At 35.6% G+C, this 144,179-nt stretch overlaps 1 non-coding gene across 1 annotated transcript; it reads left to right on the forward strand.

Annotated features, from left to right (window-relative positions):
* Positions 1-99,734: 99,734 nt before the first annotated feature.
* Positions 99,735-99,796, forward strand: LOC119621000 (U7 small nuclear RNA). The gene has a single exon (XR_005237539.1). It is a non-coding gene; the product is annotated as a U7 small nuclear RNA (small nuclear RNA).
* Positions 99,797-144,179: the final 44,383 nt, after the last annotated feature.

Consider the following 144,179-nt stretch of genomic DNA (forward strand, 5'->3'; position numbering starts at 1 on the left):
GATTTTCTTTACTAAGAAACTTCATTACAGCTTCAATCTCATTACTTGTTATTGGTCTGTTCAGGGTTTGGATTTCTTTGTGGTTCAATTTTGGTAGGTTGCATTTATCTAAAAATTTGTCTACTTCTCCTACATTTTCCAATTTACTGGCATATAGGTGCCCATAGTAACCACTAATGATCCTTCGAATTTCTGCAGTATCAATTGTCATGCCTCTTTTTTCATTTCTGATTTTATTTATTTGAATCCTTTCTCCTTTTTCCTTAGTCTGGTCAGAAGTTTGTCAGTTTTGTTTAACTTTTAAAAACAATATTTTGTTTTATTAATTTTTTATTTCAATTTCTTTGATTTCTGCTCTGATCTTTAGTATTTCTTTTCTTCTAGTTTTGGGTTTGGTTTGCTCTTGCTTTTCTGATTCTTTAAGGTGCACTGTTAGATTGTATTTGAATCTTTTTCTTTCCTGATGTAGGCACTTACAGCTATAAACATCTCTCTTAGTACTGGTTTTGATATATAGGTTTTGGCATGTTTTGTTTCCATTATCATTGTTTCAAAAAATTTTCCTTCTTAATTTTTTCATTGACCCACTGGTCATTCAGGAACATATTGCTTAATTTCTATGTATTTGTATAGTTTCCAAATTTTTTCTTGTTATTAATTACTAGTTTTATTTCATTGTGGTAAAAGAAGATGTTTGATGCTATTTTAATTTTTGGAATGTTTTAAGAGTTATTTTATTACCTAAAATATGGTCTATCCTTGAGAATGATCCTTGTGCTGAGGAAAAGTCTGTATTTGGCAGCTCTTGGATGAAATGTCTCTAAATATCGATTAGATCCATTGGTCTATAGTGCAGATTAAGGCTGATGTTTCTTTGTCAATTTTACGTCTGAAAGAGCTGTTTAATACTAAAAGTGGCATGTTGAAGTCTCTTGCTATTATTGTATTGGGGCCCATCTCTCCCTTGAGCCTTAAGCTTTATATATCTGGGTTCTCCAATGTTGGGTGCATATATATTTACAATAATTATATCTTCTTGTTAAACTGACCCCTTTATCATTATATACTGACTTCGTCTCAGATTTTTGTATCAAAATCTATTTTGTCTGATATAAGTATAGCAACTCCTGCTTTTTTTCTGTTTCCATTGACACGAAATACCATTTTTCATCCCTTTATTTCCATGTATATGTGTCTATAGGTGAACTGTGTTTCTTGCAGGCAGTGGATCAATGAGTCTTTCTTTTTCATTCGTTCAGCCAGTCTGTCTTTTGGTTTAGTCCATTTACATTCAATGTTGTTATTAATAAGTAAGGACTTACTCCTTCCATGTGTCATTTTTTTCTGTGGTCTTCTCCATTTTTTTCTTTCTTTCCTTTATTTTCGGTAGTGAAGGTAATTTTCCCTGGTGATATGATTTAGTTTCTTGCTTTTTATTTTTTGTGTATCCATTGTATGTTTTTTGGTTTGAGGTTACCATGAGGCTTGCAAATACTATCCCATTATTTTAAACTGGTAACAACTTAACACTTTGCATAAACAAACATGCAAAAAGAAAACTAAAAAACAAACAAACAAACAAAAACCTCTATGCCTTAACTTTGTACCCCCACTTTTTAGCTTTTTGTTATTCCTATTTATATCTTTTTGTATTGACTATGTCTGGAAAAGTTGCAGTTATTATTTTTTATTGGTTCACTGTTTCATCTTTCTGCTAGGATAAGAGTAGTTTGCACATCACAATTACAGTGTTATAATATTCTGTATTTTTCTGTGTACTTACTATTACCAGTAAGTTTCATATCTTCTGGTGATTATGCTCATTATTGTTCTTTTCTTTCTGATTGAAGTATTTCTTTTAGCATTTCTTGTAGGACAGGTCTGGTATTGACAAAATCTCTTAACTTTTGTTTGTCTGGGGAGGTCTTTATTTCTTCTTCATGATGGAAGGATATTTTCACCAGATATGCTATTGTAGGGTCAACTTTTTATTTTTTCCTTCAGCACTTTAAATATGTCATGCCACTTCTGGCTTGTAAGATTTCTACTGGAAAGTCTGTTACCAGATGTATTGGAGCTTCACTGTATTTTATTTATTTCTTTTTCTCTTGCTGCTTTTAGTATCTTTTCTTTATTTTTGACCATAGGGAGTTTGATTATTAGATGTCTCGAGGTAATCTTCTTTGGATTTATTCTTCTTGGTGTTCTATAAACTTCTTGTACTTAGATATGGATATCTTTCTCTAGGTTTGATAAATTCTCTGTTATTATCCCTTTGAATAAACTTTCTAACCATATCTCTTTCTCTACCTCCTCTTTAAGGCCAATAACTCTTAGATTTGCCCTTTTGAGTTTATTTTCTAGATGCTGTCGGTGTGGTTTATTGTTTTATTTATTTTTTCTTTTGTGTCCTCTGTGTATTTTCAATTAGCCTGGCTATCATCCCACTAATTTCTGTTTCTGCTTGATCCATTCTGTTATTAAAGGACCCTGATGCATTTTTCAGTATGCCAATTGCATGCTTAAGCTCTAGAATTTCTCCTTCTTTTTAATTATTTCAATCTCTTTGTTAAATTTATCTGATAGAATTCTGAATTCCTCCTCTGTGTTATCTTGAATTTTCTCTGAATTTCCTTCGCATAGCTATTGTGAATTCTCTGTCTGAAAGCTCACATATCTCTTTTTCTCCCGGATTGGTCCCTGGTGCTTTATTTAGGTCGTTTGGTGATATTGTGCTTTCCTGAATGGTGTTGATGCTAATAAATGTTCTTTGGGGTCTGGGCATTTAAGGGCAAAGAATTATAGTGTTCACTGACTGGGCTTATTTGTAGCTGTCCTTCTTGAGATGTCTTCTTAGATATTTGAAAGGACTTGGGTATTGTGATCTAAGCTTTATCTGCTTTAGGGGTCATCCCAAGTTCAGTAATGCTGTGGTTCTTGCAGACTTGTAGAATTCCACCTTTATGGTATTGGACAGATGCAGAGGAATTGTCTAGATGATTAAGCAGAAATTCTTTCTCTTTTCTCTTATTTTCTTTTAAATACACAGACTCTCTCTGTTATAAGCAACCTAAAACTGGGGGTGGAGTGACACTAGCACACCTGTGGCTAATCTGGCCTGGGCTGCTTTAAGTGCTCCCTCTGTGGGCAGGCATCAGCTGTTCGGTCTGGTTTTCCATTCTGCTCTAATGTGACAGCACCGAGTTCACTGTCTTCACGATTGCTTTGTTCTGTCTTCCCCAGTGCCCAGAGATGTTCTTGGCACCCTGCTGCTGCTGCTGGGGTTGAAGAAAGGTTTATGTCAACAATTCTGGACTGTTATTATGTTTTTCTATCTTCAGTTCTTCTTTTAGCAATATAAATTTAGAACCAGGTACTACGAATGTTCACCTGATTTTTGGTTCTTTTGAAGGTGTTTGTTCTTTTAGATGGTTGTTAACTTGGTGTTCTTGTGTGGGGGAAAATGCTGGAGACTTCTATTTCACAACCTTGCATCTATGATTTCTTTCAGCAATGTTTTGTAGTTCTACTTGCACAGATCTTTCACCTTCTTCATTAAGTATATTCCTATGTATTGTATATCTTTGCAATATTTTAAAAGGAATTTCATTCTGGATATGATTTTCAGCGTCTTTGTTGTTAATATACAGCACTGTTACTGATTTCTGTACACCGACTTTGTAAACTGACACTTTGTGGAACTTATCAAATCTGGTAGTCTTTTGGATGAGTCTTTGGGGTTTTTAATGTATACAATCATTGGCAAACAGTGATAGTTTGAGTTTCTCTTTTCCAGTTTGGATGACCTTTATTTCTTTTTCTTGACTGTTTTTTCTGGCTACAACTTCCAGTACTATACCGAACAGAAGTGGTGAAAGTGGGCATCCTTGACTTATTCCAATTCTCAGGAGGAGTGCTTTCAACGTTTCCCCCACTCAGTCTGATGATGGCTATGGGTTTGTCACATATGTCTTTCATAAGTTTTGAGGTGTCATTTTGAGGTATATCCCTTCTATGCCTAGTTTATTAATGGCTTTCATAAAGGGAAGCTGGATTTTATCAAATAATTTTTTTGCATCTATTGAGATGATCATATAGTTTAAAATTCTGTTTATGTGATGTAGTACATTTATTGACTTGTGTATGTGTTGGGGTCCGCGTGTTTCCTAAACAAAGGAATGAACACACAAGACAACACAAGACAAGACAAACATGGCGGCTGCCTCGAATGGCGCGCTCTGCTTTATTTTATATAGTCGTTTGTGGAATGTTGCCAAGTTACAAGACACATTGTTGTTTTTCTGACCTTTCCCTGACTTTCTGGATTTTCAAGATGTTTACTCATAAACAAGCCCCCAGGGTCTGCTGTTAGCAGCTGGCTCCTTTGTCCTCCCTGTAAACAGGGAAGGAACGCCCTGCTTCGTTTGCAAGAGCAGGACTTATGGGGAACACCCTGCTTCATTTGTGAGAGCAGGACTTATCGGGAACACCCTGTTTGTGAGCACGTAGTCCTCTACATGTATGTTAAAACATCCCTACATCCCTGGATAGACATTTATTTGACAACGGTGAATTACCTTTTTGATGTGCTGTTTGATTCTATTTGCTTTTATTTTGTAGAGGATTTTTGCATCTATGTTGATCAAGGAGGTTACTGTTCTGTACTATTTTTATTGTTGTTATGCCCTTTCCTGCTTTGGGTATGGAGGTGATACTGGCTACATAGAATGAGTTGGGGGATAGTCCCTCTTTCTCAATCTTTTGGAATAATTTCAGTAGGGTTTGTACCAACGATTCTTTGAATGTCTGGTGGAATTCCCTGGTGAATCCATCTGGCTCTCAGCTCTTTTGTTGACAACATTTTTTATTACTAATTCAATCCCACTGCTTGTTAGTGATCTGTTCAGGGTTTCTATTTCTTCTTGATTTAATCTAGGAGGGTTGTATGTTTCCAGGAATTTATCCATTTCTGCTAGATTTTCTAGTTCGTGTGCATAGAGGGGTTCATAGTTGTCTCCAATGACCTTTTGTATTTTTGTGGTGTTGGCTACAATGTATTTGAATCCTCTGTCTTTCTTGGTTAATCTAGGTAATGGTCTATCCATTTGTTTATCTTTCCAAAGAATCAACTTTTTGTTTTATTGATCTTTTGTACTGTTTTTCATTTCAAATTCATTTAGGTCTGCTCTGATATTTTCAATTTCTTTTCTTCTGCTAGCTTTGGGATTGTTTTTATTTCTCTAGTTCCTTGAGATATGATGTTAGGTTGTCAATTTGTAATTTTTCAAGTTTTTTAATGTAGGAATTTAGTACTATAAACTTTCCTATTAGCACTGCTTTTGCCGTATCCCAGAGGTTTTGATAACTTTTGTCACTATTAGCACTCACTTCAAATATTTTTTAACTTTCCATCTTGATTTCAGTATTAAACCAAAGACCATTCAGAACTACATTGGTCAATATGCATGTATTTATATCATTTTGAGGTGCCCTTTGGGATTTGATTTCTAGTTTTAGTGTATTGTGGTCTTAGAATATACTTGGTATGATTTAAATTTTTAAAAATGTATTGAGTCTTGTTTTGTGGCCTATCATATGGTCTATCTTGAAGAATGTTTCATGTGCTAATGAGAAGAATGTATATTCTGTAGTTCTTGGGTTGAATATTCTGTTAACATATGTTAGGTCCATTTGTTCTAGAGTGAAGTTTTAGTCCATTTTTGTATACTTTCTATATCAATGATCTGTCTACTGCTGTTAGAGGAGTGTTGAATCCCCCAATATTATTGTGTTGCTGTCCCCCACTATTATTGTGTTGCTGTCTATCTCATTTCTTGGGTCTAGTAGTAATTCCTTTAGGAATCTGGGAGCTCCAGAGTTAGGTACATATATATTTAGGATTGTAATATCTCCCTGTTGGATTAACTTTTTATCACTATATAATGACCTTCTTTGTCTTTTTTTACTATTTTTGCTTTAAAGTATGTTTTATCTAATACAAGAATAGCTCCTCTTGCTTGCTTTTGGTTTCCATTTGCATGGGATATTATTTTATCCCCTTTTTCCTTGAGTTTCAACAAATCATTACATGTTAGGTGATTTTCTTGAAGACAGCAGGTATTTGGTTTGCAATTTTTAAAATTCATTCTATCAATCTGTATTTCTTATGTGGAGCATTTAGGCCATCTAATTTGGCTCTTGGTGCTTTCAGAGGTTCAGTGTTACTATTGAGGTGTGAGGTACAGTTCCAGTCATCATGTTGACTGTTACCTAGATATTTTTTTTTTATGTTCACTTATTGTTTTATAGGCCCTGTGAGTTTTATGCTTTCAGGAGGTTTTACTGTGGTGCATACTGACCTTTAGTTAAAGGTTTAGCACTCCTTTTAGCATTTCTTGTAGGACTGGTGTAGTAGAGACAAATTACCTCAGCATTTGTTTGTCTAAAAATGACTTTATTTCTCTTTAATTTAGGAAACTTAGTTTTGCTGGATACAAAATTCTTGACTGATAGTTATTCTGTTCAAGCAGGCTAAAGATAGGACCCCTATCCCTTTTGGCTTGTAAAGTTTGTACTTAGAAGTCTGCTGTTAGTCTGATAGGTTTTCCTTTATAGGTTATCTGATGCTTTTGTCTCTCTTAGAATTCTTTTCTTCATGTTACCTTTAGATAGGTTGGTGACTATATGTCTTGGTGATGTCATTATTGCAGTGAATCTCCCAGGAGTTCCTTGAGATTCTTTTATTTGGGTATCTAAATCTCTAGCAAGACAGTGATGCTTTCTTCAATTATTCCCTCACATATGTTTTCCAAAGATTTTCCTTTCTCTTCTCCTTCAGGTACACTTATGTGTCTTAGGTTTGGTCATTGTACATAATCCCATATTACTTGGATACTTTGTTCTTTCTTTTTTCCCCTTATTTTAGTCTGATTGGGTTAATTCTAATGTCTTGTCTTTGAGCTCTGAAATTATTTTTTCTGCTTGGTCTAGTCTATTGTTAAAATTTTCTACTGAATTTTGTAATTCTCTAAATGTGTCTTTCATTTTCAGAAGTTCTGATTGGTTTTTCATTAAAATATCTATTTCTGGAAATTTTTTCATTTATATCCTGAATTGTTTTTTCTTTTTGTTGATTTCCACATTTTTCTTGTACCTCTTTTAGTAGCTTAATAATCAATCTTTTTAATTCTTTATGTGGTATTTCAAGGATTTTATCTTGGTATGGATCCATTGATGGAGGTATCACAGAACTCTGTTTTGTCATATTGCCAGAATTACTTTTCTGATTCTTTCTCATTTGGGTAGACTACTTCTTCTAATTATTATTGAATTTATTTTTGATTTAACTGTTTTTTAAAAAATTCTCTTTTTCCCACTTAAGAATATGACTTTAATGTTTATAGTTTATTGTAATCTAATTCAGCTCTTGATGCTTTCAGAGGTAAAGAATCTGTATGAGTTCCTTGCTTATAGAGAATCTTTTTATTATGGCTTTATGAGATGCTGGTTGTAGTAGCAATGTGCTCACTGTGTGAGCAAGTTCACTGTCTCCTATGGTGTTTTAATAGGAAAGGTTATTTAATAGCAAAGGTTATTTAATAGGAAAGATTATTCAAGATAATCTTAAAGATTATCTTGTTCCCTCATGGTGTGCATTAATTAATTGATCAATTAATTTATTTATTTTCCCCGGTATTTTATTTACTGGGCTGAATAGTTTAAGCTTCAGTACAGTAGGTGAGGTGTCCCTAGGTAGAAATTGGCTGTGGCTAAAGCAGGTGTGTAAATGCAATACCCATTGGTGTGTAGAGGTCTCAGACTTGATAGAGGTAGCTGGGAGAGCTCTCAGTGAAATCACTGATGCATGATCAGAGTGAAGGATGGGAGCCACCTCAGCTCACCTGACAGGCCAGCAGGAAAGCAATCAACCTCCCAGTCACACTCCTGACCCAGTTTTCTGGCTATTCAGATCAGAGAGGCACTTCTCATCTGCAAGAATATTGATGTTCCAAGTAGAGAGGAATTGTGACTCTACTCTTCATGCAAGCCTGAACCTGAAGGGCACTATTTCTGTGGGGATGCACTCACCCTGAAGTGCTTCCAAAAGGCTGTCTGTTGGGGCACCGATGCTGACCTCCATGGGAGAAGCCCCCGCTGTGTCTGCAGTGGTGGATGAGGGAGAAAAAGACAACCCCTTCTACAAGATCCTTCATGAGCACCAGGGCTGCCTCTCTGTTATTGAGGAGCTGCAGATTGTTCCTGCTGAGCCCAGCAATACACCTGTGCCTCTGCTGAAAGAAATTTCCCACCAACAGTAAGTTCTGAGGCTTGGGAGAAGTAGGAAAATAATATAGGTTGCTGTGGGTTCATATTTGGTAAGGTGCTTTCACTATTATTCATCTTTTCTCAAAAGTATGTCATGTAAGTTTTAGGTGTGTTATTAAAAGCATAATGTTCTTAAGTGTAGTCTTAAAATATTAGTAGCTACTCTTTGTTGAATACCTGCTTTGTATTAGACTGCATCCTATGTGCTTTACCTAAATAATCTCTCTTATTTATAAGCGCTCTGCAGATTCTTTGTATTTATTGTCTTTTTACATGAAGAGAAACAGGCTCACAAAGATGGCATTTTGGCTAAGCTTCCCCAACACAACTTCTCCCCCAGTGAGTAGTGGCTGGCATCCAAACCCAAGGTTCTCTATGTCCTAAATTGACACTGTTTCCTTTTCCCCTATATAATATTATCTTTCCCCTGTTAGTTTTCTAGGAACCAATAGTTCTTCAAAATAAAATACAGTTAATTGAAATAAAAAAAAAGTTCTGAGACTCAGGCCTGTTGTCCAGATTCTTTTGTCCCAGCGGGTGTTCCCTTGATGTCCTACATTGCCCCTTCCCTGAGAAGTCAGAATCTCTGAAAGTAACACTACTGTGAATGCTGCTGCTCCTCTGGGTCTAGTCACCTGGTGGGGCTGCCACACTCCAGGCTGGTACTGAGGAATGTCTACAAGGAACCCAGAGATGTGACCTTTCCTCAAGTCTCCCAGTAGCAGGTACCAGCACCAGCTCTGATGGGAGTGACAGGAGAATTACATGGACTCTGTGAGATTTCTTGGTTATAAATAGCCTTACTATGTTGCCTTTCTCAAATGCCAGTTGTAATAGTAATGGACTGGTCACGTGGACAGACTCAAGACCTCTTATTAGCCTAGGTGCTGCAGGCAATGGTGATAGCTGAGATCATGGACAAATGTTCTCCTTCCTGGGTTTTGTGTTATTCTACCTGGAGATACTGTAACAGACATTATCGGTAGGCTTACAGCCAGGAGGTGGCACTTGAAAAACAGCACCAGCTACAGTGGTAGCAGCAGTGGGATTTGTGCTTGCCTTATATTACTCAGGGGAGTTACTCTGATTCTCAGGCAATGGGTGTGGCCATAGGGATCCCAAAAGTTTCTGTCTTTTGTGTTTAGTTACCAGGAATGGTAGATGGGAAAAGCCATTTGGGGGCTGGGTCAGGCAGGTCCACACTCTGGATTTCCATATGCAGGGCAAGCAGAGGCCTCAGTGGGGTTTCGGGGGGTGGGGTAGGGTTAGTTCTCTGGCTGTTGGAGTAATGATCCAGGAAGGAGCACAGCTGCCTCTGTTGCACAGAAGAGTTCACACAGAAAGTGGGGAGTAGCAGGCATCTGTAAATCCTGCCCAGCTTCCATGCACTTGGCAAGGAATATCACACACCTGCAGTGTTCCACTAGCAACAGCTCACTAAGTTCCAGGCAGTCTGAACTCAGAATTCAAAACTGTCCCAGGACATAAACCTTCTCTACAGAGACAGCAACCACAGCCTTTAAACCATGCCCCTCCCAGTCAGTCTGCAAAGCCAGGGACACCAGGTTCTGCACTTATGGCTACAGCATACTTCTCATTCTCCCCACAGTCCTGGCAAGGGGAGTTCATCCCCACTTAAGATTATATCGTGAATTTCACTTGGGATCTTCTCTCAACATGCGACCACAGTCTGAGTTTGCTGGCAGACTTCTGTGAAGTCCTCTGTGAGGTAGGATCAGGAATGATTTCCCTCTGTCAATGCTGGAGACTGAAAATGCATGGAAAGCTTTTCCCACTGCTGCTCCTACTTCTGTATTCCCCAATGCTCCCCAAATCAGTTGCAGTGCTGGGAAGGGTTAAGGCCTTCCCCCATGGCCTGGATGGCCAGGTTCCCCAGTAAAAATGTATATTTTGGAGGCAGATTATCCCCCTCTCACACTCTGGGGTCTCACAGTATTCCCACTGGGCTCATGGTATGGACTGCAGCCTGCCACTTCTTTCAAAGGGTCTGTGGTTTCTTTCAGTTATCCTGTCAGGTCCCTTAATTGCGTTTTAGACAAAAGTCCACGGTGTGAATCTCTACACACAATTTTGTCTTTCCAAGTGGGAGAGGAATGCTAACAATGCCTCCAATCTGCCATCTTGGGGAAAAAAAGTGTTTAGCTAAACTTTTAGTAACTAAAATATTAAAGTGAGCTTGCAGGAAGCCACCTGGTCCGATTAGCTTTCAATCTCTTAACAAAATCATAAATGGCCTTGTGAGGTTCATCAGAATGTCAAAATTCCTGGGTCTCTAGAGCATCAATCAACCAAAAGGGGCTTTATTTCTCCAAAATCAGTAGATAATCAGGGTTTTGTTTTTTTTTTTTTTTTTCACCTCAGCAAAAGTAGAACTGATCTTGTAGGACATTTCTTGATTAAATTATCCTCATCCCAAGATCAAATATGTCCCAAACCTACCACACATTATCGTCAACAGATGTCAGCTGATCTAGAATCTATGAAGCAAACAGAGATACCTAATCAGAAGTCATGTACTTGAACAAAGTCCTCTCAAGAATAAAACTTGTTAGAGGCATTCTATCACCAAAACTGAAACTTTTCCCCATTCCACTAAGATCAGAAACCAAGCCATTGCTGACTGGTGTATGCTAATTATGATTATCTATCTATGCAAGAAGATGTGTTCATGTGTGAATAATAATAAATTCTTACTTGATACTTTTTAGAAAAATTATAATTCATGTTTATTTATACTTTGTCCTTAAACTTTCTTCACTGAGTTCCTACCTTCATGAAAATAATATTCCATTTTGTCTCAATAAATTTATAAATTAATTGACTGCTGTGCACCCCATAAGGATTCAGTGGATATTGTCAGTGGATAGTACAAAGTCTGGAACACAGTAGGTTTCAATAAATTTCATTAATTAATGATGCTGGTCATGATACTGTTGGCTAATGAAAGACTAGAAAAATGGAAAGGAGAGATGGCCTACATGACCTCCAAAATTAGACAAGAAAAATTATCTTTGTACTTCATTTTATAATTATAATTAAATTAAGTTAAATCAAATTAAAGTTACATAGCATTTTCTAGTTTACAAAATAACTTACTATATATTTCATTTCATCTTAATATTACTAAAATTATTTAAAAGAATTTTTATCATCCCCATTTTACAGATAAGAGAGGTTCAGAAAGAGTCATTCTCTATGACCACATAGTAATGAATTCATGGTAATACACTCCACACTGATGTCTAGGTTCACTAAATCCTTACCAAAATCCCAAATTGCATTTTTGCAAAAATTGGCAAGCTGATCTCAAAATTCATATGGAATTGCAAGGGACCCAGAATAACATAAATAATCTTGAAAAAGAAGAACAAAATTAAGAACTCAAACTTCTGATTTCAAATTTCACTACAGAGCTATAGTAATCAAAACATTGTGGAACTAGCATATATAGATATATAGAAATGCACAACAATAAAATAAAAATTGAGAGTTTAGGAATTAAACTTTAGATTTAGAATCAATTGATTTTTGATAAGTTTGCCAAGAAAATTCAATGAGAAAACTAGTTTTTTTAAAAAAAATAAAACAAATTGTGTTAGGACAACTAGATAGCCACATATAAAAGAATGAAGTTGTTAAACAAAGAAAAAAAGAGAGAGAGGAGCCAAATAAACAAAATTAGAAATAAAAAAGGAGACATTATAGCTAATATCACAGAAATACAAAGGATTATCACAGACTATTATGAAAAACTACATACTAACAAACTGGAATTCCTGAAAACATACAACCTAGCAAGATTGAATTAGGAAGAAATAGAAAACCTCAACAGACTCATAACAAATAATGAGACCGAATTAATAACAAAAAGTCTCCCAACAAAGAGAAGCCCAGGACTGGGTGGCTTTTCTGCTGAATTCTAACATATTGATAAAGAAGAACTAACACCAGTTCTCAAACTATTCCAAAAAATCAAGAAAGAAGAGATTCTTGCTAACTCATTCTATTCTATGAGTCCAGATAAAACTTTAAATTAGGTTAAGCTGCTGAAATTTTAGGGCTGTTTTTTAGAGAAGCTCAGCCTTAACATCCCTAAAAAATATAATGGGAACCTTTGACTGTCTGGTTAGCAGGATTTGAGAATTTTTACGCACCATTGACTATTGCATGTCTCCCATTTTCCCCTTTTGTAATAAGAAAGTTTACTGAAATTATTACATCCCTGCTCTGCCACTGGATACAGAGTGTGGAGGGGTAAGCAAGTAACCTGTATTTCAGTTCAGGGACAAGCACTAGCGAATACTGCTTATCATTCAGAGATCTTGGTCTTTGAATTTGATACACTATTGATTTGAGTTGCAACTATGGGTTGTTCCCCTTGCTGAGAGATGAGTGTATTCTAGGTTTGGGAAGAAACATGAAATTGATATTTGGTGACCAGAAAAGCAGACTGTGGAAAAGACTAACACAGGCATTCGCCAATTTCATTTTATCTTCCTGGAAACAGAGCCTCCTGTATCTTGGTGGGGCCACATGACTATTCCTGACCAATGTAATGTGGACTGAATTAATATATATAATTCCAAGGCTGATTCCAAAAATCTCTGGCATCCTCAGGTCACTCTCTCCAATATCCATGTGAATACGGATGAAAAACATTTGAGATGACAGAGCTCCACAATACAATAAGCTCAGGTCCTTGTGTCACTAACTGGAAAAGAGTTATACATAAATGTGATGTTAGAAAAAATATGTATTTTATTAATCCACTAAGATTGAGTAATTTACCTGCTCCGTCCTCTAGCATGAGTAATCATGAGTATGCAAGGACAAATAATATTATTAAGATGGCTCAGAAACCGTTGGCCTCAAAACATCACTGAGAGAGCATATAAGAGGATTGAGATTAACTTTGACCTCCAGATACCACTGAATTCCCTTGCTAAAAGAACCAACTCTTACTCTAATCAACTTACCTGAAGACCAAGTAACGAATTCTGAGGCAGTTACATAGAAAGTGACATGAGAAATACGTGACAAATGCACAAGCTTCAGTAACCGACTCAATCAACTGGAAGAAAGAGTATCAGCGATTGAGGATCAAATGAATGAAATTAAGCGAGAAGAAAGTCTAAAGAAAAAAGAGGAAAAAGAAATGAACAAAGCCTTCAAGAAGCATGGGATTATGTGAAAAGACCAAATCTACCTCTGATTGGGGTGCCTGAAAGTGAGGAGGAAAATGGAAACAAGATGGAAAACACTCTTCAGGATGTCATCCAGGAGAACTTCCCCAACCTAATAAGGCAGGCCAACATTCAAATTCAGGAAATACAGAGAACGCCACAAAGATACTCCTCGAGAAGAGCAACTCCAAGACACGTAATTGTCAGATTCACCAAAGTTGAAATGAAGGAAAAACTGTTAAGGGCAGCCAGAGAGAAAGGTCGGGTTACCCACAAAGGGAAGCCCATCAGACTAACAGCAGATCTCTCGGCAGAAACTCTACAAGCCAGAAGAGAGTGGGGGCCAATATTCAACATTCTTATAGAAAAGAGTTTTCAACCAAGAATTTCATATCCAGCCAAACTAAGTTTCATAAGTGAAGGAGAAATAAAATCCTTACAGACAAGCAAATGCTGAGAGATTTTGTCAGCACCAGGCCTGCCCTACAACAGACCCTGAAGGAAGCGCTAAACACGGAAAGGAACAACCGGTACCAGCCATTGCAAAAACATGCCAAAAAGTAAAGACCATCGATGCTAGGAAGAAACTACATCAACTAACGAGCAAAATAACCAGTTAATATCATAATGACAAGACCAAGTTCACACATAACAATATTAACCTTAAATGTAAATGGACTAAATGGTACAATTTAAAGACACAGACTGGCAAATTGGATAAAGAGTCAAGAACCATCAGTTTGCTGTATTCAGGAGACCCATCTCAGTTGCAGAGACACACATAGGTTCAAAATAAAGGGATGGAGAAAGATCTACCAAGCAAATGGAGAACAAAAAAAAGCAGGGGTGGCAACACTAGTTTCTGATAAAACAGACTTTAAACCATCAAAGATCAAAAGAGACAAAGAAGTCCATTACATAATGGTAAAGGGATCAATTCAACAGGAAGAGCTAATTATCCTAAATATATATGCACCCAATACAGAGCACCCAGATTCATAAAGCAAGTCCTTAGAGACTTACAAAGAGACTTAGACTCCCATACAATAGTAATGGGAGATTTCAACACCCCACTGTCAACATTAGACAGATCAATGAAACAGAAAGTAACAAGGATATCCAGGAATTGAACTCAACTCTGCACCAAGCGGACCTAATAGACATCTACAGAACTCTCCACCCCAAATCAACAGAATATACATTCTTCTCAGCACCACATCGCACTTATTGCAAAATTGGCCACATAATTGGAAGTAAAGCACTCCTCAGCAAATGTACAAGAACAGAAATTATAACAAACTGTCTCTCAGACCACAGTGCAATCAAACTAGAACTCAGAACTAAGAAACTCAGTCAAAACCACTCAACTACATGGAAACTGAACAACCTGCTCCTGAATGACTACTGGGCACATAATGAAATGAAGGCAGAAATAAAGATGTTCTTTGAAACCAATGAGAACAAAGATACAACATACCAGAATCTCTGAGACACATTTAAAGTAGTGTGTAGAGGGAAATTTATAGCACTAAATGCCCACAAGAGAAAGCTGGAAAGATCTAAAATTGACACTCTAACATCACAATTAAAAGACCTAGAGAAGCAAGAGCAAACACAGTCAAAAGCTAGCAGAAGGCAAGAAATAACTGAGATCAGAGCAGAACTGAAGGAGATACAGACACAAAAAACCCTCCAAAAAATCAACGAATCCAGGAGCTGGTTTTTTGAAAAGATCAAAATTGATATTTTCAAATTTTCTAACAAAATTGATAGACTGCTAGCAAGACTAATAAAGAAGAAAAGAAAGAAGAATCAAATAGAGGCAATAAAAAATGATAAAGGGGATATCACCACCGACCCCACAGAAATACAAACTACCATCAGAGAATACTATAAACACCTCTACGCAAATTAACTAGAAAACCTAGAAGAAATGGATAATTTCCTGGACACTTACACTCTCTCAAGACTAAACCAGGAAGAAGTTGAATCCCTGAATAGACCAATAGCAGGCTCTGAAATTGAGGCAATAATTAATAGCCTACCAACCAAAAAAAGTCCAGGACCAGATGGATTCACAGCTGAATTCTACCAGAGGTACAAGGAGGAGCTGGTACCATTCCTTCTGAAACTATTCCAATCAATAGAAAAAGAGGGAATCCTCCCTAACTCATTTTATGAGGCCAACATCATCCTGATACCAAAGCCTGGCAGAGACACAACAACAACAAAAAAAAGAGAGAATTTTAGACCAATATCCCTGATGAACATCGATGCAAAAATCCTCAATAAAATACTGGCAAAACGAATCCAGCGGCCCATCAAAAAGCTTATCCACCATGATCAAGTGGGCTTCATCCCTGGGATGCAAGGCTGGTTCAACATATGCAAATCAATAAACATAATCCAGCATATAAACAGAACCAAGGACAAAAACCACATGATTATCTCAATAGATGCAGAAAAGGCTTTTGAAAAAATTCAACAGCCCTTCATGCTAAAAACTCTCAATAAACTAGGTATTGATGGAACGTACCTCAAAATAATAAGAGCTATTTATGAAAAACCCACAGCCAATATCATACTGAATGGGCAAAACCTGGAAGCATTCCCTTTGAAAACTGGTACAAGACAGGGATGCCCTCTCTCACCACTCCTATTCAACATAGTGTTGGAAGTTCTGGCTAGGGCAATCAGGCCAGAGAAAGAAATAAAGGGTATTGAGCTCAGAAAAGAGGAAGTCAAATTGTCTCTGTTTGCAGATGACATGACTGTATATTTAGAAAACTCCATCATCTTAGTCCAAAATCTCCTTAAACTGATAAATAACTTCGGCAAAGTCTCAGGATACAAAATCAATGTGCAAAAATCACAAGCATTCTTATACACCAGTAACAGACAAACAGAGAGCCAAATCAGGAATGAACTTCCATTCACAATTGCTTCAAAGAGAATAAAATACCTAGGAATCCAACTTACAAGGGATGTAAAGGACCTCTTCAAGGAGAACTACAAACCACTGCTCAGAGAAATCAAAGAGGACACAAACAAATGGAAGAACATACCATGCTCACGGATAGGAAGAATCAATATTGTGAAAATGGACATACTGCCCAAGGTAATTTATAGATTCAATGCCATCCCCATCAAGCTACTAATGAGTTTCTTCACAGAATTGGAAAAAACTGCTTTAAAGTTCATAGGGAACCAAAAAAGAGCCCGCATTGCCAAGACAATCCTAAGTCAAAAGAACAAAGCTGGAGGCATCACGTTACCTGACTTCAAACTATACTACAAGGCTACAGTATCCAAAACAGCATGGTACTGGTACCAAAACAGAGATATAGACCAATGGAACAGAACAGAGTCCTCAGAAATAATACCACACATCTACAGCCATCTGATCTTTGACAAACCTGAGAGAAACAAGAAATGGGGAAAGGATTCCCTATTTAATAAATGGTGCTGGGAAAATTGGCTAGCCATAAGTAGAAAGCTGAAACTGGATCCTTTGCTTACTCCTTATACGAAAATTAATTCAAGATGGATTAGAGACTTAAATGTTAGACCTAATACCATAAAAACCCTAGAGGAAAACCTAGGTAATATCATTCAGGACATAGGCATGGGCAAGGACTTCATGTCTAAAACACCAAAAGCAATGGTAACAAAAGTCAAAATTGACAAATGGGATCTAATTAAAGTAAAGAGCTTCTACACAGCAGAAGAAAGTACCATCAGAGTGAACAGGCAACCTACAGAATGGGAGAAAATTTTTGCAATCTACTCATCTGACAAAGGGCTAATATCCAGAACCTACAAAGAACTCAAACAAATTTACAAGAAAAAAACAAACAACCCCATCAAAAAGTGGGCAAAGGATATGAACAGACATTTCTCAAAAGAAGACATGCATACAGCCAACAGACACATGAAAAAATGCTCGTCATCACTGGCCATCAGAGAAATGCAAATCAAAACCACAATGAGATACCATCTCACACCAGTTAGAATGGCAATCATTAAAAAGTCAGGAAACAACAGGTGCTGGAGAGCTTGTGGAGAAATAGGAACACTTTTACACTGTTGGTGGGATTGTAAACTAGTTCAACCATTATGGAAAACAGTATGGCGATTCCTCAAGGATCTAGAACTAGAAGTACCACATGACCCAGCCATCCCATTACTGGGTATATACCCAAAGGATTATAAATCATGCTGCTATAAAGACACATGCACACGTATGTTTATTGCAGCACTATTCACAATAGCAAAGACTTGGAATCCACCCAAATGTCCATCAGTGAGAGACTGGATTAAGAAAATGTGGCACATATACACCATGGAATATTATGCAGCCATAAAAAAGGATGAGTTTGTGACCTTTGTAGGGACATGGATGCCGCTGGAAACCATCATTCTCAGCAAACTATCGCAAGAACAGAAAACCAAACACCGCATGTTCTCACTCATAGGTGGGAACTGAACAATGAGATCACTTGGATTCAGGAAGGGAAACATGACACACCGGGTCCTATTGTGGGGGGGGGAGGGGGAAGGGATTGCATTGGGAGTGATACCTGATGTAAATGATGAGTTGATGGGTGCTGACGAGCTGATGGGTGCAGCACACCAACATGGCACAGGTATACATATGTAACAAACCTGCACATTGTGCACATGTACCCTAGAAATTAAAGTATAATAATAATAAAAAGAAATTTTTTTAATAGAAAAAAAAGAAGAAAGTGAATGTCGGTTCTTCTTATTTCCTTCCTGTTAAGAGCCCTTAAGGCCACTGAGACCTGTAAGCGGAGTTAGATGGCAGAAAGTTCAAAGGGACAAACTTCAAGGTTACACCTTGAATTGAAAATATTACATATCAAAATAATTTCAAGACTCTTGGTTATTGCAACAAATTTCTGGTGAATAGGTATGAAAATATATTCTGAGGATGAGAGATCAGAAAGAGAACAAAATTTTAAACAAGGTAAATTTATATTATAGATATGAATGCACTTAACAGAGATTCTGGGTGGCAAGTGCTAATTTAAAGAGCCATATTTCTTTTTGCTTGGTTGGTTGACTAAACTCAATATAGGCCTACTCTAAATGAAGTTAAGATGTGAGAAATTCCTATCTATAATTTGGAAAAAACTGCAAATTTTCAGAGAAGTAGGAGCATTAGAATAGAATTATCATGTGAGACATACTAACCTACCTTTTAACTACCCTATGAGAGGATCCAAAAGACTCTTTCTTCCTCATGACATTGAGAAATCCACTGATGAAGGGTGCACCAGCATCTTTGTAAAGTGCTATGGTGGGTGTCCTCCTTCACCTGAAGATGAAGGGAGCAGATGCTGCAACTTAAAATGGCTCCTAATATCAACAAGGGTAATGCTATCTTAAGTGGCCGATGCCAAAAAGCAGTACCTGAAAACTAGAGGCAATGTATGCAAGGTTAATGAAATGAACAAGGTTAAATTTTTAATCATATTGATTTGACCCTTAATGGTCTTTGGTAGAGGAAAACAAATTATTCAGTACCTATGACAAACAGATGGGATGCCCACTAATGTCTTATTTCACTGGTAAAACTGAATACAATTCTAACTCTGGTTTAAGATTCTAACTTGAACCATCATAATTACAGGTCAAAGCCCCACATTCAGGTCTCATACCTAAAGCAAGTTAATAAAGTCATCATCTTTGAATGAAAGGGAGACAGGGAATCCTTGAGGAAATTCTTGTTATAAAATCACTAGGACTTGTGCCATTATCAGTGTTCCTGTGCCCCAAGGAGAGCAAATTCTCACACTTTTCAGGAATTGTGAAATAGTTAATATCTGAGAACTCAGAACACTACTGTAGTCCTCTTGTCAAAAAAGAAACTTACAGGCTCAGTTTATAGATAAGACTTTTATATTCCAGTGATTCTCCAAACCATCTTGTGGTTATCATTCCATTTACTGATATGTAGTTGGAATAGACATACTCCACAACAAGCGGAATCCTTATTTGGCTCCCTGACTCAAGGGGTGAGGGGTCCTTGGAAAGCCCCTGGGTTCCCTGTCCTGCTAAAATTTAAAAAACACTTAAGGAAATCAAAGCTGTTAATGGAACCATCAAATATTTAAAATATGTGCATCCTTTTCTATCTTCAAGTAAATCACCAGTTTGACCTATGTACAAGACAAAGCCATCTTGGAGCAAAACAATGAATTATTTTAAGCTTAATTAGGCGATGACTCCAACTGCAACCACAATTGTAGACTAGTCAGTTTTCTGGAGCAAATCAATATAATTTCCAACACCTGGTATAAAGCTATAGAACTGGTAAATACTTTTTCCCCTATCCCAATAACTGAAGAACAAAAAAAGTTAGCTTTCACTTGGTAGGCATAGCACTAAACATTTACCATCTTGTCACAGAAGTATATCAACTCTACAGATTTGTGCCATAATTTTGCCTACATGAACAGTGATCATTTTATCATCCCACAGAACAGTATACTGGTTGATACTAATAAAGCCAGCATAACAGGACCAAGTGAGTAGGAAGTAGTAGCAATTATCTTAGATGTCTTCATCAGACATGTGGTTATCAGAATGTGGAATAAATCTCATGAAAATTAGGGAGTCTAAAGCATAGGTAAAGTTACTGGTGATCCAGTGGCTTTGGTAATGTGATTTCACTGTAAATAATGTGATTTTCCTTCCAAAATGAAGAAGTCCCTGCACCTTACTCTCCTAAACTTTAAGAAAGGGGTATAGCGCTCAATGGGACTTTACACAAATTATGCCTGGGTATGCTGCTCCAATTCATATATCAAGTAGCCTACAAGGCCTCAGACAGAGATCAAAATAATACAAGCATCTCCAGATATTATAGGCTACAGTGCTTGCAAGCAAATTTGCCAACTGACCATTGTGATACAGCTCGTCCAATTCTTGAAGTGTATTAGATTGTATTAAATTTTGCACAACGTCCAATCCCTTATAAGAACATCACAGCAGAAGCTCCTAAAATTTTAAAGCACAACTATGACCTCTCTAGTATGTATCGATTCTCCTTCATGGAAACAGATTTTGGCTTACTGGTTGGCCCTGCTAGAGGCTCAAAACCTGACAATGAAAAAATCTTTTAAACTTTGTTTTCTTCACAAATTATATATGCCCAAAAAGTATTATATCATCAAGTAGAAGTGGTTTTGAGGGATTGCCTTAAAGGCACATGTAAATTGCTTGAGCAACAGCAGGTGGCTTACAATGCCAGTGTGCCTACCTTTATCACACTACCATCACTCCTTCTACCCAAACTGGTGGACAATTCCTTAAGAGAAAGAAAAATCGAGCCTCATTTTTAGGTAACTCTGCACAATATGCTGGAACCTTCTTGAAGTGTATTGCCTTAACATTTCAGTCCTACTCAATGGTGGCCATGAAGAACAGTGAAGAAAGAAACTTCTCCCCATGGACATAACTTTAGCAGCATTATTGTTATCCACTCTGCTTATAAGGAGAGATGATCCAAGAAATGGATTTATATTCATTCTTGAGCAGCAGATTACAGTTTGGTCATATTGTCTGGGACTTTGGCATATTATCTGAGATTGAAAGATTCATAGACAAAGAAGTCTGGTGAAGTATGTAAACTGGCATTTTATTATTGGCAAAGAATGTGAATATTTCTGTGTCCTTTACTAATAATCACCCAAATTCCCCTCTTTATGCAAAGAAATTTCTTAATAATCCAGTGGACAAGATGATAAGTTATAAAGATAACAAACAGCCTCTTTCACTGGACTCTCCAATGCCTTCTCAACGAGCTCAAGGATAAAGTGGTCATAGTAGCAGGGATGACGATTCTCTATAGTTTCCGTTTTTGAAATAAGAATGATTTTTGTTGTTCTTGTTTCATCCCTGTGTCCTTTTTGAATGTGAATAATTGTTTCAATTTTCTTTTTTATAGTTTCTGGCTTTGAAGTAAGACAAACGTTCTCCTCACCACAAAATTATTAAAATGGTCACCTAATTTTTCACCTGGTAGATTTCTGATGTTGCTTAGATGTAATTTATCTATTTTTTTTTCTGGTAATGAGTGAAGTAGAGATACACTTTATTTCTCTCACGATGGCTAACTAGTTGTTTCCAACACCATTTATTGTATACTTTTTGTACTTTCCTGACACTAACAGAAAAACCTCTAGAGCAGCATTTGCCAGCATGTTCTGAGAAACATGATAGGACTGGACACTAATGTCTTCCAAAAAGAGAGATTTTCATAGTTAAAAACATTTGGAAAACATAGAACAACTAAATTAACTATTTAAATTTTGGACTTCTCAGATGTTACATAACCCTATTCTCACTGAGCCTTTAAAAGGGCAAGTAATCTATAGCCAGTACTCTGAGGAACACTGCTTTAGAGATATACTTTGAAAAAATATATTTTTGTATTGTTGTTTTATATATAGCTATAATTTTACATAAAAATATTTTTAATTATATTTCCATGAACTTTTATATAAAAATGTTTTATTTTTAACATTCATTGAAATAATCATGATTTTCTTCTTTTAAACCTATTAATATTATGACATAGGCCATACATTTCCTAACATTGAAAAAGTAGTTGGTTTTCTAGAATGAATCCCACTGGATCATTGTGCATTACTTTTTCACACAGGTAACATCAATTGAGTGAAATTTAACTGTGTGTGTGTGTACGTGTGAAAGGGAGAGAAGAGGAGGAGGGCAAGGAGAGGTTCCTAGTTTTAGGAAGTTTTCCTTCTTTCTTTAGGCCTTAGGATTGTTTTTAAAAAATGTAGAAATTACCAATTTGTTGATATTCTGAAATACACATGCACACACACACCTACACACACACACACACACACACACACATGCGCGAATTGAATCTTGCACTTGTTTTTGTTATATTTTAATTGGAAATGAGAAAAAAAGATGACAAATAAGCTAGAGTTATTGATAAACCACTTTTCTGACATCTATGAAAAAGCAAAAGCCTCCTGCCACTCCAACCTTCTGCTATTCTATCCTACCCATCCCAAGGAGTAAACACTGCTAAAAGATAAGGTAAGTAATTCCAGATTTTCTCTGTATCTGTATGTGGTAGCTAGTTTTCAAAGATGCGCCCTATTAATAAACCATACCTCCCAGTACACACACTCTTTTGTAATCCTTATTCCTTGAACCTAGACTAGTCCTATAGCTTGATTTTGATCAATAGAGTATAAGAAAAATGATGCTGTATGATTTTGAGGCCAGATCAGAAGCCAGAAGCCTTACAGCTTCCACTTGGATATCTTAGGATGCTTGATTTTGTGCACTCCATCTCAGAACCCAGCCACCATTCTATGGAGAAGTCCAGGACAGTAAACACCAAGCGCCAGACATATAATTGAACTATTGGATTTCTAAGGCCAAGTCAAGACTTCAGATCATTCCAACTCCAGCCATCACTGACAACAAACATATGTGAAAAGTTCAAATAAATACTACCCTGATGATAGCAACTGACCCAGAGAAATGTGAAAATAATAGTTTTAAGCCATTAAATTTAGAAGTGGTTGGTTACTTGGTAACTGATAATCAAATTACTACATAAACTGTACGTGGAGGCAGATTTACATGTAGGTACACTTTTCATGCATGTGTAGAGGGTACACAACTGAGTTTTGTTCTATATCCAGCTCAGCAACTTGCTTTTTATATTAATATGTCATAGACATATTTCCAAGACTTCCTCACATGGCCTGTGCCTCCATCTCTATGTTCTTTTCAGTCCCTTATAAGGACACTGGTCACTTGACTTAGGGCCCATTCTCATCCAGAATAATCTCATCTGAAGATCCTTACTCATAATTACATTTGCAAAGACCCTTATTCCAAATAAGGTCACTATTTGAGGTTCTAGTGGACATGTTTTAAGGAGGACACTATTCCACCCACACAAATAGTGATTCTTTAAAATACATTTTTATGTTGTCAATCTTTTGAAATTTATAAAAAAGATATTTGTTTCATAGACTTTTTTTTTCATTTAGCTGTAATTGGGAAAATAAATCCAACATCACTAATACTTTCAAACTGAGTTCCTGCCTACTCTACTTTACAGAATCTGAAAAAGCATATGGCCCAGTCTAATCTCTCTGAAGTGCCAAATGTAACTGAATATTTAATGTATAAAAGACAATATACCTACCTTTATTAGCCCAAGATGCTTCCATCTATATGGCTCTTGTTAAGATGTCAAAGCAGCTATACCCTTGCATTCTTTTGGAAATACTAGAGGTAAATAATATCCACGTATCAGCACTGAGCTTTGATATTCTCTGAGTGCTTTCCTTTATGCCTACTGGTGGACAAGACGACTATAATTATGTTCACTATTTATCATAAATTCCTATTATCCTTTAGTTCTCTCTTGCCTAACCTCCTTGAAATCTGTGTCCCTAAAAGGGTACTCTAAAGCAGCGTTCCCCAATATTTTTGACATCAGAGATGGGATTCTTGAAAGACAATTTTTCTACAGATGGGGGAAGGAATGATTTCGGGATAAAACTGTTCCACCTCAATCATCATGCATTAGATTATCATAAGGAGTGCACAACCTAGATCCCTCACATGTGTAGTTCACAATAGGGTTCATTCTCCTATGAGAATCTCATGCTGCTGCTGATCTGACAGGAAGCAGAGCCCACGCAGTAATGCTCACCTGCTGCTCACCTCCTGCTCTGTGGCCTGGTTCCTAACAGGCCACAGACTGGTACCAGTCAGCAGCTCAGGGGCTGGGGACCCCTGGACTAGAGCACAGTTAAGTTCTCTGCTTTATACCGCCACATTGCATCTCACTGAGGCAAGTGGAATTTTTTCAAAAATATACAAAAAGAACAAAAATGAAAAATCAAAAACAGTCAATTTATCTCAACAGAGTTCTAGTTCTAACACCAACATTTTCTGAAAAGCCTAAGACATTTATAATTTTTTTATTTGCTTATAGCTACCATCCTCTGCCTTAATTACCAAATTTCAAAAACATTTCCATTGTAAATTATCTAAAACTTAATAGTTGCACAAATGATGAAGTCTGAAATCAAGAGTCATAGATGAGAAATTTTGATATAATTGAATGTGAAGCATTTCATCTGAGGAAAATAGCTTTAACACACACAAATTTAATAGCATGGGATATTTTGAATTGCAAAAAGCAATCATTACAAGTATATGCAAAATTAGTTACATTTTGTCAACATTCTTTAACTTCTTTTCATTCAAAAGAATTTTTTTCCGTTTATTTTTTGGTCTATGTAATATAATTTACATTCAGAAAGCTGATTCCAGTGCAATGTCAACAGCTTAATGGCCTTGGTTATGTTACAACCATCATCCAAACACAAGTGTAGTGTTCAGAAGAAAAATGGCAAACGAAAAGTTATAAGAGAAAAAGTAAACTAGATAAAATATAAAATTGGTTACATTTTGAAAAGGGAGCATCGGTAGCAACACACACACACATACACACACACACACACACACACACACACACACACACACGAAAATGAAATCAATAGATAACTAGTAGCAGGTTTCCTCTCTAAAGCAACCTGATTTAATGTCTGGGAATTCTGGCAATACCAACATGGTAGAGAGGTGAGTTTCCACACAGTTTGAGGCTTACTATCTTACACATTTTGGAATTGTCCATTGGATCCCCTGGTAAGTGTTTAATTTAATTCCAGGTAAGTATAACCATAGCAGGGCTTCTAGTCTACATAACTCTAGGCAGGTTAGAGTTCAGACTTTATAACCAAATGATAACGTTTTTTAAATAAATGTTTTTATACTTCTGCTATAATGTATTGATCACAAGTTATACAAAAGAATTTCAAATCCAAAGCCCAGAATATATCCATGACCTATATTCATGTTTCTTTCCTAGACCAATTCTAAAACAGAATTTTTATTTGAAAGACCAAGAATTATTCTCAAATTTAGCATTCTTAGGTGTTGGTAAAAGGAACAAGTTTTCTTAAATATGCCAAATTCTGTTAATGTAGGGTAAGGTAAATTTGGATTCTAAAACTGCATTAGTTCTAACTCTATTTAAAACGGAACTTATCAGGTGTTACACCTCAAATCACATAAGACAGATACCACTCTGGCATCTGATCATTTTTAAGCTATGGTAAGAACAATGTACCATGCTGATGACATAGAAAAAGTCATAGCACCTGGATTTTTTGCTTTTATTATTTAGTTCTGTTTGTGATATTCCCCGCCCTTCCCCCACAAAAAAGAATTTTTTAAAAAAGAGGGAAAGAAAAGAATTTAACTGCACACAAAGGAGGCAAGAATCCAGAAAGAGGCTATAGCAAAAATAAATAATTAGAAACCTTTTTTGTTCAAATATCTGTTAGTCATTTTGGCATAGTATCCAAAGAATATCACCTTACATGTATATAATTTTACAATTGTATTTACCTTCATTTTATAATGGAAGCTTCCAACAAATCTTAAGATAGCCAGGAGACACCAGAAAGACCTCAGTAAGTTCTTATAATCAGGGCTATATTCCATTGTTCTGACTACATTTCAGTCCATTTTGTCATGTTTACATGGGCTTAGTTATAGGTTTTTATTTATTTTTTATTTTTATATTTTCTAAACCAAGTAATTCTTTTTATTAATAGCTTTATGTAGATATAATTCACATAACATAAAAGTCCCTAATTTAAAAGTGTGTAATTGAGGGGATTTTAGTGTCTTCACAGAGTTGTGCATTCATAACCAGTATCTAATTTTAGAAAATTATCACCCCTAAAAGAAAACTCATTAGAAAACCAATTTTCATTCTACCCCTAGGCCCAACTGTAAGCAACAGATTTGCCTATTCTGGATATTCTGTGTAATTGAAATCACACAATATGTGGTCTACTGTGACTCACTTCTCTCATTTAGCAAAATGTTTTCTTTTAAAAAATTTTTAAAATAGATTTAGTGTTACAAATATAGTTGTGTCATGTGGATTTACTGTGTAGTGGTGAAGTCTGGGCTTTCAGTATACCCATCACCCAAAGGGTGTATGTACATCATACCCAAATCTTTCATCCCTCTCACACCCTCCCACCTTTTGGAGTCTTCAATGTCTATTATTCCACTTTGTATGTTTGTATGTTTCTGTGTACCCACTGTTTAGCTCCTACTTAAGTGTACCCATTGTTTAGCTCCTACTTAAGAGTTAGAACATGTTGTCCTTTACTTTTTTACTTTCTGATTCATTTCACTAATGATAATGGACTCCAGTTTCATCCATGTTGCTGCAAAAGACATGATTTCATTTTTTATGGCTGAATAGTATTCCATGATGTGTGTGTGTGTGTGTGTGTGTGTGTGTGTGTGTGTGTGTGTGTGAGAGAGAGAGAGAGAGAGAGAATATATGTATATATAATCCCATTTTCAATCCAATTAGCCCTTGATGGACACTTAGACTGATTTCATGACTTTGCTATTGTGAATAGTGCTGCGATAAACATACCAGTGCAAGTGTCTTCCTAATAAAATGATTTTTTTTCCTTTGGGTAGGTACCCAACAGTGGGATTATTGAAGGGTAGTTCTATTTTTAGTTATTTGAAAAATCTGCATACTGTTTGCCATAGAGGTTGTACTAATTTACATTCCCACCAACCATGTATAAACATTCCCTTTTCTCCACGACTTTGTCAACATCTGTTTGTTTGTTTTTTTCTCTTTACTTTTTAGTAATAGCTATTCTGACTGGTATAAGATGGTATCTCATTATGGCTTTACTTTGGACTTCTCTGATAATTAGCGATGTCGAGCAGTTTTTCATCTGTTTGTTGGCCACATGCATGTCTTCTTTTGAAAAATATTTGTTCATGTCTTTTGCTGATATTTTAATGGAGTTATTTGGCTTCTTCTTGTTGAGGTACTTGAATTCCTTGTAGATTCTCTATGTTAGACCTTTGTCAGATGCATTGTTTGCAAATATTTCCTCCTATTCCATAAATTGTCTGTTTACTCTGTTTATTATTTATTTTGCTCTGCAGAAACTCTTTAATTAAGTCCCATTTTTCTATTTTTGTGTATTTTATCTGATTCTACAATTTATTTGCGTTTTTCTACCTATGCAATTAAAATGGCAATAATGGAATTTAGTTATCTTCAAAAAATGGAGAGGTACATTAGAAAAAGAATATATTGATATAATAATAATTGTGCTGAGCATCCCGCTTAGCACCTTAGATACATGATGTCCATGCAGTCCTCAAAATGGCCATAGTAAAATATTATCCTCATTTTACAAGTGAAGAAAATAAAGCTCAGAGAATGTAAGTATCATGCCTAAGATCATACAGCTATTAAGTAAGTGATGTATCTAAAATTCTAACCCAGGTCAGTCTGCTTCTAAAACCTAAGCTAGAACTTACACTATAAACCTATAGCTTTTTAAAGTAATCAGTATTTCTGTTATGTAAACATAATACATATATTTTGTTTTAATGTTCCAGGGTATATGTGCAGGATGTGCAAGTTTGTTACAAAGGTAAATGTGTGCCATGGTGATTTGCTGCACATATCAATCCATCACCTAGGTATTAAGCCCAGCATACATTAGCTATTTTTTCCTGATTTTCTCCCTCCAAACTTACCAACAGGCCCTAGTGTGTGATGTTCCCCTCCCTGTGTTCATGTGTTCTCATTGTTCAGCTCCCACTTGTAAGTGAGAACATGCGGTGTTTGGTTTTCTGTTCCTGCGGTAGTTTGCTGAGGATTGTGGCTTCCAGCTTCATCCATGTCCCTACAAAGGACATGATCTCATTCTCTTTTATGGCTGCATAGTATTTCATTGTGTATATGTACCATATTTTCTTTACCCAGTCTATCATCGATGGGCATTTGGGTTGATTCCATGTCATTGCTATTGTGAATAGTGCTGCAATGAACATATGCACGCATGTATCTTTATAATATGATGATTTATATTCCTTCAGGTATATACTCAGGAATGGGATTGCTGGGACAAATGGTATTTCTGGTTCCACGTCTTTGAGGAATCACCACACTGTCTTCCACAATGGTTGAGCTAATTTACATTGCCACCAACAGTGTAAAAGTGTTGCTATTTCTCCACAGCCTCGCCAGCATCTGTTGTTTCTTGACTTAATAGCCATTATGACTGGCATGAGATGGTATCTCATTCTGGTTTTGATTTGCATTTTTCTAATAATCAGTGATGCTGAGCTTTTTTTCATGTCTGTTGGCCTCCTAAATGTCTTCTTTGAGAAGTGCCTGTTCATATACTTTGCCCACTTTTTAATGGGGTTGTCTTTTTCTTGTAAGTTTAAGTTCCTTGTAGACTCTGGATATTAAACATTTGTCAGATGGATTGATTGCAAAAATTTTCGCCCATTCTATAGGCTGTCTGTTTATGTTGTTGATAGTTTCTTTTGCTGTGGAGAAACTCTTTACTTGAATTAGGTCCCATTCATTAAATTTTGCTTTTGTTGCAATTGTTTTTGATATTTTTTGTCATGACATTTTTGCCCCCGTCTATGTCCTGAATGGTATTGACTAGATTTTATTTTAGGGTTTTTATAGTTTTGGGTCTTCATTTAAGTCTTTAATCCATCTTAATTTTTGTGCAAGGTGTAAGGAAGGGGCCCAGTTTCAATTTTCTGCATATGGCCAGCCAGATTTCCCAGCAACATTTATCAAATAGGGAATCCTTTCCCCATTGCTTGTTTTTGTCAGGTTTGTGGAAGATCAGATGGTTATAGATATGCAGTCTTATTTCTGAGTTCTCTATTCTGTTCCATTGGTCTATGTGTCTGTTCTTATACCAGTACCATGTTGTTTTGATTACTGTAGTCTTGTAGTATAGTTTGAAGTTGGGTAGCATGGTGCCTCCAGGTTTGATCTTTTTGCTTAGGATTGTCTTGACTTTTGGGGCTTTTTTTTGGTTCCATGTGAAATTTATAATAGTTTTTTTCTAATTCAGTGAAGAATATCAATGTGAGATTAATAGGAATAGCATTGAATCTATTAACTACTTTGGGCAGTATGGCCATTTTTACTATATTGATTCTTCCTGTCCATGAACATGGAATATTTTTCCATGTGTTTGTGTCCTCTTTGGTTTCCTTCAGCAGTGGTTTGTAGTTCTCCTTGAAGAGATCCTTCACTTCTCTTGTTAGCTGTATTCCTAGGTATTTTATTCTCTTTGTAGCAATTGTGAATGGGAGTTAATTCATGATTCAGCTCTCTGCTTGTCTGCTGGTGTACAGGAATCTTGTGATTTTTGCACATTGATTTTGTATCCTGAGACTTTGCTGAAGTTGCTTATCAGCCTAAGAAGCTTTTGGGCTGACACAACAGATCTTTTAAACAGCTTTGTTGAGATTTAATCTACATACACCATACAATTCATCCATTGTGTGTACCCAGTGGTTTTTAATATATTCACAGGATTGTTGCAACACAACCAATTTTAGAACACTTTTTTTCCCTCCAAAAGAAACCCTAATTCCATTAATGGTTCCAAGCAGCTTTTAATCCTGTTTTGTGGCATATCATTGGGCCATCATTATCTCTGAGAATGAATGACTTTGTCATGTTTTTAGTGAATGTTGGGAAGAATAATGTTGGCATAAATATTTTGTATACCATTACTCCTCTATTTCCACCTTCCCTGGGTACATATACATCATAAGTCTATTGTTACTCTCCTGAAGAACGAATAATGTTGAGATAGTAAATCCATATTCTAACACTTTCTTAAACAACTCCTAGTACAACACATGCTACTGGGCCAACAATGTCGATCTTAAAGGACTTGGGAGAAATCCCATTATCCCATCTTAAATCATGGCCCATGTTTGCCCAGTTCATAAGGACATAACAAATTCTCTTAGTTCTTTGAGACAATAGAATACTAGAAAAGAATGTTTTGATGATGAAAGTTTGGGTCAGAGAAAGTGCAGAGCATTGCATCAAAAAAGAAGACCTTTGGGCAATTGAGGAACAAGTCTTGGGTGCTGGGCAAATGAAAAGTGAAAAGAAGTGAAGGGGTAGTAAGAGAGCATTAAAGGAACACTGATGACTTAATTGTCCTTAGAGTTGGCACTGGACAGAACTATCAACTAGGAAAAGTAACTTACTTTCACTTTTTGAATGTAGGTGATCCACAAATCACATTTTCAGAAACACTGATCTAAAACATTTTCTTGGGAAAGTCATATACTTATTTTTTTTCTCTGCATCCACTCAATTAGGGAAAAAAGGATTGATACTGTGATGCAATTAAATAAGTACTACTTATTGTTTATCACATACCTGGAAACTGCAAAAGCACATAAATAGTAGAACAGAACCTACAAGGGAATTGCTTACTCATCAAATGGAGTCTGCTTTCTCAACAGTATTACCGGCAAATCTGCTTAGTTTATAAGCATAATCCTTGGGACAATGTTGATAAATTTGCTTCAATATTTTTGCTGTAACATAATGTGCTTCCTCAACCACTTAAAGTACTGGGAATCTTCATAAAGAAACATAGACCTACAGTCATAAAATTCTGGTAATAGCCCATTGAAAGAAAGGAGAGTAACAATTTTTTCATTAACAAAAATCAATAACATACACCACTGCAATTTGCCATTGATGCAAAAACATATTGCATTCTAATCATGGAAAGTATAAAAGGTTGTAAGTTCTATAAAGTCACAGAGGTAACCAAAATTAGAGCAGGAAACTAGTCAGTTGAATGAAATCAATAGAATCATCAAGCTCTGATCCTGTGGAGAGGCTTTATAGCAGAAGTATATGATATACAAGAGAATGAGTAACACCAATCAATAGTGACCACTCTTAGTCTGACAATAGAAGTTATGAAATGTATTCTTCTTGCTGTTTGATACCAAAGTTAATGAATAATGCTTATTTCAGAGAAAACTATTAAAAGTGTATGTGCTTTACCAACACAGAAGTCTCTCTATAATAGATTGTTGTGAAAGATAAAAGACAAATCTCTCCCTGGAACCTGCTTTTCTTTACCATTCCTTTCCTAAGGGCCTTCTACTTCTCCTTCTGAAAGGTATGTGTTGACAGTTATCTTGAAAAAAAAATCAGTTTGCATGGGGGCTTTTGAAAGTGATGTAAAAGTAAACTTGGATACATGTGAAAAAATACTACTGACCATCGTCTGCTGTCCTGCAGTGCATTCCTAAGGTAAAAACTCTAGTTTCAGGGATCTCATCCATTAGTGACATCCCCAATACCACATCTCACAAAACATTAGCATCATTTATTATGATAATTACAATATTTTGAGAAATTACCATTTTCAGACTCCACAATAGTTGCTTGACATTTGTTATCTCATTAATCTCCCAATACACCTATGGTATAGATGTTAGTCATTTTTCAGATGAAGAAACCAAGATTTACAGAAACTAAATAAATTCCCCAAGGTTACTGTATTATTATATTGTTTAATAAATAATACGTATTTATTTATTCATTTATTTTTTCAAACAAATGGCAGTCCCCAGCATTCAAACCTGGGTTCTAGAGTACAGAATGATATGAGTTTTATAGCAGGGGAATCCACTGATTCAAGGCAGATCCATTCATACAGCTGCATGTTTATTTCCATGTATAAAAAAGATAAACAATCAAAAGGAAATTAGGAATTCAAACCAAAGTACAATTATAATTTAGTTTTCTTTTGGTTTAAATAATATTTTCAAGCTCTGGTATTGTTCCATTCTAATCATTTTAGCAAACATGTGCATGGCTATAGGCAGAACTGGCCCAACTGGACTTTTTATAGTTTGTTTTGCTTTTTAAAATGTTTAAGTTTTTATAGAACATTAAATTATTACAGTATTTTTCAAAATATTTTGGTGTTCTATAAACAAATCAGATTCTTAGTTTGCTTTAAATCCAAATCTATATTATCAGTTCTATAGAGATGCAGCTATTGGACAGCACCAGGATTAGGATGAGGATAGTGAAGTACCTAAGAAATAAAATTTGGGAAGCACTCATTTAAGGAGCCACAGCTCTGAGAATGAGTGTTTTCTTATGATATGTACCCTATGCACCTAACTCACCTCAGTCTATTCCCTGCCCTGCAAATGGGTAATTACAGCTTGCTGTTCCTGGTGACTCTTGGTGACAAACAAAGGAATGTGACCCTAGCTGTTTACTGCTTATAGATAAGCATCACAGCTGTAGATGTTTTAATGATCAAAGATAAAAATGTGCTTTGAATATTAAATTAGCAAAGACGTGTTTTCAGGGAGACATTCATGTTCTATTTATTTAGTGCTCCTAAATCTAAAAGAACTTTGGTGCAGGAAGTCAAGTGTTCAGTTGTCCCTGCAACAGATTTTTTTTTTTTTCCTCACATGACAATCAATAAATGTTGGTTGAAGAAAACCTTCAACCTTAGCTTCAAGAACAATTAATACCATGTTCCCCCCAACTGAAATAAGTAACTAGTTCACACTACTCTCAGATCTGTCCCAGGAGATGAATAGTCCCCAATATAATGACACTGGCAAAATTTGAGAGTGTTTAGCAATTTCTGCTTATTAGAGCAGAATTAAATCACAAGGTAACTGAATTACAGAGCTCCTTACTCTATCAGAAAATGTTCCCACATGATCTTAGTGAAGGTCAGCAGTGGTTTCTTAAAGGTGCTTGCAGTTCATTAGATGGCAAATCTAGTTTCCAATTTAATTTTTTGCTTTCATTAGTACAGGTATCAAAAGTACTTACAGAAATCAATTTCAGAACAGGAAATTAGGAGAGACTATAAAGCATCCTTGACATTTCTGGGATGCCCATTTATGAACTTATCTTAAAAGGCTGAGTATAGGAAATGAAAGACTCCTTAAAATGTATATATCCAGCTCACAATCATGGTATTAGTAAACACAAACTGTGTATGTCATTAAGTTATCCCAAATAGGCATCTTGTTTTACTTGGACATGCCCTAGCACATGATCCAGAGGTTATGTACCTGAGATTTTCTAATGTGCTTTAATTTAAATTAGAACAAAAATGCTCAAACAAAATTCATGTCAAAAAGACCTCTTCAGGGGTCCTCGAAGCTATTCAAATGGTGGGATAAATTAAAAAAGAAATTGAAGTAACTTCAAGTTGCAGGAAAATAGTATTTTAAATATAAAGCCTATTTCTTTAATTTTAGATGCTAAAAACTTGCTTGATACGTTTTTCTGTCATATAGAGTCAAGGGAACATGATTAAATCTTCCTTTAAAGTTCAAAAATTGTCCTGAATTTCAAGATCACTTGAAAGCGATTTTTTTCCACATTACCCAGATTATAGGTGGGAATGGCAATAACATGATGTTTTGGAGTGAAAATAAAAATATATAAAATAAAAATACAATATATTAATTTTTTTATTTTCATAAAATTAAAACTCTCCTATGAGTTTTTCCATCATTTTATTTCTTCTGGAGCTAAAAATAATTTCTAAATAAAAGTTAATTCAGTATTAACTTTAGTTGGGTTTCCATTACAGTTTTTAAATAAACAATTTAGTTTGATGTATTCATGTTACCAGGAAATCTTGAGCAAATCACCTCAACCACAATTATGCAATTGTCTTTGTTCTGCTTTCTGTGTGTTTTCCTAGGAGTTCAGGAAGTTACTTTATTTTGAAGAAAATAAAGTATTGAGTTCTATGAATTTTAGAACTCAGGAATATATTAGGGTTAGAAGGACTCCTAAAAATTATCTAAAGCAATTGCCTCATTTTATAGCCGAATCTGGAGGCCAGGGAGGAAAAATGACAGAAATAGCTGGGATCAATATCAATGGAAGCCAAACTGACAATCTGCTCTGTTAACTGTCGCAATTATACATATCACATCCCATATTAAGAAAAAACAAACACATAGAATTCTAAATTAGACAAAAAAATAAGGCTACCTAGCTCCAATCTGCAAGATACATGAAACCTTGAGCATTTCCTTTAAGTTATTAATTCCATCACAAAACAATTTTTTGCCTCGCATTTCAATGCTTACATCTGAAGCTATATCATGATTTTGTGGTCATAATAGTCTCATGATAAAGTTGCATTTTCTCCATCATGTAGAGAAAAACTGTAAGCTCAGTAATCTTGATAATCTTGTTTTTTCTTTGAAATACCTGTTGAATTTTTTAAATGTATTTACTCCAGAATAAATATGCAGACAGTATAGTTGCCATATACCCTTGGCCACGATTTCCTTTGTTAATAACATCTTGCATAAGTGTGGCACACTTATGATAATTAATGAACTGATACTTTATTATACATTCTTATTAACTAAGCACATAATTTACTTTTACATGAGAGTTCCCTCTTTGTTTTGTACAGTTCTATGGGTTTTAACAAATGCACAAATCAAGCATGCATCATTAGCGTACCATACAGAATACTTTCACCTCCCTAAAAATTCTCCCGTATGCTTCACCTATTTAAATCTCCCGTATCCCCTTGATTCCCTGACAACAACTGATCTTTTTACTATTCCTATAGTATTGCCTTTACCATGTCATATTGTTGGAATCATACAGTACGTAGCCTTTTCAAAATTGCTTTATTCACTTAGCAAAATTCATTTAAGATCCATCAATCTATGTCTTTCTGTGGCTTAATAGATAATTTCTTTTTAGCACTGAATACTATTTCATAGTCTGAATGTGCTGCTGTTTATCTATTAATGCATTGAAGGACATAGGTTGCTTTTAATTTTTGCCAATTATGAATAAAGTTGCTATAAACATTCATGCACAGGTTTTTGTGGGGACATAAGTTTTCAATTGTATAGTGTAAATACCTAGGAGTGCAATTGCTAGATCATATGGTTAAGACTATTTTAGATGTATAGGAAACTGTTGAAATGTCTTTCAAGGTGACCCTATTATTTTGCATTCCCAACAGCAATGGAGGAGGGTTCCTATTGTTCTGGATCCTTGGCAGCATTTGGCATTGTATATATATTTTTGGATATTTGCCATTCTAATAGAGTAAATTCTCACTTAACAGCATTGACAGGCTCTTGGACACATCAATTTTAAGCAAAATAAAGTATACTGAAAACAATTTTACCACAGGTTAACTGATATAAACAATAATTAAGTCCTTATGGCATATTTCTGGTCACAAAAACATCACCAAACTTCTGACTAAAACCAAAAACACTTCTTATATTAAATATTAAAATAAACATGAGCTATACCTACACTTAAGATTAATAAAAACAAGTAAGATAATTATTTATCCAACCTTTGGTAAGTCAGTGAATGTTGGTGGTCATAGTGGTGTTGGGATAAATAAAGGAATAAATGTTTACAAAGCAAAAATTGTAAGCACCTCCTACCAACATGCAGGTGAAAAATAAACAATAACAATATAGCAGGTCTTATAGTTGCTCATAGAATAAGGTGAGATGCAAACAACATCATGCTGAGGTAGGCTGGAGGTGATTCCTTTGTCTGTCTCATTTTTGTGGGTGATTCCTTTGTCTGCCTCCTTTTTGAGGTGTCACTACCAGTCCACAGTAATCACACTCTCTTTCCATCTGAGTTCTGGCAATCTAAACCCTGATACCAAGTTCCCCTTTCCCAACCCATATAAATACCAAGACCTTTTTACTCCTTGCATGTGAGTTAGAGTGTTGGACAGAGACATATGTCTTCAGTGTTCAGTTCTTACCTAGTAGTCCTTATCCCAAATGTCATCCTATAGATCTGTCACTCTGGTCCTCAATCCTGCAGGGCCTTACCTCCCTCTCTTTTCACATAACTGCCTTTTCCTTTACTTCCTTTCCCATCATCAGAGAATTCACAGAGATACACACATACCTACTGTGAGGAGCGGCCTCTGTCACCTTGTTGATTTTATTTTAATCATTATCACCTGTGTTTCACGTTGGTATCATCTTTTGGAATGGTGTAGTTCCACAACATCCTTTGGGCCTGGGTCTAGCTGCATTTGTCTCAGGATCCTATTCTGTCTGTGGTAATTGTCAAAACGTATTGGCCCTTCTACCTCCATTCTGATTTTATGAAGTAGCTGCAGTTCTGTGAGCAACATACCTCATGTTATCTGAACTCCCATGAATTAGTCTTTTTACTCTCCTCTGTGTCTTCTATAACTGGAAGGGCAACAAGGTGATCTTGGAATGTCACTAAGCTGGGGGAAGAGAATAGAGGATAAATGGGAAGGGAGGCTTAATAAGAATGGGTGAGGCTATAAGGTTTGTGCCAGGCAAGGAAAGGAAGGATTCTGGGGTGAAGGAATCAATAAAGCAGAGACAAATCTTGGGTAGGATCATCTGATCTTTCCACCACTCCTGAACCTAAGTTTAAAGAAGGTCCTCGGCTGGGCACAGTGGCTCACGACTGTAATCCCAGCACTTTGGGAGGCCGAAGCGGACGGATCACGAGGTCAGGGGATCGAGACTATCCTGGCTAACACGGTGAAACCCCGTCTCTACTAAACATACAAAAAATTAGCTAGGCGAGGTGGCGGGCACCTATAGTCCCAGCTACTCGGGAGGCTGAGGCAGGAGAATGGCATGAATCTGGGAGGCGGAGCTTGCCGTGAGCCGAGATCGCGCCACTGCACTCCAGCCTGGGAGACAGAGTGAGACTCCGTCTCAAAAAAAAAAAAAAAAAAATTAAGGTCCTCATTGTATTCCTCCCTTTTGTACTTGTGGCTCATTGTCTCCTAAGTATACTGGACTCATAATTCTTGATCATCTCAGCTATGTTAAACCCTTCTGCACCAAGAATCCTGCCCTCCTTGTATATACCAATCCTCAGGACACTGAGAAGCCACACCCTTTCAGCTTTGGTTATCAAGGCACTCCCCCCACCACCACCCCACGCCAATGGTAGTTATGGAGTAATTTCACCTCACAAATTATCACTCCAACATGTCCCTGAAGGTTAGGGATGCTTGGGGCACGATATGCTTATAGTTGGAAAAAAGGGGCATTTCCTTAGTACTAAAAAGCTTTTCCAAACTGACCTTTCATTCATTTTCATCTTCCCATGTTCAATTCTGGTGGTACCATAGCAAGGAGAGGATGTTTCCTCCAAACCATTCCTCATGGCTTGCCCCAACCTGCTTAGTTCATTCTGTCTCCCATCCTTCACCATTTACTAGAGTTTTAGATGCCTTACCTATAATATCTTTAAAATAATGTGGTTGTATTTAAACATCAGTTGAGGTATTAATCATCTAAATTTTCTCCAACACATTTCTCTTACGTGCCTTGAAGACCATTCATTTCCTGGCTACTGCCAGGCAACTTTACTATGCTACTGTCTTGTCACAATGTTTACATAGATAATCTCAGTTTTTTTTTTAACCAACCTGAACTCACTGCCTCAGGTTATCAAGAATCCAGTAGGAAAACACTGTATTTTCTATCCTGGTCTCATTTCAAATCTGAGGGGTCATGTTCATCTTGGTATAGTACCCAGACATGGTTTTTACTAGTCTGGAGGTAAGAGCCAATATTTATTGGATAGAATTTGTGCTGGTATTTGTATGCCAGAGGCTACTGCCTAAGACTAATAAATTCTCCCAGTGAAGGAGCTGGCTTTACTAGAGTCATACCTCACATGAAGAGCTTTTGTCAATATATGTCAACACCCAACAGACACTTTCCTAATCTTATTTTACTGCTGGTGCCACTTGCATGCTACCTCCCTTCTCTCTCGAGGCCTTCTGGAGAAAGGAAGCTCATCTTATAATGAGAAACACTGGTAGAATTCATTTATATAAGCAGTAATAACAAGCTTCCAGCTTCTTACAGGAGATAAATCCTTCAACATCATGTTCTCTCCAATTAGCTCAATAGGTAGAGAGTCCCTTATTCAGGTTTTTGGCTACAGAGCAAAGAATAATGGAGTTAGCCATAGGTCTTATAATAATCGTAAATTGACTAGTAAGTTCATTTAACTTGTGGGCCTTACCCAGGCATACAACCTTTTGGCATAACAGATCATTCCTATAATTTCCCATGGAGCACTGACTTCCTGATAGCCACTGGTTTCTTAATTAGAATGCATACCATCTGTAAATAATTTTTCAGGGAGATTCTCATTTGTGGAGGTAGGTGTATTTTGTGGGTTATCTCATGTAGTGTACAGAATGGGCCCCAAGATGTTCACATACTAATCCCCAGTACCTGAGAAAATGTTAGGTTACATGACAATAGGAAATTAAGGATGCAAATGAAATTAAGGTTGCTAATCAGCATACTCTAAGATAGGGAGATTATCCTGAATTATCCTAATGGGTCCATAACAGTGGAAGAAGGAAGCAGGAGAAAGGAGTCAGAGGGAGATATGACAATGGAAGGGATGTAATGGGAGACTCAACTCACCTTGAATAGCTTTAAATATTGACGATGGGGGCTACAAAAAATAAATGTGTCCTCTAGAAGCTGGAAAGGTCAATGAAATGAATAAGTCCCTATAGCCTTCAGAAACAAATGCAGCACTACTGACACATTGCTTTTATTCCTGTGAGACCCATATCAGACTCCTATCCTAAATAACTGTAAGATATTAAATTTGTGTTTGTTAAGCTGCTAATTTTGTAGTAACTTATTCAAGTAACAATAGAAAACTAATACATCTAACAAGGTACATTGATTGATAAACAATTTATTAAGTACCCGCTTTATGTAAAGCACTGTGCTACTAGCCTAGGATGATGCACAGTTGAAGATATAGCCTCTGTCCCCAAAGAGGTTCTAAGTTCAATAGAAGAGAAAATTGTTGAAGGAATGCTCCTGCTACCTCAGGATCATAAACGAGTTTTTTGGGATCCTGTCCTACAGACCTCTATTCCTATGTTGTTTCTTGGGCTTTAGTTTCAGCCCCTCCTTTTTAACTCTTAGAATTTTCTCAGAGCACCCCCACCTCTAATGATGGCTACTTATCCGTCTGGCCAATTACTTCTGTTACTTCTCAAGCTCTCTTCCAAGTTGTCATAGACCTTCATTAAGACAAACCTCTAATAGCATTTTCTTGGCTTCCAAGACTTTCTCCAACAAGGGAGTAACCTATTTATTAATAAAATCTTGTCTTTTTCTCTTACGTATAACAGTGTAAATGACAGAATACCACACAGTGGAAATGCACAAGCTATCTTTATGTAATTAGCACATGCCACCAGTATCAATTGGAGTTAGAGACTCCTGGGCATAGGATAAGAAACTTAGGCCAAAGCCTAATAATGACATAAACACCCTGGAGTTTGGGGCTTACGGCAGTTCTTGAGAGAAATAGCATGGCAAGGCAGGCCTCACAGGTTATGTAGAAGGGCAGTGGTAGGAATGAGAGGAAAACATGTTTAGTGGGAATTGTGGATCACCAGTGAGTTATGTGGAGCTAGGTCACAGAGTAGCGACTCTGGAGTGTTCAAATTTATTAAACAACCACTCTAGTAGCTTCTCTGAAATCTGGTGACTCATATCCACTTCTTACCCTCAGTAAAGTTCAGAGGTTAAGACATATGTCCAAATAAGTATGACCAAAGATGTGGGTCATAGAAAGGGAATAAAATAGGAGCCTCTGGAGTGAAGAGCTGTGAGGGGCTTTCTGATGGTTAATACCACCTAGTGGTTAAACCTTCTGATGGTTAATACCACCTAGTGTCCAGAAGAACAGTTTTATAAAAATATAAATTTTATGAAAAGTAAATTTTAGAATGGGAGAGACTTTACTAGAAGAACTTGTAAAGGTTGTATATTCACTTCTGGGTATAAATCCCAGAAAAAATCTCATGTAGGCTTCAAGTGAAAATGTATAAGGCTGGTCTTCACATAAATTCTGTGGTCATGGATAGCTGGAGACTATGTGTTTATCTCCGGGGATACAGATTCATAAACAAGGTTGTTTACATACTCTAATTACTAGCCAGTAGTTGAAAGCAATGAATGGACTAGGTAACTGGACACATTCATAGCAGGACAGTTTATCACATTAATATGCACAATGAAAAATTTACAGTTTAAGTAGCATGGTTCCTGGATTTGCTTTACAAATACATCAGCAAAAATTTAAAAGTAAGTGGGGAGTTGGATAAAATATGAATGGTAGAATGTTAGCTGTTGAATCTGGGTGATGCATGTACACATTATGAGCATATATTATTTGAAGAAATATCTATTGAGGTCCTTTGCCTACTTTTTATTTTGCTAAAACACGTGTAGCAACAAATTCACCATTTAAACCATTTTTAAAGTTTACAATTCAATGGTATTAAGTATAATCACAGTGTTGTGCATTCATGATCACCACCTAACTCTAGAACATTTTAGTTACTCAAACAGGAAATCGATACCCATTAAGTAGCATGAACACAAGCCAGAAAACAACGGAGAAATATTTTCAAAATACTGAAAGTGGGTTCAGGAAGAAAGAGGGATGTCAACCAAGAATTCTATAGGCAGTGACAATATATTTCCAAAGAAAGTAAAAATAAAGACTTAAACTTGAAAAAGTAAAGTAATTCATCACCGGCAGACTTGATTACCAGACATATTAAAGAAAGACCTTCAGAGAGAAAAAAAAATAGATTCCCAAGGAAATAGGAATCTACACAATTGAATAGAGAATGCCAGAAAATTGTAAATATTTTGGTAAATATAAAATAATTTTTACCTTATTTTTAAAAATCTTTGAAAAATATGTTAAAACAAAAGTAATAACAATGTATTGTAGGACTTAAAACATATGTAGAAGTAACATAAATGAAAAAAATAGCAAAAATATCAGTAGTGGGTAGAACATAAATAGGTATATAATACTATAAAAATACTATAAATGAAGTGGCATGATATCACTTGAAGGTAGGCTGTGATAAGTTAAAGTTGTATACTATCAACCCTAAACAATCATTAAAATATTAAAATAAAAAGCTATACCTAACAGCGCCCAAAAATAGATAAAGGAGAATAATTACAAATATTTAATCCCAAGAGCTTTAAATAAACAGGAAAGGAAAACAATGAATAAATGGAACAAAGAGAAAAGAAATACCAAAATGTTAGGTTTGAAATTAATCTTAATAATGATTATAAATGGTCTATCCCCAATTAAAGGCAGATATTATAACACTGAATTAAAAACAAACAAAACTTAGCTATATGATGCCTGTTAAGAAATACACTTCAAATACAAAGACAAAGATAATGTAAAAGTAATAGGATGAAAAATGCTATGACAACATCCAAAGGAACTAGAAATGGGTCTAATAATATAGAGTAGATAATATTAATGTAATATAGATAATACAAAGTAGATTTTAATGCAAAAACTATTATCAGATATAAAGAATGCCATTTCATTGCATAAAGGGGTCAATTTGTCAAAAGGATATAAGAATCATAATAGCTAATAAAATTAATAAACAGAGCTTCAAAATGCATGAAAAAAATTGATAGTACTACAAGAGAAAATAGACAAATACATAATTATGACTGGAGATTTCAATACCATTATTTCAATAGCTGATTGAAGAAGTAGGAAACCAGTAAAGACATAAAATAATTGAAACATAGTATGAATCAAATTGACCTAATTGACATTTACAGAACACTTCACCCAGCAACAGCAGGATAATATTTGCTCCAGATAAACACAGAACATTTACCAAGATAGACTATATCCTGGAAAGAAATATCAATACATTTTAAAAGATTCAAATCATATAAAGTATCTTATATGTACACAACGGTATAAAGTTAAAAAAACAATGACAAAGATATGTTGCTTTATTATCATTTTTATTAAGTTCAGAGTACTAAACCTGCTCCTATTTGCAGATGATATGACTATGCAGAAAATCATGAAGAACCTAAAATGCTTCTAGGTGTTATAAGTGAGTTTAACAAGGTTACAGGGTACAAGGTCGATGCATAAAAAAATAATTTTTATTTCTGTATTCTAGAAATGAACAACTAGAAACCTCAAAATTTTATTTATCATTTACAATAGCCTCAAAAATGTGAAATATTAGGAATAAACCTAAGTAAAATCATTCAGAAATGGTATGCAGGAAACTTATGATATGGTGAGAAAAGAAATTAAGAAAAAGCAAATAAATAAATAGACATAATTTTCATATAACCTAAAGTCTAATACTCAACATACTTAATATGTAAATTCTCTCTAAATTGACATTTTAATGCAATCTCATCAGAGCTTATTTTTTATAGATGTAAACAATCTAGTTAAAAAACTTACATGAAATGGAAAACGAATTAGATTAATCCAAAAACTGTATTTAAAGTGTACAACTTGGTAAGTTTTAACATACACACCCATGAATCTACCACCAAAATCAGTAAAAAAGATTTTGTACTTAGCCCCCCAAATGTTTCTCTGTGCCCCTTGGTAATGTCTTGTTTCTATACTTCTGTGCACCTTCCCCTGGCTCCACTCACAGGCAACCACTGATCTACTTTCTGTCACTATAGATTACAGTTGACCATTAAACAATTTGGGGGTGAGGAGAACTGACCCTTGTGCAATTGAAAATCTGTATATAGCCTTTGACTCCCCAAAATCTTAAGTACTAATAGCTTACTTTTGACTGGAGGCCTTAACAATAATATAAACAATCAAGTAACACATTGATATGGTTTAGAGTTGTGTCCCTGCCCAAATCTAATGTTGAATTGTAATCTTCAATGTTGGAGGAGGGGCCTGATGGGAGGTGATTGGCTCATGGGGGTATATTTTCCCCTTGCTATTCTCATTATAGTGAGTTCTCATGAGACTTGTTTGTCTCAAAGTGTGTGGCACCTTCCCCTTTTTTTCATTTTCTCCTGCTCCAGCCATATAAGATGTGCCTCTTTCCTTTTTGCCTTCTGCCATGATTGTTAGCTGTATGGGTAACAATCCCCAGCCACATTGCCTGTATGGGCTGCAAAACTATGAGTCAATCAAACCTCTTTTTTGTTGTTGTTGTTTGTAAATTACTGAGTCTCAGGTAGTTCTTTATAACAATGCAAGAATGGATTAATACACACATTTTTATGTTATATGTAATATATATTGTATTTTTACAATAAAGTAAGCTAGAGAAATGAAAATGTTATTAAGAAAATCATAAGGAAGAAAATATATATTTACTATTCATTAAGTGAAAGTGGATCATCAAAGGAGGAAGAGGAGGGATTGTCCTTACTGTCTCAGGTGTGGCAGAGGTGGAGGAGGTAGAAGGGGAAACACCAGAGGTAAGAGCACTTAGTGTAACCTTTATTGAAAAAAATCAGCATATAAGTAGACTCGCGCAGTTTACACCTGTGTGCTTCAGAGGTCAACTATAGTTTGCATTTACTAGTGCTTTACAGAAATCAAATTATAAAACACAAACGTTTTTGTCTCGCTTCTTTCACTTAGCATAATTATTTTGACACTCATCCATATTACTGTATATACAGGTAAACCTCATCTTATTGAACTTTGCTTTATTGTGCTTCACAGGCATTGCATTTTTTAGAAATTGAAGATTTGCACTGAAAAAATCCATTGGCACCATTTTTTTAACACCATGTTTTCACTTTGTGTCTCTGTGTCAGCACCTATTATCAATAAAATATTATTTAATAAATGTATACACATTGTGTTTTTAGGCATAACACTACTGTGCATTTACTATACCAAAGTATTGTGTAAACATAACTTTTATATGCATTGGGAAACCAAAAAAACTGTATGACTCACATATTGTAATATGTGTCTTATTGCAATGGTGCAGAGCTGAAGTTACAATATTTCCAAGACATGACTGTATCAATAGTGCTTCCTTTTTTGTTGCTAAACAGTATTCCATTGTGCAAATATACCACATTTTACTTATCTATTCACTTGTTGATAGACATTGGGGTTGTTTCGAATATTTTTAAACATTTTTGGGGGTACATATGTGGTACATGAGATGTCTGGATTAAAGATAAAGTTACTATGAGCATTCATGTACAGGTCTCTGTTTAAAAATAAGCATTTTTTTTCTTTTCACTAAATATCTAGGAGTGGAATGGTGTGTGTTCATATGGGATGTGTGTTTTTATCATTTTAGGAAACTGCTGAACTGTTATCCACAACGGTTGCACCATTTCACATTCCCACCAGCAGTATATGAGTTCTGGTGCCCTAAATCCTTACTAACATGGTCAGCACTATCAGTTTTTATGATTTTGGTCATTTGCCTATTTATATAGAGATACCTATTGTAATTTTTTCATTTGTCTAACGATTAATGATATTGAGCATATTCTGTGTATTTATCTCTCATCTCTATATCTTCTATGGTGATGTGTCAGTTCAGATATCTTTCCCATTTTTTAATTGGGCTGCCTATCTTCTTATTCGTGATTTGTAAGTGTTCTTTATATATTCTAAACATAAACCCTTTATTAGATATATTTTACAAACATTTTCCTCCATTCTATGGCTTTCCATTTCATGTTCCTAAAGAGACTTCTAAGCAGCAAAACTCTCATTTTCAAGGGAAAGTTTATGTAACAATAACCAGTAGAAGAGCTACAATAAAATTTCAAAATTATTAAAATATCATTTCATTTGCAAGATACAAAAGTTCTAAATTTATATGCACCAAAATATTTTATATCCATTTTATCTATATCTAGATATGTTTGATGTATATAATATATATGACATGTATTAGAGAGAATATATACATAATACATAATATATAAATATATAAATGTATAATAAATATATAATGTATTTAATAAAATATATATATTTATATTTAATAAATTATATATTATAATTATTATATATAATGTGATTATTATATATTTAAATATATATTTACTTAAAATATATTATATATTTAAAGTAAATATATATTTAAATATATAATTATAATTATAAATACAATATTAATATTAATATATTTTTTAAAAAATATTTTTTATAAATATAAATATACAAATATTTTTAAATGTATATATTTATATTTATATTAATAATATAAACTTGGGAAGGGGACTTGGGAAGGGGACTTGGGAAGGGGAACATCACACACCAGGGCCTATCATGGGGAGCGGGGAGTGGGGAGGGATTGCATTGGGAGTTATACCTGATGTAAATGACGAGTTGATGGGTGCAGCACACCAACATGGCACAAGTATACATATGTAACAAACCTGCACGTTGTGCACATGTACCCTACAACTTAAAGTATAATAATAATAAATAAATTTTAAAAAATAAAAATAAAAAAATAAAAAAAAATAAAAGCCTTGCATGTAATAATGGTAAAATAATTACACCTCAAGACAAGTAACTGTGAAGCTGTTAATACTAACAACAGAGTTGTTCTCAGGATAGCTCAGTTCATCCCCATTTAAAACAAGTACATGAACGAGGCTCTTAAAAAAAAAAATAATAATAATAATAATAATAATGATATAAACATATTTTATAGTATATTTAATATATATTAAATTATAAAATTTAGTATATTTTATAATATATTTAATATTTATTCAATTATAAAATATAGTACATTTTGTATTTTAATATACATTAATATCTAAGTATATATTATATAAAATATATTTAAAATACATTATATATAATATATATTCAAAATATTATATTTAAAATATAAAATACATATAACACTATATGAAATATTATATATTTATATCATTTATAAATATACATATATATTTTTAAATATTTCTATTAGCAATAGAAATATACATATATTTAATAATATATTTCATATATATTAAATTATAAAATATATATTTTACAATATATTTATATCTATTTTAATTTAATACATAATAGTAACATAAATATATTAATATATACAAATATATATTTAATATAAATGTATTATATAATATAAATATATACCTATATATGTTCACAGAAAAAATGGAGAAAAATTTAAGAATACCAACATACTGATATAATTAAGACTATATCCTCTGACACCAATGGAATTAATCTTAAAATCAATTACAAATGTTAAATGGAAAATCTCTAATTGAGTATTAAATAACATACAGCTAAATAAGTTATGCGGTCAAAGAAGAAATCAAAATATAAGTCAAAACTATTTAAAGAATAATAAAAATATCACATATCAAATTGTATGATATTCAGCTTGAACTCTATAAAGATGGAAATATGTAACCTTATGACATAGCTTTGCTGTTTGTCCCCTCCAAATCTTACCCAGAAATATAATCCCTAATATTGAAAGTGAGGCCTAGTGAGAGGTATTTGGATCATCGGGGTGGATCCTTCATGAATGGCTTAGTGCCATCATCTTGGTGGTAAGTGAGTTCTTGCTGAGTTCCTGCAAAATTTGGTTATTTAAAAAGGAGCCTGGCACGTCCCCTTCTCTCTCTTGCTCCCTCTCTTGCCATGTGATGTGCTGGCTCCCCCTTTGCCTTCTGCCATGATTGTAATATTCCTGAGGCCCTCACCAGAATTAGATGTCAGCACCACACTTCCTGTACAGCTTGCAGAACTGGGAGCCAACTAAACCTCTTTTCTTTATAAATTACCCAGCCTCAAGTATTACTTTGTAGCAATGCAAAAACAGACTTTAATTGCATATTGTGTAAGAAAAATAAGGCTGAAAAACAATTATTTAAACTTCCACCTAAAAAGAATATAAAGCTAATTCTAATAAATATAGAGGAAAAGAAATAATAAAGAGTAGAGCATAAATCAGTAAAATATAAAAAAAAAAACTCCAGAAAAAAATAAAGAATGTAAAATTAGTTCACTAAAACAGATTAATAATATTGGTAAAATTCTGATAAGAATGATCAAAAAGTAAACAGAAATGGGACAAATTACCAATATTTGGGAATAAAAATGAGATAAAACTATAGATCCCAAGACATAAGAAAGTTAATGAGATATTGTGAAAACTTTATGTAAGTATATTTGAATACTTATATGAAATGAGAAAATTCTTTTAAAAACACAACTCACCAAAATAAATTGAATCATTCATTAGTAAAAACTATTTCTAAAAAAGAAATTATAAGTCCAAGATACTCTTCATGGTGAAGTTTTCCAAATATTTAGAAAACAAATACCATGAAGCTAACATAACAGAGGCTTAAAAGAAAAAAAAAAAACAACTATCCCCCAAAATCGTTTTATGAGGCCATAAAAACTCTGGCACCATAACCTGAAAAGGGAACTAAAACCAAATAAAATTACCAGTCGATGTCTCTTATGAACATAGAAAGAAAACATCTAAAGAATATATTATCAAACTAAACCCAGCTAATAAGAAGAGGATAATACTTCATGATCAACTTGGATTTACTTCAAGTATACCATGTTGGTTTAATATTCAAAAATCAACCAATATAATTCATCACATTCACAAATCATGAGGTGTATAAACCACATATAATAAAATTAATAATCCATTCATCATAATAGCTCTTAACAGACTAGGAAAAGAAGGGATCTTCGATCTTCCTTATACTAATATAAGACTATAAATAATCTATAGCAATTACTGGACTGAATGATGAAATGTTGTAAGCTATCTACATAAGACAAGTCAGCAAAAATGAATTTATTATCAACTCTTCTATTTAACAATCTACTTGTGGTCCTGTCCAGTGCAACGAGAAAATAAGGAGAAATAAAACACTTAACAACACAAAATAATGTTCTCATTATTTGTTACATAATTTTACACATAACATCATATACATAGAAAATCTAAAAGAATCTATAAATTATTATAATAGAATTATTAAGTGGATTTATTAAGTTCACTGCACTTAATGTATGCAATGTATAAAAACTGTATCAATGTATAAAAACTGTATTTTTTAGTTGTATTTCAACAACTAAAAAATAGTATTGTTTTAAACTTTTATGTTCTATTTATACAGTCAGAAGGCTGTTTTTTAAAAAACTCTAGTAAGAAAAGCTATGCATAAACTTTACCCAGAAAATTGCAAACTCTCACTGATTGTGACCATCTCAACCGATACAGAACAAGCATTTTACAAAATCCAAAACTCATTCTTGATAAATAACATAAAAAATAAAATATTTAAAATAAATTTAACAGGAATGCAAGACCTCTACCAAATTCATGGATTGAAAGACTTAGTATTGGGCAGTTTTCTGCAATTATATCTATATATTTAATACTACACTGATAAAGATTTGTTTACATATATTGAAAAGTCAATACTAAAATTTATATGAAATAAGTATCTAGAATAACCAAAACAATTTAAAAAGTTTGGGAAGTCAAAGCACTTGATTTCAAAGCTTTTCATAAAGCTACAGTAATTAAGAAAGCATAATACTGGCAGAAGGATAGACATATAAGCATATAGAATAGAGTCCAGAAACAGGACCTTATATAAATATGTAGTCAATTGATTTATGGCAAAGATGACAAAACAATTCAATGAGGAAAAGGTAGTTTTTTCAACAAATGGTGATACACCAATTTGATCCATAAGAAAAAAAGTAAAGAACTTCAGAACTTAAGAGCTTACCTCACACTATATACAAAATTAACTCAAAGTGTATTGAATTTATAGATGTAAGATCTGAAATGATCAAACTTCTTTAAAAAACATGAAATTCCTTATGACCTTAGGTAAAGCAAAGATGTAAAAATGATGCAAAAATGCATAGAAAAAAAACAGAAAATTTGATGAACTGAATTACACTTCATTGACATTGAAATCTTTTGCTCCTCAAAAGACATCAGTAATGAAATGAAAAAACAAGTTACAGAATGGGAGATAATATTTGCAAAACTTATCTAATAAAGTACTTGTGTCCAGATTACATACATACATTTTCCAATGTAAGAAAACAAACCAATAAAAAATAAGCAAAATAACTGAATAGCCACTTCACCATAGAAGATAATTAAATGAAATATACACACATGAAAAGTTTCTCATCATAATTAGCCATTTGGGAAATGAAAATTAAACACAGTGCAATTTTACACAACAACCACAACAAGTGTCAGTGAAGATTTAGAGAAACAGGGACCCTTATATGTGTCGGTGGAAATGTAAAATGGTACTGCCATATAGGAAACCATTTTATGGCTTCTTAAAATATTAAATATAAGCTTATTATATGACCCAGAAGTTCAACTTCTCAGTATCTATCGTAGATAAATGAAAATCTATGTCCACAAAAACACTTGTATATGAGCAAATATTATACCTGTGTAAGTCATAATTGCCCCAAATGGAAACAACCTAAGTTTCCATCACCAAATAAATGATTAAAAGGCACAAAATATCATTACATATAACAACATGGATTAATATAAAAGACACCATGCTAAGTGAAAAAAGCCAGAAACAAAAGACTTTTTACTGTGGACTCTATTATATTACATGTCTGAAAACAGTAAAACTTTATATACTGAAAGCATGTCAGGGATTGCCTGGACCTGGGAGTAGGAGTGGGGACTTATTGTAAAGAGGCATAAGGAAACTTTTCGAAGTGATAACAATGTTCATTATGATGGATTGACATAATTATTATTCATGGTATAAAGTAACCATCGAATTCTATAGTTAAAATGAGTGAACTTCATGGTATGTAAGTTATACCTCAGTTAAGCTGTTAAAAAAAACATTACTAAGAAATATCAAAGAGTACCTCATTTAATGGGGGCATATGTCATGTTCATGGATTGGAAGATTCAAAATTTAAAGATAATTATTAATGTACTCACAGGTAAAACACAAATGTGTTTTATTTTGGAGGAGAATTAACAAAGTGATTCTAAAATTTACATGGAAATGCAAGTTCAGGAAGATTGAAGATGATCTTGAAAAACAAAGAGTAATGACTTACACTATCAGAGATCAAAGCTAACCATAAATGCTGTAGTAATTACAATACTGTAGTATTGTTATTTTGGTAAAACATAGAAACATAGACTACTGAAACAGAATATCTAACACAGAAGCAGACTATACTGGTTTTCTATTGCTTTATAACAAATTATCACAAATGTAGCAGCATAAAGCAATACCCATTTCATATCTCACAGTTCTGCAGGTCAGAAGTTCAGGAGGGTTGACTGTGTTCTTTACTCAGAACCTTACAAGACTGAAATTAACATATAGCTTGGGCTGGGATCTTATCTGAAGGCTTGGGGGAAGAATCTGCTTTCAAGATAATTGGGTATTGGCACAATTCAATTCCTTAAGGAGTAGATCTGAAGACCCTATTTCTTTACCAACTCTCAGCTTGAGAGGCTGTTCCCTTCTTCTTGCAGCTGCCCAAGTATTATTTCACATAGCCCCCTTTACTGTTAAACCAGCAACAGTGTATTGAGTCATATTTACACTTCAAATCTCAGTGGTTTTTCCTTCTGTAACCAATAGGAGAAAGTGTTCTGTGTTTAAGGGCTCATATGATTAGATCAGGCCCACTCAGATACTATCTGTCCAGTATATGGCCCACAGTGCCATATATTATAATTATGGGAGGCTATATAATCATATTCACAGGTTTGAGTGATTAGTATGTAACACCTGAAGGGGCTATTTCAAAACTTTGCCTGCTACACATATTCATACATATATGGTGTCTCATGATTTTCCACAAAGCATAAGACCTATATATAATACATAGAGAAGTTATTTTCTTTTTAATCCAAGATGATTTGCCAGTTGGATTTCCATATGGAAAAAACCGTGAACATACAAAAATCAATTATAGTTGGATCATATACCTAAGTATGGAAATTAAAATAATAAAGCATATAGAAGACAACAAAGGTAAATGTCTTCATTTCTTTCAGATAAACAATGATTTGTTAAATAAGATATTAATGTACTAACTGTAAGATGAAAAGTTGAAAAGTTGCATTTTATCAAAATTTCAGAAGTTTTGCTTATCCAAAGATATCATTAAGATAGTGCAAAAGTAAGCAACAGTGTGAGAGGAGATATTGGCAATAAATATATCTGATAAAGGACTCCTATCTAGAACATAGGTTAAATATATATAATATATATATATATATGTTATATATCAGTTAAAAAAAGCAGATTACTCAAGTTTTAAAATAGGCAAAAGATGTAAGTAAAAACATTAGCTACTCCAATTATCTTTAATTTCTAGTTAATGTGTATGTGGCAAGCCCCTGAGACAATTCAGTCATACAGTTCCTCAGGGTCTTTTCTGGTAAGTAGGTATCACCACCGTTTTCAGTAAACAGTGACCACACTTGGTACACTTGGTAACTAACAGAAATGCCTTATTTCTTTAAATTCTTGTCTCTACTGGAATCTATGCAAGATAACTGGGAGGAAGTTACTACCTGTTTCTCAGTATTCCCCATACCAAACATACTAGACTATAATGGACTTACATCAAATTCTTTACTTAGTGGCCACATATATCTCAAAATAGTAGCACAGTGTGGGAGCAACAGAAATTGTAAGTTTATTAGAATTGACCATTCCATTGTTTTGCACAAGGAAGGCCATTCAAACTTGAAAGATGTCCCATGTGAACATTCTGTTTCTATCAACCTCCTTTTGTTATCTCTTCCGTCAGTAACCATTCATTTCTAAGGAGCCCTTTCTCTCAAGTTCCCAAGTGCAATCCCTTGCTGCTGCTCTTTGCTAGACAAACACCACTTTCAGGAGAAGACATAGTTCTCATGTTAATCACTCCCAGCCTTTTCAGCTAAATACTAACAGAGACTCTCATTGGCACAGACATCAGTGATTCTGGATGAGGCACATGCAGACCCTAATTCTCTCAGAGAGTGAAGGTGTATGTCCTCATTTCAGTTATCCCTCCAATCTAACAAGAACCACAACTGATTTTGTCACTAGCTTTCTGAATAGGCATATAAACCCTCTCATGTTGAGCATTATTTTTTCATGGAATTAATATAATAATCTACCCTGGATTGAGTAAATATTTTTCCTTCTAACTTGAATATTACGCTGTATTCCTTTTAGACAATAAGCAAAAATAAAATAAACCTATGTATTATTTTCTTAAGGCTTTCCTGAGGCTGCCTTAAGTTAGAAGAACCACAACACAAACCTCTTTCTTTAGATTCAAAATACTTGACACTAGCTCAGTTTTATATTCTTTTTCATTTCAATTTTTCTCCCTGATTGAGTTATGGGGGTATGAGGATAGAGGGATTGGTTTCCATAGGCCACAAATTGAGTAACAAATATTTAAGGTACAGGTGTGGGAGACAAATTATTCGGTCAATATTTCAACTTTATCATGTGTTTTAGCTGTATGACTTGAGAGAGTGACTAAGTTTCCTTACCTTGAAGATGGGGATCATAATAGCACCTACTATTCAGAATGTAAAGTTTGAAGGAGATAATGCATTTAAGATATTTAGAACAGTATCTGATAAAGAGTAAGTACACAATAAATGATATAAATATCTGAGGCAATTTGACTTTCATATAAAAATGTTAATTATAGAAATGATTGTAATAAAGTCTCAGATACTTTTGCCAAAAATTGAGTTATTCTGATCACTTAGAAGAAATTACTTGTTTCAGCTACACAAAAAAGAAATGTGATTTTTTGAAAAAAGTAATGCACCTGGAAAATGAAAAGCATGTGATTAAAAAAAAAAACTAGCAGTTAAAGGGGAAGGAATATCTATGACACTAGTTGAATACAAACATACATACATACAGCCTTTATATCTTATAATAATCTTGTAAGGCAAGTGTTACTATTTCTATTGAGGAAAACTGAGGTTCAAAGAACTTATGAAATTTGACCACTGTCACATGGTTAGTATACAACAAACCAGAATTTGAATATATTTGCAAAGGTTTGTTTCATTACCATCCTAGAAAAATTACCTCATTTTATGAAAGAAGTTTCAAGTATAAAATGAATTCTCTGTGCAGGAAACTCTAAAATCTGAAGAGATTCTCAACAATTCCTTCAGCTTCTAATGTCACACTAACCTTTTTGTGAACTATAATCCTGCCACACCTTAGAGCTTGCCTCTACTAAAGGCACACAAGATCAGGATTTCCATTCCGAATGCTGTAAGGGCACTTCATAACTCAGCCATAATGAATCCATGTTGAACTGAGGTTTGACAATAAAAATCATGACTCAAGAGCAACTTTAAAATAAAAACTTCTAGAAAATTAAGTAGGAGTAAGGCACATGAACAAAGGCTGATTTTGACCTGATTGTAATTCACAGCCAGTGGTCAGATGTATTTGCCTATGCTTTCCAGAAGATGGCTGCTGTGTATTTGTATCTGCAAAAAATAAGCAAACTACAGAAGAAAATAATTACAAATACACATAGCTAAGCCAATTTCCTTATCCAAAGAAGCTCTGAACATTAACTTCCATTTTCAAAACGTTTATCATAGTAAAACAAACATTGCAAATACCAATTGAAAAATGAAGATGAAATCATAGGTCCAAAGTAAGTGAAGCAAATATTTTGACATTGAAATTGAAAATAACAACTTGGTTGAGTCTTGAGGAATTTCATAACTCCAGAACTGCCTAAGTACAAATATAGTAAAAGTATGTTTTCTACATAAAGCACTGAAGAATGCCAAAAATTCAATGCAACATAGAGGAATTCCTGACAACACCTAACAAACCCAGTAGTATAGTTAAGTAGGTTAAAACAAGTCAACTATGAAAAGTGGTGTGCTTCTAAAACAGCTCTCCAAAAAGCAAATCCTTGATTTGTAGCACTTGCTATTTTTGTGGTGTAAACACTCTAATCTAGATTGATTTCAAGAAATAAATATGACATCACCAAATGCAGAGTTGCCAATAAATGTGTACAATTGACTCTATTAAACTGGTGTTAACCAGTTATGGCACACTGACGGCTACAAGGAAAAAATCTTCCTAGACCATGACTTCCATACTAACATGCTATGTTACCATGGCTGTTTCCCAACAAAAGCATGGCTGATGTTTAGGTCAATTAAACAATTAGTGACTGAAATTCAAACGGGTCTGAAAAATAAGATGCTCTAACTAATACCATTATATAAGTAAAGCTTTACCATGGCCTTTAATTCTTCAGAAGCAAATGAAAATCAGAAAATAGTTTTAATGATCAATTACAGACAATATAGGCTTTAGAAAAAATTACTAGAAGTAGTGAGGAATATTTTATAATGATAGGAGGGTCAATCAATAAAGAACACATAACAAATACAAGTATATATGCATCTAACAACAGAGCCCCAAAATACATGAAGCAATAACTGGTAGAATTGAAGAAGAAAAGAGACAATATACCAATAATAGTTGAAAACTTCAATAACCCAATTTCAATAATTAATAGATCAGTTGGGAAAAACATCAACAAAGAAACAGAAGAATTGGACAACACTATAAATTAACTAGACCTAACAGCTATCCATACAACACTGCATCCAATATCAGCATAATACACATTCCCAAGCACACAAGGAACATTCTCCAGTATAAACCATAGGCTAGACCATAAAATAATCATCAATAAATTTAAAAGGATTAAAATTACATGAAGCATATTGTTATAATGTACAGGAATTAAACAAGAATCAATAACTGAAGAAAATGTTATAAACAAATATGTAGACATTAAAACAACGCACTCCTAAATAACCAATATATTAAGGAATAAATCACAGAGGAAATTAGAAAGTACTTTGGGATAAAGGTATACTAAAATACACCATACCAAATCATATGACATGCATGTAAAACAGTGATTAATGGAAATTTTGCAGTTGTAAATGCATACATTAAAAAATATGAAGTCTGGCTGGGTGTAGTGTCTTATGCCTATAATCCTCGCACTTTGGAAGGCAGAGGTGAGCAGATCTCTTGAGCCCAGGATTTGCGATCAGCCTGGTCAACATGACAAAACCCCATCTCTACAAAAAGAAAAAAACAATTGGCAGGATGTCATGGCATATTCCTGTAATCCCAGCTACTTGGGAGACTAAGGTAAGAGGATCGCCTGAGCCTGGGGAGGTCGAGGCTGTAGGGAGCTGTGATTACCCTACTGCACTCCAGCCTGGACAGAGTAAGACTCTGTCTCAAAAAAAAAAAAAAAAAAAAAAAAAAAAATTAAGTCAATAACCTAGCCTTTTACTAGAAAAGTATAAAAATAAGAGCAATAAAACAAACAGAAGGAAAGAAATAATAAAGATTAAGTAAATGAAATATAAATAGCAAAAATCAATAAAAGTAAAAGTTGATCATTGAAAAGATCAAAACTGACAAACCTTGGGCTAGAATGACAATGAAAGAAGGGAGAAAATGGATGTTTATAAAAATAAAAAGGATTATAATGGAATACTATGAGCAACCAATTACCAAAAAGTTAGATAACCCTGAAAATGCACAATTTCCTAGAAAGACACAAAATACTTAGACTAACTTTAAAAATAAATGAAAAAATCTTTAAAAATCTACCAAAAGTAAAAAATATTGAGTCAGTAATCTAAAAGCTTCCTATAAATAAAAGTCAAGATCAAATTGGTCCTGCTCAGTTCTACAAAATGGATACGAAAGAATCAACATCAATACTTTACAAACTCTTCCAAAAAAAAAAAAAAAAAAAAGGCAAAGGAGAAGGACAGGGTGAAGAGAAAAAAAGAAGAAAGTGGAGGAGGTGGAGAAAGGAACACATCACAATTCATTCTGTGAAGCCAATATCATCCCTTATACCAAATTCCAGACAAAAATGTTACAAGGGGAGAAAAAAAAAAAAAACATAGAACAACCACCTTCATAAATATTGACACAAAAATTCTCAACATAATCATAATGAACCAAATCTAGCATCATATAAAAATAACTACACATTATAAGTAGGCGAAATTTATCCCAGGATTGAAAAGCTGGTTCAACATACAAACATACAACATACAAAACACAATCAATGTAATAAACTATGATATAAGAATAAAGCAATAATCTCAATAGATACAGAAATACCATTTGACAAAATCCAGCACCATTATATGATAACAGCAACAAAAATTAGGAACATAAGGGAAATTTCTCAAACTTATAAAGGGCATTTATGAAAAACTCAATCTAATATCATAATTCATGGTATAGGACTGAAACTTCTCACTACGTTCAGGAATGAGACAGTTACATCTGCTCTCATCACTTCTGTTCAATATTGTATTGGACACTCTTCCCAGAGCAACTGGACAAGAAGAAAACTTGGCATTTAGATTGGAAAGAAAGAAGTAAAGCTGTCTCTGTTTGCAAATGATATGATCTTATATAAAGGCAATGTTAAAAAAATTACTAAAATTCTATTAAAACTAAAAAATGAGTTTAGCAAAGCTGTAGGGTGCAAAGTCAATATACAAAACATCAAAACCTTGTTTTGGGTATGTATATAGACATACCACATGACATACATACCATACATATACATATCATACAACACCAAAAGTGCAAGATCTAGAAAACATCATTGACAAAAATTAAAGAAGGCCTAAACAAATGGAAAGACATTCATGATGATGAATTGAAAGGCTCAGTACTGTTACAATGGCAATACTTCTGAAACTTATAGATTAAATATAATCTTCATAAAAATACCATCTATGATTTTTGAAGAAATTGGCAAGCTAATCCAAATTTTTAAATCTAAATGCAAGAGACTCAGGATAGCCAAAACAATTTTGAAAAAGAATGAAGTTGCAACACATATTTTCTTATTTCAAAACATACCAAAAAGCTACAGTAGTCAAAAGAGTGTAGTACTGGCCTAAGGATAGACATATAGATCAATGGAATGGAACTGAGAGACCAGAAATAAACCCAAGTTTTTATTGTCTATTAATTTTTGACAAGGGTGCCCAGACAATCTAACAGGAGAGAATAGTCTTTCCAACAAGTGGTAATGGAAAAAATTAATATCCAATTATAAAAACAAGAAGTTGGACACATATATCACACTGTATACAAAAAGTACCTCAAAATGAACTGTTTACTGAAGTGTAAGAGATAAAATGTGATACATATACACCATGAAATATTATGCACCCATTAAACAAAATGAGATCATGTTATTTGCAGGGACATGGATGAAGCTGGAGGCTACTATCATTAGAAATTTAACACAGGAACAGAAAACCAAATACCACATGTTCTCACTTGTAAGTGTGACTTAAATGATGAGAACACATGGACACATACAGGGGAACAACACACACTGGGAACTAGCAGAGGGTGGAGGGTAGGATGAGGGAGAGTATCAGGAAAAATAACTAATGGGTACTAGGCCCAATAACTGGGTGATTAAATAATCTGTACAAAAACAAACAAACAAACAAAAAACCATGATACAAGTTGACCTATGTAACAAACCTGCATGTGTACCCCTGAACTTAATATAAAAGTGAAAAAAACACACACACAAAATAAAAGTGAAAACAAATAAAAAGAAATGCCTATGATAGTGGGTTGAGCAATGATTTCTTAGATAGGGCACCAAAAGCATAAGCAGAAATCTAAAAAAATAAATTAGACTGCATAAAATGGTAAAACGTTTGTGCTTCAATGAACTTAAATCTAAGACCTCAACCTATGAAACTACTACAAAGAAACTTTGGGGAAAATCTCCATGATATTAGTCTGTGCAAAAATTTCTTGAGTATTACCCTACAAGCACAGGCAACCAATATAAAAATGAACAAATGGTATCACAGAAAGTTAAAAAGCTTCTGCACTGCAAAAACAATCAACAAAGTGAAGAGACATCCCACAAAATTGGAGAAAATATTTGTAAACTACCCATCTAACTACCAGAATCTATAAGGAGTTCAAAAAACTCTATAAATATGTCTAATAATCTTATCAAAATATGGACAAAATATTTGAATAGACATGTCTCAAAAGAAGGCATACAAATGGCAAACAGGTATATGAAAAGGTGTTCAACATCACTGATCATCAGAGAAATGCAAATCAAAACTATAATGAGATACTATCTCACGCCAGTTTAAATGGCTTATATTCAAAGGCAGGCAGTAACAAATGTTGGTGAGGATGTGGAGAAAAGAGAATCCTCAAACACTGTTGGTGGGAATGTAAATTAGTACAACTGTGGAGAACAGTATGGAAGTTCCTCAAAACCTAGTAACAGAGCTACCATATGATCCAGCAATCTCAGTCCTGGGTATATACCCAAAATAAAAGAAATCCATTTATTGAAGAGATAGTTGCACTTTTGTGCTTGTTGCAGCACTGTTCACAATAGCCAAGATTTGGAAGCAACCTAAGTATCCATTGACAGATGAATGGATAAAGAAAATGTGATATATATCCACAATGGATTATGATTCAGCCATAAAAAATAAGATCTTGTCATTTGAAACAACATGAATGGAACTGGAGGTCACTATGTTAAGTGAAATAAGCCAGGCACAGAAAGATAAACATTGCATGTTCTCATTTGTTTGAGAGATACAAAAATCAAAACAACTGAACTCATAGAGACAGGGGGTAGAAGAATGGTTGCCCAAGGCAGGGAAAGGCAGGGAAAGGCAGGGAAAGGTAGCGGTGGGAGTGGGGGAAGAGGAGGTGGGAATGGTTAATGGGTACAAAACATAGGAAGAAGGAATAAGACCTACCTTTGATAGCACAACAGGGTGACTATAGTCAACAATAATGTAATTGTACATTTGAAAATAACTTTAAAGAGTTTAATTGGATTATTTATATCTCAAAGGATAAATGCTTGAGGTGATAGATATCTCATTCTCCATGATATTCTTACTTCACCCTGTGTGCCTGTATCAAACCATCTCATGTAACCCATAAATATATATACCTACTATGCTCCCATAAAAATTAAAAAGAATCTCTATTAAGGAAGTAAAATAACCCAGAAAATGAGGGAAATATTTGTTTCAAATCATATATCTGATAAGAGGCTTGTATCTAGAATACATAAATAATACTTCTCATTAAATTATAAAAAGACAACTCAATTTATAAGCAAGCAATAGATTTGTTTTGACTTTTCTGTAAATAAGATACACAAATGTCCACTATGCACACACACATGAAAAAATGCTCAATATCATTAGTCATTTGGAAAATGTAAATCAAAACCACAATGAGACACCACTTTACACTTAACAGGGTGGCTAACATTTAAAAAATTAACAGGTACAAGTGTTGGCAAAAGTGTGGGGCAACTGGGCCCTTACACATTGCTGGTGGAAATGTTAAATGTGCAGCCACTTTGGAAAATAGTAGAGTGTTTCCTCAAAATCTTAAACATTGAGTTACTATATGAATCAGCAACTTCATTCTTAGGTATATATCCAAGAGTAGTGAAGACATAGGTTCTCATAAAAACTTGTACACAAATGTTCATGGTGGCATTATTCATAATAGCCACAAAGTGGAAACAACTCAAATGTTCATAAAGTGATGAATGGATAATGTACAGTATATTGATATAATCAAATTCAATAATAAAAAGGAGTGAGGTTCTTACACATGCTACAGCATGAGTGAACCCTGAATATATTATTCTGTGTTGTATGAATTCATTTATACAAAATGTCAAAAATAGTCAAATCTAGAGAGTCGGAAAGGAGATTAGTGGTTTCCCAGGGCTGGGTTTGGGAAGAATGGAAAGTGACTGCCAATAACTACAGTTTTGGTTTTGTTTTTTTTCTGGGAGAAAAAAAATACAGTGAAATTAGGTGGTGGTGATGGTTATACAACCCTGTAAATTTATTTTTTTGAAATGCATATTTTAAATGGGTGAACTGTATGGCATGTGAATTAAAATATCTTAATAAGGTTTTAAAAGCAAAAGTAAAAGAAGCTAACATTTATTGAGTTCTTAATAGGTTCCCAGCACTCTGCTATTTACTTTCTATTTTTATTTCATCTAATTGTCATGACAGTTCTGGGAGTTAAGTATTATCATTAACCCTTTTTAATCAAAGGGTAAGCCAAAGATCAAAGAAGTTAAGTGTGCCTAGGTTCCAGGTCCCACAGTGGATACATAGAACTTTGAATCTGAAACCAGCTTTGTTTGATTTCAAGGGTCATTCTGACAATTTTAGTTACTAATCTTCCCTATTTGGTCATCAGGAAAAAGGTGATCATTGAAGAAGAAATGGATACAGTGAAAGTGTGTGGAAGAAGGAAATAAGGGTCTGAGTATGGAACCTTGGGACAACATAATTACAGGGCCAAACAGAAGAATATCAACTGAGAAAAAGATCATATAGACTAATAGAAACATGAAGGAAGAGCAGCTTTTTTGACAGATATTAAATACATATCAGGCACTTATCATGTATTATTAGCATGTTAGGTGCCGAGAATACAATAAACAAAACATAATTTTTGTCCTCAAATAATCATATGTTATAAAAAATATATAAGTAATTTTTAAGACTCATGGCCAAAATTGAGATTCACCTTAGCATTTCTAGGCTTCTATTCGATGCTTATTCAGGGCTAAATTCACATGGTGTTTAGGAAACACAGCCGGAGGCAAAGTTATAGTACAGATAGGTGTCTTAAGCATCCCTATAGTGATTGGTTCTTTTTGTACTATTCCCTCTCTCAAACCACATTCCCCAAGCCCCTATACCTTTATGATGCTCAGTGATTTGTTACTTCTAGTTCCCATGTTATCTAGAAAGAATAAGCTATTAATCATTTAAACCCCAGTGTGAATGAATTAGTATTATGTGAAACTTTGGTAGGAAATAACTGACATAAGTCATGAGACTTAGGAAGATTTTCAGAAATGTAGAGTGATCAGAATAATATATTATTTACTCTGTTCCACTTATTGTTTTATATATAATTTCATATTTTTTAAAGTATTCCATTAATACTTTGAGAGCAGGATCCATATTTGCTATACATCCTAGAGAGATACTGTTGTTGGATAACGATTCAAGAATAAATATATGTTTATTGCTTCACTGATTGATAATAATCATGTTAATTTTATTTTGATTATATTTCATATTTCCCAGGGAGTCAAAGTACATTTGACATATTTGTGCCCTTCATCAAAAATCAGAAAAAAAGAGATAATTCCCTTTCTATTTCAGTAATGACATCTAAATCCAAATGTTAACAATTATAATCTTTCCTTCTTTCCTTCTTTCCTTCTTTCCTTCTTACCTTCCTTCTTTCCTTCTTTCCTTCCTTCTTTCCTTCTTTCCTTCTTAAGACGGAGTTTTGCTCTTGTTGCCCAGGCTGGAGTGCAATGGCACGATCTCAGCTCACCGCAACCTGGGTTCGAGAGATTCTCCTGCCTCAGCCTCCCATGTAGCTGGGATTACAGGAGCCCACCACCACGCCTGGCTAATTTTGTATTTTTAGTAGAGATGGGGTTTCTCCACGTTAATCAGGCTGGTCTCAAACTCCCAATCTCAGGTTATCCGCCCGCCTCGGCCTCCCAAAGTGCTGGTATTACAGGCGTGAGCCACCACGCTGGGCCTAATTATAATCTTTTTTTAATTATATCAATGCTTTACCCCTGACAGGGAGATAGGGATGGTTAATATGTATGAAACAACAAACTTTCAAATGCATTGTGCCATTCCTTCTCTCAGAGAATGGTTTCTTATATTTTTGAAAGTCCAGGCTGTTGAACTAGGCCAAATGAGTGTTTCGTCCTTTATAGTATGCAGATCTCTGCTACCATGTTTATTTAAGACACCCACTGGGGTCAGGGAAAGGAAAATGATGCTCACTGTATCTTCAAAACCCTATTGAATAACTATCTATACACAGTAGGCCAAGTCCTGCAGTTCTTTTTTAGGCAAAGTTCCCTTTGTACTAATTAGGAGCTATCTCTACATGAGGATTTCTAACTCGGTAGAGTCTGATCTTAGAGTAAAATATCCTTCATCCCTGTAGATTTCCTCAGACTCAAGTATATTGGAAGACTAAGAACCAAGGAATTTCTGGTGAAAAATATCTCTGCTCTTGTTTGAAAGCTACTGAAAGTTATAGTGGAAATTAGCACCTTAAACTTCTACACAAAGAAAAGTCTTCAACTCAGAGCCTCCTGAGAATGACAAATGTCAGGGAACAAGCCTTATTTATTGGAAAGACAAAGCAGATGACCACTTACATTGCCTAATTTGAGGATCATGAGTTGGACCCCTTCCCCTTCTAACTATCTTCCTCCCTAGCCTCTCTAGACCTGAAATGTTTGAGGTACTGGGCTACTATGAAGAAGAAGAAATCTGTGGATAAAGGAATGTGATTAATGATAATGCCATATTTAGTATGTTCAAGGAAGTACATAAGTTTCTCAGTACTCATAAAAATCCAGTGAGATAAGAATTACTACCCCTATTTTAAAGCTGAGTCAGAAAGTCAAATACTGCATGTTCTCACTTATAAGTGGGAACTAAATAGTGTGTATACATTGCCAGAAAGTGTGAAATAATAGACATATGAGACTTGGAAGGGTGGTGGAGTGGGAGGTGGTGGGTGATGAGAAATTACTTAATAGTTACATTGTATATTATTTGGATGATTGATACACTAAAAGGTCAGACTTCACCACCACACAATATATCCATGTAATAAAATTGCACTTGTACCCCTGACATTTATACCTGCAAAATTAAAATGAGTAAGCTGAGGTACAAGCAAGTTCAACAAATAGTCCATGGCCACACAGTTAACAAGTGGCAGGGGAAGCATTCAAATCCAGGTGGCTTGTTCCAGATCCTATGCTTATAACATGAAGGCCCCCAAATACTTTCAGTCAATTGCTGAGGGTCAGCCTAAGTGGACAAACAGTAGGTTATTCCATAGGTTTGAAATTGCTTCTTTGGCCAGTGAGAGTAGAAAAATTAGATACCTATAACTTGTTTCTTAGAGAAATTTCCCTTTGAGGTGCTCTGAGCCTTAGAGTAGCCTGATCTGCAGAGGACTCTGTGGATTCCAGGAGTTCATGTAATACCACAAGAAGCTGTGCCATCTGCACATTTCATATCTCCTGTTGGTTTCTAAAGAAAGTATTTATCCCATTTCCAACCTCTAATCATTATTGCTATTTGAAGCTTCTGGAGTTTTTATTGAAAAATAACCCAGCACCTAATACTAATTTTTCCTTCAAGTTCTAGAAACTGATCGCCAAATGGATACTTTTTAAAAATGTGCCTGTTTGCACTTCAGTATGTCTACAGGGCAGATATTAACTCACTTCCCATAAAATATAATATCAATTCAAGGTAAACAAATCACATTTTCCATCCATCAGTTGAGTGCTTTCATTTTGCAGTTTTATCCAAAAACTACTTATTTACTGGACACTCTTATCTATTCTCTGCATGAACTCCCCTTGCAGTAAAGAAAGCTGAGAATTTTGACAGTATTGAAGATTTGGTTTTGATTTGAAACCAACTCAAGGTTTCACTTTGATTTCCTCCTCTTAGATACTAATATTTCATACAAAGCCATAATACCAAATATGTCCTGAGCTATGAGCACCTCTCTCTATTATGGAAGAAGTAGAAATATCTCCTGGGTAGCCCACCAACAACAAATTAATCTCTGAATTTGTCAAGGGATTTTCTCAGAGCAATAAATGATCTGATAACGATTGGAATTGCTGACACCTAGTCAAAGCAATATAAAAAGGGAATAGTCTATTGACTCTTCTGAGCATTTCACTTTAGAAATAATGCTCAATAGATGTTAAAGGGTAAAATGAAAGCATCATCTTTTACAATTGCCAAATGACGAAAATGCTCTACTTAGGAGGAATTTAAAGGCCCATATGCCCACAAATCTCTTCTCCACCAGCATGTCAGGTTTCCTGAATAACCTGCCATTAGCATCTCCTCTTGGAGACCTGCTGAAGGGAGACAGAGTCATTTTACTCGTTTAAGAGATTGTATTAACTGAGAAAGTTAGGTATCTCTTTACTGTGTTACTGTTATACACTGTATATCCTTCTCTCATGACATTCATCTTGCTGTCTTGTGATTGTTTATCTTTGGACTCTCACTTTACGTTCTTAGATCCCTGGGGAAAGGGAAAAATTAGACTAAATTTCCAGTGCTGAATGCAGTAACCAAAGTCAACTGTGTCGTATTTGTATACTAAATATTTCATAAATCATAACCAAATGGACAAATGAAAAATAAAGACATAAATTACAAATTATAATAACAGCAATTTACGTTATTAAGCCATTACCACCCAGAGCTGAAAGCCAGAACATAAGCCCCCTTATGTTGGCTTTTCAAGTTCCAAGAAGGCCATAGATGAGCTTTATATAACTCATACAGTATGATCCAGAACAGTGTTAAAACAACAACAACAACAACGCCACAACAACAATTAGTTGACAGTACTAATAAAACAAATAGTTTACTATTTAAAATGTCATTATGTTTGGCTTTTCATGGAAGATTGAACAATGTCACAATATAGGGTCAATATTCCCATGTAGCCATCATCTATTGTTCCCTTTGGATAGGCATGAGCTTTGCTTTTGTTTAAAGTTCCTACTTGACTTATTTCATTCCTTTATGTTAGTTGCCTGAAAAATAGAGGTATTTGAGATTATGTCCTAAGGGAAGATGACACAGTATATTATCTATGAAAGTTGTAATTGAGAGAAGGGAATAAGTCACTGAATTAGAAGGGCATGAATGAATGGGGATCAAAGTGAGAACTACCACCACTTCATGAGGGCACTGGGTATCTTGCAGAAAGGAGTAGCAGTACTAAAGAAAACCTCTGTCTTACTTCATAATTTTTTTTTAAGAGTCAACCCTGTAAAGAAGGATGCCCACAGGGTCAGGTGTTAAGACATTTTCTTCCCTTATAGATCAAGAAGTAATATATATAGTCCAACTTAGAACTTCATACTACAAACACTATTTTCACTGAAGCAAAGGTTTAAGTTAATGTGGAAGCTGAAAATAAGTGAATAAAGTGGCTCAGATGGTGTTTGCCCAATTAAAGAGCCAATCAGTAATTTCTTTTCATCAACCTTGGAATATAATTTTGCTTTCTTCAATTCATATGCAAATGCACTTTCTCAAATGCAAAAAAAAAAAAAAAAAAAAAAAAGATGCACAAAGAATTCAAACATTATTTATCCGAAGACTAGGGTTATAACATGCCAAGTAAAATTTTTATAAACCTTTTCCTTCAGTTTTTGTACAATAAAACTGCTGTTTCTATTCACCTAGGGCTTTTTTCTTTCTTATTTTTTTTGAGGGAACTGGTGACTGTGATTACAGCAGAATGTCTTCTTCAGTCATGTTCAAAATAGCAAAATTTTCTTTTAAAATATTATTGACAAATGTAAAGTGTTCCTATAACAGAATGTAATTTTATAAAACCAAGTATTTGTTAGAAACAACAGGCACTATGGGAACTATTTCGACTTATTGTTTTCATATCTTTTGGGCATAAAACCTCATCAAAAGATGGTGAGCTGAAAAACATTGGAAAGAAAGTAAAGAAATAAGGTTTGCACCAACCAGATTTTGAAATGCTTCCATATATCAGCAAATCCAGTAATATTTCTATTTAAGAATTAAACATACTTCTTCCTATGTGAAATGATTCAATTACTTTTACCATTACAGGTTGAGTAATCATTATCCACAACCCTTTGGACAAGAATTGTCTCAGATTTTGACTTTTTTTTTCAGATTTTGGAGTATTTGCATTACACTTACAGGTTGAGCCTCTCTAATCTGAAGATCTGAAATCACAAATGTTCCAATGAGTATTTCCTTTGAGTATCATGTGGGCACTCAAAAAGTTCAGAATTTGACTTTTTGGATTTTAGATGCTCAACCTGTACTACCAGTAGTTATAAAAAAACAAAACAAAAAAAAGAGGTGTGAGTGGATAAAAATGCTTGAGATGAGAAAATAGATATTCATGGGTAGATAAAATAAATTTAAACTATGAAAATATTAAAATGTGTCCTAAAACCCCCATTATATACTATTCTTCTAGAAAAAAATATTAAGACATTCCCTAAATCACTGTCTAGAAAGCTAGTTCCCAAAATTGTATGTTTAGAGTTTGAGTGAAGAAATACTCTCTTTGCAGTAAGATTGTGATTTTTGGTTTTAACCTATAAGGCCTTGGTGATTTCAGTAAAGCACATACTAATTGTCATGGTTGAAATAAGAAAGGCTCTTTCAAAATCCAAAATGTTTAATGATTATTTCCTATATTATAATAATTTGAGATATAATATTTATTGAGCATTTATTAGGTACCTTTCTAAACCTTTTACATAAATTAATTTGTGTTATCATTGTTCTTTATAAGTCTCTCTCTTTCTCTGTGTGTTTGTGTATATATTTGTGAGTTATATATTATGAGATAGATATGATAATTATCCTCATTTTACACATAAGAAAACTGAGGCTCAGAGAGGTAAAGCAGCTAGCCATAGATCACATCACTAATCAATGTTGAAAATAGCGTTTTAATCCACATCTTTCAAACTTCAAAGCTCATGCTCATTCCATTTGGACACACAAACTTACACTATGATAAGCAGCTCTCATCTTTTAAATATGAAGGTGTTATTTTCCAAGTATTGAGACTGAATTTCCAGAGTCACTCACTCTTCTATTTTCTTTGTGAATGAGAGACTACTAGAATCTATATAGAACAGAAATAAATATGGGTCAAGAGACACTACTGGATTAGTGAGGTGATCTAAGTGATAGCTATGGTCCATGTCTTGAAGTACAAGAAAAAAAGAAAAGGACTGAAACTTGGGTGTTTTCAGTAAGCAGAAACTTCTGATAACAGATACTTTCTACTGACAATTACCTGGCCAAGCCCTAAAACACAGAATACTGACATTGAGAAATGGTGTGACAAAGATGAATTATTATTTGTAAAGCCAACATACCACACTCTGCATAATCATACTGCAGTTTCCTTTTTCTGTGCTAGTAGACCTAATCTACTTTGTCTCATGGGAAGAAATAAACTGATGGTGACCCACAGGAATAAGGAATTAATTACCTGGGTTTGATGTACCCACAAAGAGAGCTTTGTAAATGTAATGATGAGTTATCTCAGTTCTTTGGGAGGCTGAGGCAGGATAATCACCTGAGTCCGGGAGTTTGATACCAGTCTGCGCAGCATAACAAGACCTTGTCTCTACAAAAAATTAAAAACTTAACGAGGCATGGTGGCATGCACCTGTAGTCCCAGTTACTTGAAAAGCTGAGTTCGAAAGATCTTTTGAGTTCAGTAGTTAGAAGTTGCAGTGAGCTATGTTAATGCCACTGCACTCCAGCCTGCGTGACAAAGTGAAAAAAAAGAAAGAAAGAAAAATAATAGTAAATGGCAGGGATTATCATTGTTTGGCCAATCTGGTATAAATTGGCTATTGAAAAACCATAAATTTTGGACCACTGTGAATTAGTTGGAAGCAAAAAACAAACGAAGCAAAAAAACCAAAAAAACAAAAAAACACCTCTTTGCCCTCTTGCTGCACAATAACAAGTTTGTTCTGGGAAATATCAACTTCAAATCTAATTTACACAAACCCCCAAATGGTAGTTTACTATTTAACAGAACTGTGTTATAAGTTTAGTATCAGCACCAAAAAAAACAAAAAAACTTGCCCTTAGTGTTGAAGAAAGTGCAGGCATAGTGCACAGTGGAAAGTGCATTGGATCAGTGTTAAGGGACCTAATTCTAGTCTGAATTCTCCTAACTATCTATTATGTTCTGAATATTTGTGTCCTCCCTAAATTTATATGTTGAATCTTAACTCCTATGGTGATGATATTAAGAGTTGGGGCCTTTAGGGGGTGATTAGGTTACGAGGGCTTTTCCCTGACAAATGGAATTAGTGTCTTTAAAAAAGAAGCTCTGGGGGAGGTTTTTAGACCCTCCTTTCACTCTCCTACCATGTGAGAAAACATAGAAGGCACTATTTATGAGGAATGGACACTCACTGGACACTGAATCTTCTGGTACCTTGATATCAGACTTCCCAGACTCTGAAACTGTGAGCAATAAATTTCTGTTGTTTACAACTTACCCAGTCTACTGTATGTTGTTATAGCAGCCTGAACATACTGAGACACTACCCAGTAGAAAATCCTTAAACTCCCAAGTTTACTATTTTTGTTGTAGCACAGGGGTCATCACACACTTTTTGTAAGGGTCTGTGGAGTAAATGTTTTATGTATTGTTGGCCATAAAATCTCTGTTGCAACTACTAAACTCAGCTCTTGTGGCACAGAAACAACCATAGACAATACATAAACAAATGGCCATGGCTGTGTTCCAATAAACTTTATTTACAGAAACAGGTGCTGGGCTGGATTTGGCCCACTGGTCATAATTTGCCAAACCTTGCCTAGGAAATAACAAGTTGAACCAGATTATTAAATTCAAACCTGTTAAGTATAAGGATAATTTTGAGGAGCATTTATAAAATACAGATTTTTGAGGCCCCCTTCCTTTACTGAATGAAAATCCCCAGGGGAAGGCCTATAAGACTCACGCTCCTAAAGTAATTTAATTGCACATCCGCAGACAATGTTTGACAATCACTGGAGCAGATGATTTCTAAGTCCTCTTCTAATCCCAATATTCTTTGATGAATAAGGGTTTTCAATCAAGGGATTTGATCAAAATTTGAAATACCTATTAATATAAAATATATTGAAGTAATTTGCTACTTTTAATGAGAGGAACTTTAAGAATAATTTAACTTTTAGAAGATATTGTCAGAAAAGTCTGTAAAAGACATGGATATATAATAAACATTAATACTCTAAAAAAAAAAAAACACTCAGAAGTCCTTGAGTTTCATTTTCTGAAGCACTTCTTTTACAGCAGTGGCTTTTAATCTTTTTGGTATATTTTGCACTTTGAATGTACTTTTTCATCCAAGCCTAATTTTGTAACATTCATGCATTATTCATTTAGAAAATATTGGTTGAGTTACGCAGATCTTCCAAATATTGACACCTTTCATTTCATAATATCAAAATATCACATTAATATCACCATCAATCTCCTGAGAAAAGTTTTTGTTTTTTTTTTAAATTATGAATCTGTCACCTCTCAGTGACGGTTACAAATTTTCCAAAATCTTAATTTTCACTAGAAAGCACAAATGTTAACATTGTCAACAAATACTCTCTTTTGCTTTCCTTGATGTGAAAAGCTCACTTTCATCTTTTAAAAATCTGCCAAATACCTAAGTGTAACTAAATATATTTTATCAGTCCTTTAAGGAAAAACGGTATTCCATAAAAACTTGGCCAGTTCAGCTAGCAATTCGAACAATCATACAAGTGCTTTTTTTGACATAATTAAAATACTATGATAGGCAGTAGTACTCTATACATAATTCCCATTTTTTTCACACAGAATATCTGCAAATGTGTGCTAAAAATTGATATTTTATGAAATTAAAAATTTTGACTACTTCATCAAGGATATTCCTAAGTAAAACTTGGGCTTTTCCTTGTTATAATCCTGGTTTCAAACTGCAAGTTTTAGGCAATGAAAAATGTAATCACTGAAATGTTCTGGTGATACTACCTCAATTTATGCTGAAGCTCTAGCAGTTTTACCCACCATTAATTTTGCACTATCTGCACAAATGTCAACACAATGAAAAAGGCAAAAAAGTCCTGATATTACTGCAAAATAATTTTGATATTACAGACCCCTTAAAGGGTCTCAGTGGCCCTCAGTGCTCAGTGGACTAGTCTCCCAGAAAAATGACTCTAGAGAAGCTTACTTTAAAATATATTCTGTAGAGTACTAGTTTTTTAGTTGCTCCACAACAAATCCCTTATTTTAAACATTCATAGAACATATTAGCATAGTATTGAAAGATCTAAAATTCTTATGGCAAGTAAAGTTCTATAATAAGAAATGTAGAATGATAAATTCTGAAATTTCCTATATAGAAACACAACTGATTTTTGGCATTTGCTTATATATTGCAACTTTACTGAATTTGTTTATTAGTTCTAACAGGTGTTTTGTAGAATCTTCAGGTTTTTATAAAAAATAACTATGTCATCTGCAAACACAGATAAGTTTACTTCCCCTTTTCACATTTGGGTGCCTTTTTAAATTTCTTTTTCTTGCCTAAGTGCTCTGATTAGGACTTCTACAACTATAGAAGTGATGAGACTGGACATCTTAGCCTTCTTCCTGATATTCCTAGTATCAGAGGAAAAATTTTGCATTTTTCCCCATTGAGTATGATGTTAGCTACAGGCTCTTCAAATATATTCTTTAATATATTGAGTTCATTGCCTTCAATTCCTAGTTTGATGAGTGTATTTTATCATGCAAGTGTGTTGAATTTTTTTTCACACTGTTTTTCCACATCAATTGAAAAGTATATGTACGTTTTGTCCTTTATTTTGTGGAAGTTTTGTATTACACTGATTGACTGTCATATGATGAACCATCCATGAATTCCAGGAATACATCCTATATAGTATTGATGTGTAATACTTTTAAGATTCTATTGAATTTAGCTTGCTAACATTTTCATTAATTTATAATTTATAATTTGTTGTTGGTACATAGGTATATACATATATATACACATATATATATGTATGACTTACATATGATATTTTGATACAAACATGGACTACATAATAATCACATCATGGAAAATGGGGCATTGAACCCCTCAAGCATTTGTCCTTTGTATTATAAAAAAAATCCAGTTATAGTCTTCTAGATATTTTAAAATGTAGAAACAAATTATTATTTACTATATTCATCCTGTTATGCTATCAAATACCAGGTCTTATTCATCTTTCTACCTATTTTATTTGTACCCAATAACCATCCCCACCTGTATCTCAACTCCTACTACACTTTCCAGTCTCTGGTGACTATCTTCTACTTTTCCTCTTCATGAGTTCAATTATTTTGACTTTTAGCTCCCACAAATAAGTGAGAACATGTGATGTTTGTCTTTCTGTGCCTGGTTTATTTCACTTAATATAGTGACCTCCAGTTCCATCCATGTTGTTGCAAATGACAGGATATCATTCTTTTTTATGGCTGAAGCATACTTCATTGTGTATAAGTACCACATTTTCTTTATCCATCTGTTGATGGATACTTAGGTTGCTTCCAAATCTTGCCTATTGTGAATAGTGCTGCAACAAACATGGGAGTGCAGATATCTCCCATGCAGATATCTTCAACATACTCATTTCCTTTTTTTAGGATATATACCTAATAGTAGGATTGCTGGATAATATAGCAGCTCTATTTTTACTTTTCTGAGGAATCTTCACATTGTTTTTCATAGTTGTACTAACTTACATTTCCACCAACAGTGTACAATGGTTCCCATTTATCTGCAACCTTGCCAGCATTTTTATTGCCTGTGTTTTGGATTCAAGCCATTTTAACTGAGGTGAGATGATACTGCATTGTAGTTTTGATTTGCATTTCTGTGATGATCAATGATACTGAGCATCTTTTCATATGCCTGTGTGCCATTTGTATGTCTTCTTTTGAGAAATATCTATTCAAATTTCTTGTCCATTTTTGATGGGATTATTAGATTTTTACATTTAGGGTTAAGTATCTCATATATTCTGGTTATCAATCCTTTGTCAGATGCATAACTTTCAAATTTTTCTCCCATTCTGTGGGTTGTCTTTTCACTGTGTTGTTTCCTTTGCTGTGCAGAAGGTTTTTAACTTGATGTGATCCCATTTGACCATTTTTGCTTTGGATGCCTATGGTTGTAGGTATTGCTTAAGAAATTTTCAGCCAGATCAATGACCTAGAGAGTTTCTCCAAAGTTTTCTTGTAGTAAGAATATAGCTTGGAGTCTTAGAGTTAAGAATTTAATTCATTTTTATTTTATTTTTGTATATGGCGAGAGATAGAAGTCTAGATTCATTATTACGAATATGGATTTCCAGTTTCCCCAGCACCATTCATTGAAGACACTGTCTGTTTTCCCCAGTGTAAGCTCTTGCACCTTTGTCAAAAATGAGTTCACTGTAGGTGTGCGGATTTGTTGCTGGGTTCTCTATTCTGTTCTGTTGTTTGTTTTAAAGCCAGTAACATGCTGTTTTGGCTACTATCCCTCCGTACTATAATTTGCTTTTTTGTTGTTATTGTTGTTGTCTTTTTTTCTTTTCTTTTTTTTTTTTTTTTTTTTTGAGATGGAGTCTCACTCTGTCACCCAGGCTGGAGTGCGGTAGCACAGTCTCTGCTCACTGCAACCTCTGCCTCTGAGTTCAAGCAATTCTCCTGCCTCAGCCTCCTGAGTAGCTGGGATTACAAGCACATGCCACCACCCCGGATAATTTTTGTATTTTTAGTAGATATGGAGTTTCACCAAGTTGGCCAGGCCAGTCTTGAACTTCTGACTTCATGTGATCCACTTGCCTCAGCCTCTCAAAGTGCTGAGATTACAGGTGTGAGCTACTGCACCCAGCCTCTGTAGTATAATATGAAGTCAGATAATGTAATTCCTCCAGTTTTGTTCTTTATTCTTAGAATAGCTTTGGCTATTCTGGTTTTTTTGTGATTCCATATAAATTTTAGGACTGTTCTTTTCTATTTCTATGAAGGATGTCATTGGTATTCTAATAGGAGCATATTGTTCAATTTCCATGTATTTGTACAGTTTTCAATTTTTTTTTATTGATTTCTAGTTTTATTCCATTGTGGCCAGAGAAGATGCTCAGATAACTTCCATTTTTTAATGCTTTCAGACTCATTTTGTTACGTAACATATGGTCTATCATTGGGGGAATGGTCTATGGGCTGAGTTAAAGAATGTGTTTTCTGAGCCTTTGAATGAAATGCTCTGTAAATATCTATCATGTCCATTTGGTCTACAGTGAAGAATAACTCCAATGTTCCTTTGTTGATTTTGTATCTAAAGATCTGTCCAATGCTGAATGTAGGGTGTTGAATTCTCCAACTGTTATTGGACTGGAATCCATCTCTCTGTTTTGGTCTCCTGATATTTGCTTTATATATCTGGGCACTCCAATGTTGGGTGCATATATATTTACAGTCATTATATCATCTTGTAGAATTAACCCCTTTTTCATTACATAATAACCTTCCATGTCTCTTCCTACATTTTTTGCCTTAAAATCTATTTTGTTTTCTATAAGTATAGCTACTCCTGCTCTGTTTTGGTTTCCATTGTCACTGAATATCTTTTTCCATCCCCGCATTTTCAGTGCATGTGTATCTTTATAGGCAAAGTGTGATTCTCATAAATAACAGATCATTGAATATTGTTTCCTTTATCCATTTAGCCACTCTATGTCTTTTTATTGAAGAGTTTGGTTCATTTACATTCAATTATATTATTGATGAGTAGATACTTACTCTTACCACTTGTTATTTGTTTTCTGAGTTTTTTTGTGAGACTCTTCTCCTTTCCTTCCTTTTAGCGAAGGTTATTTTCTCTGGTGGTATAATTTTTTTCTTTTCATTTTTTGTGCATCTCCTGTATATTTTTCAATATGAGGTTACCATGAGGCTTTCAAATACTATTGTTACAACCCATTATTTTTAAATGATGGCAACTTAACACTGATTGAACAAACAATAAACACACAAAAACGCTAATAAAACACTACTTCATCTCCCAGCTTTTTAACTTTTTGTCTTTTTTTTTCCTTTTTTATTATACTTTAAGTTCTAAAGTACATGTGCACAACGTGCAGGTCTGTTACATATGTATACATGTGCTATGTTGGTGCGCTGCACCCATTAACTCATCATTTACATTAGGTATATCTCCTAATGCTATCCCTACCCCTCTCCCGACTCCACAACAGGCCCCGGGATGTGATGTTCCCCTTCCTGTGTACAAGTGCTCTCATTGTTCAATTCGCACCTATGAGTGAGAACATGCAGTGTTTGGTTTTCTGTTCTTGTGATAGTTTGCTGAGAATGGTAGTTTCTAGCTGCACCTATGTCCATACAAAGGACATGAACTCATCCTTTTTATGGCTACATAGTATTCCATGGTGTATATGTGCCACAATTTCTTAACCCAGTCTAATTGATGGACATTTGGGTTGGTTCCAAGTCTTTGCTACTGTGAATAGTGCCGCAATAAACAGACATGGGCGTGTGTCTTTATAGCAGCATGATTTATAATCCGTTGGGTATATACCCAGTAATGGGATGGCTGGGTCAAATGGTGTTTCTAGTTCTAGATCCTTGAGGAATCGCCACACTATCTTCCACAAAGGTTGAACTAGTTTACAGCCCCACCAACAGTGTAAAAGCATTCCTATTTCTCTACATCCTCTTCAGCACCTGTTGTTTCCTGACTTTTTAAATGATTGCCATTCTAACTGGTGTGAGATGGTATCTCATTGTGGTTTTGATTTGCATTTCTCTGATGGCCAGTGATGATGAGCATTTTTTCAGGTGTCTGTTGGATGCATAAATGTCTTCTTTTGAGAAATATCTGGTCATATCCTTCGCCCACTTTTTGATGGGGTTGTTTGATTTTTTCTTGTAAATTTGTTTGTGTTCTTTGTAGATTTTGGATATTAGCCCTTTGTCAGATGGGTAGATTGCAAAAATTTTCTCCCTTTCTGTAGGTTGCCTGTTCATTCTGATGGTAGTTTCTTTTGCTGTGCAGAAGCTCTTTAATTAGATCCCATTTGTCAATTTTGGCTTTTGTTGCCATTGCTTTTGGTGTTTTAGTAATGAAGTTCTTGCCCATGCGTATGTCCTGAATGGTATTGCCAATGTTTTGTTCTAGAGTTTTTATGGCTTTAGGTCTAAAATTTAAGTCTTTAATCCACCTTGAATTAATTTTTGTACAAGGTGTAAGTAAGGGATCCAGTTTCAGCTTTCTACTTATGGCTAGCCAGTTTTCCCAGCACCATTTATTAAATTAGGAATCCTTTCCCCATTTCTTGTTATTGTTATGTTTGTCAAAGATCAGATGATTGTAGATGTGTGGTATTATTTCTGAGGGCTCTGTTCTGTTCCATTGGTCTATATGTCTGTTTTGGTACCAGTATCATGCTGTTTTGGTTACTGTAGCCTTGTAGTATAGTTTGAAGTCAGGTAGCATTATGCCTCCAGCTTTGTTCTTTTGGATTAGGATTGTCTTGGCAATGTGGGCTCTTTTTTGGTTCCATATGAACTTTAAAGTAGTTTTTTCCAATTCTGTGAAGAAAGTCATTGGTAGCTTAATGGGGATGGCATTGAATCTATAAATTACGTTGGGCAGTATGGCCATTTTAATGATATTGATTCTTCCTATCCATGAGCATGGTATGTTCTTCCATTTGTTTGTGTCCTCTTTTATTTCATTGAGCAGTGGTTTGTAGTTCTCCTTGAAGAGGTCCTTCACATCCCTTGTAAGTTGGATTCCTAGGTATTTTATTCTCTTTGAAGCAATTGTGAACAGCTGTTCACTCATGATTTGGCTATCTGTTTGTCTGTTATTGGTATACAGGAATGCTTGTGATTTTGGCACATTGATTTTGTAGCCTGAGACTTTGCTGAAGTTGCTTATCAGCTTAAGAAGATTTTGGGCTGAGATGATGGGGTTTTCTAAATATACAATCATGTCATCTGCAAACAGAGACAATTTGACTTCCTCTTTTCCTAATTGAATACCCTTTATTTCTTTCTCCTGCCTGATTGCCCTGACCAGAACTTCCAACACTATGTTGAATAGGAGTGGTGAGAGAGGGCATCCCTGTCTTGTGCCAGTTTTCAAAGGGAATGCTTCCAGTTTTTGCCCATTCAGTATGATATTGGCTGTGAGTTTGTCATAAATAGCTCTTATTATTTTGAGATACGTTCCATCAATACCTAATTTATTGAGAGTTTTTAGCATGAAGGGCTGTTGAATTTTGTTCAGCCTTTTCTGCATCTTTTCAGATGATCATGTAGTTTTTGTCTTTGGTTCTCTTTATATGCTAGATTACATGTATTGACTTGCATATGTTGAACCAGCCTTGCATCCCAGGGATGAAGCCAACTTGATCATGGTCGATAAGTGTTTTGATGTGCTGCTGGATTCGGTTTGCCAGTATTTTATTGAGGATTTTTGCATCGATGTTCATCAGGGATGTTGGTCTAAAATTATATTTTAATTGTGTCTCTGACAGGCTTTGGTATCAGGATGATGCTGGCCTGATAAGATGAGTTAGGGAAGAGTCCCTCTTTTTCTATTGATTGGAAGAGTTTCAGAAGGAATGGTACCAGCTCCTCTTTGTACCTCTGGTAGAATTCGGCTGTGAATCCGTCTGGTCCTGGACTTTTTTTGGTTGGTAGGCCACTAATTATTGTCTCAATTTCAGAGCCTGTTATTGGTCTATTCAGGGATTTGACTTCTTCCTGGTTTAGTCTTGGGAGGGTGTAGGTGTCCAGGAATTTATCCATTTCTTCTAGATTTTCTAGTTTATTTGCATAGACATATTTATAGTATTCTCTGATGGTAGTTTGTATTTCTGTGGGATTGGTGGTGACATCCCCTTTATCATTTTTTATTGCCTCTATTTGATTCTTCTCTCTTTTCTTCTGTATTAGTCTTGCTAGCGGTCTATCAATTTTGTTGATCTTTTCAAAAAACCAGCTCCTGGATTCATTGATTTTTTGAAGGGTTTTTTGTGTCTTTATCTCCTTCAGTTCTGCTCTGATCTTAGTTATTTCTTACCTTCTGTTAGCTTTTGACTGTGTTTGCACTTGCTTCTCTAGTTCTTTTAATTGTGATGTTAGGGTGTCAATTTTAGATCTTTCCAGCTTTCTCTTGTGGGCATTTAGTGCTATAAATTTCCCTCTACACACTGCTTTAAATGTGTCCCAGAGATTCTGGCATGTTTTATCTTTCTTCTCATTGGTTTCAAAGAACGTCTTTATTTCTGCCTTCATTTCGTTATGTACCCAGTAGTCATTCAGGAGCAGGTTGTTCAGTTTCCATGTAGTTGAGTGGTTTTGAGTGAGTTTCTTAATCCTGAGTTCTAGTTTGATTGCACTGTGGTCTGACAGACAGTTTGTTATAATTTCTTTTCTTTCACATTTACTGAGGAGTTCTTTACTTCCAACTATGTGGTCAATTTTGCAATAAGTGCGATGTGGTGCTGAGAAGAATGTATATTCTGTTGATTTGGGGTGGAGAGTTTTGTAGATGTCTATTAGGTCTGCTTGATTCAGAGCTGGGTTCATTTCCTGAGTATCCTTGTTAACTTTCTGTTTCGTTGATCTGTCTAATGTTGACAGTGGGATGTTAAAATCTCCCATTTTTATAGTGTGTGAGTCTAAGTCTCTTGGTAAATCTCTACGGACTTGCTTTATGAAACTAGGTGCTCCTGTATTGGGTGCATATATATTTAGGATAGTTAGCTTTTCTTGTTGAATTGATCCCTTTACCATTATGTAATGGCCTTCTTTGTCTCTTTTGATCTTTGTTGGTTTAAAGTCTGTTTTATTAGAGACTAGGATTGCAACCCCTGCCTTTTTTTGTTTTCCATTTGCTTGGTAGATCTTCCTCCATCCCTTTATTTTGAGCCTATGTGTGTCTCTGCATGTGAGATGGGTCTCCTAGATACAGAAAACTGATGGGTCTTGACTCTTTATCCAATTTGCCAGTCTGTGCCTTTTAATTGGAGCATTTAGCCCATTTACATTTAAGGTTAATATTGTTATGTTTGAACTTGATCCTGTCATGATATTAGCTGGTTATTTTGCTCGTTAGTTGATGCAGTTTCTTCCTAGCATCTATGATCTTTACATTTTGGCATGTTTTTGCAGTGGCTGGTACCAGTTGTTCCTTTCCATGTTTGGTGCTTCCTTCAGGAGCTCTTGTAGGGCAGGCATGGTGGTGACAAAAATATCTCAGCATTTGCTTGTCTGTAAAGGATTTTATTTCTCCTTCACTTATGAAACTTACTTTGGCTGGATATGAAATTCTGGGTTGAAAATTCTTTTCTTTAAGATTGTTGAATATTGGCCCCCACTCTCTTCTGGCTTGTAGAGTTTCTGCCGAGAGATCTGCTGTTAGTCTGATGAGCTTCCCTTTGTGGGTAACTCGGCCTTTCTCTCTGGCTGCTCTTAACAGTTTTTCCTTCATTTCAACTTTGGTGAATCTGACAATTATGTGTCTTGGAGTTGCTCTTCTCGATGAGTATCTTTGTGGCCTTCTCTGTATTTCCTGAATTTGAATGTTGGCCTGCCTTGCTAGGTTGGGGAAGTTCTCCTGGATAGTACCCTGCAGAGTGTTTTCCAACTTGGTTCCATTCTCCCTGTCACTTTTAGGTACACCAATCGGACGTAGATTTGGTCCTTCCACATAGTCCCATATTTCTTGGAGACTTTGCTCATTTGTTTTTACTCTTTTTTCTCTAAACTTCTCTTCTCACTTCATTTCATTCAGTTGATCTTCAATCACTGATACCCTTTCTTCCAGTTGATCGAGTCAGTTACTGAAGCTTATGCATTTGTCACATAGTTCTCATGTCATGGATTTCATCTCTATCCAGTTGTTAAGGACTTCTCTGCATTGGTTATTCTAGTTAGCAATTCGTCAGATCTTTTTTCAATATTTTTAGTTTATTTGTGCTGGGTTCATAATTCCTCCTTTAGCTCGGAGAAGTTTGATTGTCTGAAGTCTTCTTCTCTCAACTCATCAAAGTCATTCTCCATCCAGCTTTGGTCCATTGCTGGCAAGGAGCTGCATTCCTTTGGAGGGGGAGAGGTGCTCTGATTTTTAGAATTTCCAGCTTTTCTGTACTGCTTTTTCCCCATCTCTGTGGTTTTATCTACCTTTGGTGTTTGATGATGATGACGTACAGATGGGGTTTTGGTGTGGATGTCCTTTCTGCTTGTAATTTTTCCTTCTAACAGTCAGGACCCTCAGCTGCAGGTGTGTTGGAGTTTGCTCGAGGTCCACTCCAGACCCTGTTTGCCTAGGTATCAGTAGCAGATGCTGCAGAAGAGCGAATATTGCTGAACAGCAAATGTTGCTGTCTGATCGTTCCTCTGGAAGCTTCGTCTCAGAGGTGTACCTGGCCATGTGAGGTGTGAGGTGTCAGTCTGCCCCTAGTGGGGGATGTCTCCTAGTTAGGCTACTCGGGGGTCAGAGACCCACTTGAGAAGACAGTCTGTCCATTCTCAGATCTCAAACTCCGTGCTGGGAAAACCACTACTCTCTTCAAAGTTGTCAGACAGGGACATTTACATCTGCAGAGGTTTCTACTGCCTTTTGTTTGGCTATGCCCTGTCCCCAGTGGTGGAGTTTACAGAGGCAGGCAGGCTTCCTTGAGCTGCAGTGGGCTCCACCCAGTTCAAGCTTCCCAGCCACTTTGTTTACCTACCTAAGCCTCAGCAATGTCAGGCACCCCTCCCCCAGCCTTGCTGTCACCTTGCAGTTAGATCTCAGACTGCTATGCTAGCAATGAGGGAGGCTCCATGGGCGTGGGACCCTCTGAGCCAGGTGAGGGATATAATCTCCTGGTGTACCATTTGCTAAGACCCTTGGTAAAGTGCAGTATTAGGGTGGGAGTGACCCAATTTTCCAGGTGTTGTGTGTCACGGTTTCCCTTGGCTAGGAAAGGGAATTCCCTTCCCCCTTGTGCTTCCCAGGTAAAGCAATGACTCACCCTGCTTTGGCTCTCACTCAGTGGGCTGCACCCACTGTCCAACATGCCCCAGTGAGATGAACCCGGTACCTCAGTTGAAAATGCAGAAATCACCCATCTTCTGTGTTGCTCACGCTGGGAGCTGGAGGCTGGAGCTGTTCCTATTTGGCCATTTTGGCACGGATCCCCCCCAACTGACTCTGTCGTTTCTCTTAATGTCTCATTTTACAGTCTATGTCTTGAAAAAGTTGTTATTTTGCTATTATTTGTTGGTATATCATTTAGCCTTTCTACTTAAGAGTAGTTTACACACCACAGTTACAGTGTTATAATATTCGGTTTTTCTGTGTGCTTACTATTATCAGTGAGTTTTGTGTCTCCAGATGGTTTCTTCTTGCTCATTAACATCCCTTTCTCTAGGATTAAAGAACTCCTGTTAGCTTTTCTTGAAGGACAGATCTGATGTTGATGTAATTCCTAAGCTTTAGTTTGTCAGGGAAAGGCTTTCTTTCCTCTTCATGCTTGTAGGACATTTTCACCAGATATACTATTTCAATAAAAGTATTTTTCCCTCAGCACTTTATATATGTCATGCCACTCTCTCATGGCCTGTAAAGTTTTCAGATAAAAAGTCAACTGCAAGACATATTGGAGCTCTACTGCATGTTATTTGTATTTTATTTTATCACTGATTTTGTATCCTTTGTTTATCCTTGACTTTTGGCAGTTTAATCATTAAATGCCTTGAAGTAGTCTTCTTTGGGTTCAATCTGCTTAGGTGTCTATAACCTTCTTATACTTCAATGTTGATCACTGTCTCTAGGTTTTGGAAATTCTCTGATATTATCCCTTTGAATAAACTTTCTATCCCTATCTTTTTCTCTGTCTTCTCTCTCAGGCCAATAACTCTTAGATTTGCCCTTTTGAGTCTATTTTCTAGATCTTGCAGACATGCTTCATTCTTTTTTATTATTTTTTCTTTTGTCTCCTCTGTGTATTTTCAAATGGTCTGTATTTACACTCAGTAAATTCTTTCTTCTATTGGATCAATTCTGCTGTTAAAGACTAGTATGTCAGTTGCATTGTCATCTTTAGAATTTCTGCTTTTTATTTATTTCAATCTCTTTGTTAAATTTGTCTAATGGAATTCTGAATTCCTTCTCTGTGTTATCTTGAGTATCTTTGAGTTTCCTCAACACAGTGATTTTGAATTCTCTGTCAGAAAGGTCACATATCTGCCTTTCTCCAGGATTGTTTCCAGTTTTTTAATTTAGTTTGTTTGTTGAGGACATGTTTTTCTGGATTATCTTGATGCTTATAGGCATTCATCACTGATATTCATCTGTATCTGGGCATTTAAGGGCTAGGTATTTAATGTCGTTATTGCAGTCTGGGCTTATTTGTGCCTGTCCTTTTTGAGAAGGTTTTCCAGATATTCAAAGGGACTTGGGGCCCAAACCCAGTAATGCTGTGGTTTTTGCAGACTCATAGAAGTATGACTTTGGTGGTCATGGATAAGATTTGGAAGAATTCTCTCGATTACCAAGCAGAGACTCTTGTTTTTTCCCCCTACATTCTCCACAGAAAACTGAGTCTCTCTGTGTTAAACCTCCTGAAACTGGGGGCATGTTAATGCAAGCACCCTTTAGGCCACCAACATTGGGACTCCAGTGGGCCAGACCTGAAGTCAGAATAGCACTGGATCTCTCTCAAGGCCCACTGTAACCACTACCTGGCTACCACCTATTTTCACACAAGACCCTGGAGCTCTATGATTAGCAGACAGTGAAGCCAGCCAGGTTTGTGTCCTTCCCTTCAGGGTGGTGAATTTACCAAGACCCTGGATGGGTCCAGAGATATTGTCTGGGAACCAGGAATTGGAGTAAAAAGCCATAGAAATTTACCTGCTATTCTGTTCTACTGTTACTAAGCTAGCACTCAAACCACAATACAAAAGTTCTTCCCATTCTTTCCTTTCTACAGGTAGAGGAGCCTCTCCCTGTGGCCACCACCACCACCGACCCACATGGGGTTCTGCCAGGCCACTGATGATGGATGGTTACCTTAAAACCCAAGGGCTCTTCCGACAACTTATGATGAATGCTACCAGGACTGGGACTCATCCTTCAGGGCAGTAGGCTTCCCTCTGGCCAAGGGAGGGGTCCACAAATGCTGTCTGATAGCCCAGGCCTGACAGTTTGCTAATATTTGGTTAAGGATTTTTATGTCAACATTCATCAGGGATGCCTGTAGTCTCAGGTACTCTAGAGGCTGAGGTGGGAGGATCGCTTGAGCCTGGGAAGCAGAGGTTGCAGTGAGTTGAGATCATGCCTCTGCACTCCAGTCTAGATGACAAAGTGAGACACTGTCTCAAATATATATATATTCTCAAAATATAGTCTCAGAAAAACATGTCCTCAACAAACAAACTAAGTTAAAAAACTGGAAACAATCCTGGAGAAAGGCAGATATGTGACCTTTCAGACAGAGAATTGAAAATCGCTGTGTTGAGGAAATTCAAAGACATTCAAGATAACACAGAGAAGGAATCCAGAATTCCATTAAATACATCTATATCTATCTATCTATCTATCTATCTATCTATCTATCTATCTACACATCAGGTATATTGGTCTGTAGTTTTCTTTTCCTGTACATAGTATCTTTTCCTGGCTTTGGTATCAGGGTAATATCAGCATCATAACATGAGTTTGGAAGTGTTGCCGTCCTTTAATTATTTCAAAGAGCTTGAGAAGGATTGTCATTAACTCTTCTTTGAATGTCTGGCAGAATTCACCAAAGAAGACATCTTCCTGGTGCCTTTATTTTATTCACTGTGCAGGGGGCGGGGCTTTCATTGTTGATTCAATTTCCTTACTAGCAATAGAGCTGTCCAAATTTTTTATGTCATCATGATTTAATCTTGTAAATTGGGTATTTCTAAAATTTTTTTCATTTATTCTAGTTTATTCAATTTGTTGGCACATAATTATTCAAAGTAGTCTCCAATAATCCTTTTCATTTCTCGGACATTAGTTGTAATATCCTTTTTTCTTTTTCTGAATTTAGTTATTTAATTCTTCTTTCTTTCTTAATCTGTCAATATAGTTTATCTTTTCATAAAACTGATTATTAATTTTGTTAATATTTTCTGCTTTTCATATTCTCTATTTCATTCATTTCTACTCTAATCTATTACCTCCTTCCTTCTGTTAACTTTAGGTTTAGTTTGTTCTTTATCTAATTTATTTAGGTGTAAAGTTATGTTGCTGTTTTAAAAATCTTTCTTTGTTAATGTAAGAATTTACCACTATAAAATTCTCTCTTTGTACTTCCTTCTCTGCATTCAATTACTTTTGGTATGTTTTGTTTTCATTTGTCTCAAGATATTTTCTAATTTTCTCATAATTTCTGTTTTGTCCCATTGGTTGTTTAAATGTGTGTTGTTTAATTTCCTAATACATGTGGGGTTTTCCATTTTCTCTTCTGGTATTTATTTCTACCTTTATTCCATTGGAAAAGATACTTGGTATGATTTCAGTCTTCTTAAATTTGTTTGAGACTTGTTTTGTAGCCTAGCATATGGTCTATTATGGAGAATATTCCATGTACTCAAAAGAGGAATGTGTGTTCTGCAGTTGATGGGTGGAGTGTTCTGTACATGTCTGTTAGGCTCAATTGAGCTAGTGTTTTTCAAGTTATCTGTATGAATTTATAGCCACCCATGCTGTTTTCTAGTTACCTTTTGAATGGAATATCTTTTACCTATCATTTAATTTTCAGTCTATGTATGTCCTTAGATCTAATGTGAGTCTTTTGTGCCCAATTTATATTTAGATCTTTTGTTTTTTCCATTCAGATAATCTATGTCTTCAGACTGAGGAGGTGAATCATTGACATTTAATTACTGATAGGGGAAGCCTTACTATTGCTTGTTTCATTCAAGTTTTAGAGTAACATGCTTTGATTACTTTTAATTTCCTTTTCTGTATTTTCTATATATAATTTCTTTGGTTGTCATGAGGATTACATAAAATATCTTAAAGTTATAATATTCTCTTTAAGCTAATAACAATTTAAATTCAGTTGCCTACAAAAAATACTATTTTGCATCTCTACTTCTACCCAAATTTATATTATTGATGTCACAAATCATACTTTCTATTCCATGTCCATTGACATGGAATTAAAGAAATTTTAAGGTTTGTTATTGTCTTTTAAATTCTACACAAAATTAAAAGTTATTTATGCATATTATTACAATAATACAGGACTCTATATGTGTCTATATATTTCCCTCCATTACGCAGCTTTATATTTTCATATGCTTTTGTGACATTGTCTATTGTCCTGTTGTTTCAACTTAAATGACCCCCTTTAGCATTTCTTCCAGAGCAGGTATGTGGGTGGCAAACTACCTAAACTTTTGTTTATTTGAGGTTTTCATTTCCCTTTCATTATTTCAGGACAGTGTTTCCAGATTTCCAGATACAGTATTCTTGGTTGGCAGGTTGTTTTTGTTTTTGTTTTTTCTTTCAGCACTTGAAATACATCATCCCACTACTTTCTGTTCTGTAATGTTTCTGCTGAGAAATCCACTGATAACTTTATGAAAGCTCCTTTTTATATTAAACTTTCTTATTCTTACTGCTTTTAATATTATCTTTTTGTCTGCAACTGTTGACAGCTTTACTATAGTTGGTCTCTGTATTCATTGATTCTCACATGTTATAAAGAATTTCCTGACACTGGGTAATTTGTAAAGAAAAGATGTTTAATTGGCTCATGGTTTCATAGGCTGTACAAGAAGCATGGCAAGGGAGGCCTCAGGAAACTTTCTATCATGGCAGAAAGCAAAGGGGAAGCAGACATGTCCTATATGGCTAGAGCAGTAGGAAAAGAGAGAGAGGGAAGGTGCTACACACTTTTAAATAACCAGATCTCTTGAACACTCACTCACTATCATGAGAGCAAGACCAAGGAGGAAATCCACCTCCGTGATCCAATCACTTTCCACCAGGTCCCACCTCCAACACTGGGGATTGCAATCTCAACAGATCCAAACCATATCATTCCACTCCTGACCTCTCCCAAATCTCATGTCCTTCTCACATTGCAAAATACAATCATATCTTCCCAACAATCCCCCAAAGTCTTAACCTATTTTGGCATTAACTCAAAAGTCTAAAGTCTTATCTGAGACAAGTCTAGTCCTTTCCACTTATGAGGCTGTAAAATAAAAAACAAGTTAGTTACTTTCAAAATACAATGGCAGTACAGGCACTGGGTAAATACTGCCATTCCAAAAGGAAGAAATCAACCAAAGGAAATGGCCTACAGTCCCCATGCAAGTCTGAAACCCAGCAGTGCAGTCATTAAATCTTAAAGTTCCAAAACAATTTTTGACTCTATGTCCCACATCTAGGGGACATTAGTACAAGAGAGGGGGCTCCAAAGACCTTGGGCAACTCTGCCCTTAGGGCTCTGCAGTGTACAGTCCCTGCAGCTGCTGCATGGAATACATTATGTAGAAATTCATGTATGAAATATGTCTCCATCAGTGCTAGTTATTCCATTGCATCATAACAATGTTAGTTCAGTGAATGAATGTTTTCAGCACACTGTGGTGCAGGTAATATAATATGTGAAGGCATAGATATAAAGGATGATTCAAAGAGTTCTAATTGTACATGTGAATCAGTAGAAAGTTTTTTCAGGAAAACAATGTGCTAACCTACTGTGGTGTTTGTAACATATTATTTAAATATGTATATATGAGAGTTCTAAAAGTGCTGGTTACTTGTTGCATGAGTGAGGCAATATTTCAGTAAAAAAATGTCTTTCCCACACCCTGGTACATGTAACATACTATGTAAAGACACATGTATCAAGTACATTTCTCAGATAGTTGTGTATGTGAATTAGGACACTATTGTTTCAGTGAAAGAATATGCTCACCACATTGTGGTACATGGAATATGCTATGTATATATACATGTATATAAGATAACTAAAATACAATGTTAAAAACAAGTGTAAATATGTTATTAATCAAAACAAAAGATAATAGATTAAACATGTCTGATAAGTAGTGTGGTGTTTTCTCAAAGAACTTAAAACAGAATTACCATTTCACCCAGCAATCCCATGACTGTATATATGCCCAAAGGAATATAATTAATTCTACCATAAAGACACATGCACATGTATTTTTACTGCAGAAATGTTCATAATACCAAAGACAAATAAGCAACCAAAATCCCTATCAATGATAGACTGGATAAAGAAAATGTGGTACATACATTCCACAGAATACTATGCAGCCATAAAAAGGAACAAGATCATGTCCTTTGCAGCAGCATAGTTGGAGCTGGAGATCATTATCCTAAGCTAACTGATGCAGGAACAGAAAACCAAATGTCACATGTTCTCATTTGTAAGTGGGAACTAAACAAGGAGAAAACATGGACACAAAGAGGTGAACAACAGACACTGGTGCTTATGTGAGGGAATAGGTTGGGAGGAGGGAGAGGATAAAACAAATTATCTATCAGGTACTATGCTTATTACTTGGTTCACTAAATAATCTATATACCAAACCCCATGCAGTTTACCTATATAACAATCCTGCACATGTACCCCTAAACCTGAAATAAAAGTAAAAAAATAGAGTTTATCAGTTTGAATTTAAAAATTTTAAAAAGTCTTAATAGCATAAATACATTCTTGTACGTACTCTGTAATAGTTATAAAAAATTATTAGTTCTTATGAGTAGCATGGAACTATAACCAAGTAAACAAAGGAAGCTACAGAGTAACGGTAAGTGTGTGTATGCAAATAACTTTATGCATGTGAATACACAGAAAACAAGTGGAAGCATATATTTATATGGGGAGGGAGGGAAATTGAGGAGGCTAGGGAGTTGGGACATTCTCTTTTTAGTACACTTTTCATGTGGTTTTGTTATCTTAATTTTTATGAGGTAAATATACTAAAAAATGTCACATTCTGTTCCTTTTACTTTTAGAGAGGTCAATTCTTTCTATTCCAAAAATTCAACTTTTCTAGACTAAATAATCCTCATCTAATTAATCTGCTTTCAAATCTCAGCCTAATGACCATTTGGATTTTTTTTTCATGTATATGATAGCTCTTTTTCAAAAAAGGATTATGGAACACTGGGGAGTCCCTAGAGGAACTCAATTGAAAGGAAACACATAATAAATATCTGAGTAATTGACCTAATTCTATTTTCACCTTGCTTTTTCTTCTAAAGACCAGGTTTCTATGACAAGCAGGGTGAATAGATATGAAAAGTACTCAAAGTTTTAGTCTTCATCTTTTTTTCAGAAAAATGTAAGCAATACTCTCTACTTTTAATCCTTCTCCTTGAACACTGACTGACTGAAACTGAGGAGCTGCTTGAACTTAATATTTGCAGGTAGTCACATCCAAACCACATTGCAGTTTGTCTTCTCTAGGCTGCAGCACTGTAAAACAAACTCAAGTTATATTTTGAAATGACATTCCACATACTCATTTGATGGACACATTAAAAATGCAAGGAGTAGTCTGAGTAATATATGAGCCTAGATAATGTAGTCTTGAAAATGAAAGAATCAAGTTTGGGAAGGGTGTAATTCACTAAAGCAGAGACATATATTCTCTACTCATTTCCATTACAAAAAATCACTTGGCTTTGGGTTTCCAAATTGAACTTAATATTGACAGTGAATAATTTCTGCCATATCCTGCAACCATCATACACAAGTAAGGATGTGACTATAATTGTTCTAGGAAGACATTAGGCAGGATAAGCATCCAAACACAAAATCAGTGATAAGAAACACAGCAATAATCCATGGGTTAAATTACCAAGAAAATAAAATTATGTTGTAACAATTCATATTCTAATTATGAAAAATGTTAGAACATAACATGTATTTTTATGATGTTTTATGTTTTTGTTTGTCACAGAATATTCACAAAATTGGAGATGTTTTATAGCAATTGCTTTATCTTTCACAATAATTATCAGAATATTATGTAACCCTGAGGAAATGTTGATCTTTAAAATACAAGATATCTTTTTCTTAACACAAAGGTTATAAAGCAGGAAAATATGGCATTAATTTAATGTAGATTTATTGTGTTTTTAAAATAGCATATTTGTACAAAAACATATTCTAAGATTAGCCTCAATCTCCTAATGAGTATGTGCATGTGAGAGCATGTGATTGAAAAACTATACGTACCCACCATGTAATTTCTCTAAAAGATATTGCTTGCTTATATGTGGACACAAACACACATAGATTCATGAAAACTTACTGGAATTGGAATTTTATGGGTATTTTAAATACACTGGAATAATAAATTCTTAGAAAAACCTTTAAATTATGACAAGCTTTAGAATTCATTTAAAATTCTAGATCCTTGAGGAATCGCCATACTGTTTTCCATAATGGTTGAACTAGTTTACAATCCCACCAACAGTGTAAAAGTGTTCCTATTTCTCCACATCCTCTCCAGCACCTGTTGTTTCCTGACTTTTTAATGATCGCCATTCTAACTGGTGTGAGATGGTATCTCATTGTGGTTTTGATTTGCATTTCTCTGATGGCCAGTGATGATGAGCATTTTTTCATGTGTCTGTTGGCTGTATGAATGTCTTCTTTTGAGAAATGTCTGTTCATATGATGGATTAGAGACTTAAATGTTAGACCTAATACCATAAAAATCCTAGAGGAAAACCTAGGTAGTACCATTCAGGACATAGGCATGGGCAAAGACTTCATGTCTAAAACACCAAAAGCAACAGCAGCAAAAGCCAAAATTGACAAATGGGATCTCATTAAACTAAAGAGCTTCTGCACAGCAAAAGAAACTACCATCAGAGTGAACAGGCAACCTACAGAATGGGAGAAAATTTTTGCAATCTACTCATCTGACAAAGGGCTAATATCCAGAACCTACAAAGAACTCAAACAAATTTACAAGAAAAAAACAAACAACCTCTAGAACTAGATGTACCATATGACCCAGCCATCCCATTACTGGGTATATACCCAAAGGATTATAAATTATGCTGCTATAAAGACACATGCACACGTATGTTTATTGCAGCACTATTCACAATAGCAAAGACTTGGAATCAACCCAAATGTCCATCAGTGACAGACTGGATTAAGAAAATGTGGCACATATACACCATGGAATACTATGCAGCCATAAAAAAGGATGAGTTTGTGTCCTTTGTAGGGACATGGATGCAGCTGGAAACCATCATTCTTAGCAAACTATCACAAGAACAGAAAACCAAACACCGCATGTTCTCACTCATAGGTGGGAACTGAACAATGAGATCACTTGGACTCGGGAAGGGGAACATCACACACTGGGGACTATCATGGGGAGGGGGGAGGGGGGAGGGATTGCATTGGGAGTTATACCTGATGTAAATGACGAGTTGATGGGACAGCACACCAACATGGCACAAGTATACATATGTAACAAACCTGCACGTTATGCACATGTACCCTACAACTTAAAGTATAATAATAATAAATAAATTAAAAAAAAAAAGAAGAATTCATTTAAAATTGTGACAAACTTGAGAATTCATTTAGTTCCCAGTAGTATCACAAACCACGAAGGGTATTATCCATGGTACCTTGAGAAATTATCTAGGAGGCTTCTTACTTGACAAAGTGACCTATCGTATATTTGGAGCAATTTTAATTGTTTGAATTTTTTTTTCTATCAGGATGAGAGCTTCCTTCTGGTAAACTCACCTATCAATTTTAGTTCTTTCTTATAGATCAATCATTCTCAAAGTGAGGTGATCATATTCCATAGCCTGTACAAAATTATCCATTGGAACAAAATAAAACATATATAATCTTTTATAAAACCATAAAAGATAGGGTATCAGTGGCACTATCAGCATGAGGACCACTAAAGTTTTCTTACTTTAATAACTTTTTTAAACACTTGGTAAAATTTGTCAAAATACATTTGTTTGGGATTATGGAAATGAAACGAAGGTTTGCAGTGATCAGAGATAATTTATTCCAGAAAAAAAGAATTAAAGAATTTAAGTAAGAACAAACTTTTTTTTAAAATTAATTTATTATTATTATTATACTTTAAGTTCTAGGGTACATGTGCATAACGTGCAGGTTTGTTACATATGTATACTTGTGCCATGTTGGTGTGCTGTCCCATCAACTCGTCAGCACCCATCAACTCGTCATTTACATCAGGTATAACTCCCAATGCAATCCCTCCCCCCTCCCCACTCCCCATGATAGGCCCCGGTGTGTGATGTTCCCCTTCCCGAGTCCAAGTGATCTCATTGTTCAGTTCCCACCTATGAGTGAGAACATGTGGTGTTTGGTTAGCAAAGACTTGGAATCAACCCAAATGTCCATCAGTGACAGACTGGATTAAGAAAATGTGGCACATATACACCATGGAATACTATGCAACCATAAAAAAGGATGAGTTTGTGTCCTTTGTAGGGACATGGATGCAGCTGGAAACCACCATTCTTAGCAAACTATCACAAGAACAGAAAACCAAACCAAGAACAAACTTTTTGGCATTTAACTTGCTCTATTCCCACCTCCCCTTTCTCAGCTCTGTAGCACCCTTGAAAATCAACATCCTGCGGTCACTGTGAAAAGCAGCCGATTGGTATCTAATGGAGTAAGAATAGTGTTGGAGCTATTTCAAAGCTCCATTTCCTCAGAATTTATCATTATTTATGATTGTGGGGGTTTCTTGGAAGATCTCATTCTGAGAATTTATCTTTCTTGGACCTTACTCACAGCTTACCCAATAAGAACAACTTTTCACTGGAAGCATTGTTAAAAAAAAATAATAGTAGTAATGGTTTAATATCACAGCTGCATGGGGAAGAGGACAAGAGTGGATGTGAACAACAGAGCTTAAAAGGAAAAGCTTGGGAAGAAGACTTAGGCATAGGCAGTTTATTCTTGGGAATCTAGAAAGCCATACACTTGTGTAGAATTGTTCTCAAGCTCAAAAAAAGAATGAGAAGGCCCTAAACACACAGCACTGGCTAATCCTGAGGCTCTGTCGAAACAGAAAATAAAATACTAAGGCAAAGAAGTAAACTGGCTGTCCTAAAGATATGCCATAACAACACAGAGCCCCTAAGAAAAGAAAGTGACACTTACTGGCTGCAGTCAAGGAAATTTCTGGCCAACATAGGTGATGACAATGCTAACAGAGTAGAGACTTCAGTGGCCATGCAAGACAAAGAATACAAACATCATAGAATTATTTTAGAAAAGTCAGCAAACTAGCAACCACCAATAACAACAAACAATCCTGAAGGTGGGAAAATTTTGGTTTCCATAGTTTCCAAGCTATACTATACCCAATGGCCAGTTTTCAATAACATATTACAAGGTATGTGGAAAAAAAAAAAAAGGTATGCTCCATACATGGATAAAAAAATGGTTAACATAAACTGCTCCTGAGGAAGACATAACATTGAACTTAATAGACAATTAATTTAAATCAGCTGTTTTAAAATTGCTCAAAGAATTATGGATAACCATGCCTAAAGAAGTAAAGAAGGTATAAAAATGTTGTATCACCAAACAGACAATATCAGTAAAGATAGAGAAATTATTTTAAAGACTCAAATAGACATTCTGAAGTTTAAATTGTACTAAATAAATAAATTACTAGTGAGTCTTGACAGCAGAATTGAGCCAGGAAAAGAATACATCAGTAAACCTTAAGATAGGTCAATTAAGATTATTGAATCTGAGAAATAGAAAGATTTCAAAATGAAGAAAATTGAATCGAGCCTAAGAATCCCTTGAGATACCACCAAGCATACCAACATAGGCATAATGTGAGTCTCAGAAGGAGTGGAAAGAGACATGAGGGCAGAATGTGTATTTGAATAAATAATGGCTAAAATATTTCTAAATTTGATGAAATATATGAATCTACTCATATAAGAAGCTCAATAAACTCCAAGTAAGATGAATCTAAAAAGATACTCATAGAAACACATTATAATCAAACTGGAAAGACAAAGAGAGAACCTTGAAAGCAGCAAGAGAGGAGTGAATCATTGTATACAAGGAATCCTCATGAATACTAATAGCTGATTTATCATTAGAAACCATGCAGGACACAAGGTGAGAGTATGACAATTTCAGTGTATTAAAGCAGTAGCCCCCTAAATTTTTGGCACCAGGGATTGGTTTTGGGGAAGATAATTGTTCCACAGACAAGTTTGGGGGTATGGTTTTAGGATGAAACTGTTCCACCTCACATCATCAGGCATTAGTTAGATTCTCACAAGGAGTGAGCAGCCTAGATCCCTCATATGCATAGTTCACAATAGGGTTAGCCCTCCTATGAGAATCTAATGCCACTGCTGATCTGACTGAAGGCAGAGCTTAGGTAGTAATGCTCACTCACCTGCCACTCACCTGCTGAGTAGCCTGGTCCCTAATAGGCCACAGACCGGTACCACGAGTGTGCGGTCCGGGGGTTGGGGACCTCTGTGTTAAAGAAAAAGACCAAGAATTCTATGTGCAGGAAAACCATCCTTCAAACATGAGAGACAAATTAAGATATTCTCAAATAAAAGCTAAGACGATTCATCACTAGCAGACTTAACTTATGAAAAATACAAACAGGAGTGCTTCACGCTAAAATTTAAACACACTAGGCACTACCTTGAATTCACATTGAAGAATTAACAAAACCACATTCCATGGCACAGGTAACATATATGACTTATAGGTTAAATTACATAGGTAATATTCCATGGCCACTACATGTGTAAATATAAAAGACAGAATAAATGTATTTCTTGGTTTAAAACTATTATCTTCTAGTAAAATGGAGCTATATAGAAGCAAAGCTTTGTATACAAGTGAAATTTTATTATTATTAATCTGAGCTAGATTGTTATAAATTTAGATGTTAATTTTAACCCCCCAGAGAAGATCTTGAGTTAATAACTCAAAATCATAGCAAAATAAATGACAAAGGAATTATGTAATGGTCGTTTTTATCTGTCACTTTGACTGGGCCATAGTGCACCCAGATATTTGGTCAAACATTATTCTGGCTATTCATGTGAGTATTTTTGTATGACATTACTTTTCATTTTGGTAGGCTATGCAAAGCAGATTTCCCTGCCTAAAGTGGGTGGGCCTCATCCAACATGTTGAAAGCCTAAATAGAACAAAAAGGCTGATTCTTTTCCAAGTAAGAGATAATTCTTCCTGTTTGACAGCCTTCAGAATGGGACATCGGTCTTTTTCCTGCCTTTGGGCTTGAAATAAAAGTTTTCTGACTCACCCTGAAAATCTTGAGATTAGCCTTCATAATCATATGAACAATTCTTTACAATAAATCTCTTTATATATATGTAAAAATACATTAAAAATATATGTCTTCTTATACATACACATACATAAACACATCATATTGGATCTGTTTCTCTGGAGAACCCTGACTAATATAAAATAAAGTGGTATTTCAGACAATATCTATTTAACCCAAAGAAGGCAATAAGGGAAAAATAGGTGAACAAAAAATAAATAAATAAGACATGTAGAAAACAAAGAATAAATGGAAGATTTAATTCCTACTTTATCAGTAATTACATTCAATGTAAATGGATTAAACACTCCAAGCAAAGAACAGATTGGCAGAATGAAACTAAATTTTTTACAAAACAAAAACATGACTTAACAATATGCTTTCTGGAATAGACACACTCTAGATAAAAGACACAAATAAGTTAAGCATAAAAGCATGGAAAAGATAACATGTAAACAATAACCAAAAAAAAAAAAACACTGGAATATTAAAAGGAGGACTACAAGAAGAATATATAACAATTATAAACATATATGCACTTAACAAAAGAGTCCTAAAATATATATGATGGAAAACCGACATAATTGAAGGGAGAAAGAGAAAAATCAGCAGTAATTGTTGGAGACGTCACCACTACATTTTAACAGTAAATAGAGAAGTCAGGCAGAAGATTAACAAAGAAATAGAAGACTTGAACAACAATATACATTAACTAGGCCTACCAAATATCTATAGAAGGACTCTATCTCACAACAGAAGTGTACACATTATTTATAGGTCTTTGTTTTATGTATGCTAGAGAAGAATGTAACTATCTATATTAAAAAAGAAAAAAACCCTCAAATCAATAACCTAACCTTCCACCTTAAAAACTAGAAAAAGAAGGACATAATAAATATGAAGCTTGCAGAATAAAGAAAATAGTAAAAATCAGAGTGGAGATAAATGAAACAAAAATTAGAAAAAATAATTCTTACAATAAATATTGACAAATCGTTAACTAGATTGAGCAAATAAATAATAGGTTAAAAAATTAGCAGATAGTGACAAATCTTTGGCTTGAGTCAACAACGAAAGACTAGACTGAACAACAATAAAAATGGGGCAATATTATCCACCTATAGAAGTTAAAAAGATCACAAGGGAGTATTATGAGTAATTACATGCAAACAAATTAGATAACCTGGATGAAAAGGAAAAATTCCTAAAAAGACACAAAGTATTGAAACTGATTCAAAAAGAAAGAGAAAATCTAAGTAGACCAATAACAACTAAAGAGATTAAATCAGTAACCAAAAAGTTTTCCACAAAGGAAAACCTACAACCAGATGTCTTCCCTGGTAAATTCTAACAACTGTTTAAAAAGTAACTCACACCATTCCTTTACAAATTCTTCCAAAATGTAAGAGGAGGAAACATTTTACAATTCAACCCATGAGGCTACTCTTACCCTAATACCAACACCAGAAAAAAAAAAAAAGAAAAGAAAAACAATTTCTACTGACCAATATTTCCATTAATATAGATGCAAAAGTCCTAAACAAAACATTAGCAAATCAAATTAACCCACAAAGTAAAAGAATTATACTCCATGATGAAGTGGGATTTACTCCAGGAGTGCCAGGTTTTATTAATGTAAAATTAATCAATGTAATATATTATAATAGAATAAAGGACAAAATCTACATGATATATCAATAGATGTAGAAAAAGCATTGCACAAAACCCAACACCATTTCGTAATTTAAAAAATACTAAAGAAACTAAGTATAGAAAGGAACCTTCTCAATCTGCTAAATGGCATCCATAAAAAAATTACAGCTACCATCATACTTAATAGTACAAGACTGAAACCTTTCCCTCCAATATTAACAATAAAACAATCATGTCTATTTTTGCAACTTCTATTCAACATAGTATGAAAAGTTCTAATTTATACCAATATAGGCAAGAAAAAGTAAAAAAATAAATAATAGGGATATTTCACTTCCCCGATTAGCTATATTCCTAGGGTGTGTGTGCGTGTGTGCATGTGTGCATGTGTGTGTCTATTGTGAATGGGGTTGTATTCTTGATTTGGCTTTCAGTTTGGATGTCACTGATGTGTAGAAATGTGACTAACCAAAACAGCATGGTAATAGTACCAAAACAAACACATAGAATAAGGGAACAGAATAGAGATCTCAGAAACAAGACCACATATCTATAACCAGCTGACCATTGACAAAGCTGACAAAAGCAATGGGGAAATGATTTCCTATTTAATAAATGGTACCAGGAAAACTGGCTAGCCATATGCAGAAAATTGAAACTGGACCTTTTCCCTATACCCTATACAAAAATTAACTCAAGATAGACTAAAGACATAAGTGTAAAACCCAGAAGGATAAAAACCCTGGAAGAGGGTATCTAGGCAATACCATTTAGGACATAGGCACAGGAAAAAATTTTATGACGAAGATGCCAAAACTGATTGCAACAAAAGCAAAAATGGACGAATGGAACGTAATTAAACTAAAGAGCTTCTGCACAGCAAAAGAAACTATCATCAGAGTGAACGGACAACCTACGGAATGAAAGAAAATTTTTGCAATCTGTCTATCTGAAAAAAGTCTAATATCCAGAATCTACGAGGAACTTAAACAAATTTATAACAAAAATCAAATGACCCAATCAAAAAGTGGGCAACAGACATGAACAGACACTTCTCAAAAGAAGACATTTATGTGACCAACAAACATATGAAAAGAAAACCAACATCACTGGTCATTAGAGAAATGCAAATCAAAGCCACAATGAGATACCATCTCATGCCAGTCAGAATGGACACGGAATCAACCCAAATGCTCATCAATGATAGACTGAATTTTTAAAAAATGTGGTACATATGCACCATGGAATACTATGCAGCCATAAAAAGGAACAAGATCATCTCCTTTGCAGGAACATGGATGAAGCTGGAAGCCATTATCCTTAGCAAACTAACACAGGAACACAAAACCAAACACTGCATGTTCTCACACATAAGTCGGGGCTGAACAATGAGAACACATGGACACAGGGAGGGAAACAACACACACCAGGGCCTATGGGGGTCAAAGGGAGGAAGAACATCAGGATAAATGGCTAATGCATGCTGAGCTTAATACCTAGGTGATGGGTTGATAGGTGCAACAAACCACCATGGCACACATTTACCTGTGTAACAAACCTGCACGTCTTGTACGTGTATCCCAGAAATTAAAATAAAATTTTTCTAAAAAAAGAAATGTGACTAATTTTTACACATTGATTTTGTATGCTGAATCTTTGCTGAAGATGTTTATCAAATCCAGGAGCCTTTGTGTAGAGACTATGGGATTTGCTGGGTATAAAATCATATTGTCTGCCAAGAGAGATAGCCTGACTTCCTCTCTTCCTATTTGGATGCCCTTCATTTATTTCTCTTTCCTGATTACTCTGGCTAGGACCTCCAGTACTATGTTGAATAGGAGTGGTGAGAATGTGCATCCTTCTCTTATTCCAGTTCTCAATGGGAAAGTTTCCAGCTTTTGTCCATTCAAATTGATGTTGGCATGGATTTGTCATACATTGTTTTTATTATTTTGAGGTATGTTCCTTTGATGACTAGTTTGTTGAGGGTTTTTAACATGGAAGAATATTGAATTTTATCAAAAGCCTTTTCTGTGTCAATCGAGATGATCATGTAGTTTTTGTTTTTTGTTCTGTTTATTTGATGAATCACATTTACTGATTTGCATATGTAGAACAAATATTACATCCCAGGAATAAAGCCTACATGACCATGGTAGATTAGCTTTTCGATGTGCTCTTGGATTTGCTTTTGCGGTTTTTTTTTTTAAGATGTTTGCATCGATGTACTACAAAGATATTGGACTAAATTACAAACTACTGGTGAAAGAAATCACAAACAATAGAAACAAGTGGACAAACATTCCATGCTAATAGACAGAAAGAATCAATATTGTTAAAATGGCCATACTCCCCAAAGTAATTTGCAGATTCAATGCTATCTGTATCAAACTACTAATGACATTTTTCACAGAATTAGAAAAAAAAAACTACTCTAAAATTCTTATGAAACCAAAAAACAGCCTGAATAGCCAAGGCAATTCTATGCAAAAAGAACAGTCAGAGGCATCACATTACCTGACTTCAAACTATACTACAAGGCTACAGTAACCAAAACAGCATGCTACTGGTACAAATAAAAGACACATAGACCAATGGAACAGAGTAGAGCACCCACAAATAAAGCTGCACACCTATAAACATTGAATCTTTGACAAAGTCAACAGTAATGAGAAATGGAGAAAGGGCACCCTGTTCAATAAATGTGGTGGGATAGCTCACTAGCCATATACAGAATATTGAAACTGGACTCCTTCATTACACCATATACAAAAAAAATCAACTCAAGATGGATTAATGAGTTAATTGTAAAAACTAAAACTCTAAAACCTCTAGGAAACAAGCCTAGGAAATACCATTTGGTACATAAGCCCTGGAAATGATTTCATTGAAAAAACTCCAAAAGCAATTGGAACAAAAACAAAAATTGACAAGTGGGACCTCATTAAACTAAAGAGCCTCAGTACAGCTAAAGAAACTATCAACAGAATAAACAGACAACTTATAGAATGACAGAAAATATTTGCAAACTATGCATCTGTCAAAGATCTAATATCAAACATCTATTAGGAATATAAACAAATTAACAAGCAAAATACAAACAACTCCATTTAAAAATGGGCACAGGAAATGAACAGGCACTTTTCAAAAGAAGACATACACATAACCAACAAGCATATGAAGAAATTCTCAATATCACTAATCATTAGATAAATGCAAATCAAAACCACAAAGAGATACTCTTTCACACCAGTCAGAATGGCTATTATTAAAACGTCAAAAAATTACAGATGCTGGTGAAGTTGCAAAGAAAGGGGAATGCTTATATATCGCTAGTGGGAATGTAAATTAGTTTAGGCATTGTGTACAAAAGTTTGAAAATTTCTGAAAGAACTTAAAACAGAACTACAATTCAACCAATAATCCCATTATTGGGTATATATTCAAATGAATATACATTGTTCTACCATAAAGACACATGCACTTGTACGTTAATAACAGCACTATTCACAATAGAAAACAGGTGGAATCAACCTAGATGTCCACCAGTGAATGTATATGTATACCATGGAACACTATGCAGCCATAAAACAAAGTGAAATCATGCCCTTTGCAGTAACATGAATGGAGCTGGAGACCATTTCATACTAAGCAAATTAACACAGAAACAGAAATCCAAGTACTGCATGTTCTCACTTATAAGTGGGAGCCAAACCTTTTATACACATGGACACAAAGAAAGGAACTACAGACACTGGGGCCTAGTTATGGGTGGATAGTGGAATGAGGGTTAGGATCAACAAACAACCTATCAGGCACTATGCTCACTCCCTGCATAACAAAACAATCTGTATAGCTAACCCCACGACATGTAATTTACCCATGTAACAAACCTGCACATGTACTCCCTGGAAGTAAAATAAGAGTTGGAGGGTCGGGTATGGTAGCTCACACCTGTAATCCCAGCACTTTGGGAGGCCAAGGCAGGTGGATCACAAGGCCAAGAGATCGAGACCATCCTGGCCAACATGGTGAAATCCCGATTCTACTAAAAATACGAAAATTAGCTGAGTGTTATGGCGCATGCCTGTAGTTCCAGCTACTTGGAAGGCTGAGACAGGAGAATTGCTTAAACCCGGGAGGTGGAAGTTGCAGTAAGCCAAGATGAGATTGTGCCATTGCACTCCAGCCTGGTGACAGAGCAACTCTCTGTCTCAAAAACAAAAACAAACAAACAAACAAAAATTGTTGGAAAGAAAATAAAGAATGGTATTAAAAACCAAAAACATAAAATAAAAAATAGGTATAGAAATTAGAAAGGAAGAAATAAAACTATCTGTATCTGTACATGATATAACCTTTTATCAGGAAAATCCTAGGAATTCACAAGGAAGCTATTAGAATTAATAATATACAAGTACATGTTACAACTCTTTTAGAATTTGTCTAGCTGGTTTTCAGGTTTTTACCAGAAAACTCATGAAAATACACACATACATACACACATGAGTTTACCAAAATTTCAGAACACAAAAGCAAAATAGTAAATTTTATTTTGATACACGAGAAAAGAACAATCTGAAAAGAAAATTTAGAACACAATTTCATTTACAATAGCATCAAAAGGAATAAAATACTTAGGAATATGTTAACAAAGAAATTGTAAAACTTATATACTGAATATTACAAAATATAGTAAAAAGAAATAAAAGAACATCTATATAAATGGAAAGACATCTACTGTTCATAAAGTGGAAGACTGATAACATTCATAAAATGACAATGCTCCTTAAGTGATCTACAGATGAAATTAAATCCCTATGAGGGGTGAGGGAGAGAAGATAACTGGGGAGAGTGATGATAAGTACAAGGGTTCATTTTTGTGCTAATGAAAAGTGTTCCAGAATTAGAACTATGCAGTTCTTTTTAAAACCACTAAATTATAAATTTTAAAAGCGTAAATTTTATGCTATGTGAGTTATATCTTTAAAAAGAAAAAAATACTAATATTTGAGACATATACATATAGCAAATATATGTTCAAACTACTTTTACTGAATTCAAAAATTGTTTTTCAACAGCCATATTTTATTCATAGCTCACATTTACTTTGTTATTAACTTATTCAATACTCATCTTCACTCCCCAACCTCCTCTACCATTACCAAAAACATTACTATCAGATCAGTTCAGTGTACACATGTGGAGGCAATTTGATTATTCCAGCCCAAGATATTTATGTTGAAATAATAGATATATTTTCCTTCCTATGAAATGTAGGCAACTAGAAACATGAGTCAGAAATGAAAGTGTAAATTCGGATTGTTTAGAAGACAAGTTAACATTATCTGTAACTGTAACTGTAACTGTAACTGAGAGTGGCTCAATGTTCACCAAACCCATTTTTTCCCATCCTGGGCATACAAACTATATTTCTCAGTCCCTCTAGGTGAAGCCATTTGATTAGTTGTGATCAGTAAAAGGTATATAAAAATAATATATGACATGCCCAGGCCTGGTTGTTAAAATGTTTCAAGTAATCCTCCATGTTCTTTCATCATTCTCACTCACGGACAGATGTAAAGAATCGAGCAACTATCCCAAGGCCCTAGGGAGTGTTGGAGCCACTAGAAGGAAAGAACCATGCTTCCTGAGTCATGCAAATAAGTCACACAAGCTTGAATTTCCACACTGGATGCTTTATCAATGAATAATAAACTCTTAACATGTTAAAGAACTGAGGTTTGGCTATTACAATTCACTACTGTTAAGTTTCTGTGATTAAATACATGATTTCTCTGAAAGATTATATAAGGAAGTCAGGGGCCTCTCTAAAGTCACTGATTAACCTGCAAGAAGCTTTAAAATGCATGAATAAAAAATAAATATAGGCTAGGCATGGGGGCTCATGGCTGTAATCCCAGTACATTGGGAGGCCAAAGTGGTCAGCTCATTTGAGTCCAGGAGTTTGAAACCAGCCTGGAAAACATAGTAAGATCCTGTTTCTACAAATAATTTTTAAAATTAGCTGGACATGGCGGTGCGTGCCTGTGGTCCCAGCTACTTGGGAAGCTGAGGTGGGAGGATCACTTGAACCCAGGAAGAATAAATTGAAGTGAGCCGAGATCATGCCACTTTACTCCAGCCTGAACAACAGAGCAAGACTCTGTCTCAAAAATAAATAAACATGTATATACTTATATATAAATAAACATTTATATGCTTATATATCTATATATGTTACAAACACATAAATATTATATAAACATATATAAATATATAAATAATATATAAAAATATATATATATGTGTGTAAAATACTTTTAACCCTGCCAAAGTGTCCAACAATGTTAGCTGATCTTTTTCTACTTACACTAGGGAAATAAGCCAGCACTGAATTTGGCAGGGATTAGCAAAAACAAATTCAAGTTTATTGAGTAAGATACTTAATTTTCATCTAAGTGTCCATGTTCCTATAAAATTTTGATATTTCTGCTTATTATCTTCAGTGCCCATTTTATGCAAAAAAATAGATCAAAAATAGATACACCAGAGTTTATATTCAATTATAATTACTCAGATCTGGAGAAGATCTGGTACACAGGGAGGCATAGCTAAGCTTCCCAATTCACTCATGCATTCTACAGGTATGGATCATTAGGTGACAAAAGCCTAGATGTATAAGCAAAGTGGTGTTATAGGAGAATTATGAATTTGCTAGCTTGATGGAGGGAAAGCACTCTTAAAAAACAATTTGAATATTTTTATAGCAATCAAGATAGGTGGTAGGACCTTGATTAAAAATATAGCAGTAGAATAGAGAATAAGGAGTGGGCCTAAGTAATGGCATAATTCATGGACTAGATAAATGTCATAAAATAACAATCTATATTATTTCCAGTATTCCCACATGGAGACAGGAAGAATGATAAATAGAAAGACAGAATTTGGAAGTAAGAAAGGAAAGACATATTGGTGGGGGCTTGGGCAAAGGACTTGGAAGCCCTTCATATGAAGATGATATTTGAAGTTATAAGAATAAGTGAGCACTTTGAGAAAATCAATACAAAGCTGAGCATACAGTTAGTTACCCACAAGAAGCTGGAAAGCCAAGTATCAGTAATCAATATAGAAGAAAGGCATTTGGAGGAAAGAAAGTAGACTTAATATGTTCACCCATTCTCACACTGCTATAAGAAACTGTCTGAGATTGGGTCATTTATAAAGGAAAGAGGTTTAATTGACTCACTATTCCACCTGGCTGGGAGACCACAGGTAACTTAAAATCATGGGAGAGGGGGAAGCAAACATGTCCTTCTTCACATGATGGCAGGAAGAAGTGTCGAGCAAAGAGGAAAAAGCCTCTTATAAAAACCATCAGATCTTGTGAGAACCTAATTATCATGAGAACAGCAGCATGGGGGATAACTGTGCTCATGATTAAATTATCTTTCACTGGGTCCCTCCCATGACATATGGGGATTATGGGAACTACAATTCAAGATGAGATTTAAGTGAGGACACAGCCAAATTATATAATTATGTCCATGGCCGCTCTCAAATCTCATGTCCTCACATTTCAAAACACAGTCATGTCCTTCCAATAGTCCCCAAAAGTTTTAACTAATTCCAGCATTAACTCAAAAGTCCCAGTCCAAAGTCTCATCTGAAACAAGGCAAGTCCTTTCCATCTATGAGCCTGTAAAATCAAAACAAGTTAGTTATCTCCTAGATACAATGGAGGTACAGGCATTACATAAATACACCCATTTCAAATAGGAAAAAAAATGGCCAAAACAAAGGGGTTACAGGCCCTGAAATCCACCAAGGGAGTAATTAAATCTTAAAGCTCCAAAATAATCTCCTTTGACACCATGTCTCACATCCAACTCATGCTGATGCAAGAGGTATGCTCCCTCTGCCTTGGGCAGTGCCACCCCTGTGGCTTTGCAGGATATAGCCCTGCTACCAGCTGCTTCACAGGCTAGCAATGAGTGTCTGTGGCTCTTCCAGGTGCAGAGTGCAAGCTATCAGTGGATCTATCATTCTGGGGTCTGGAGGATGGTGGCCCTCTTCTCACAGCTCCACTAGGCAGTACCCCAGTGGGGACTGTGTGGGGGTTCCGACCCCCCGTTTTTCTTTTGCACTGCCCTAGCAGAGGTTCTCTATGAGAGCTCCACCTCTGTAGCTTACCTCTGCCTGGACCTCAAGGCATTTCCATACACCCTCTGAAATCTTGGCAGATGTTCTCAAACCTCAATTCTTGTCTTCTGTGCTCCCACAGTACCAACACCAGGTGTAAGCTGCCAAGGCTTGGAGCTTGCACCCTCTGAAGCAAGCCTGAGCTTTAAGCCACAGCTGGTGTTGAAGCAGTTGGGACACAGGGCACCACGTCTCAAGGCTGCACAGAGCAGTGGGGCCCTGGGCCCAGCATGCGACCCGGGGCCTGGCCCACAAAATCATTTTCCCTCCTAGACCTCCAGGGCTTTGATGGGAGGGTCTGCCATGAAGGTCTCTGACATGCCTTGGAGACATTTTCCCCATTGTCTTGGTGATTAACATTTGGCTCCTCATTACTTATGCAAATTTCTGCATTGGGCTTGACTCTCTCCCCAGAAAAATGGGTGTTTCTTTTCTATCACATCATCAGGCTGCAAATTTTCCAAATTTTTATGCTATGTCACTTCTTGAACACTTTGCTGCTAAGAAATTTTTGCCTCCAGATACCCTAAATCATTTCTCTCAAGTTCAAAGTTCCACAGATCTCTAGGGTGGGGCAAAATGCTGTCAGTCTCTGCACATAGCAAGAGTAACCTTTACTCTCGTTCCCAACAATTTCCTCATCTTCATCTGAGACCACCTCAGCCTGGAATTTATGGTCCATATTGCTCTCCCCATTTTGGTCAAAGCCAGCTAACAAGTCTCCAGGAATTTCCAAATTTTCCCACATTTCTCTGTCTTCTTCTGAGCCCTCCAAACTGTTCCAACCTCTGCCTGTTACTGAGTTCCAAAGTCACTTCCACATTTCCGAATATCTTTACAGCAGCACCCCACTCTCTGTGGTATCAATTTCCTGTATTAGACTATTCTCACGCTGCTATAAAAAACTGCCTGAGACTGGGTCATTTATAAAGGAAAGAGTTTAATCGACTCACTGTTCTGCATGGCTGGGGAGGCCTCAGGAAACTTACAATCATGGCAGAAGGGGAAGCAAACATGTCCTTCTTCACATGGTGTCAGCAAAGAGTAGTTCTGAGCAAACAGGGAAAGCGCCTTATAAAACCATCAGATCTCGTGAGAACTTATCCACTATCATGTGAACAGCAGAATGGAGGTGATTGACAACAAGCTTGCCTCAAGTAACAGCAAGACAATGGTAGATAAGGAGATCCAGGGAATATCAAAATGCAGTTATGGTATTTGACCTAAATTTCATCATAGGAATGTATAACTAGTTTAACATATCTAAATATGTAGTCTGATATTTTAAACCATACAAACTCACAGATACATATGTGTACAATATAGATACATATACACAAAATTATACCAATAATACCATGTTTTTAATCTGCATTGTTTACTCAACAGTATGCCATGAGCATTTCATCCTTTCAAATAAAGTTCTAAAGTATCATTATCAATAGCTGGATATGCTCTATTACCAATTTATAGGTGAATCTACAATGAATTGTAGTAATAAACAGCCACTGCACTTTTAATTTGAGCATTCAAAAAACATTTTCCCAATGCCTGTATTGTGCCTGACAATGCTCGGCTTATGGGAAAAAGATTATTTCAATTAGTTTACAAAGTAGAGCAATGATTTTCAAGAAAGGGGTCATAAGTAAATCAACTCCCTCTTTCATTTGCTTTAGAGCCACTGTCTTTATTTTGCACTTGTTTTATCTTTGATTAGTCTCAAATAAATACAAGATTATTATAAAACCAAATTTAAAGAAAGTTAACTTTAAAAATTCAAACCTATTATATTGAATTAAAGCCTCTTATATTGAGAAACACTGATTTAGTAGAAGAAAGAAAATGCTTATCATAGGAGTACAATAGAAGATTACACTTCTGGAAACTCATAACTTAAAGGTTTGATCATTTTCCTGACTTGCTATAACTCCACAGGATGTCTCAGTCAGAAGGAAGAAGATAGAATGTGGGAAAATGTCTCCCTACTAATAAACATAAATGATTACATTAAGGGGAAACTATAGGAGAAAATGGTTTCAAGGTTATTAGCTCTTACATTAGGATGAAAGACTTTATAACACTGAATATTTAATAGTAGCAACAACCTAATAGGTCTTTAGCTACAACGACCAAAATATGTGACAGACTTGGGTCTGTATTTGGTAATTATATAGTTGCTAAATGACAGTGTAATCAAGGCCATTGTCATCCCTCCTTTCATAAACAGTAGAATATTATTCTTTTAATTTATAGTAAAATAAATAATTTCTAAAGATGCTTAAAGAATATAAAACAAAAAGCAGAGGGAGGTGTTAATGAGTCTAATTCTCAATCAAGTTATTTGTAGTTTACGAGTTGTATTTCTAAGCACTTCATTTTTTTTACCCTTCAGAGCCACTATAATAAACTTTTGAAGGACTTTTAATCACACTACAAATATTAACAAGATATTTACCATATGCAATAAAACTTAATTTCTGCCCTCAATCTAGTTGGGGAAATGAAACAAACTTAGGACAAAATATCAAACAATATAGTTCAGTATGTAATTACAGAATAAATTATTTGATACAAATTACAAGTAGTTGAGAAAGAGACATGAAAGAAGGCTGGGATAGTCAGGAAAGATTTAAGAAAAAAGTCCTGTAGTATGAGTGGTATTGAGATAGGCAGAAGATTGACTCAAAACCACCATGTCCTCTGTAAAAAACATAAGTTATTTATAGTTACAACTGATTTTGCTACAAAAAAAGAGAAATGTTTGGTCATGACTAAAATTTAAAAATGCCCTCAATTGATTGTACCCTATTGTTTATTTCCCGTATTTATTTGGCTCCTCTTCTGCAAACCTATTGTCCCCTAGAACTGTATCGACTTTTTCCTCCACTATTCTTATATTTAGCTCATTTCTTACTTTATAGAAAAAAAAATAACCTATTCAGATTAATGCAATGCTGTTGCTCCTCAACTTCACAATGGGATTATGTCACAATAAACCCATCATAAATTAAAAATATCATGTCAAAAATGCATTTAGCACTCCTAACTTATAAGGCATTATAGCTAAGCCTAGCATAACTTAAACATTCTCAGAACATTTATATTAGCCTACAGTTGGGAAAAATCATCTAACACAAAGCCTATTTTTTAACAATGGGTTGAATACCTCATGTAATTTATTCATTATTGTACTGAAAGTAAAAAACAGTATGAGTGTATGGGTACTCAAAATACAGTTTCTACAGGATGCATATCACTTTTGCAACCATTATAAAACTTAAAAAAAAAAAAAAGCTCGTCAAACCATTGTTAAGTTGAGGACTATTTGTATTTATAGTGTCCCTATTATGTGCCCACAATCATGCCAGGTGAAAAGAGAGTATAAACAAATGTCACTGCCATAGAAGACTTCATAATTTTATTGGAGGAAAGGAAACTGTGAAGATGAAGCAAAGGTATATTATGTTTCAAATCAAAGATCATAAATCACCGTACATATACTCCTGGAGGTATATGCAAAGCTTTTCAAATAATGTGTGGAAGAATGAAAAATTTCAGGATAATTTCAGACCTTCAACTTTCACCTTCAACTTTCATATGAATTATTTCCTAATAATTGTCTACCTGAGACTACACCTGCTAGCCTGCAATTGACAGATTCTCTTTGTCTAAACCCCATTCAAAATCCTCTTCTCCGACTTTACCAAAGAAAAGCGCAGCTCTCAGCCATCAGCAATTTTATTATAGTGCATTACAGGATGTAAAAACCTGTAGTGTGCCAAACAAAGAGGCAATTTGAAATTATCTTAATGAAGTTGACAAAATGAATGACTAATCACTGCATAACATCATTGTGCAACTTGAATAGTGTCTAATTCTTTACTTTTAACAAACTTGAAGCAGGGCCTAATTGAATTGCTACCTGAGAGATCTTTAAAAATAATTTTGACGGTAAATCAGTATGTGATTTTTGGCAGGTAACTCAAAATGTTTTCAAAAGATTAAGAGACGTTGTTATGAGAAAATTTCTTTCGTGCCAGTTTAATCATGTATGATAACAAGTTTTTCCTGTGTTTACATATTTTAAAAATTAAATAAAATTTTTGAAAATTGATTATAATATCTGTCTCATTCTTATAAAAAATGGAATTCATCTAGAATATTAAAATATTGAAAAACAGCTTCTATCATTTTATTGAGATACATTTCCAATAACATTTTATATTTTAATTTGCCAAAATATTAATATGCTTACAATTTGATAAATTATGTATTAATAATTCGTAATAATTCATTCCAGAAGAAAAAAATTCAACACTTGGAGCTTTACAGACATAGAGGATTCTAAATATATATATATATATACACACACACACACACACACACCAAAGTAATATAATTAGATTATCAATTTAGTTTTTAAGAATTAAATCATATTAATTAAGATAAAATACTCTAGGAAAAGTAGAATGGGAAAATGTGCTAAAGGAGAAAAAGTAGTGATGTAAACTTTACAATCATTAACGTATTTTGACCTAATTTATGTACTTTTAAAATAAATGATATAGGAATCAAATCAATATAGTATTGAGATTCCACTGGAAACATTTGAAAGAGGAAAATGACTTTTATTCTAAAATGTAGAAGTTTATACTATCACTGAAATCACATTCTTTACAACTACTTAAACTTATGATAAATACTTTTTAAAATTATGCCCCTGTGCCCATGCAGATTCATTTATCACCCTTTTCTAGCCTCCTCTAAATGCTACACAGGCTCATTCCATAAAATAATATTTTTGTGACTGAATAGCTTCACTTGCATAAACAGATAATTCATACACACCACCTACAGAAAACCTTTTTCTATATAGGTAAAAAAAGAAACATGAAAATTAAAATAATATTTTCTTCTCTTAAATTAGTTATTTCTCCTCTTTTAAAACAATATTCAGTAAAGACAAGTGCATGGAAAAATAAGTATTCTCATATACTACCAGTGGCAATGTAAATTAGTAACTCTTCCTGAGAGATAATTTTAAAATATAAATCAAAAGCTTAAAAGTACCCATTCTTTTATAAACACAGAAATTTTATTTCTGAGATTTAACCTAAGAAAATCACCTTGAAAAATCACAAATATTTAACCATAAAGATGTTTATCAAAACTATGTATAAAATATTTTTGAAAATAACAATCTAAACATCAACAATAAGATTCTGGGGTTGCTGGCAAGATGACTGAATAGGAACAGCTCCAGTCTGCAGCTCCCAGGGAGATCGATGCAGAAGGCAGGTGATTTCTTCATTTCCAACAGAGGTACCTGGTTCATCTCATTGGGGCTGGTTGGACAGTGGGTGCAGCCCAAGGAAGGCGAGCTGAAGCATGGTGGGGCATCACCTCAACTGGGAAGTGCAAGGGGTTGGGGAACTCCCTCTTCTACCCAAGGGAAGTCATTAGGGACTGTACCATGTACTTTGGCACAGATACTGTGCTTTTCCCATGGTCTTTACAACCCACAGATCAGGAGATTCCTTCCAGTGCCTACAACACCAGGGCCCTGGGTTTCCAGCACAAAACTGGGCGGCCATTTGGGCAGACACTGAGCTAGCCACAGGAGTTCTTTTTGTTTTCTTTGTTTTTTCTTTTTTTCATACCCCAGTGGTGCCTGGGATGCCGGCAAGATAAAAACGTTCACTCCCATGGAAAGGGGGCTGAAGCCAGGGAGCCAAATAGTCCAGCTCGGGGGCTCCCACCCAACAGAGCTGAGCAAGCTAAGATCCACTGGCTTGAAATTCTCGTGCCAGCACAGCAGTCTAAGCCTGACCTCAGATGCTTGAGCTTGGTTGAGGCAGGGGCGTCCACCATTGCTGAGGCTTGAGTGGGAGATTTCATCCACACAGTGTAAAAAAAAGCCACTAGGAAGTTCAAACTGGGCAGAGCCCAACTCAGCTTGGCAAAGCCACCACAGCCAGACTGCCTCCTCTCTCAGCAGGGCATCTCTGAAAAAAAGGCAGCAGCCCAAGTCAGGGACTTAAAGATAAAGCCCCACCTCCTGGGACAGAGCACCTGGGGGAAGGGGCAGTTGTGGGCACAGCTTCAGCAGACTTAAATGTCCCTACCTGGCAGTTGTGAAGAGAGCAGTGGATCTACCACCACAGCATTAGAGCTCTGATAAGGGACAGACTACCTCCTTAAGTGGGTCCCTGACTCCCATGTATCCTCACTAGGAGACACCTCCCAGTAGTGGCCAACAGACACTCATACAGGAGAGCTCTGGCTGGCATCTGGCAAGTGCCTCTCTGGGACGAAGCTTCCAGAGGAAGGAACAGGCAGCAATCTTTTCTGGTCTGCAATCTCCACTGGTGATACCCAGGCAAACAAGTTCTGAAGCGGACCTTCAGCAAACTCCAGCAGACCTTCAGCAGAGTGGCCTGACTGTTAGAAGGAAAACTAACAAACAGAAAGTAATAGCATCAACAACAAAAGGACATCCACTAAGAGACCCCATTCGAAGGTCACCGACTTCAAAGACCAAAGGTAGATAAATCCATGAAGATGGGGAGAAAACAGTGCAAAAAGGCTGAAAATTCCAAATACCAGAACACCTCTTCTCCTCCAAAGGATTGCAACTCCTTGCCAGCAAGGGAACAAAACTGGACAGAGAGTAAGTTTGATGAATTGACAGAAGTAGGCTTCAGAAGGTGGGTAATAAACTTCTCCGAGCTAAAGGAGCATGTCCTAACCCAATGCAAGGAAGCTAAGAACCTTGAAAAAAGGTTAGACAAAATGCTAACTAGAATAACCAGTTTAGAGAAGAACATAAATGACCTGATGGAGCTGAAAAACACAGCACAAGAACTTCGTGAAGCATACACAACTATCAATAGCCAAAGTGATCAAGTGGAAGAGAGAATATCAGAGATTAAAGGTAAACTCAATGAAATAAACTGAAAAAACATGATTAGAGAAAAAAGAGTAAAAAGAAACAAATGAAGCCTCAAAAAAGTATAGGACTATGTGAAAAGACCAAATCTACATCTGATTGGTGTACCTGAAAGTTATGGGGAGAATGGAACCAAGTTGGAAAACAATCTTCAGGATATTATCCAGGAAGACTTCCCCATCCTAGCAAGGCAGGCCAACATTCAAATTCAGGAAATACAGAGAACACCACAAAGATACTCCTCGAGAAGAGCAACTCCAAGACACATAATCATCAGATTCATCAAGGTTGAAATGAAAGAAAAAATGTTGAGGGCAACCAGAGAGAAAGGTCAAGTTACCCACAAAGGGAAACCCATCAGACTAACAGCAGATCTCTCTGCAGAAACCCTACAAGCCAGAAGAGAGTGGGGGCCAATATTCAACAATCTTAAATAAAAAAATTTTCAACTCCAAATTTCATATCCAGTCAAACTAAGCTTCATAAGCGAAAAAGAAATAAAATCCTTTATAGACAAGGAAATGCTGAGATTTTGTCACCATCAGACCTGCCCTACAAGAGCTCCTGAAGGAAGCACTAAACATGGAAAGGAACAACCGGCCACTGCAAAAACATACCAAATTGTAAAGACCATTGATGCTATGAATAAACTGCATAAACTAATGGGCAAAATAACCAGCTAGCATCATAATGGCAGGATCAAATTCACACATAACAATATTAACCTTAAATGTAAACAGGCTAAATGCCCCCAATTAAAAGACACAGACTAGCAAATTGGACAAAGAAGACCCATCAGCGTGCTATATTCAGGAGACCCATGTCATGTGCAAAGACACACATAGGCTCAAAATAAAGGGATGCAGGAATATTACCAAGCAAATGAAAAGCAAAAAAAGCAGGGGTTGTGATCCTAGTCTCTGATAAAACAAACGTTAAACCCACAAAGATCAAAAGAAACAAAAAAGGGTATTACACAATGCTAAAGGGATCAATGCAACAAGAAGAGCTAACCATCCTAAATATATATGCACCCAATACAGGAGCACCCAGATGTATAAAGCAAGTTCTCAGATCCCTACAAAGAGACTTAGGCTCCCACACAATAATAGTGGGAAATTTTAACATCCCATTGCCAATCTTAGACAGATCAATGAGACAGAAAATTAACAAGGATATCCAGGACTTCAACTCAGCTCTGAACCAAACAGACTTAATAGGCATCTACAGAACTCTCCACCCCAAATCAACACAATATACATTGTTCTCAGCACCACATCACACTTATTCTAAAATTGACCACATAATTGGAAGTAAAACACTCCTCACCAAATGCAAAACAATGGAAACCATAACAAACAGTCTCTCAGACCACAGTGCAATTGAATTAGAACTCAGGATTAAGAAACTCACTCAAAACTGCACAACTACATGGAAACTGAACAACCTGCTCCTGAATGACCACTGAGCAAATAAAATGAAGGCAGAAATAAAGATGTTCTTTGAAACCAATGAGAACAAAGACACAACATACCAGAATCTCTGGGACACATTTAAAGCAGTGTGTAGAGGGAAATTTATAGCACTAGATGCCCACAAAAAAACCGGAAAAGATCTAAAATTGACATCCTAACATCACAATTAAAAGAACTAGAGAAGCAAGAGCAAACTAATTCAAAAGCTAGCAGAAGAGAAGAAATAACTAAGATCAGAGCAGAACTGAAGGAGACAGACATGAAAAATCCTTCAAAAAATCAAGGAATCCAGGAGCTGGTTCTTTGAAAAGATCAACATAATAAATAGACTGCTAGCCAGAATAATAAAGAAGAAAAGAGAGAAAAAACAAATAGACACAATAAAAAAATCATAAAGGGGATAACACCACTGATTCGACATAAATAAAAACTACCATCAGAGAATAATATAAACACCTCTACACAAACTAGAAAATCTAGAAGAAATGGATAAATTCCTGGACACATACACCCTCCTAAGAATAAACCAAGAACAACTCAAATCCCTAATAGACCAATAACAAGTTCTGAAATTGAGGCAGCAATTAATAACTGACTAACCAAAAAAAGGCCAGGACCAGATGGATTCATAGCCAAATTCTACCAGAAGTACAAAGGGGAGCTGGTACTATTCCTTTAGAAACTATTCCAAACAATATAAAAAGAGGGAATCCTCCCTAACTCATTTTATGAGCCCAGCATCATCCTGATATGAAAACTTGGCAGAGATACAACAAAAAAAAAGAAAATTTCAGGCCAATATTCCTGATGAACATCAATGTGAAAATCCTTAATAAAATACTGGCAAACTGAATCCAGCAGCACATCAAAAAGCTTATCCACTACGATCAAGTTGGCTTCATCCCTGGGATGCAAGGCTGGTTCAACGTACACAAATTAATAAATTTAATCAATCACATAAACAGAATCAATGACAAAAACCACATGATTATCCCAATAGATGCAGAAAAGGCCTTCAATAAAATTCAACAGCCCTTCATGCTAAAATCTCTCAATAAACTAGGCATTGATGGAACTTATCTCAAAGTAAGAGAGCTATTTATGACAAACCCACAGCCAATATCATACTGAAGGGGCAAAAACTAGAAGCATTCCCTTTGAAAACTGGCACAAGACAAGGAAGCCATCACTCACCACTCCTATTCAACATAGTATTGGAAGTTCTGGCCAGGGCAATCAGGCAAGAGAAAGAAATAAATGGTATTCAATTAGGAAAAGAGGAAGTCAAATTGTCTCTGTTTGCAGATGACATGATTTTATATTTAGAAAACCCCATCATCTCAGCCCAAAATCTCCTTAAGCTGATAAGCAACTTCAATAAAGTCTCAGGATACAAAATCAGTGTGCAAAAATAACAAGCATTCCTATATACCAATAACAGAAAAACAGGGAGACAAATTATGAGTGAACTCCCATTCACAATTGCTACAAAGAGAATAAAATACCTAGGAAAACAACTTACAAGGGATATTAAGAACCTCTTCAAGGAGAACTACAAACCACTGCTCAAGGAAATCAGAGAGGCCACAAACAAATGCAAAAACATTCCATGCTCATGGATAGGAAGAATCAATATCATCAAAATGGCCATACTGCCCAAAGTAATTTATAGATTCAATGCTATCCCCATCAAGCTACCATGGACTTTCTTCACATAATTAGAAAAAACTACTTTATATTTCATACGGAACAAAAAAAGAGCCCACATATTCAAGACAATCCTAAGCAAAAAGAACAAAGCTGGAGGCATCACACTACCTGACTTCTAACTATACAACAAAGCTACAATAACAAAAACAGCATGGTACTGGTACTAAAACAGATACACAGACCAACGGAACAGAACAGAGGCCTCAGAAATAATACCACACATCTACAAACATCTGATCTTTCACAAACCTGATAAAAACAAGCAATGAAGAAAAGATTCCCTATTTAATAAACAGCATTGGGAAAATTGGCTAGCCATCTGCAGAAAGCTGAAACTGGATTCCTTCCTTATACTTCATACAAAAATTAACTCAAGATGGATTAAGGACTTAAATGTAAGACCTACAACCATAAAAACCCTAGAAGAAAACCTAGGCAATACCATTCAGGACATAGGCATGGGCAAAGACTTCATGACTAAAACACCAAAAGCAATGGCGACAAAAGCCAAAATTGACAAATGGGATCTGATCAAACTAAAAGCTTCTTCATAGCAAAATAAACGATCATCAGAGTGAACAGGCAACCTACAGAATGGGAGAACATTTTTGAAATTTATCCATCTGACACAGGGTTAATATCCAGAATCCACAAAGAAACAGGTTTACAAGAAAAAAACAAATAACCCCACCAAAAATGGGTGAAGGATATGAACAGACACTTCTCAAAAGAAGACATTTATGCAGCCAACAAACATATGAAAAAAGCTCATCATCACTGGTCATTAGAGAAATACAAATCAAAACCACAATGTGATACCATCTCACGCCAGCTCAACCGTTGTGGAAGACAGTGTGGTGATTCCCCAAGGATCTAGAACTAGAAATACTATTTGACCCAGCAATCCCAAAGGATTACTGGGTATATACCCAAAGGATTATAAATCATTCTACTATAAAGACACATGCACACATGTGTTTATTGCAGCACTGTTCACAATAGCAAAGACTTGGAATCAACCCAAATGCCTATCAATGATAGACTGGATAAAGAAAATGTGCCACATATACACTATGGAATACTATGCAGCCATAAAAAAGGATGAGTTCCTATCCTTTGTAGGGACATGAATGATGCTGGATACCATCATTCTCAGCAAACTAACACAAGAACAGAAAACCAAACACTGCATGTTCTCACTCATAAGTGGGAGTTGAACAATGAGAACACATGGACACAGGGAGGGGATCATCACACACCAGGGCCTGTTGGGGGATGTGGGGCTAGGGGAAGGATAGCATTAGGAGAAATACCTAATATAGATGATGGGTTGATAGGTGCAGCAAACTACCATGGCACATGTATACCTATGTAACAAACCTGCACGTTCATGCACATGTACCCCAGAACTTAAAGTTTTATACACACACACACACACACACACACACATATATATATTCACATATTTATGTATTCATGTATTTAAAATTTATTTAAAGAAAAGTAATTGAGGCAGTACCCTCAAATAGAAGACTATTATGCAGACCAGAAAACAACAGACAGCATGAATCTACTTCTATAAAATGTTTTCAGTGTATATAAATATATGCAAAGTAATGTAGAATAATTCCCCAAAACATTAACACTAGCTTTCTCTGTGTTGATTTCTAGTTTGATTCCTTTTGTTTAACTATGTTAATTTTCTTCTGCAATGAGCATATATTACTCATGTTTTTAAAAATTATTTTAAAAGTATTATAAACTTGCATCTAAATAAATTCATACAAATGAATATACTAGATAATATTCCAGAAAAAGTTCCATCAAAATGTAAACAGTGCTTATCTCTAGGTTGTAAAACTAGAGATCTTTGTTTGCTCTTCTTGCCATTTATCTGTATTTTCTAAAGTCAACGTGTTATTTAGGTATTAAAAATGATACAAATTACAAAATATAATATCACTTAGCATGAGATCTATGATTTAATCTTATTTAGGACTTATTTAATTCTATTAAAATAGTTTTAGAAACACCCTCTCTAGTGTTTTGTTGTTGTAGTGATGTTGGTAGTTCAGGGTTTAATTCTGATAGAAAATGGTATATTTTGCATCAGAATATGAAACTTTAGGTATTTTTCATCTCCAGCCCATGTATAAGATCATCTTGCCATTCTAATTGTACAGATCACAAACTCAGTTCCAGAATCCTAGGGGTAAAATACTGGTCCACACAGGAGCAGAAAGCTATTATTACTAACGTAGAGGAAAGAATATCTTCCTTCTTTGGGAAAGGTATGAAGAAGTGGGGCAAAGTATTTACAGGTAGATATTTCTTTCATTTAAAGACTGGAACAGGAGATGAGTTAAACAAAAAAGGGTCATAAAAACTATTCTAGGCTGGGCTCGGTGGCTCACGCCTATAATCCCAGCACTTTGGGAGGCCGAGGCGGGCGGATCACCTGAGGTCGGGAGTTCGAGACCAGCTTTGTCAACATGGTGAAACCCCGTCTCTGCAAAATATACAAAAATAAGCCGGGCATGTTGGCACATGCTTGTAATCCCAGCTACTCAGGAGGTTGGGACAGGAGAATTGCTTGAACCCAGGAGGCAGAGGTTGCAGTGAACCAAGATCACACCACTGCACTCCAGCCTGGGTGGCAGAGGAGACTCTGTCTCAAAACAAACAAACAAACTATTCTAACCGATGCTTCGTAATGTAAAGAATAAACAAACCAAATCTAATAGAATAGTTTAGGAAAAAAAATGAGAAGTCAGCAGATGCTATATTGTAGTGGTTAACAAACAACTTGAACTCTAGAATCAGACTTTCTGGGTCCAATTCCTGCTGTTGTCCCTTATTAGTTCTATAATATTCAGTAAGTTATTACATTCTCCCTGTGTCTTGGCTTCCCTATTGGTCTAATGGCAATATCAGGAGCTACCTCTTAGGATAGTGAATAGAATTAAAATCAATATGCTCTCAATAAATCCTAGCCAATAATAATAAGTTTCATAGAGAAGAAATACAGAATGATATTTATGAGACTAGACCTGAGGTGATTATCTGTGTGACTTAGGTCAGATTAATTAAACTCATTATGCTTCAACTTCTCGTCAGTACAGTGGGTGTAATAAAATATTCTCTCATGGTTTTATGAGAATTAAAGGAAATAATATATATAAGGAATCTATAGGTTATTTATCACATATGACATAAGACACATCATATATGTTAAATAAATACATCTGACTGACAGGTGTACACCTCTGGATTCTGAGGGGTTTTTTTCTTCTTTATCTGGCTTTCTTCCTCAGGAGTCTGATCTATGTGGACTACACATTGAATTCCCCTGCCCTATGGCTTTCAGTTGGGTTGAGCCAATAGGGAGCACTCAAAGACCAGAGGGAGAGAAGAGTGAAGTTGGGTATTTATTTTTCTGGTTCCCTTCTCATGAGGTTTTTCTTTGGCTGTGCCTCTCATGAGAAACTGACTGCTCTTTAAAGCAGTGGGCTTTACGTAAACCTCTCTCCTTTTGAGTTTCATTAACTACTGTCTTTCTCTGTCTCTCAGGATTAGAGACAGTAACAGTGTCAACTTCTCTTGGTTCTTACACTGAATCTTGTGGTTCCCATATACCCTGTCAATGTCTTTATGAACATTCCCTTCATAAATAAGCCCTCCTCAAATAATTGTACTATGAATGTTCCATGTTGATATGGTTTGGCTGTGTTCCCCACTGCCCCCCCCACCAATCTCATCCTGAATTGTCGTTCAAATAATCCTGACGTGTCATGGGAGGAACCAGGTAGAGATAATTGAATCATGGGGGTGGTTTCCCTCATCCTGTTCTCATCATAGTAAGTTAGTTCTCACGAGATCTGGTGGTTTTATAACAGGCTTCCCCCACCACTGGGCACTCATTCTCTCTCCTGCCACCTTGTGAAGAGGTGCCCTCTGCCATGATTGTAAATTTCCTGAGGCCTCTCTAGCCATGTGGAACTGTGAGTTAATTAAACCTTTTTTCTTTATAAATTACTGGGTCTCAGGTATTCCTTCATAGCAGCACAAGAACGAACTAATACAGTATTTCTTGTTGAGGTCTTAAATGACTCAGGGAATATGCTGTGGCACATAATAAAGCCTTATCATTTTATAACCCAATAATTTCAAGATACTTGTGTTAATAATCAAATTCAAGCATTTAAGAGAGCTTGAGAATCACTTTGTTAATATTCTTGTTTCATTAGGAAAAAAAAAAACACACAGGAAATGTTCATGTACCTCAAAACAGAATCAGTTTCAGAAGGTCATGTATTTTAAGTATTTTTCCTATCGAATTTCCTGTAGAAACCTGATCCCCAATGTTGAAGGTGGGGCCTAGTGGGGGGCATTTGGGTTATGGGGGGTGGATCCCTCATGAATGCCATGATGCCCCCCCCATAGTAATAAGTGAATTCTTTATTAACTACTATGATATCGGATTTTTTAAAAGAGCCTGGTATCTCATCCCCTCTCTTTTGCTCCCTCTCTTATCATGTGACATTCTGTCTCCCCTTGCCTTTCTTCATAACTAAAAGCTTTCTTGTCAAAAGCAGATGCTGATGCCATACTTCTTATGCAGTCTGCAGAACTGTGAGCCAAAATAAACCTGTTTTCTTTATAAATTACCTAGTTTCAAGTATCTCTTTATAGCAATGCAAAACGGGCTAACACAGGTGGGGGAAGTGATGAGTACTGGGGATAACTGAAATCTACAGGGCAGTTGTTCCATGAGTTGGAGGAATTAATGGTCCTCCTGCTGAGAATATCTTCCACAGCAGGATATCCACTACAAGGGATATTATTACTGGTTGACTATCCCAAATGCAAATCTCTCAAATCTAAACTGCTCCAAAGTTTGAAACTTTTTGAGTACTGACATGACACTTAAAGGAAATGCTCATTGAAGCATTTTGGATTTCAGATTTTCGGATTTGGGATGTTCAACTTGTTAAGTACTGGCATGCATCTCTTATTGATGGGGATACATAGTAAGAAATGCATTGTAAGGCCATTCTGTTGATTTGTGAACATCATAGTGTGTACTTATACACACCTAGATGATATAGCCTACTATCCACCTAGGTTATATGGTATAGCATATTGCTCCTAGGCTAGGAACCTGTACCGCATGCTACCATACTGAGTAGTGTAGAGAAATAGTAATTCAATAACTTGTCCAATAGAAATTTTTCAGCTCCATTATAATCTTATGGGGCCACCATTATATGGTTGTCCACTGTTGACCAAAATGTTATTATGCAGTCTATGACTATATAATGCAAATATTCCAAAACCCCCCAACAAATCTGAAATCAGAAATACTTATGATCCCAAGCATTTTGAAGAAGGGATACATGATCTGCACTGATATTCAGACCATACTTTATGAGGGACATCAGAGAACCCTGTCTTTATTAATAAGCAGAGACATTTTAATAAGTTGCTTTATTATAAAAATAAAGAAGGGCAGCTTGATGTTATATGTCTTAGTTTCCTACAATTTTATTCACACTCTCTAGGAATTCTTTCATTTTTTTCATTCTTCCTAAATACTAGAGTCCAAAGTTAAAGTGTCTTCCATTGCAAGGGACCCAAATTTCCCACATGCTCAATAATTTCAAGGGAAACCTCTCAATCGTGGTTCTTGATGTAGTACCCAGAGAAGACAGCTTTCTTTAGAACTGTATATTTATATGCTGTTGAGTTAGTCAATGCCTTTAAATACATAAAAATTATGAAACCCCAATGTGTCAAATTATCTTCTTTATATAAATAGTTTGTGTGGATTACATTCGCCACTAGCAACCCTGTAGATGTGAAGCATAAGCTCCTCAAAGACATACATTTTTCTCTTATTCAATGTAGAATTTCTAGGATTTAATAATTGTAATATTGTGTGCAGCCAAGTATCCTTAATGCTGCATAAAAAGCCTCAAATCCTCTAAGGCTTTTAACTGAGATAACTACAATCAACAACCAGCTTTTGTGCATAAGAAACAATTTGGTGATTTTCCCTGATTGATGCATTTTTGGACTTTATTAAAAGCCAGGAACTGGTGTAAGTAGATGTATAAATAAGGAAAATTTGATGGAAGAGTGTGCATGTCGAGAAAAAATGAATTAGCATGAAGTATGTATGCAGAGTATCGGAAAGGCAATATTATAGGGGAGTATAATGATAAAGTCATTTGACTTCTGTGCACATTAAATGAATATCAATTAGGTACACTTTTGGCAAATTGCCTTTTATAACAACTGCCATCTGGACTCATAAATGCAATCCTAAGTCTAAACTAATAATAGTACACTGCATGATTTGAAGCATAGAATTTACAGCTAATAGCCTTCACTTTAATATAAGATTTATAAGTGAGGGATATATTAAAAATGTATAAAATTAAGATACAGTTAAATGTACTTGCATAGAAAATTTAACTTCTAGATAACTTTTTTTTCTGACAAGATAACTGGTTACCTCCAACATCAATAAACAGAAGTGTTCCTCACTTCAACTTTGAATGTCACTTTTACTTGCTATTTATTAGGTACATTTTTATGCTTTTTAAGGGAAGAGCTCTATATGTTTTTATAAATATTTGTTGGATTTTGATATCCAAATGCTTCACTGGTTCTATGACACTTCTTAACTGTATTAAACGGTATCTCAAATTATACCATAGGTGGAAATTGAACTACTCATGCTGCAAATTGAATTACTCAAACTGAATCCTTTATAAATAAATCATATTAACATAAAAAACTAAATTAAATGAGGTCATTTATATTTCTCAAAAAATGCTTGATTAGCAAATCCATCAACTCCGATAAGACATATCAGAATAACTAAAAAGCAAGATAAACTACAATCCTATAAAAATTAAAATCCAGCTCTTTCTTTACAAAATTTTAGAGGTGCAGGAGACTTTAGAAGTCATAACTATGACATTTTCTCCCATTTTAAAGATCAAAGGACTGAGGACAGAAATGAAACAGGGAAAGTGGCCAATACAATGTCAACTACTGTATTAATTAGGGTTCTCCAGAGAGACAGAATAGGATGAAGATATATATATATATAAAGGGAGTTTATTAAGTATTAACTCACATTATCACAAGGTCCCACATTAGGCCATCTGAAGGTGAAGAGGAAGGAGAGCCAGCCGCATCCCAAAACTGAAGAATTTATAGTCCAATGTTTGATGGGCTAAAGATGTAGACTGGGAGGCTAGATAAGTCTACTCTTTTCACGTTTTTCTTCCTGCTTTATATTCTAGCTGCTTTATATTCTAGCTGTGCTGGAATATATCTTTGACTCCCAAAGATCAAAGATAAAGGATCCTAGAGCAGCACGAGAAAAGAACAAATAAAATACAATGGATCTCCAATAAACCTGGCAACAGGCTTTTCAGTGGAAACCTTACTGATCACAGAAGAGTGGCATGACATACTTAAATTGGTCAAGAAAAAAAATGCTTTTACCCTAGAAAAGTGTATATGGGAAAAACATCATTCAAACATGAAGGGGAAATAAAGACTTTTCCAGAAAAACAAAAGTTAAGGGATTTCATCAACACCAGACCTCAACACCAGTTGAGGAATTTCATCAACACCAGAAACACTAAAGGGAGTACTACAATCAAAACCCAAAGGACATTCACGAGCAATGAAAATACTACCTGAAGGTATAAAATTCACTGATAATAGTAAGTACACAAAGAAACACAGAATATTATGACACTGTGACTGTGTAAACTACTCATATTAGGTAGAAATACAAAACAATGAACCAATCAAAAATAATAACTATAACAGCTTTTCAAGACAGAAGAAGTACAACAAGATATACATAGAAATAATAAAAAGTTAAAATGCAGAGAATGGAATTAAAGTGTACAGCTTTTTTAGTTTGCTTTTTGCTTCTTTATGCAAAGAGTACTAAGTTTTAATCAGCTTACAATAATAGGTTATGAAATAAAATTTGTAAGCCTCTTGTCAACCTCAAATCAGAAAACATATACCAGATGCACAAAAAATAAAAATCAAGAAAATGAATCATAACACCAAAGAAAAGAAAGAGAGGAAGGAGAGAAATTAGGAGAAAAAGACTAGAAAAGAACCAGAAAACAAATAACAAAATGGCATGAGTAAATCCTTAATTCTCAATAATAATAATATGAATGGACTAAACTCTTCATTCAAAAAACAAAGTGTGGTTGAATGAATAAGAAAACAAGAACTAATGATCTGTTGCCTATAAGAAACACAATTCACCTATAAAAACACACATATCCTAAAAATAAAAAGATGGAGAAAGATATTCCATGCCAACGGAAAGCAAAAAAGAGCAGGAGTAGCTATACTTAGACAAAATAGATTTCAAGACAAAAACTAAAAAAAGAGACAAAGAAGGTCACCATATAATAATAAAGGAGTCAATTCAGCAAGAAGACATAATAATTACACACACACACACACACACACACACGCCCAATACTAGAGCACCAAGATATATAAAGCAAATATTATTAGAGTTAACAGATAGACTCCAATACAATAATAGCTGGAGAATTCCAAACCCCACTTTCAGCATGGTCAGACCTTCCAGACAGAAAATCAACAAGGAAACATCAGAATTAACCTTCATTATAGACCAAATGAACTTAATAGATATTTACAAAACATTTCACCAATGACAGCAGAATAAACATTCTTGTCCTCAGCACATGGATTATTTTCAAGAACATACTATATTTTAGATCACAAAAAGAGCCTTAAAACATTCAAATAATATAAAGCATCTGCTCTGACCACAATGGAATAAAACTAGAAATCAATAACAAGATAAATTTTGGAAAATATGTAAACATACAGAAATTAAACAATATGCTCCTGAATCAGTGGGTCAATAAAGAAATTGAGAGAAAATTAAAATTTGTCTTAAAACAAATGGTAATGAAAACACAACATACCTACAACACGAAAAAACATAAAACCTATGGGATACAATGAAAGCAGTATTAAGACGGAAATTTATAGCTTTAAATGCTTACTTCAAAAGAAGAAGATATATGTCAAATAAAAAAATCCAATGATATATTTTTAAATACTAGGAAGGCAAAAGTAAATAATACAAAATTAGTAGAGAAAAATAAATAATAAAGATCAGAGCATAAAAAATGAATTGGAAATGAAGAAAATGATACAAAAGATTAATAAAGCAAATTGCTTTTTAAAAATATACACAAAATTTAAAAATCTTTAGCCAGATTAAGAAAAAAAAGAAGACTCAAATAAATAAAATCAGAGATAGAAAAGAAGACATTATAACTCATACTGCAGAAATTCAAAGGATCATTAGTGGCTATAATGAGCACCTATAAGCCAGTAAATTGGAAAATCTAGAAGAAGTGGATAAATTTCCAGATACATACAGCCTATAAAGACTGAACCAGGAAGAAATCCAAAACCTGAAGAGACCAAAACCAAGTAACAATATCAAGCTGTAATAAAATACTTTCCAGAAAAAAATAATAAAAAAAAAAAAACCATGACCCAATGGCTTAACTAATTCATTCCACCAAACACTTAAAGAACTAATACTAATCCTATTCAAACTATTTTAAAAAATAGAGGAGAAGGAAATACTTCCAAACTCATTCTTTCTTTCTTTCTTTCTTTTTTTTTTTTTTTTTGAAACGGAGTCTTGCTCTGTCACCCAGGCTGGAGTAGAGTAGTGTAATCTCAGCTCACTGCAATCTCTTCCTCCCAGGTTCAAGAAATTCTCCTGCCTCAGCCTCCCGAGTAGCTAGGACTACAAGTATGCATCACTTCGCCCAGCTAATTTTTGTATTTTTAGTAGAAATGGCATTTTGCCATGTTGGGCAGGCTGGTCTCAAACTTCTGACCTCAAGTGATCCACCTGCCTTGGCCTCCCAAAGTGCTGGGATTACAGGAGTGAGCCAGAGTGTCCGGCCCCAAACTCATTCTATGAGATACCAAAACCAGACAAAGACACTTAAAAACAACAACAACAAAACCTATAGGCCAATATTACTGAAGCATACTGTATAAACATCTTCAACAATATACAAGAAAACCGAATGCAACAATACATTAGAAAAATTATTATGACTAAGTGGGATTTATCTCAGGGATGGAAGGATAGTTAACATATGCAAATCAATTAATGTGATACACTTTATAACCAGAATAAAGAATAAAATCAAATGATCATTTCAACTGATGCTGAAAAGCCTTTGATAATATTTTACATTTCTTCTTGAAAAAAGCCCTCAAAAACTGGATATAGAGAGAACATACCTGAACATAATAAAAGCCATATATGACAGACACATAGCTAGTATCATACGTTTGAGGAAAAATGGAAAGCTTTCCTTTAAGTTCAGAAATAAGACAAGGATCCACATTTTCACCGTTATTCAACAGAGTACGGAAAGCCCTAGTTAGAGCAATCCAACAAGAGGAAAAAAAAAAGAACATCCATCTTGTGAAGGAAAAAGTCAAATTATCCTTATTTGCAAATGATATAAACTTACATATGGAAAAACTCAAAGACCCCACCAAAAAAAAACCTGTTAGAACTGATAAACATATTCAGGAAAGTTACAGGATACAAAATAAATATAAAAAAATTAGTAGCATTTCTACATGCCAAAAATGAACAATCTGAAAAAGAAATAAAGAGTGAAATCCCATTTACAGTAACTATAAATAAAATACCTTGGAAGTAATTTAATCAAATTTTAAGTGAAAAACCTCTACAATAAAAATTATAAAACTCTGATGCAAAAATTTGAAGAAAACAAGAAAATCGAAAGAAATTCCATGTTCATGGACTGGAAGAGTTAATATTGTTAGAAAATCTACATACTGTTCAAAGCAATCTACAGACTTCATGCAATCTCTACCAAAACATCTATGATATTCTCAACAGAAATAGAAAAAACAATTTTAAAATTTGTATAGATACACAAAAGACCCAGAATAGCCAAAGTCATCCTGACCAAAAAAAAAACCAAAACTGTAGGAATCACTTTACCTGACTTTATACTACAAAGCTATAGAAACCAAAACAGGACGGTACTGGCATAAAAACAGTCACACAGATCAGTGGAACTGTTTAGGAAACCCAGAGGCAAATCCATACATCTACAATAAGTTCAGTTTTGATAATGTTGCCAAGAAGTTACACTGGAGAAAAGACACTCTCTTCAAAGAATGGTGCTAGGAAAACTGAATATCCTAGGAAAACTGAATATCCATGTGCAAAAGAATGACACCAGACCACTATCTCTCGCCATTTATCACAAGCAAATAAAAATGGATTAAATACTTAAATCTAAGACCTCAGACTCTGAAACTACTAAAAGAAAACTTTGAAAAAACCTTTCAGGACGTTAAACTGGGCAAAGATTTCTTGAATAATACCCCGGAAGCACAGGCAACCAAGGCAAAAATGGACATGTGGGATCACTTCAGGTTAAAAAACTTCTGCACAGAAAAGGAAACAATCAACAAGGGGAAGAGATAATCCACTGAATGGGAGAAAATACTTTCCAACTACTCATCTGACAAGGGATTAATTACCAAAATATATAGGGAGCTTAAACCATTACATGGGAACAAATGAATAATCCAAATAAAAATGGACAAAATATTTGAATAGGCATTTCTCCAAAGAAGACATACAAATGGCAAACAGGCATATGAGAAGGTGCTCAACATCACTGATCATGAGAGAAAAGCAAATGAAAACTACAATGAGATATCATCTCACCCCAGTTAAAATGCCTTTGATCTAAAGAGTCAGGCAATAACAAATTGTGGTGAGAATGTGGAGAAGATGGAACCCTTGCTTTTTGTAGCACTATTTACAACAGACAATATTTGGACACATCCTAATTGTCCATCAACAGATGAATAAAGAAAATGTGGTACATATACACAATGGAGTACTATTCAGCCATAAAAACGAATGAGATCCTATCATTTGCAACAACATCAACGGAATTGGAGGTTATTGTATTAAGTGAAATAAACCAGGCACAAAACGACAAGCTTTGCATATTCTCCCTTATTTGTGGGAGATGAACATTAAAACAATTGAATTCAGAGAGAGAGTAGAGGAATGGCTACCAGAGGCTGGGAAGTGCAGTGGAGGAAGAAGTGGCAATGGTTAACGGGTATAAAAAAATAGAAAGAATGAATAAGACCTAGTATTTGCTATTACAACAGGGTGACTATAGTTAAAAATATATTAATTATACATTTTAAAATAACCAAAAGAGTATATTAGTCCACTCTCACACTGCTGATAAAAACATACCCAAGACTGGGCAATTTATAAAAGAAAGAGGTTTAATTGGACTTACAGTTCCACGTGGCTGGGGAAGCCTCACAATCATGGCAGAAGGCAAGGAGGAGCAAGTCACATCTTACGCGAATGATGGCAGGCAAAGAGAGCTTGTACAGTAAAACTCTCCCTTATAAAGCCATCAAATCTCATGAGACTTATTCACTATCATGAGAACACCACAAGAAAGACCTGCCCCCGTGATTCAGTTATCTCCCACTGGGTTCCTCCCACAACATATGGGATTTATGGGAATGCAATTTAAGATGGGATTTGGGTGGGGACACGGAGCCAAACCATATCATTCCATCCCTGGCCCCTCCAAATCTCATGTCCTCACATTTCAAAACCAATCATACCATCCCAACAGTCCCCCAAAGTCTTAACTCATTTCAGCATTAACCCAAAAGTTCACAATCCAAAGTCTCAACTGAGACAAGGCAAGTCCCTTCCACCTATGAGCCTGTAAAATATAAAGCAAGCTAGTTACTTCCTAGATACAATGGGGGTACAGGTATTGGGTAAATATAGTCATTCCAAATGGGAGAAATTGGCAAAAACAAAGTAGCTACAGGCCCCACGCAAGTATGAAATCCAGTGGTGCAGTCAAATCTTAAACTTCCAAAATGATCTCCTTTGACTCCATGTCTCACATCCAGGTCACGCTGATGCAAGAGGTAGGTTCCCATAGTCCCCTATGGCTTTGCAGGGTACAGCCTCCCTCCCAGCTGCCTTCATAGCCTGGTTTTGAGTGTCTGTGGCTTTTCTAGGTGAACAGTGCAAGGTGTTCGTGGATCTACCATTCTGAGGTCTGGAAAATGTTGGCCCTCTTCTCACAGCTCCATTAGGTGGTGCCCCAGTAGGGACTCCGTGTGGGGATTCTGACCCCCATTTCCCTTCCACACTGCCCTAGCAGAGGTTCTGCATGAGCACCCCACCTCTGCAGCAAACTTCTGCCTGGGCATCCAGGCATTTCTATACATCTTCTGAAATCTAGGCAGAGGTCCCCAAACACCAATTCTTGACTTCTGTATACTTGCAGGCTCAGCTGCCAAGGCTTATGGCTTGCACCCTTTGAAGCCATGGCCTGAGCTCTACATTGGCCCCTTTCAGCCACAATTGGAGCAGCTCAGAGGCAGGACACTAAGTCTCTAGGCTGCACACAGTACAGGAACCCTGGACCTGGCCCACAAAACTATTTTCTCTTAGGCCTTTGGGCCTGTGATGAGAGGACCTGCCACAAAGTTCTCTGACATTTCCTGGAGACATTTTTCCTATTGTTTTGGGAATTAACATTCCGTTCCTTATTACTTATGCAAATTTCTGCAGGGGGCTTGAATTTCTCTGTAGAAAATGGGTTTTTCTTTTCTACCACATTGCCAGGCTGCAAATTTTCTAAACTTTTATGCTCTGCTTTCCTTGTAAAATTGAATGCCTTTAACAGCACCCAAGTCACCTCTTGAATGCTTTGCTGCTTAGAAATTTCTTCCACCAGATACCCTATATCATCTCTCTCAAGTTCAAAGTATCATAAATCTCTAGGGCAGGGGCAAAATGCCCATCAGTCTCTTTACTAAAACACAAGAGTCACCTTTGCTCCAGTTCCCAAAAAGTTCCTCATCTCCATCTGACACCACCTCAGCCTGGACTTTATTGTCCATATCACTATCAGACTTTTGGGCAAAGCCATTCAACAAGTCTCTAGGAAGTTGCAAAGTTTCCTACATTTTCCTGTCCTCCTCTGAGCCCTCCAAATTGTTCCAACTTCTGCCTGTTACCCAGTTCCAAAGTTGCTTCCACATTTTTTGATATCTTTTTAGCAACGCCCCATTCCTGGCACCAATTTACTGTATTAGTCCATTTTCATGCTGCTGATAAAGACATACCCGAGACTGGGCAATTTACAAAAGAAAGAGATTTAACTGGACTTATATTTAGTTCCATGTGGCTGGGGAAGCCTCACAATCATAGCAGAAGGCAAGGAGGAGCAAGTCACATCTTAAGTGAATGGTGGCAGGCAAAGAGAACTTCTGCAGGAAATCTCCACTTTATAAAGCCATCAGATCTCATGAGACTTATTCACTATGATGAGAAAAGCAAAGACCTGCCCCCCAATGATTCAATTATCTCCCACTGGGCACCTCTCACAATATATGGGAATTATGGGAGTGCAATTCAAGATGAGATTTGGGTGGGGACACAGAGCAAAACCATATCAAAGAGTATAATTGGATTGTGTGTAATACAAAAGATAAATACTTCAGCTGATGAATTCCTCATTTATGCTGATGTGATTATTACACATTGCATGTCTGTATCAAAATATCTTATATAACCTATAAATATTTATACCTACTATGCACTCACAAAAATTAAAAATAAAATTTTGTAAATAAATGTGCAAAAGTGTCAACAGGAATTTCTCAAAAGAAGACATACAAATTGCAAACAGGTATATGAAAAGTTGCTAAATATCATTGATTATAAGAGAAATGCAAATTGAAACTATAATGAGATATCATCTCACCACAGTTAAAGTGGCTTTTTCCAATAGACAGATAATTAAGGAATGCTGGAAAGGATGTGGAGAAAAGGGAACCCGTAAACACTGTTGATAGTAATATAGATTAGTACAACCACTATGAAGAACAGTTTGGAGGTTCCTCAAATTACTAAAAACAGAACTACCACATGATACAGCGATCAATTTGGAAGCCAAGATTTGGAAGCAACCTGTATCCATCAACAGATGAATGGATTATAAAAAATGTGGTACATATACACAATGGAGTATTATTCAGTCATTAAAAAAGAATGAGATCCTGTCATTTTCAATAACATGTGAGGAACTGGAGGACATTATCTTAAGTGAAAGAAGGCAGGCACGGAAAGTCAAACTTCAAATGTTCTCACTCATTTGTAGGAGTTGTAAGTTAAAACGATTAAACTTACAGAGATAGAGAATAGAAAGATGGTTACTATAGGCTGAGCAGTGTTGTTGGGGGGACAGAAATTGAGGATTGTCAATGGTTATAAAAATATAAGAGAGAATAAATAAGATCTAGTATTTGATAGCACAACAGAGTGACTACAATGAAGAACAATTTATTATACATCTAAAAATAACTACAAGAGTTTAATTAAAATATTTGTAACACAAAGAATGATAAGTGCTTGAGGTAATGAACACCCCATTTATCCTGATATGGCTATTACACATTGTATGCCTGTATCAAAATATCTCATTTACCCTAGAAATATGTTAATCTAATATGTACCCATAAAAATTAAAAAAGAACAAACACTCTTTGTAGCATATTTTGAAAAAAAGTTAGTTTGGAAACAATTAAAATGTGCATAACTATGAACGTACATGTATAAATATATTTCCACATCCTTAAAACTTCCAGTAAAAGAGAACTAAACATATTTGATGTGAACAGGACATATAACATGGCAGATTATAGGTATTCCACAATCACTTCAGCAGAAAGTAATGCATTCAAAAATAGTATTGGTAATAGAGGAGAAAATGACAATTAAAGAACAGTTTGGCATAGGGTAAAATGTCTAATAAACAGTTGGGCATAGGGTAAAATGTCTAACAAATATACGCATATATATAGTATGCATACACAGTTTGAGTATCCCTTATCTGAAACGCATAGGACCAGAAGTGTTTTAGATTGCAGATTTTTTTGAATTTTGGCATATCTGTGTATACATGTTTATATATCTTTGGAATGGGACCCACGTCTAAACATGAACTTTATGTTACATATATACCTTACACATATAGCTGAAGTTAATTTTACACAATATTTTAAATAATTTTGTGAATAAAAAGGTTTTTGTTAAGCACTTTGTGTAATTTTTCCACTTATGGCATCACATCATCACTCAAAAAAGTTTTGGATTTTGGAGCATTTTGTATTTTTGGATTAGGGATGTTCATTTTGAACTGATCGATATGTGGGGGTTGAGAAGAACAATTATAGGACAGTAGTATCAGGAAAGGGGAATATCATATCATTTTTCTATTTCCTATCCTTAGTCAGAAGAGACTGAGCAATTCATAATAATCTTAAACCAAAATATCCAGCTAATTCAGCCCCTAAATCTTATGGATACCTAGATGCATTCTCTACATCATCTCAAATATGCAGACTGACTTATATAGGCCTTGAATTAGCCAGATGGCTTGATTTGTATTTGTACTACTTGCTATTTTTTGTATAATTGTTTGAAGGTCCTTGATTAGGTTTGCTTACCTAATCCAATGAAAAAAACCTCAGTGTGTAATTTTTTTCCTGATAAATAAAAAAGCAACTACATAGTGACAATCACTAAGAACTCAGTAAATACTTGAGTTAATCATATGACTTAATTCATCTGTTCAACAAGTACTTACTAAATGCTTCTCACACACAAATTACTATAATAAGCACTACTTTTTTGTGGTACCATTTCTATACTCCTTCTCATGTCTATCATTAAGGATAAATTCCTAGCATGTTGTTCTTTGGGTCTAACAGAGTTGGAAGAAATTCCACATTTTATAAATACCCTTATACCAGAGTACTCAGTACTAACTGAACCAGCATGAGATGATATCTTCTTAGAGAATACTCTCCATACAAAGAAAAATCTATCCCCATTACTGGCAATCAAAAAATAAATATTAGTCCACCACAGAAGAGAAATATATATATATATGAAATATATATAACATATATATGAAATATATAACATATATATGAAATATAGATATAACATATATATGAAATATATATAACATATATATGAAATATATGACAGATGGGATATATATATGACATATGACATATTTAGGATATATATGACATATCTATATATAGGATATATAGGAGGTGTATATATATATAGGAGATTATATATATATATATCAGAGATTATATATATCTTCCCTGAAAATTATCTAAATGCTCACAACATAAGAAAACTTATCCTGCCTTCACCATCATCCTGAAAAGGTTTAAACAACTTCAATGTATAAATTGTCTATGGTTCATTCAGACCATAAATACAAGCAGTACCTTTAATAGAGTTGACTGGAAAAGAATAAATTTAATTTCTTGGGATTGAGAAATAAATAAAAAATCATATTCTTCCTGAAGAAAGCAGCATAGACTTTATGTCAAGCTCTTTCAAGGAGGTTGAATGTTCTGATTAAGTAAAAAGACTGGATTTCCTGTAATTAATTAGCAGGGTAAGTAATGCAAATTACATAATTTCAAACCAAATGTATCTTTAATATGTATCTCAATACATAGGAACTAAACAAAAATCCAGGTGTCAACAGATCCTGTTCTAACATCTCTCATTATTACACAATTGCTGCAGCAGCATCTTCTGATAGAGGGAGGAGAGAAGTTACAGTGCTATGTTCCTTTCTGAGCCTTCTAGATCTCCACCTTACTAGATATGATGATCAGTGTTCACTGCTTTAGAAAAGAATGCAAATTTCACTGTAGTGTATAGTGCATCACTATTCTACGGGGGGAGTGTTCACTCCTGAGCCAGCTGGACATCAGATTAGGAACTAGAAAATGAAGAGTATCTGATGTCATTCTTACTCATCCTAGTACTACTATTATTTTATATATGGGACATACATGAGTAAATTACTAGTAAAACTTTGGCCCTGACTCAACTTTCATTTCCTTAATATTTTAAGGGGTTAAAAATTCATAATCTAACATTATCCGTAAAACTTTATTGTGAAGTAAACTCTATAATTTCTGATATTCCTTCCAACTCTGAGACTAAACACTCCTATGACAGTGGGATATATTTTAGGGCCAACTTTGGCATTTTTATAGCCCAGAGGATTTCATTTGTCTCAGAACCATAGAGACCCTCCAGAAACCGAAATAACCATCCTGTTTCTTCAAAGAAAGCAAATTATTTTAGAACAGTCTTTTTAGCATAGGTTGTTTCACTAAGAATAACCCAGGACCAAATTCATGTCCTATTATTTATCAGAGAAATTTTAACATCATGGACATAAACTTAGAAATGTAAATGATGTTGCAAGTTCACTTCTCTTTCCCCAGCACTTTCAAAGGGGCAAAGAATCCTCTTAAGATAAAAATTAGGGAATGAAAAGTAGATTTTCACCTTTTCCAGGTATATTTTGAGTTTATAGCTCTGTCAGCAAGGAGCATAAACAAGACTACCTCTAAAGACTCTTGCCTCCTTTGATTAAACATGCCCATGAGAAGTATCAGGAAACGAAAGCAGGAAACATAACAGGAAGGGAAATATCATAGAACAAGGTCAGTCAACATGAAGTGAAAGTTAGAATAAGAACTCTCAGGTTTCATACCCTCCTCTAGGAAGTCTCCCTTTACCATCCACATTTTATGTTAATGCCACTTATTCTAAACACTTTGTCATCAATGTAGATTGCCACTTATTTACAGAATTACTGACGTATTTTGAACAAGTGGGAGTACATCAAACTAAAAAGATTCTGCACAGCAAAGGAAACAACAGCATAAAAAGGCAACATACGGAATAGAAGAAAATATCTGTAAGTCGTATAGTTGATAAGAGATTAATCTCCAAAATGTATAAGGAACTCCTATAACTCAGTAGAAACAAAAAATAATCTGATTTTAAGAATAAGCTAATGATATAAATAGACATTTCTCCAAAGAAGACTTACAAATGATCAACAGGTATATGAAAAAATGTTCAACATGATTAATCAACACAAAAATGCAAATCAAAACCACAATGATATATTGCTTCACACCTGTCAGGATGATTATTATGGGGAAAAAAAGTGTTGGCAAGAATGTTGAGAATTTGGAGCCCTTGTACACTATTGGTGGGAATGCAAAATAGTGCAGCTTCCATGGTAAATATTATCAATGTTTCTTAAAAAAAATAAAAACAGAACATTCATATGATCCAGCAATTCCACTTCTGGATATATATCCAGAAAAATGAAATCAGTATGTCAAAGAGATATTAACACTTCTATGTTCATTGCAGCACTATTCACAACAGGCAAAATGTGGAAACAACCTATATATATCCTTCAGTGGATGAATGGATAAGGAAATTGTGGTATATATATTGTATTTATCAGGGTTCTCTAGAGGGACAGAACAAATGAAATATATATATATATACACACACACACACACATATACATATTTAAAGGGGAGTTTATTAAGTATTAACTCACACAGTCACAGGGTCCCACAATAGGCCATCTGCAGGCTGAGGAGCAAGAAAAGCCAGTCTGAGGTTCCAAAACTGAAGAACTTGGAGTCCCATGTTTGAGGGCAGGAAGCACGGGAGAAAGATGTAGTCTGGGAGGTTAGTCCAGTCTCTCTTTTCACATTTTTTTGCTTGCTTATATTCTAGCTGAGCTGCCAACTAATTAGATTGTGCCCCACTCAGATTAAGGGTGGGTCTGCCTTTCTCAGTCCATTGAGTCAAATGTTAAACTCTTTTGGCAACACCCTCAGAGACAATCAATACCTTCAATCCAATCAAGTTGACATTCATTATTAACCATCACAAGTTCACCCCTTGTAAACCTGAACCCATAAACATCTCCTGAGATCATACATAATCTTCAAATAAAGAAATTAATAAGGTCATAATTACACCTAACATAATACAAACTATTCTTCATACAACCAGAAACGCACCAATCACCAACTCAAATACTATTACATAATGTTAACAATACTTAAATGCTGAAATGAAGTCAATAAATCTTATGTCACATGATACAGGAGAAAGGAAATAAAATGAATGTATTTTCTTAGTACAATTGTATACATGCACAAATATGTTTTCAACAAAAGAAGGAGGAAATACACTTAACATGTCTGCAGCTGAGCACGTGGTGGTAGCTGCTATTGAGGAATACCTTCTACTGCCCACTCTGTATTCCCTTTGCCTTCAGTAAGCACCTCAGCAGGTCATGCTTTTTTTTGTTGTTTGTTTTTGTTTTTTCCTGGTGGAGTGACCCAAACCCTCATTCCTGAAGGGTCTGGGTCATTTGTAGTCCTGCCTGGATTTGGCTGTTGTAGTTTCCCATTGAGTTTAATCACAGGGCATGGTAATACTAAGAGACACCCTTATGGATCTCCTGTATTCCATCCATACTCCTCCTTATCTCTGTTGTGGAGTAGTATGGCTGATTTCATCTTAACAGTCCAGGTCAATCACCCCAGCTGACACTGTAAGTCCTGTCTTAGCCTGTTGATTAAAGGCAGAAGGAACTCAAAGGGTCCAGGTGGCAATCTTAATTTTTCAGTTTAATGGAACCATTGTGTCTCCTGGTGGCAGCATTCCTCCCTCTGGAACTAAGACCACTAGGCCAGCACAACATAATGTCCCAAAATCAAAAAAGGAAAAATTTTGCTAGTGGATCACTAGGGGTGATGGTGAGTGGTGTCATTTCCACTTCCACCCCTTGATTCCCGGACGTGTAAACCCTGGCTATTGGAGAAATGGTACCATATATTGTAGGCTGATTCAGAGCATACACAGCCTTCTGGAGAACTTTGCCCCAGCCCTGCAAAGTATTGACACCTAGTTGGCATTGTAAGTGTGACTTCAAAAGGCCATCCTACTGTTCTACCAATCCAGCTACTTCAGGATGATGGGGGACATGGTAAGACCAGTGAATTCCATGAGCATGAGCCCACTGCTACACTTCTTTAGCTGTAAAGTGAGTGCCTTGGCCAGAGGCAATGCATGTAGAATACCATGACGGTGGATAAGGCATTCCTTGAGTCCACTAATGGTAGTCTTGGCAGAAGCATTACATGCAGAATGGGCAAACCCATATCTGGGGTGTCTATTCCAGTGAGGACAAACCTCTGCTCTTTCCATGATGGAAGAGTTCCAACATAATCAACCTGCCACCAGGTAGCTGGCTGATCACCCAGAGGAATGGTGCCATATCAAGCACTCAGTGTTGGTCTCTGCTGCTGGCAAACTGGGCACTCAGCACTGGCCATAGTAGAGTCAGTCTTGGTGAGTGGAAGTCCATGTTGCTGAGCCCATGCATAACCTCCATCTCTGCCACCATGAACACTTTGTTTATGGTCATTGGGTGATAACAGCAGTGGCTGGGAAAGAGGTTGAGTGGTGTGCACAGAATGGGTCATTCTATCCACTTGATTATTAAAATCCTCCTCTGCAGGGGTTGCCCATTGGTGAGCACTCACATGGGATACAAATATCTTCAAGTTTTTGACCACTCAGAGAGGTCCATCCACATACCTCTTCCCCAAGTTTCTTTGTCACCAATTTTCCAGTCATGCTTTTTCCAAGTCCCTGACCATCCAATCAAACCATTGGCTACAGCCCATGAATTAGTATATAATTACACACCTGGCCATTTCTCCTTCCATGCAAAGTGCACAACCAGGTGCACTGCTCGAAGTTCTGCCCACTGAGAAGATTTCTCTTTACCACTGTCCTTTAGGGATGTCCTAGAAAGGGGCTATTGTGCTGTAGCTGTCCACTTTCGGGTGGTGCTTGTACATCATGAACTATCTGTGAACCAGGCCTTAGTCTTTGCTTCCTTGTCAACAGATCATAGGGAACTCCTCATGAGGTCATTGGTGCAGGCTGGGGGAAAGAATGCAGGGGAGAGAGGAGACCATGGGCATTTGAGCCACTTCCTAATGTAACTTACTTGTGCCTTCAGGATGTGTTGGAGCCGGATCACATTTATACCCCTTCCATTTGATGATGGAATGCTGCTATGCATGACCCACCTTACAGCTAGATAGGTCAGAAAGCACTCAGTTCATGATAGGCAGTTCAGGTCACACAGTGACTTGATGGCCCAGAGACAAATGTTCAATTTCCACCAACGCCCAGTAACAGACCATGAGCTAGCTCTCAAAAGGGGAGTAGTTATCTGCAGAAGATGACAGGGCCTTTCTCCAAAATTCTAGAGGCCTGCTCTGTGATTCACCTACTAGGGCCTGACAAAGGCCCCAAACAACATCCCTATCTGCCATTGATACCTCAAGCACCATTGGATCTGCTGCATCATATGGCCCAAGTGGCAGAGCAACTTGCACAGCAGCCTGGACCTGTGGCAGAGCCTTCTTTTCTGGATCCCACTCAAAACTGACAGCCTTTCATGTCACTCAATAAATGGGCCAGAGTAACACATCCAAATAGGCCCACCAGGCGTTGTGCCACTTTCTTGGTTGTAGGAGGGGCCAAATGCAGCAACTTATCCTTCACCTTAGAAGGAATATCGCAATAGGCCCCACACCACTAAACCCCTATACATTTTAGTGAAATAGAAGGTCCCTGAATTTTAGTCAGATTTATTTCCCATCCTCTAGCATGCAAATATCTCACCAGTAAGTCCAGTGTGTTTGCTACTTCTTGCTCACTGGATCCAATGAGCATAATGCCATCAATGTAATGGACAAGTGTGATATCTTGCAGAAGCAAAAAGTAATCAAGTTCTCTTCAAATAAGATTATGACACAAAGCCGGAGAGTTTATAATCCTATGAGGTAGAACAGTAAAGGTATATTGCTGGCCTTGCCAGATGAAGGTAAATTGCCTGTGGTAGGCCTAATGGACAGGAATGCAGAAAAATGCATTTGCCAAGTCAATGGCTGCATACAAGGAACCAGGAGATGTGTTAATTTGCTCAAGCAATGAAACCACATCTGGCACAGCAGCTGTAATTGGAGTCATCACTTGGTTAAGCTTACAACAGTCCACTGTCATTCTCCAAGATCCATCTGTCTTCTGCATAGGCCAAATGGGCGAGTTGAAGAGGGATACGGTGGGAATTACCACCCCTGCATCTTTCAAGTCCGTGATGGTGGCACTAATCTCCACAATCCCTCCAGGGATACAATATTGTTTTTGATTTACTATTATTCTAGGAAAAGGCAGCTCTAATGTCTTCCATTTGGCCTTTTCCACCATAATAGCCCTCACCCTACCAGTCAGGGAGCTAGTGTCGGGGTTCTGCCAGCTGATAAGTATGCCTATGCCAATTATGCATTCTGGCATTGGGGAAATGTCAACAGGATGAGTCTGGGAACCCACTGGACCCACTGTAAGTTGGACCTGAGCTAAAACTCCATTAATTATCTGACCTCCATAAGCCCCTAATTTAACTGGAGGACCACAATGACTTTTTGGCTCCCCTGGAATCAATGTCAGCTCAGAGCCACTGCCCAGTAGTCCCCAAAATGCCTGATCATTTCCCTTTTCCTAATGCACAGTTACCCTGGCAAAAGGCCAGAGGTCGCCTTGGGGAAGGATGAGAGAAAGATTCACTGCATAAATTTTCAGTAATGTAGTGGGGTCTTTCCTCAAGGATACACAACCTCCCCTTCGTTCAAGGGGTTCTAGGTCTGTAAACTGGCTCAAGTCTGGAAATTGGTTTAGGGGCCATGCTTCTCTGTTTTTATAATTCAAATTAGTCTTCTATCCATTTGACCTGGAAGTTTTCTGCTTATATAAATTAAGTAGGAATGCAGTAGGCTTATCAATTTCACTTCAAGGAACACTGTGATTAATTAGCCAATGCCAGAGCTCTACATGAGTCAGATTACTCTGATTGCTACATTGCCTCTGTTGTCCATTATGGTAGCTATGCCCACCTTGTGTTTTATGGTTGAGTGCTGCTACTTGGCCCCTGCCACCTTCAGATCCAATTATTCTCATTGTATTTAAATTCTGTAGTTGAGCGACTGTGGTTCTCACTGTTAGGTCTGACACACAGAGAAGAGCAATTACAGGGCTCTTCAAAGATGCATGTGCTGCCCTCACAAATCTATTTCACAAGGCATGGGTCACAAGTATATGTTCTGGACCCTCCCAGTTGGGATGAGTAGGTCTAAAGTGACTAATCCATTCCACAATCCCAAACTCCCTAAGCCTTTGGATCTCTTCCTTTACATTAAACCAAGGGAGATCAGGCATTTCCAGCTCACTCACAGTGGGCCAACATTTAATCCATATTTCATCTAACCAAACAAATAAACTATTAGAACCTCAACTCCCCAAGCTGCAACATTAAATGCAGAGTCCCTACTTAGTGGGCCTAAATCAATAAATTCAGCCTGATCCAACTCTATGTTCCTTCCACCATTATCCCACACCTTTAATATCCGTTCCCAAGCTTCTTCTCCAGATTTCTGTTGATATAAATTAGAAAACTCAAGCAGTTCTTTTTGAGTGTAGCACACCTCCACATGGGTCACACTCTCAACCTCACCTCTAGGGGCCTGCCGGAACTTTAGTCTAGTTATAGGTCTAGAAGCAAACAGAGGTGATGGGGGTGGCTCCTAAGGAGAATCAACATTATCTTGCCTGGTAACTGCCTCAGGGGAGGTCATTATTGTTGCCTCAGGCAGTACAGGGTTTATCTCCTCAGATAAAGGTGGAAAGGCTGATGGCAGCATGGGTTGGGAGGGGATGTTGCCATTATTGGAGATGGGGAAGCTGTTTCTTCTAGCAAAAAAAAAGTTCATCCTAATTTATAAACGCAGTGTCCCCAGCTTCATCAGTGTCCTCCCACATGTCCCCATTCCAAGTTGCAGGGTCTCATTCTTTTGCAATCAATGCACACACTTTAACAGTAGACACCTCATGAGGTTGTACATGTACCCTTCATCGCAGGTCAGTCACTTGCATGTTAAAAGCTTGTATCTGTTTTTCTAAAATTTCAGCTCTTTCTCTACAGGAGATAAGACTCTCACTCAGGGCAATATTAGCATATTTGAGGCTCAGTATCTGCTTCTGAAGCTGGGAGATAGAAAATGATGAACTGAGGGATTATTTCATCACTTTCTCCACTAAAGTTATAAGCAACCAATCAGCTTCATTATGTTCCTTGGTTCTCAACATATGGTCAAAGGTATTATGTATAGAGTCACTAAACTCCTTGCCTCTCACAAGTGATAAATCAAGAGTGTCAAATGCATTTATTTTGCATAACTCTCTAAACAGTTCATGCCAAGGACTATCAGTGTTCTCCACACTATTAGAAGTAGAGCCTGTAGCATTTTGGGCTCTAATTATATTAAGCAGCCAACTACAGAAACCCCCAAACCAACAAAAGAACTCCATCCTTAATATTCTGTTCCTCTAGAACCACTTCTGGTACCAGAATCTGTGTTAGGGTTCTCTAGAGGAATACAACTAATATATATATATACACATACACACACATACATATGTATATAATACATATAAAGTTTATTAAGTATTAATTAACTCACACAATCACAAGTTCCCAAAATAGGTCGTCTGCCTGAGGAGCAAGGATAGCTGAGGAGCAAGGCTGAGGAGCAAGGATAGCCAGTACAAGCTCCAAAACAGAAGAACATGGAGTCCCATGTTCTAAAGTAGGAAGCATCCAGCAGGGGAGAAAGATATAGGCTGGGAGGCTAGTCTAGTCTCTCTTTTCACATTTCTCTGCCTGCTTATATTCTAGTAGTGCTGACAGCTGATTAGATTGTGCCCCACTCAGATTAAGGGTGAGTCTGCCTTTCCCAGCCCACTGACTCAAATGTTAATCTCCTTTGGCAACACTCTAACAGACACACCCAGAATCAATACTGTTTATCTTTTAATCCAATTAAGTTGACACTCTGTATTAACCATCACATACATACATTGGAATATTATTCAGCCTTAAAAAAAATGAAATTCTGCAATATACAACAACATGGGCGAACTTTGAAAACATTATGCTGTTTGGATAAAACTAGTCACAGAAGGATAAACATGCATGATTGCATTTATATGAAGTATCTAAAATGGTCAATTTCATAGAGTCAAAAAATGGAATAATAGTTGCCAGAAACTAGAGAATGAAGGAAATGGAGAGTTACTAATCAACTGGCATAAAATTTCTGTTAAGCATAATGAATAAGTTCTAGAGATCTGATGTACAATATTGTACCCATAGTCAACAATGCCGTACTGTATGCTTTAAAAAGTGTTAAGAAGACAGATTTCATGTTGTTTTCTCATTGCATGAAGTAATTTTTAAAAATTAAAAGGGCAGGCCAGGTGCCGTGGCTCACACCTGTAATCCCAGCACTTTGGGAGGCCAAGGAGGGCAGATCACAAGGTCAGGAGATCGAGACCACCCTGGCTAACACAGTGAAACCCCGTCTCTACTAAAAATACAAAAAAATTAGCCAGGCTTGGTGGCAGGCACCTGTAGTCCCAGCTACTAGGGAGGCTAAGGCAGGAGAATGGCATGAACCCGGAAGGTGGAGCTTGCAGTGAGCCGAGATCGCGCCACTGCACTCCAGCCTGGGCAACAGACCGAGACTCCATCTCAAAAAAATAAAAATAAAAATAAATAAATAAATAAAAGGACAAGTGACTATTTGTGTGCCTAACATATGTAAGACTCTGTTACATACTTTATTTTTATTTGCCTTTCCAGATTCATTCATTTATCTAATATTTATTGAGTTCCTATTATGTTCCAGGTACTGGGGATTTAGCATGAATGCAACAACAAAAATCCCTGCCACATATAGCTTATATTCTATCAGGAACAAATAGACAATAAACAATAAACATAATGCAGATAACTAATATTAAAAGCAATATGTACAAATAAAATATAGATGAAGGAAATTACAAGTGGAGAGGAAGTGAGCTACAATTATAAATGAGGTGAACAGGGTAGTCTTCATTGAGATTTTTAGGAAAGAACAAGGTAAACGTCATTAGATATCTGAGGAACAATATTCTAAAAATACAGAACAGCAAATACAAAAGCTAGCATGGCTCAATGTGCTCAAGGAAGAGCAGGGCAACTAGTATGTCTGGAAAAGACAGAGTGATGAAGAGAGAGAAGGAAAAGATCAAGTAAGGGACAGATAGGAGCATTTCAAGTAGAGCTTTATAGGTCATCATAAGGACTTTGGATGTTACACTGAGAGATGGCAATGCACTGGAGGGTTTTGAATAGAAGAAATATATTATTTGGCTTACAATTTAATATAACTATCTGGCTATTATATTGATAAGGAGTATTTCAAGTAGAGTTTTATAGGTCATCATAAGGACTTTGGATGTTACACTGAGAGATGGCAATGCACTGGCGGGTTTTGAATAGAAGAAAGATATTATTTGGCTTACAATGTAATATAACTATCTGGCTATTATATTGATAAGGAGCATTTCAAGTAGAGCTTTATAGGTCATCATAAGGACTTTGGATTTTACACTGAGAGATGGCAATGCACTGGAGGGTTTTGAATAGAAGAAAGATATTATTTGGCTTACAATTTAATATAATTATCTGGTTACTGTATTGATAATATATTATACAGTGGCAAGAATGCAAGCCAGAGACACCAGAAAGGAAACTACTCAAATAATCCATGTGAGAATTGATGGTGGTTCAGACAACAATAATAGCAGAGGAGACTGGAAGAAGTAATTGGATTCTGGTGATGTTTTGAATGTAAGGCCGACAGCATTTCCTGAATTATTGAATGTGGTCTGTTAAATAAGGCAATCAAGAATGTTTGCAAGTTGTTCATCTAAGCAACTGAGCAGATGGAATTGCCATTTACTGAGAGAGGAAAGATATTGGGTGTTGGCGGGGGGGTATCAGGAGTTCAGTTTGGGACAAGTTACATTTGAGATGCCTATTAGATATTAAAGTAGCCACATTAGGTAAACAGTTGAAAATGTAAGTTTACAGTTTGAGGCAGAGGTATGGAGTGAAGAAGTAATTATTATTGTATTTGGCCCATAGATGGCAGTTGAAGCTGTGAAGCTAAATGAGATCAATAAAGGGATGCATGTAGACAAAATAGAGGTCCTGAGATTAAGCCCAAGGGCACTGCTACATTATGATGTCATGAAGAAAAGGATAGACGTGATAAACAAAGGAGACAGAGACAGATGACCAATGAGGTACTGAGGAACAGACTGTGGTTTCCTGGAAGCCAAATAATACATGTGTATGAAGAAGGGTAAATTGCTGTTACTGAAACAAGTAACATAAGGTATGAAAACTGACCTCTGCATCTATGAAAATTAAAGTCATCAATGACCTTGACAACAATAGTATCAGTGGAGTCATGGAAAGAATAGCCTTATTGAAATGGGTTAAAAGGAAATGGGAGAAGAGGATTTGAAGACCACATACAGACAAATTTAAGGAGTTTTGAGGCAAAAGAGAACACAGAAATCGGTTACGAGTTAGTGGAGAAAAGAGGTGTGAAGTAAAGAGAATGGTTTCTTTTAACATGGGAGAAATAGAGTATATTTGTATACTGAGAGGAATAATCAAGTTAAAAGAAAAAGTGATGATGTTGGAGAGAGATAAGAGAATTGCTGAAGTAATGTTCTAGAGTAAGTGAAAATGGTTAGGATCTAGTGCAAAAGTAGAGAGTCTGATTTTATTAGGAGTACAGAGAGTGTATGTTATTATTTATTCTAAAAACAGGACAGCGACGTATAGAAGTTGAAATTCTGGTAGATAGGGAGATATAGTTATGGGAGTCAACAGAACATACCCTGGGGCCAAGACTATGCATTGTGTTCTTCCGTTTGGTCCTTATATCCACACTCACCTTAAATGTTAAACATATTCCACCACAGGTAGCCATCATTGGTGTTACAGAAAAATAACTGCACTTGGAATTTAACACATTGTGTTTGAGCCCCAGCTCCACAATGTTCTAGTCTGTGATCCTGTGCAAATTATCCCACTTCTCTGATCTGTTTTCTCAACTATAAAGAGTAGCTAAGACAATTACCAAAAAGTTATGTGAAAACACTTAGTGACTAAAGCTAAATGATTTTGAAAGTAACTTTAACTGCAGGAAGACCATTCTGGTCAACTGAAATATCATGTAAAAACCCATTATATGAGAAGATAAAGGCAGAGATCCTTTGGTTACTGTGGAAGTATGTGGTTTGAAGCACTGTCTACTTACCCCCTCCCCCTGCCACCAACTTTGACAGCTTTTGAAAGGGTTTTACAGGGTCTCTATACTTCTGAGGAACAGCTGAAAGCCACTTCAACCTACAAATACTTCATATTATTATTGTTAACCCACTATTTATATGTTACACATATGTGTCTTTAATGCTTGATATAACTTGATTGTCCTATTGATAAACATGCCTATGCAGTTCGTTTACAAGCATTGAGTGCAGCCATGTCTGCAAAATAGTCCTTAGTCCAAACTTGATCTCCTCACTGTTGAATTTGTCCTTTTCTCACTTGATTCTTAGATTGCTCCAGCATAAGGGCGATCTGCTGCCCATGGTCATGAGGCAACAGGTTGGACAATGTTTCAAACTCTAAAGATATAATGATATCATGTATTTATTTCCCTGTTCCCCAAAATACAGCAACTGGTTATCTATTTCCTACTTGACCCTTGTATACAAATGCTGCAGATTTTAATTTCAACTGACTCTCTTGTGGTAAATCTCCTATTAAGCTGTCACCTCCTTCCCCATAATATATCACTATTCTTCACCTCACAGGATCTTAATGATTTTTTTCCATCCTTTTCTGGCTAAAGAGACTGCAGCACTTTCTCTAGAAATAGATTAGTTAAATTTGGACTTGTCAAACCATGGGGATATCTCCATAATTGCTTCTACGCACCATTATTCACTTGTTTATACACAATCAGTGTAAGTATAGTGCTTCAGAGCGTTGGTACTAGAGCCACACTTCCAGGATCCAAAGTTATCCCACTTAATATCTGTGTGACTTTGTGCAATTAACTGATCTATGTTTAATTTTTTTCATCCAACTTGGGGATGATTATGATAATGACTATAATAGTAACATTTATTGAGCCTTGTTATCATCATGTTATTATTCCTTTACATGAAAATTGTACTTACCTCATGAGGTAAGGATTAATTTGAGATAGTGCTATCAGAGTACATAGAATAATACCTGCAAATAAATGCTCCATAAATATTAGATATGTTTTTTAATATAAATTCAATAAATGTTTATTGTGCACTGGCTACGTGGAAAGCAATATGCTGTTCCTTGGGGAAAACATTCTTTAAAAACACAGTTCATATCCTCAAAG

The sequence above is a fragment of the Chlorocebus sabaeus genome, chromosome X (assembly GCF_047675955.1).
Source record: "Chlorocebus sabaeus isolate Y175 chromosome X, mChlSab1.0.hap1, whole genome shotgun sequence".
In the NCBI taxonomy this organism is placed as follows: Eukaryota; Metazoa; Chordata; class Mammalia; order Primates; family Cercopithecidae; genus Chlorocebus; species Chlorocebus sabaeus.